Source organism: Hyperoodon ampullatus (genome assembly GCF_949752795.1).
Source record: "Hyperoodon ampullatus genome assembly, chromosome: 11".
Classification (NCBI taxonomy): domain Eukaryota; kingdom Metazoa; phylum Chordata; class Mammalia; order Artiodactyla; family Ziphiidae; genus Hyperoodon; species Hyperoodon ampullatus.
In genome coordinates this window covers 71,070,064-71,214,242 of record NC_136924.1, presented here as the reverse complement: position 1 = coordinate 71,214,242, position 144,179 = coordinate 71,070,064, and the positions used below count along the sequence as shown (strand labels likewise).

At 40.5% G+C, this 144,179-nt stretch overlaps 1 protein-coding gene across 1 annotated transcript; it reads left to right on the top strand.

Moving 5' to 3' along the window:
• Positions 1-34,181: 34,181 nt before the first annotated feature.
• CPM (carboxypeptidase M) lies at positions 34,182-125,050 on the top strand (the record flags this gene model as incomplete). The annotated part of the gene is made up of 9 exons (XM_079714343.1): positions 34,182-34,197; positions 34,475-34,637; positions 78,115-78,212; positions 88,642-88,814; positions 90,204-90,388; positions 91,080-91,250; positions 94,749-94,901; positions 122,382-122,530; positions 124,808-125,050. Exons 2-9 carry the CDS (start codon positions 34,478-34,480, stop codon positions 125,048-125,050), a joined length of 1,332 nt encoding a protein of 443 aa, XP_079570469.1. The 5' UTR covers positions 34,182-34,197; positions 34,475-34,477.
• Positions 125,051-144,179: the final 19,129 nt, after the last annotated feature.

Genomic DNA, 144,179 nt, shown 5'->3' with positions numbered 1-144,179 from the left:
GTTTTAAAATAGAAGTGGCCCACGTCAGAGACTCTCCCTAAAGTACCCCATTTATGGTTTCCAGCCACCCAGCATACAGGCAATGAATGGTAGCTGTCTAGCTGTCTGTGCAGTATTGGTTGGAATCAGTAAAGATTTAAAATCGGTGCATTATTTCACTGTGATTTGCATCTTCTCTTCCTTTGCTGGCTCTGGGTCTCTGGGAAGGGTGGCAGGGGGAGGGGGAGGGTCCCTTGCTCCTGCCAGGTGTTCCTGATTAGGGCCTGCGTCTCCCAGCCTTGGGATTATTTGTTTACCTGACTTCCTCTCTTCCAAAAGTAAGCTGTGCCAGGGCAGGGGCCCTGTCTTATTTTATGTACCCAGCACACACCCTAGAGGCACTTGATCCATGTTGCGAGCTGAATACATTATTGCCCACCCAGGAATGTATGAAAGAAGGAAGATTATTTCACCAGTGTCCTTCTTTTATCTCAAATTCCCAAAGACCGGTAAGTTAATACTTTGTTCAATTTGTTCAGTACTGTAACTTTTGACCCTGAGCGACTTCTCATTTACATAAATAATTTTCACTGTTGGCCTAGAAAGCAGTCACAAAATAAAGGAGAAATAACACACAATATGCAGTTTTCATTCTGGTGACTCTGCCCCAAAATATGGAACAGATTCTCTTTCTTATTTTTCAGAAAGACAAGAGAGCTGCTTGTCTAGAATCACTGTTCTCTTTGTCAATGAATAAAAGGTTCTTGTGTTTGCAAGGATTTCACATGATGTCCTATAAAAAAAAAAAAAGAGTGTAAAGTTTTCATAGCAAGTATGCTTACCAAGTTTGCATGAACCACTTAATTGCAGAGAATTCAGAGGGATAAACTGCACTTCTGGGCAGTGTTAACAGAAAGGGTGCAAGATGTTGGGTTGTTTTTCCTTTGGTTTCCCCTTTCCTCTCTAGCTTTCACAGATCCCAAAACAACAAAAGCAGTAACAATAAAAACCCCACAAATTATTATTATTAATTTATTTATTTATGGCTGTGTTGGGTCTTTGCTGCTGCGCACGTGCTTTTCTCTAGTTGCGGCGAGCGGGGGCTACTCTTCGTTGCGGTGCGCAGGCTTCTCATTGCAGTGGCTTCTCTTGTGGAAGAGCATGAGCTCTAGGTACGCGGGCTTCAGTAGTTGTGACACGTGGGCTCAGTAGTTGTGGCTTGTGGGCTCTAGAGCGCAGGCTCAGTAGTTGTGGCGCACGGGCTTAGTTGCTCCACGGCATGTGGGATCTTCCTGGACCAGGGTTTGAACTCACGTCTCCTGCATTGGCAGGCGGATTCTTAACCACTGCACCACCAAGGAATCCCTATTTTTTAATTAAATCTGAAAATTTGAAGCTTATTTCCAAGGGAATAACAATATCTGACATCAAGCCAAATTAATAGCAGGAGAAAAATTTTTTTCTGTACTTAAACTACCGACTGTGTTTAATAGAAGATACTTAAATCCTTCATAAGCTTTCTAGGGTTCTCAAATAAACCCTGGATTAAAATAAAAGCCTTCTTAACTCCAAATATTTCAGAGGAGTTAAAAAATATAACTATTTTTATAAAAAATTAAAATCTAGATGAAACCTGAAACTATTGTAGTACATGAAGATTAACTCTGGATATTTAGAAAAGATCTACATGTATCAAATATCTCTGTGTGTAAAGCAAGAAGAGCATTAGTTTCATTAATAAATGAACAACAGGGGCTGGTAAATGGAATTTTATTAAGTAGAACTTAACTTATGTTAAAAAAATTAATAAGTTAATCCATGTAGCTTCAGGTGATAATACTCTAAACCAATTGCCCTATCTCTGAGGGTAATTATGAATGATACTGAAAGTTTTTGCCTAACTCCACTCAACGATTTCTCTGTATACTGGTCTACTATGTATGTGAAAATCTGGTATCAGCCTCATGATTGGGTCTGCTAAAATAAGTTAGCTCTTATAGATCATTAATACGTTGTTTGAGTTGGCATTTGAGCTTGCAAACATGTGAAGGCAAGAACTCTGGGTATGTAGGTGGGCTTCAGGGGTCAGGAAAGGTAAAAACGTAAAAGGATAAAAACAAAACAAAAACAACAGTCTCTGGGAGCAGATATCCTCTCTTCGGGTGCAACCTGTAGAATGAGATCACACCCTGGACTATGGTCAACTCATCCAAGTCATGTCATGCTCAAAGGCTTGTCAGGAGATGGCAAATAACCTCCAAGGCCCATGTTCTCTCCATGTGACATAAGGTAGAGGTCAAGCCCACAGTCTCTTCAGCCAGACTTGCAATTCAGCTGTATGACCTTGGACAAGGTACACTTTCATTTAAGCATATCTGCCCCTTTAAAAAGTAACGTTCATGAGGGCGAGAACTTTCCTAGCTCACAGCCATAGAAGAGGACCTAATGCATAGTAGGTGCTCAATACTTACTTTTTCACAGCTTAATTGCTCTAGGCCTCTATTAGTTAGTATTAACACAGCAAAGAGGGGACAAAAGCTCACAAACACTTTATACAGTTTCACAAGATGCATGGCAGGGAAAAAAGTGACTAAGAAGGACCAATAGTATCCTAGGGTCTCAGTGGATGCATTCCTGGGGGTGGTGGACCTCTAATTCCTGGTGGGGGGGGGTCTCATTCCTGGAGGGGACATGCCTATGAGTGTCCCTGAAGCACGGGGAAGCTCAATGCGTGGGCCCATGGGTGGTCTCATACCAGGTCGAGGAGCCATAATGCCATGTAAGCCATCCCCAACTCAAAAGAGTCCATAGCCTTTCATTAAAAACCAGTATCCAGGGACTTCCCTGGTGGTCCAGTGGTTAAGACTCCCCACTTCCACTGCAAGGGGCTCAGGGAACTAAGATCCCACGTGCTGCGCGGTGTGGCCAATAAAATAAAAAAGAAATTCAACAAGAAAAAAGGATAAATTAAAAAAAACAAAAATGTAAACAACCAGTATCCAAAAGTGGGAAACATATTCCAAGCTCCTATTTAGGTTCTCAGGCTAAATCTTCATTCAGTATCTTCAGAGTAAGTTTAGTCATCACTTCCTCAAAATGACACAATCTCTTCACAGGCCAGTACTTATTAATTGAATGAGTGAATGAAGTGTTTAGCTTCTCTGGACCTAGTTTTTTCAGTTGTAAAATGAGGATAATGGTAGTACAACGTGACATATACACAGGTAGCAACCTTCGTCAGCATGCAGGAACAGGGTTTACCCGTCCGAGGGGCCCTTTATGTTCTTCCTGTTCAGAGAGAGAATGGTTTCAGAATGTCCAGCTGCTGACAAAGGGGTGTGTGTGTGTGTGTGTGTGTGAATAAACCACTGCAGGTGGGTCCTCTTATGTACTGTTTAACCGTGTTTACTTGGAAATTCACTCGGCTCTTTCAAGAAACAGATTTGATCGTACGGATGTCCTTATGCTCTTATTTTTGGTTTCATGGCACTAATATTTAATGAAATGAAAGTGACTCAAATAATATGTGATTGAGGGAGGAAAACTCTTTAGTTACATTTCGAAGCCCTCATTCTCATTTCACTTCCACATGGGTGGGAAAATATTTTTAGAATTCAGTATGCTCAGTTACAAAATAAGTGTATAAACATTGGAATCTTTCCTACAGATGGCTGTGTTCAGTTGAGAAAAAACTAGTGGAAATATTTTTGCAATAGCAAAACTAAATAATAAACACCAATGAATAAACTTAAGAAACATGAAGGCCTACATGAAGAATCCTCTACAAGTTTACTCAGTGGCATAAAAATAGACATTATATGAAGAGACACACTTTATTTATGGATGAGAAGACTCATTATTATAAAGGCACCAATTCCCAAATTCATTTATAAATTTAATGTGAAACTTTCCACTGTATTTTTCTTTAGACCTATTCAAGATAATTTTCAAAAAAACATCAATTTTTTAGACTAAACTTACAAGAATAACCAGTATAATTTATTTTTTATTTTATTTTATTATTATTATTTTTTTTGCGGTACGCGGGCCTCTCACTGTTGTGGCCTCTCCTGCTGCGGAGCACAGGCTCCGGACACGAAGGCTCAGCGGCCATGGCGCACGGGCCCAGCAGCTCCGCGGCATGTGGGATCTTCCCAGACCGGGGCACGAACCCGTGTCTCCTGAATTGGCAGGCGGACTCTCAACCACTGCGCCACCAGGGAAGCCCCACCAGTATAATTTAGAAAAACAGGAGAATATTGTAAAGGAAGGATTTGCCTTATCAATTATTTAACAAAACATATTATAAAGGTATAATACTTAAAGTGCAATAAATAAGACTGTGTCATGACCTCCAACATTTATTTCATGACCTACTAAGTGTCATGAGCTGCAGTGTGAAAAACACTGGTTTACAGATATCAAAAATGGCCAATTTGGTTAAATACAGTATAGTCATAATGCAGAATACATGCAGCTATTAAAAATAATGTGGTAGAACTATATTTATTGGCATGGGAAGGTATTGACAACATATTGGTAACTAAAAAACCTACTAGAATTATACCTTTTTTTTTGACTGTGTTGGGTCTTCGTTGCTGCACGCGGGCTTTCTCTAGTTGTGGTGAGTGGGGGCTACTCTTCGTTGTGGTGCTCGGGCTTCTCATTGTGGTGGCTACTCTTGTTGTGGAGCATGGGCTCTGGGTGCAGGGGCTTCAGTAGTTGTAGCACGCAGGTCCTAGAGCATGTGGGCTTCAGTGGTTGCGGCACGTGGGTTCAGTAGTTGTGGCACATGAGCTCTAGGGCACATGGACTTCTCTCGGGCTCTAGAACACAGGCTCAGTAGTTGTGGCACACAAGCTTAGTTGCTCCTTGGCATGTGAGATCTTCCTGGACCAGGGATTGAACCTGTGTGCCCTGCATTGGCAGGCAGATTCTTAACCACTGCGCCACCAGGAAAGTCCAGAATTATCCCATTTTGAAAGAACAAAAAAACCATATATGAATATATATGCAGAGAAAAAAACATATGGACAGATAAGTGCCAATATGTTAACAAAGGTTATAGCCCATTTGTCTTTAGCTTAAACCTTTTTTCCAATTTTTTTTTGCTATTATAAATAATATTATGATTACTAACTTTATGAAAAAAACATTTTCCAAATTTCAAATGATGCTCTTGGGATAGGTTCCTAGAAATAGAATTACTACAATACACATTTTTAAGGTCATATCACAAAATTATTTTATGAAAGGGTTGCATCAATTTTCATTCCTATCAGCAATGTATGAACGACCATGTCCTTGTACTCTTACTCATATTAGGCAACTCATTTAAAAAATTAATAGATACAGGGCTTCCCTGGTGGCGCAGTGGTTGAGAGTCCGCCTGCTGATGCAGGGGACACGGGTTTGTGCCCCAGTCCGGGAGGATCCCGCATGCTGCGGAGCGGCTGGGCCCGTGAGCCATGGCTGCTGAGCCTGTGCGTCCGGAGCCTGTGCTCTGCAACGGGAGAGGCCACAACAGTGAGAGGCCCGCGTACCGTAAAAAAAAAAAAAAAAAAAAAAAAAAAAAAAAAAAAAAAAAAAAAAAATTAATAGATACAAAATTTAAAATATATTTGCTATTTTGATAGGCTAAAATTTTTTCACTATTTTTTAAATTTGTATTTCTTTTATTTCCATTGAGGTTAATCACTTTCCACACATTAGTCATTTGTAGTTCCTCTTTTGTGTGCTGCAAATGCTTTCTGCCTGGACCATTTCCTTTTGAGTAAGAATGAACATTCACACCATGATGATTACTTTGACCCAACTCTTTTTTTTAATTTTAATTTTATTGGAGTATAGTTGATATACAATATTGTGTTAGTGTCAGTTGTACAGCAAAGTGATTCAGTTATGCATATACATGTATTCATTCTTTTTTGGATTCTTTTCTCTTATAAGTTGTCACAGAATAGTGAGTAGAGTTCCCTATGCTATACAGTATGTCCTTGTTTACTGTGATCCAAGTCTTTTCATTTTCTAGAGAATATATTATTACATAACTTCATATCAAAACTCAGGGTCTAAAATCTTCTCATGCACTGTGGTGATCTGAATGGGAAGGAAGTCCAAAAGGGAGGGGATATTTATATATGTAGGGCTGATTCATTTTGCTGTACAGTAGAAACTAACACAACATTGTAAAGCAACTATACTCCAATAAAAATTAATTAGAAAAAATAAAGTTCTACGTCATCATAAAATGAAAAGTTTTACAACATCTAGGGACCTATATGCTCTATAAATTTATTATAATCAACCATTGCCAAAGCTGTTTTTCATCTATGCTTGATAATTCTAACATAATGGCATTTAAATTTCCCTTTTCCCCCTCTAAACGTGCCCCCGCAAAGTAATTTTAGCTAATATGTTGGGCCATTACTTTAACAAATTTATTTACACTGCATAAAATTCCCCTATGAACAACACTGAATAAATAAAGTTGTTTAGAAAAAAATTCGGTCCAACAGACCTAAAAAATTAAATAAGCTTACTGAGCTAGAACTAATTCTTGGTCTATTTTCACCAATCAAAAGAGCTATGGTGGAACTTTCAGGACATACTTGTAGAGCCATAATGAAGACACTTATTTTATTTTCATGAGTTGGGTATTTTGTCAAGTAAAAGCACTTTAGCTCAGAGTTTTTCAAACTGTGAGTAGGTAATTAAATCAGTTAAGTGGGTCAGACTGGCTTTTTTTTTTTTTTTTTTTTAATGAAATGGAATGGAAGGGAAAAGAAAGGAAAAAGCAAGAAAAGAGTACACATGTAATAAATGTTGGTGTTAACTTCATATGATGTGCCAGGTCACTATGTCAAATGTATCCCTACTATGGGCTGTGGTCACATAGGTATAAAAGCACAAGGCTGTAGGTAACAGCCAGTGTTCTTCTCATTAAGAAAGAATCCTTAATTAACTATATCCTTACCCCAACAATTACTGCTCATTAACATAGCCCTTAATAACTTAATTTTTTTAAGTGCTTTAATTTTTTTTTTTTTTTTTTTTTTTTTGCGGTACGCAGGCCTCTCACTGTTGTGGCCTCTCCCATTGCGGAGCACAGGCTCCGGACACACAGGCTCAGCGGCCATGGCTCACGGGCCCAGCCACTCCACGGTATGTGGGATCTTCCCAGACCGGGGCACGAACCCGTGTCCCCTGCATCGGCAGGCGGCCTCTCAACCACTGCGCCACCAGGGAAGCCCAAGTGTTTTAATTTTTATTGGAGTATAGTTGCTTTACAATGTTGTGTTAGTTTCAGTTGTACAGCAAAGTGAATCTGTTATACATATACGTGTGTATATATATATATATATATATATATATATATATATACATATATTCACCCTTTTTTAGATTCTTCTTCCATATAGGCCATTACAGAGTATTGAGTAGAGTTCCCTGTGCTATACAGTAGGTCCTTATTAGTTATCCATTTTATATATAGTAGTGTGTATATGTTAATCGCAATCTTCCAATTTATCCCTCCCCCCACTTACCCCCTGGTAACCATAAATTTATTTTCCACATCTGTAACTCTATTTCTGCTTAATAACTTAAATTTGTTTTAAAGGAGGTTATTCATTTGCTGCTACCAAATGCTAGGCCTTGTCCTAGGCACTGAGGATACAGTGGTAATACTGAGAGCCATGCTCTCATAGAGCTCCCGTAGAACGGAAGACAGATGATATATAGCCTCAGTGGTTCTATAAGCAGCGTGACAAGAAGGAGCTTAAAGGGAATGCAAGTGACTCAGGTGCAGTTTTAGATAGGATGGCCAGGGAAGGCATCGCTGAGAAGGCAACATCTGAACAGAGTTCAATATTTAATTTTTTAATCTGGCATTTTAAATGTTATTTTAAATCTAAGTGAACATCTTAATAAATAATAGTAGACAACTGCTGAGATTAAAAATATAGAAACTATTTAATGCCCTATTATGACGTTTAACTTTTCATTTATATTTTTAGAAATACGTATGAACTGAGAAAAAGACAGACTTCGTTCTTGCTCTCAAAAATGTCCAGTCCACTGGGGTGTTCAGGCAAAGGGAATAGGCAAAGGCAATCAGAATGCGATAAGTATATAAGGGGAGGGGGGTACAGATTGCAATTCCCTTCTTGGAGGATCAGGGAAAGCTTCCGGAAGGAATGATGGCCATGCTGAGTTATCAAGGGTGAAATAAAATTATTGTAAGTTCAAAGTTTTCTGACTCATCCACATTTAAAGTTGTACTTGTGATCATAAGCATTTCAATAGTGCTTAATGAGAAACTCTTTTGCTTATTAACCCCCTCAGTTAACAACAGGAGACTGATTGGAAGTTCAAACAGAAGGCTTTGATCTTCACTCTAGGTCCAGGGTGATATGGGTGGATTACTTGCTGACTCTCCTCCTCCTCACCCTCTACCCTCCATATTAGTATTTTCAAGTATTTCCCCTTGAGCTGGTCGGAAATTTCCCTGAGGAGAGTATTCCTATCTCCTACCTGGAGGATAAGGTCTGGCAAATGATCAGATCCGGGGAGCTCAGTAGAGAGAGGGAGTTTCTCTATGTAGTGTGTTTTAAATCAACTTTTCCACATTGCCTTGTAGACTCATGGGAGCAAATCCATGTCCCAGTTAGCTCAGTTCAAGAAATAGAAGCAAGGGCTTCCCTGGTGGTGCAGTGGTTGAGAATCTGCCTGCCAATGCAGGGAACACGGGTTCGAGCCCTGGTCTGGGAAGATCCCACATGCCGCGGAGCAACTAGGCCCGTGAGCCACAACTACTGAGCCTGCGCATCTGGAGCCTGTGCTCTGCAACAAGAGAGGCCGTGATAGTGAGAGGCCCACGCACCGTAATGAAGAGTGACCCACACTTGTCGCAACTAGAGAAAGCCCTCGCACAGACACGAAGACCCAACACAGCCAAAAAAAAAAAAAAAAAAAAAAAAATTCTATGGTAACAAGTTACCACAAATCAGCAGCCTAAAACAACACACATTAAAAAAAAAAAAGAAGCAAAAAGCTGATTATGTGTCCTATGTCTTCCCATTCTATGCCTTCAACTTCTGCCAGTTCCTTTGGTAATCTCTCTTTGGTCCAATTTATCAACTTAAACATGAAGATATGTCTGTTCACTTACCTTAAATCTGACATGCTTTGTGTGGATCTTTGTTCTGAGGCTTCCTCAGTCATTCTTCCCTGTCCTTCTACCCTCAATGAACCCCACCTGCTCTTCTTTTTTGTTTTTTTTTTAAATACAGCAGGTTCTTATTAGTTATCTATTTTATACATATTAGTGTATATATGTCAATCCCAATCGCCCAATTCATCCCACCACCACCACCCCCGCCGCCCGTGATGTCCACACATTTGTTCTCTACATCCGTGTCTCTATTTCTGCCTTTCAAACCAGATCATCTGTACCATTTTTCTAGATTCCACATATATGCGTTAATATACAATATTTGTTTTTCTCTTTCTGACTTACTTCACTAGGTATGACAGTCTCTAGGTCCATCCACGTCACTACAAATGACCCAATGACCCAATTTCATTACTTTTTATGGCTGAGTAATATTCTATTGTATATATGTACCACATCTTTTTTTATACATTCATCTGTCGATGGGAATTTAGGTTGCTTCCATGACCTGGCTATTGTAAATAGCGCTGTAATGAACATTGGGGTGCATGTGTCTTTTTGAATTATGGTTTTCTCTGGGTATATGCCCAGTAGTGGGATTGCTGGATCATATGGTAATTCTATTTTTCATTTTTTAAGGACCCTCCATACTGTTCTCCATAGTGGCTGTATCAATTTACATTCCCACCAACAGTGAAAGAGGGTTCCCTTTTCTCCACACCCTCTCTGGCATTTGTTGTTTGTAGGTTTTCTGATGATGCCCATTCTAACTGGTGTGAGGTGATACCTCATTGTAGTTTTGATTTACATTTCTCTAATACTTAGTGATGTTGAGCAGCTTTTCATGTACTTCTTGGCCACCACCTGCTCTTCTTATTTAGGGCAGGACCTGTTCCATATAGAAGAGGTCTTACTTATTTCCTTTATACAAGGCAAGCATAAGCCTCATACAAGATGGAAGCTGCATGGATCTCTAATCAAAGAGGAAGAGATGGAGGGAAAGGGAAGCAAGGGAGCTGACTGGAAGTCTGCAAGCACCATAACAGCATATTTGGATGTTTATGGAAAGTTCGTGGAGTTCCTTAACTCTACCACATGTATATAAAGGTTCCAGCTAAGTTTACACGAACTTGATGAACTTCATTTCTCCGTGAACTCATATCGGCAAGAAAAATGTCCTTCAAAATCAAGTCCTTCTTGGCTGAACTTTCCATTAATTCTTCCGGTTCCAAGCTACTGTGCGCAAATGAGCCGCAAAGATGAGTGAAGGTCACTCTTTAGCCAACATTTACCAGTGGGGACCCTGGACTCTCAGGCAGATGATGTTACTTTCCTCAAACAGTAGTAATACTTTACCTAATCATGGCTTGACTTGCTTTCTTTTAACCTGGCAGCCAAAATACAAATTTGCTGTTGGTAATAATGGAAAAATCTTATTCAGTAGGATTCTTTTGGGGGAGAACACTGCACTGTTCTGAAGGAATATCTTGATAAGACCTTTTGGGAGTACAAAACAAAAGACTAGTAACCCAAGTGTCCATCAGTAAATGAATGGATCAATAAAATGTGATATGTACATATGATGGAGTATTATTCAGCCTTAAAAATGAAGGAAATTCTGACAGGTGCTACAACATGGATGAAACTTGGGGACACTGCACTAAGTTAACTAAGCCAGTCACACACAAAAAACAAATACTGTACAATTCCACTTGTATACGGTATCTAGAGTAATCAAATTCAGAGACAGAAAGTACAATAGAATGGGGGTTGTCATGGGCTGGGGGAGGAGGAAATGAGCTGTTTAATGGGCACAGACTTTCATCTTTGCAAGATGAAAAAGTCCTGGAGCTTGGTTACACAACAGTGTGAATATACCTAACACAACTGAACCGTAGACTTAAAAATGGTTATGATGGTAAATTTTATGTTATGTGTATTTTACCGCAACTAAAAAATTGTTTAAAAAACTATTTAAAAAGACAGTGAAATATAACATTTAAAATAACCTAATATTTTAAAAGTTTGCTGATTTAAGCATACTTATGATGGCTTTCCAGCTTATACAGTTGTTTTTAAAATAAAAAATATATAATACAATTTTTAAATTTAAAATTTAAGTTTTTGAAAAGAATGTGTTTGCATTCTTTTTCTCATGACCCCTTCTATCCTTCTGACACTTTTGGGTCAGAACTTTTTCCTCCTGACCATTGCTCTGAGCATTCTATTTGGGAAGGACTGTATCAACCCAGTACGTTAAAATTAACAAACTTTCCTAATTGTTACCGAGGATGGCAGTTCCCAACACTCAGTTGTGGAGTCCCTCAAATGGCCTTTCATCTGCCTAAGTATAGTAGAAAGTCAAGATAAATAGGCCCAAAAGGATGTTCTATTTACTTTTTTTTTCTATCTACTTTCTCACAGGGAACTTAGGCCCAAGAGATTCTGCATAGGTTTGCAGTGGGAATCTGTACTTTTTAAATGGTCTCCAAATACTTATGATGATCAGCCAGGCCTGGTAACCACTAGATGGTAGAGAAAGCGTTAAAATATTTGCCTGGGCTAGTAAATATTGGGACTAATATTCTCAAGGATTTTGAAGCTCTTACAAAAGAGTTCCAAGTTTAAATTAGAAGACCCTTGTCAGGAGAAACCCTTATACTATAAGATTTCTTTTAAATTTTTATTTTTTCTTACTTAAAGATCACAATTACAAAAACAACTTGATTTCCTCCCTCAGATATTATAGGCAATCAGCATGCTTAATTGAAACTGTGTTCTTCTTCTTACCTATTGTGCAATTAGGGAAAGGTAGGTTCAGAATGGCAAGTTCACTTGAACAAGTCATGCTTAGAGGATCTAAAATAAAAACTTATGCAGGGCCAGCTTTCTGGGCTCAAGACCTGTGCAGCCACATAGGGCCTCATGCTTAGAAAGGCCTCCTGCTGGGCTTAATGCTCTTCTCTTGCCATCTTGAAACGCTTAATAATTTTTTTGCAAGGGGCCCTGCATTTTTATTTTGCGCTGGGTCCCACAGATTATCTAGCTGGTCCAGGACTTAGGTCACTGATTCCAAAGTGTGATGCTCAGCTGGGGGAAGGGTCATATGAGTATAGAAGAAGAATTGTCCCTTTTATTCAAGATTCAATGTAGCCATTTTATACAAAATTTTCATACTAGTTTTGCCATGTAGCATTGCAATACTAATGCTACAATCCACAATTTAAAGAGAGGCTAGAGCACATAATAGTTACATCGAGATTCCAACAGAAATCCTCACAAAAACGGATATAATTTTCTCATAAATAGTTATAAGTTTCAAGCTGATGAATGTTAGTCACTCCATTTATCTTGCTGTTTCCTTGTCAATGAAATCCATCCAGTGTTTACATCTTATAGAGAAAAATCTGTGAAGTTAATGCAGAAAGAAGTATCCAAGAATGCCAAAAATAAATGTTTCCATCCTGAGCCAAGAATGAATCACTTGTGCATTCATATGTTAGAGAAAATGTGACTTCTTTTTTCTAGTGTTACAAGGCCAACACCTATCAGAAACACCAATTCTTACATTTACTGATTCGGACTAGGTCTCCAAAGCCATAAAAGGGTCATTCATGAAAATGAACAAAGAATGTATGTATCTGTATCTGAGACCTGTTGCCAGAATCCATTCCAAATCAGCAGAGTAACATGGAAATGTTTACATTTCCATGTTTTAGTGAATTTTATAAATCCTGAGGCTAACTGACTTCTGTTTATAGAGATATTAACTGATGTTGGGAGAGAACCCATGTCCCCTGCACTGGCAGGCGGATTCTTAACCACTGAGCCACCAGGGAAGCCCTAGGTAGTATTTTTTATAATAACAATGATATTTCAAGACAGTGGCTCATAGAATGATTCAAAAGGTTGAAATTTCTGGCTCGGCAATTGGGATTTTGAAACACCTCTGAGTCATAATTTATTAGGTGGCAGTGTTTGGACAAGACAGGCTCTTTCTAAAAGATATTTATTCGTTTCTTTATTTGATCATCAAACATGCACTGAGGACTTACATAGACTGTGCCAGGACATACATCATGGAACAAGGTGACCAGGTCCCTACTCTCATGGAGCTTACATTCTAGGCATGTGGGGAGGGAACCTATGGAAAAATAATAACATATTTGGTAATAATAAGTGCTATGATGAAAATAAAACCTGGTGATGTGAAGAGACTACTAAAGCATGAGGTAAGGGCTATAGCTGAGTGGTCAAAGAAGGACTCTCTGGGGAGATGACATTAATGTTGAGGCCCTAATGATAAGAAGGGACCACACATGGGATAGTCTAGAAAAAGAACATATCTGGCACATGGGTAGAGCTAGTGCAAAAGCCCTAAGAAGAGAGGCAGCTCTGTGTGTTCAAGATTGTTGTGGCTAGAATGTAGGATGATGAAGGGAAGTGTGGGTCAGGGGGAGAGCTTTGCAGGGGCCAGTTCATGTGGGGTCTTAGAGGCCAGGAAGAGACTTTGGGTTTGATTCTGAGTGTGATTAGAAGCCACTGGAGCATTTTAAGCAGGGGGATGATATGTTCTGCTTATGTTTTAAAACAACCCCTCTGGCATTTGTGTTGTGACTAGACTATAGGTGTCAGAGAGGAAGCAGGGAGGGCAATTAGGACAGAGCTGATGGTGGCTTGGGGAGGATGGCACCAGCAGAGGTGTCAGCAGCAGAGTCAGTATATATCTTGGAGACAGAGTCAAGAGAACTTAATGATGCATTGCACACCATTAAATAACTGAATGTATGGTGGTGTCATTTTCTGAGACGGAAAACCTGGGTGGAGGGGAGAGTTTGGTGGAACAGGTTCTGAGAGGGAAATCAAGAGTTATGTTTTTAGAAAATGTTGAGTTTGCAATGTCTATTAAACATCTAAGTAGAATTGTCAGGTGAGCATTTGGATGTGTGTCTGGAGCACAGAGAAGAGGTCAGGGATAAAATTTTAAATTTGAGAGTCATTGGCATATAAATGAAACGTAAAGCCACGGGGTAGGATGAGATTATCTAAGGGGGGAGGGTAAATGAAGAAGATGAAGAGTCAAGAATGCCACCGCCTAAAAAAATACAACAAACTAGTGAATATAACAAAAAAGAAGCAGATTCACAAATCTAGAGAACTAGTGGTTACCCATGGGGAGAGGGAAGAGGGGAGGGGAAAGATAGGTATAGGAGAGTAAGAAGTACAAACTATTAGGTATAAAATAAGCTACAAGTATATATTGTACAGCACAGGGAATATAGCCAATATTTTATAACTATAAATGGAGTATAACCTTTAAAAATTGTGAATCGCTATATTGTACACCAGTAACATATAACATTGTACAGCAACTATACTTCAATTAAACACACACACACACATAGAGAATGCCACCACTTAGAGGATAAGCAGAGAAGTTAGCAAAAGGAGCCACTGGGAAGGATAAAAATCTGGACTGTGTGTGTCTCAGAAGCCAAGAGAGGGTGTGTTTCATGGAGGGGGAGTGTGAAATGTGCTGGATGCTGATAAGAGGCTGCATAAGAGGCAGACAGATGTGTGGTCATTGGAGGTCTTTGGCAACTTTGACAAGGAAGTTTCAGAGCGATGGAAACAGAGTGAGGGAAACCGAAGAAGTATATGTTATATTCTTCCAGGTTGGGCAATACCACCAAAGCTGTGCTGGTCTAGGAGCACATGATGTTTTCTCAAAGGTTTTTTTTATTTTTCTAAACTGTGTGGCACACAGAAAACACACAGCCAAAAAAAAAAAAAAAAATGCTGTGACATTTTCATTGCCACCTACGTAGCCTATAAATCTTGAAATCCGTGAAGGAACTCCTAAGCAACCAGCATTAATAATTTTATGAGGTAGCTCTCCAAGACATCATGAAGGAATAACTAATAAAAGCAATTGTAAAAAGTCTAACAAAAATAGAAAACTTGACTGTGAATCACTCATGCCTGACGAATTTTTATGTTATAATGCTAACAATGAAGCTACCATAAACCTAGAGTATTGACTTCCATGGTTAAGGCATTCATATTATAGCAATTCCCACAACTAGCAAAACATTGGTCTGGAATTGTGACAGACTTTTATTACACTTGTCACAAAGTGTCAAGTGTCATATCATACTCCATTTAATTTGGCAAATATTTTTATTGAGCAGCTAGTAAAGGGAAGGGACTGTATTGCTGGGGAAGGAGACACAAACATATGTCACAAGTGGTCCCTGCCTTCAAAATCTAACAAGAACTCTCCCTACCACCTGGCTGCCAGCACCACAGGGGCGGGGACTAAGTCTCTCTGGATTATCACTGTAACCCAACACACAGATGCAGAAGGCACTTGTCTTCCTCTGTTTGGGCTGCTATAACAAAATGCCATGAACTAGGTGGCTTGTAAACAACAGAAATTTATTTCTCACTGTCTGGAGACTGAGAAGTTGAGGATTATGGCTCTGGCAGATTTGGTGTTTGGCAAAGGCTTCCTGGTAAATAGCCATCTTCTTGCTATGTCCTCACGCAGCTGAAGGGGCTGGGGAGCTCTGTGGGGTCTCTTTCAGAAGAGCACTAATCCCATTCATGAGGGCTCCACACTCATGACATAAGTATCTCCCAAAGACTCCACCACTTAATACCATCACCTTGGACGTGAGGTTTTCAACATATGAATTTTGGAGGGACACAAACATTCAGGCCAGAGCAGTGCCCAAGCCAATACAAGCCAATATTTGCGAATAAATAGATGAATTCAGAGTAGAGAAAGAAAAGTATATCTGATACATAGTAGGTGTTCAATAAATATTTATTGAACAGATATCTTAGCATACATTACAAAATAAGTAGGAAAAAAGAACAAAGGAATATAGGACTAGAACTGTCAGAAAAAATTCTTGAAAAGATTGTGGCTTCTGAAATAGGTCTTGAAGGCTAGATAGAATCCTAACAGGTAGAGTTAGAAGGAAGGATATTCCAGGCATGGAAACAAGAAAGAACTGTTTCTGTAAGATTTTTAACCACAAATGGAGATCCTTTAAAGAGAACAGAAAAGAGAAAGTATATACATGGTGGCAAAGGCTCTTCATTACCCAATCACGTGGAACGTACTGCTTTGAGTTCATTATCTAATATCGAGCCAAATATTCTGAGAGACAATTTGCATCAATGTCCTGGTCTGGGTCCCACAATGATAACTTGTAGAGAAAGCTGGTTTCTAGGAACTGGTACCTACCTTCCCAGCCTGACGATATCTTCTTGAGAAATAGCAGTTTGGGTTAGATCACCTGTAAATTTTGGATGAAGATAATCGGCAATCCAAGCTCAGCCAGGATGTAACACAGTAGAGCTCAAGCTCTACGTTCTTCTGACCCACCTGTTAAACACAGCAGAGGTGTATAGGGTCAGCCACAAGTGGGTTTCCTCCCTTACTTGCTTTCATGGGGAAACAGGCAGGTATCAGGACACCTGCAGGACTTACTGACAAGATGCAACTCCTGTGGAATCTTGCCTGGTCTGTCCTCCTCCCAACAATTTGGAGAAGGCAAAGACACTGGGATTGTGAAAAGATTATAAACAGGACACACTGGGGACAAGGCTCTCTTCTGCCGGCGCTCTGTCTCAGAATGTCCCAGGTATGTGTTTGGAAGAGGGGAGAGAAGGGGGCAGAAGCCAGCTTCCCAGCTGTGAGACCTGCACCGTGTCTCAGGGCTCTTGGTTTAACACCATGTTCTCACTGTCTCAAAATTCTTAATAATTTTTGAACACGGGACCTCACGTCTTTATGTTGCCCTGGGTCCCACAGACTGTGTAGCCCATTCTGGAGGTGGGAGTTGGCAAGAAGCAGCCTTCAGGGAAAAGCAAGCTCAGGCCTGACTCTCACCTGGACCTTAAACTGGTGCTTTCTTGACCAGTTTCTGGTCAAGTTCTTTCTCCTGCCAAGTCCTCCCAATGTCAGAACAGAGGGGCCTTGGACTCACTGATCTGGGTCTGAGGCAAGAGCAGAAAAAAGCTCTGTTCAACTGTGACATTTCTTTGAAGGCTCATTTTCATCCTAAAAAAAAAAAAAGTGGGGCTTCCCTGGTGGCGCAGTGGTTGGGAGTCTGCCTACCGATGCAGGGGACACGGGTTCGTGCCCCGGTCCGGGAAGATCCCACATGCCGCGGAGCGGCTGGGCCCGTGAGCCATGGCCGCAGAGCCTGTGCGTCCGGAGCCTGTGCTCCGCAACGGGAGAGGCCACAACGGTGAGAGGCCTGCGTACCGCAAAAAAAAAAAAAAAAAAAAAAAAAGACAGTCTTTCCCCCCAGAAATAATCTTTAAGTAAGACAGACACTTCAAGGAGATACACCCTCTTGATGATGTGGATAGGAAGGCCTCTGGCCCCCCAAGTCGCCTCCACTGCTGTGGCAATAGGGGATGCACGTGTCTAGGGGAGGAGAGGCAAAGGTCCAGTTCAGCCAGCACCCACTCACGGACTCCAGCTTCCTCCCTCTCCACACGTGGCTCCCCCGTGGCCTTCACGTTATGGAGCTCATTGTGTCTGGCTCCTTTATTTCTGCCCTTCTTCCTTTTCCTCTTGTTATAAAGAAAGTCTCATTTGCAACAGCATGGATGGATCTAGAGGGTATTATGCCAGGTGACGTAAGTCAGACAGAGAGAAACAAATACCACATGATCTCACCTATAGATGGAACTTTAAAAACCAAAGAAGCAGACAAAACAAAATTAAAACAGACTCATAGATACAGAGGACAAATGGTGATTGCTAGAAGGGAGTGGGTTGGGGTTAAGAGATACAGACTTCCAGTTATATAATAAATAAGTCACAGGGAGTTCATATACAACATAAGAAACATGGTCAATAATATTGTAATAACTTTGTAGAGGGGCAGATGCTTACTAGACTAGTGGTGAGCATTTCATAATGTATGCAAACGTCAAATCCCTATGTAGTACATCTGAAACTAATATAATATCTTACATCAACTATATTTCAATGAAAAAATTTTTAATTAAAAAAAGAAAGTCATATACACCTGCTAGAACACAGCCCTAAAATTGCTTTGTATTTTGCCATTCTAGAGGCATGCTCACAGCCAGACCAGCCGGCTTCTGAGTGGGCCTCCTGGTTCCTGGTGGGGCTCGGCTCTCCTGGGATCTACCCACCTCCAAGTCGCCGTCCCTCTTCTCTGCTCTGGACACAAGATCTACTGGTGGTGGGAGCTGGCAGGGCCAACATTCAGCACATACGAAACGAACTCTGACAGCGATGACAATTATCAGGCTCTCTCTTACCTCTCAGAGCTGCTCAGGCAGTGCCCTCTTTTTAGAAGACTCAAGGGCTTCTAACTGCCTTCACGTCTCAGGTTAGATGCCCCCTCCTCTGGGGATCCTTCTGGGACATACCCCACCCCAGCTCACCGCCAGGACTAAGCAGGTCCTCCCATCCTCCTCTTTCCTCCCCTAATAGCAATATGTATCCCACTGCACTTAATAATTCTTGCAAACTTGTCTGCATCCCCTGCTGAACCCCAAGCAAGATCAGAAAAGGGACTAGCTTGCCTGTTCTCCATTGTATTCCCCAGACCTGGCAGCCTCCTCCCCTCGACCACACATACACACACACACGCAAATTGTTGAATATTGTTGACCGCCAGACAGTGTTAAATGATTTTCATCCATTATCTCATGACAATATTAGAAGGAAAGGATTAGTGTTCCCACTTAACAGATGGGGAAAGTGATTAAGATCTCTCTCTTAATCAGAGAGGTTAAGTTGCCCAAGGTCACACAGTTGGAAGTGCTGCCATCATACTGTCAGACTTTAGTCTGTACTGTGAATGCTCTGTGTCAGTCAGAGTTCAATCAGAGAAGTAGCACCACTAAGAATGATACAGAGTGAGAGATTTGTTTTAAGGATTGGTCTTGAATGGGCAATTGTTGGAGCTTGTTAAATGGTCCACCTAAGGCTACTGCTTCTGCGTCTGGTGCTGGGGCCTGCAGTTTGCAGGGCAAGTAGTCAGGAAGGAAAGATAGACGTGAAGTGGGAGAGAGCAAGGACAAACAGGAGCCTGCAGGAACCAGCTAGAATCCTCCAGGGCAGACTGGAACCCACACTGGTACACCCCTTGCCTCAAGCCTCCAACTTCCATGCGAGAAAGACTTCCATGAACAGCAAGCCCCTTTGTCAGGGGTAAACGCACACCTGGCCCAGGGATCATGGAAGCTGAAGGAGGAGATCTGGGAGGGTCTGGAAGAGCTGTGGGCCCAGCTGCTCTACATCAACCAGGTGAACCAACGGAGAAGACTGAGCTGCAACAGCTCTGAGGCTCTACCCTGATCTTCTGAGCATAAAAAGAATAGATGCGTCACTCCCACCTTCCAAATCTTGGCAAAACATCTCTTGTGACCATAGCAACCCAGAACTATGCAGGGAAAGGAATTCTGGGAAACACAGCTCCAGCTTAGTTTACTTGCCACAGTGTAAATCTACTTCACTCCCTCTCTTAGTTGCTTTTCTGTTACAAGTTAAAAAAGATTTCCATTTTCCTGAAATCCAATATTTATAACATTAATATACTATACAATATTATGCAGTATATTAATGACCTCAATAATTATTTCCATGCCAGTTGCTCCCCATAATTCTGAAGTGGGGAGTGGGCTTGCCTACATCAGCTATCTAATCTCATGTCTAGTGTTTCTGGAACCCCCTCCCCCCAAACTGTACTTGGAGTGGCTGTCCTGGCTGAATGGCTCTCCCAAAGTAGTTCTATATGTTCTCCAGAATGGAATGTGTTCATGCTTGATTTAATCAAAGAGGAACCTCTCCTCACAGCATTGCAATCAGGAATTTGGAATTGTGAAAATCTAGAGGGTTGTAACGGGCACTTGTCTTTCTGTGCACTAGTTATTCACTTTCTTCTAGTGTATGTGCCTCAGTTTCCCTCTGAGGAGCCAGACTTTCTTCTACTCTCTTAGTCCATCTGGTTTAGGAGCAGCTGTCTCCACCTTCACTTCAGAAGTGAACAGATGAACAAGGCCACTCATCACCCCTCTTACATCTTCCTCAGAAAATGATCATTTAAGATCATAAAACAGGTAGTTTCACACTTCCACTGAAAACTCCAGAAAGTAAATTGTTAGCAGTATTTTTCTGATACCCATATCCCAGCTACTATAGGTAGATAATGAAACCTGGGCTATTTGGGGGAACAGATCAAGGGGACAATTATAAAACTTAAGTTTCAATAGTTCTGTTGATTCTGCAAAGTTGAAACTGAAATGACTCCGCCATAGTCTGAAGATAATTCCCAATAGGAGTTAAATAAAGGCCTAACCCAGCAAAAGCACAGAACCCTTAAATGTTTGGGTCCTATTTGTTTGTTTGTTAGATTCTATTTGGGGCCTTGAGAATTTGCTTTCAGATGCTGTGATGTTGTGACTTATAATAAGAAATATATATTTTATCTTCATCAAGTTTCTGGCACAGAGCTCCTAAAACCCCTAGAATGTCCTAAGTGATGAGAGCTTAAAGGTGTGTCTTGCTATATAAAAATGAGATGACTTTTGCACCTAAGGATAGGGAGTGGTTGCCAGGAGAACCAACTGTGATTAGAGAGTTGGAACTTTCAGTCCTACCCCCTGGGTCAGGGAGGGAGAGAGAATCAATTGCCAATGGCCAATGATTTAATCAATCGTGCTTTTGTAATGAAGCATCCATAAAGCCCCAAAGGAGGGGGCTCAAAGAGCTTCTGGGTTGGTGGAAATTTGGTGCCCACCTGGAGAGCATGGAAGCTCAGAGTCCTTCCTACATACCCTGCTCTATACATCGCTTCCATCTGGCTGTTCCTGAGCTATATCCTTTTATAGGAGACTGGTGCTCTAGTCAGTAAAATGTTTTTCTGAGTCTTGTGAGCCATTCCAGCAAATTAATTGACCCCAAGGGGATGGGGGTTGTGGAAACCTCCAACCTATAGCCGGTTGATCAGAAGCTCAGGTGATAACCTGGATTTGCGATTCTCAGCTGAAGGTGGGTGGGTGGATAGGAGGATGAGGGACCAGTCTTGTAGGACTGAACGCTTAACCTGTGGAATCTGATACTATCTCTGTGTAGATAGTGTTGACTTAAAACAATAAAGCAGCCAGTTGTTTTACCATCAAAATGAGTTTATTCAAGAAACAGCAAAGAATTGCAGTTCAGGACACGCAATTTATGGAAAACCACAGGCAAGTCCAGAGAACAAAGGAGAGGACCATTCTTTTATAAAGGAGAAGAGGAAGTTTGGAAGAGCTGTTATAAACAAAGAGCCCATTGGTGGAAACAGGAGTTTGAAGTGTATTGGTTTTTTATTGGCTGAGTTGTAACAGTCTCATTGGCAGGGCAGTGGCCGGGCAAGGAGAAAGCCTTCCTTCCTCCTGCTGGGTAGTAAACTAGTAGCTTTCTTCCTGTTGGAGATGCAAGATATGTCTCTTGTTGTTAGTAATGCAATTGAAGTTGAGTGGTATGGCCTGAGAGCTCCTTCTTCTGGCCTTCCCATTCCATTTTAAATGTTTTCTGTTTATTAATTTTCAGTAGTGTCAGAATTGAGTTGAATTGTAAGACACCCAGTTTGTGTCCAGAGAACTGCTTGTTGGTGGGGGGGGGAACCCCATGTCCCCACATTGAAATTAGGTGTTCAGACGCTTTTAGATGAGAAACGCTTTTAGATTAGAATTGTTTGGAAAGTCAGGATATTGGAAATGGGTAGAAAATATGACAGTATAAATGTATAAAAAATGGAATGACTCATCTCAATATTGTTTCTAATGGGTGTGAACAAATGTAATAAAAAATACATGAGTATATAAAATAAAGCACACTATTCTCTCTGTCTGGACCCTCCCTTTCTCCATCCTTTAGGTTTCAGCTTAGAGAGACACATCTTGAAGAAGCCTTCTCTGACCTCCACTCATGCCCACCCCAACCTGATTAGTTCCTTCTGTTAGTCTGTCTCATAATACCCTGTAATTTCCTTATTTGTGATACACATCAAAATGGTCACTGACGGCTTCCCTGGTGGCGCAGTGGTTGAGAGTCTGCCTGCCGATGCAGGGGACACGGGTTCATGCCCGGGTCTGGGAAGATCCCACATGCTGCGGAGCGGCTAGGCCCATGAGCCATGGCGGCTGAGCCTGCGCGTCCGGAGCCTGTGCTCCGCAAGGCGAGAGACCACAACAGTGAGAGGCCCGCATACCACAAAAAAAAAAAAAAAAAAAAAAGGTCACTGAGTGTTTCTTGATCTCTGTGACTTCCCCAATAGAATATTAACTCTATTAGCATGAAGGCTATGTTTCTCCTTTCCACCATGGTATTCACAGTGCTTAGTATATTATTAGATGGTCAATAAATAATTATTGACAGGCTGAATGAATGAATCAATCAAGCAATCATAAGGAGATGAGAATTTGTTTTGGGTGTTGTCTAAGTATATTTATAATTTGATTTTGTGGAGGTCATTGTTGAATGGACATGATTTGGGCTGTTTTCAAAAGGATCACTGAAAAGTAAATAATAAGATGAACTTACAAGTATCAACTATATGTAAATAGTCTGTCATTCTGGTACATACACATCTTCTTCTTTCTTTCTCCTTGCCCCCCACCCCTTTTCTTTTCGTGGCAGGTATGGGATATTAACAAAGTTGGAGAACCGTTTCTCAAATACACAGGTTTTTTTTTTTTTTAATGAGCCAAAAGATATTAATTTCTCAACATCTAAAACTAAGCTAGAGAAGAAAATGGAATTCAGTGATTATACTGTTTCCTAAACAGACATGAGTACATTTATCATCTGCTCTTATGGCAGATGGTTTGATAGCTACATAATCCAGTGACCCAATTAAATGCTGCTAAATGTTACCATCTTGGCTTTGGGAATTTGCCTTATTTGGCCCAGGAAGCTTTCTCTCAAATCTATCATATAAAGTATAGCAGAAAAAGTGAGAATTATTTTTGCACTCAAAGACAAAGCTTTTAAGAGAAAAAGTCACTTCTAACAATTGCTCCCAAACAGTAGATTATCGTGATTGATTAAGATCTATTCCACTATTGGGAATATGTTGGAAGAAGCTGGGATGTAGAAATAAAAGAGAAACAGAAGCAATCTACTATATCTTTTGTCCCTTTCTGTCTTGCTCATTTTCCCTAGGTGGTAATAATAATGATAAAAACAATAGCTCCAGTCTGGGGCTTATGAAGAATTTACAATATGCCAGTTGCTGTTTGTTATAAGCTCTTTGCATATAATAACTCATTTAATATGTGCAACCCTATAAGATCCCTACAAACCTGTAAGATTGATACCATGATTAACCCCATTTTACAGATAAGGCCATGAAAACACAGAGAGGTTAAGTAACATGTTCAAGGCCAAACAGTAAGTGGCAGAGCCAGGGTTTAAACTTGGGTGATCCAGCTCCACAGACTTACTTTTGAGCAATTTACTATATTGCTTAATATGTAAAAATATATTGAGGCTCTCTTCTTCCTAGAGTAACATTTATAAATCAGCAAGCATATACTAAGCACTGACCTAGATGCTGTGGAGCACAACTCACTCTAGTTGGGGTACCTTCCTGACCTAAATTAAATACATACCACACTTGTTTAGATTTTTCCTGACAGTGGTTCTCAACCGGTGTGTTAGGACACCCTGGAGTGTCAGATCTAAGCTTTGATCTGATTAAACTTTCATTTTGCTCCACTGTCAGTAGATAGATAAAGTGTTGAGCCAAGAAGGTCATGCTTTGCAATGTAGAATGTGGTCCAAACCCCTGAAGGTAATACATAAGAGGCAGAAAGTAATGTCAAGCCAGCTCCCAAGAAAGATCACAGGTTTCTTTGGGCATATGAGCTTCTTTAGCGGAGAATTTTGATTCTAGAATGTAAACTACATAAGGGCAGGGATTTGGCCTGTCTTGTTCACAGTTGTACTCCCTAGGAGATAGCACGATGCCTGGCACAGGTAAGCAATAAATAATTGATAAAGAAAAGAATGAATGAATGAAAGAGAGGGAGGAAGGAAGGAGGGAGGGAGGGAGGGAAGGAGGGAAGGAAGGGTGGGGCAGAGCTACAAATAGGGTTCTTCGCACAGTGATGCAGGCAGCACTGAAGAGGGACCATGGGGAGAGTGATAATGGTGGATGCTTTTGTAGTCACTGCTATCTATTGTTATACCCTTCCAGGACCTATGTTGTGCTTTTTGATGACTTAGCATTTTTCAGCTCTTTCTTTCTGTATGCTATCAAAAATTCTAGAATTCAGAATTTATTATGAACACAGATGTGTACACAAATCCTTTATAAATCTCCCAAAGGAATGCTAACATATTTCCAGCTGCACAGCCAAGATGAAAGAACTATTCTGCTTGGATTTCAATAGAAGCTTGCATAACAAATAAAAAACACAATCACCATCCCTAGAGAAATGCTTATTAAAGAGATGTACAGTTCTAAAACATAAAGGAGCACAGCCAAAAAGAAAAACAGATACAGCACAGACTACAGAGTTCTTGTTTCAAACAGAGTGCTTGAGTTGAACTGTGTTCTTTAAATTTCTGGGTCCCACTGTTTAGATATCACTCTGTGGTCGTCTAGGAGAAGGACAGAATCTTGGACCTTGCCGGAAACCATCTCGCTTTTCACTGACAGCTTTCATACCCCTGACTAAAAATAGTAATCTTTCCATCCTCCAAGACTGTAAAGTCACTTTCTTCTCTTATTTTTATCAAGAACTAACCGATTCTGTTTTGGTGGAGGTAGAGATCTGATTTGGGGGAACTAGTTTGCGGGAGGTAGGGGTAGGGCTGAGGGGGGCGAGTCAGGCTTACAGTAAATACCCCTCTCAGCTATATGGGAAGCAGCAGGCAGTGGAGTCATTGAGTGGCATTAGTATGAGGCATCATATTCTACAGGTGAAATTTCAAGAAAACTTGTCTTTTTTAAAGGTGACGTTTTTAAGAGCACTTTTATGCTTACAACAAAATTGAGAAGGAGGTAGAGAGATTTCCCATATACTCTCTGCTCCTATATGTGCATAGCCTCGCCATTATCAACATCATTCACCAGAATAGTAAATTTTCCACCAAGGATGAGCCTACATTGACACATCATAAACACCCAATCATCCATAGTTTCCCTAAGGGTTCACCCTTGGTGTTGTAAATCCTATGGGTTTGAACAAATGTGTAATGACATTTATCCATCATTATAATATACAGAGTATTTTCACTGCCCTAAAATTCTATGTGCTCTGCCTAGTCATCTCCCACCCCTTCAACCCTACCATGGCAACCAGTGATCTTTTTATTGTCTCCATAGTTTTGACTTTTCTAGAATGTCCTACACAGTAAGTCCCCTACATAAGAACCTTCAAGTTGCAAACCTTCAAAGATGCAAACGTGAGTTCACGTATCCAATCATGTAAGTTAGTTCACGTGTCTGGCGTACATTGTCGCATGCATGCATGCTCTACAAGTGGTTGTGCTTTTGTGTACTTTACTGTATGGTACTGTATAGAGTACAGTAGGACAGTATCTTTATTTCAAGCCCAGCATGTCCGGAAACAAGCGTAAAAGCAGCAGTGATGTAGCTGGTACTGCTAAGAAGCGCCCAGCGATAACGATGGAAACAAAAGTGAAAATAATTGAGAGAGTGGAGTGAGGTGAAAAGACGTGAGAGCTGTTGTACTTTTCAAGGCAGTGTACTGTAAGATTAAAAGTGTTTTCTTTATTTTTTGTGTTTTTTATGTATTATTTGTGTGAAAAGTATTATAAACCTATTATAGTACAGTACTATATAGCCAATTGTGTTAGTTGGGTACCTAGGCTAACTTTGTTGGACCTACAAACAAATTGGACTTATGAACTCACTCTCGAAAGGGAACTCGTTCATATATAGGGGACTTACTGTAGTTGGAATCATATACTATGTAACCTTTTCAGATTGGCTTCTTTCTCTTAGTGATATGCATTTAAAGTTCATCCATGTTTTTTTATGGCTAGATAGCTCATTTCTTTATTTTTTTTAATTTTTATTGGAGTATACTTGCTTTACAATGTTGTGTTAGTTTCTACTGTACAGCAAAGTGAATCAACCATATATATATATATATATATCCCTCTTTTTTGGATTTCCTTCCCACTTAGGTCACCACAGAGCATTGAGTAGAGCTCCCTATGCTCTACAGTAGGTTCTCATTTGTTATCTATTTTATACATAGTATCAATAGTATATATATATCAATCCCAATCTCCCAATTCATCCCACCACCTCCTTCCCCCTTGGTATCCATATATTTGTTCTCTACGTCTGTGTAGCTCATTTCTTTTCTGCACTGAATAACATTCCATCATCTGAATGCATGACAGTCTATCCATTCACTTACTGAAGGACATCTTGGTTGCTTCCAAGTTTTGACAGTTATAAATAAAGCTGCTATAAACATCTTTGTGCAGTTTTTTTGTGTAGTCATAAGTTTTCAACTGATTTGGGTAAATACCAAGGAATGAGATTGCTGAATTGTATGTTAAGAATATGTTTTGTTTTGTAAGAAAACACCAAACTGTCTTCTAAAGTGGCTGTACTACTTTGCACTCCCACCAGCAATGTATGAGAGTTTCACATCCTCATCAGCATTTGGTGTTATCAGTGACCCCAATTTTGGCCACTCTGATAGGTGTGTAATTAAATCTCATTGTTGTCTTAATTTACATTTCCGTGATGACTTATGATGTGGAGCATCTTTTAATATGCTTATATGCCACCTATATCTCTTCTTTTGTGAAGAGTCTGTTAAGATCTTTGGCCCATTTTTAAATCAGATTGTTTGTTTTCTTACTGTTGAGTTTTAAGAGTTCTTCGTATATTTTGTATAACAATCCTTTATCAGCTGTGTCTTTTGCAAATAATTTTTCCCAGTCTGTGGCTTGTCTTCTAATTCTCTTGATATTGTCATTCTGCAGAAGTTTTTAATTTTAATGAAGTTCAGCTTATCAATTATTCTTTTCATGATTCATGTTCATTTGTGTCAGGGAAGAAGAAATTTTCCTCTACCCTTCTAGATTGTTCTGGCTGGTCTAAGAATTAAATTGACATGAGACAGAGTAACAGGAGAAAATCAAACCAAAGTTTAATAATGTGTATACAAGGGAGAGACCAGGAAAACTGAGCAACTTGCCAAAATGGCTGAAGCCTCACCTTAAATACCATCCTCAGATAAGACAAAAGAGGAACACTTTGGTACATGACTCTTTTTGAATTATGGTTTTCTCAGGGTATATGCCCAGTAGTGGGATTGCTGGGTCGTATGGTAGTTCTATTTGTAGTTGTTTAAGGAACCTCCATACTGTTCTCCATAGTGGCTGTATCAATTTACATTCCCACCAACAGTGCAAGAGTGTTCCCTTTTCTCCACACCCTCTCCAGCATTTATTGTTTCTAGATTTTTTGATCATGGCCATTCTGACGGGTGTGAGATGATATCTCATTGTAGTTTTGATTTGCACTTCTCTAATAATTAATGACAGGAATAAAGACACAGACTCACTAGAGCATGGACTTGAGGATATGGGGAGGGGGAAGGGTGAGCTGTGACAAAGTGAAAGAGTGGCATGGACATACATACACTATCAAACGTAAAATAGATAGCTAGTGGGAAGCAGCCGCATAGCACAGGGAGATCAGCTCGGTGGTTTGTGACCACCTAGAGGTGTGGGATAGGGAGGGTGGGAGGGAGGGAGACACAAGAGGGAAGAGATATGGGAACATATGTATATGTATAACTGATTCACTTTGTTATAAAGCAGAAACTAACACACCATTGTAAAGCAATTATACTCCAATAAAGATGTTAAAAAAAAAAAAAGACAAAAGAGGATGTTGATGGTGCAGTCAGTTACAGGACGTTACTGACATTGATCTATTTGTTTACTCTTTCACCAGTACCTCACTGTCTTGATTATTGTAGCTTTATAGTAAGTCTCGAAGTTGGATCATGTCAGTCCAAATTTGTTCTTCTCCTTTAATTAATTGTGTTGGCTATTCTGGGTCTTTTGCCTCTTCAAATAAACTGTAGACTCAGTGTGTTGATACTGACAAAATAACTTGCTGGGACTTTAACTAGTATAGCATTGAATCTACAGATCAAGTTGGGAAGAACTGACATCTTGACAATATTGAATCTTCCTATACATGAACACAGAATCTCTCTCCATTTATTTAGTTCTTTGATTTTGTTCATCAGAGTTTTATAGTTTTCGTCATATAGATCTTGTACATATTTTGTTAGATTTATACCTAAGAATTTATTTTTGGGGGTTGCTAATGTAAATAGCATTACGTTTTAAATTTTAAATTCCACTTGTTGTTAGTATATAGGAAAACACTTTTTTTTTTTTTTTTTTTTTGCGGTACGCGGGCCTCTCACTGCTGCGGCCTCTCCCGCTGCGGACGCGCAGGCTCAGCGGCTATGGCTCACGGGCCCAGCCGCTTCGTGGCATGTGGGATCTTCCCGGACCGGGGCACGAACCCCCATCCCCTGCATCGGCAGGCGGACTCTCAACCACCACGCCACCAGGGAAGCCCAGGAAAACATTTGATTTTATATACTAACCTTGAATCCTGCAACATTGTAACCATCACTTATTTGTTCCAGGAGGTGTCTTTATTTGTCTGTTTGTTTGGTTAATTCTTTCAGATTTTCTACATATATGATCATGTCATCTGTGAACAAAGACAGTTTTGTGCCTTCCTTCCCAATTGTGTACATTTTTTTACCCTTTTTCGCCTGATTTCATTAGCCAGTATGATGCTGAAAAAGAGTGGTGAGAGGGGGCATCCTTGCTTTGTTCCTGATCTTAGTGGAAAAGCTTCAGGTCTCTCCTCATTAAGCATGATGTTAGCTGTAGGTTTCTTTTTGGGTTTTTTTTTTTTTTGCTTTGTGCAAATGAATTTTATTTTATTTTATTTTTTATTGGAGTATAATTGCTTTGCAATGTTGTGTAAGTTTCTGTTTTACAATGAAGGGAATCAGCTTTGTAGTCTTTATCAATTTGAGAAAGTTCTCCTCTACTCCTAGTTTACTGAGAGTTTTTATCAAGTATGAGTGTTGGATTCTGTCAAATGCTTTTTTCTGCATCTATTGATATGATCACGTGGTATTTCTTTTTTTAGTCTGTTGAAATGATAGGTTACATTATTTGATTTTCAAATGTTTAACCAGCCTTATATACCTGGCATAAGTCTAATTGGGTCATGATGTATAATTCTTTTTATACTTTTTTGGATTCAGTCTGCTAATATTTGGTTGATGATTTTTGCATCTATGTTCGTGAGAGATACTGATCTGTAGTTTTCTTTTCTTGTAATATATTTTTCTGATTTTAGTATAAGAATAATGCTGGCATCACAGATGAGTTAGGAAGTATTCCCTCTGCTTTTATACTCTAAAAGAGACTGTAGAGAATTAGTAAAATTTCTTCCTTAAATGTTTGGTAGAATTCACCAGTGACCCATCTGGGCCTGGCATTTTCTGTTTTTAGAAGGTTATTAGTTATTGATCAATTTCTTTAATAGATATAGGTCAAATTTTGTCTTTAAAAAAAAGAAATTTAAATGTTAACTTGTAGAAAATTGGTAAGATGCTAATATTTTTGTCTAATAGAGATACAAATAACTTTTGTCCTTTACAGATGAAAATAGTTTCTGCTCTGTAGAGAAGATAACACAAAAGGTTATAGTTTACTGCTCTGCAGGACATTAATCAGATTTATATCTAATTTATCAATAATTTAGAATGATTTCAGTATTCTTTTTTCCTTACACTGATATATATAAAACATTATTTCCCATATCTTTCTTGGAACCAGTTTTGTTTCCTGCTGCTTCCTTAATAATGAGTTAAAATAAAAACTTGACTTACGTTTATATTTGTATGAGAACTTTTTCAAACATTTTGAAATTATACTTTTGACATTTTATAGGAATACAGCTTGGCCAAATGCTTTAAATTGCATGTCTAAGAACTGATCCTAAGGAAATAAGTATGTGCTCAAAAATTTAGCTCTAAGACTATTTACTGTGTATAACAGTGAAATACCGGAAACAAATGTACAACATTAGGGGACTAATTAATACCTAAATTTCTTTTAAGATGGTTGTTTCTGGGTAAATGGAATTTGTAGATTTTAAAAACTTCTTTTACCTTGTTCATATTTTCTTGTGACACTTTTAGAAGAAGGAAAAAGCAAGCTGGAAGGTCACAAAGTCTAGTTTCATTGGCCTTCCCATTTTTGTTGACATCTATTGAGGTATTTAGCCCCTGACCGTAGTCTCCCCCTCTGCTCCAATTCCTACCACTATCTCAGGGAACTTCAGAGTTCTGTCCTTGGACAGAATCATCTGCCCACCCTAGCTTTTCAAATTCCTTAATAGCCCATTTCCAATGACCTTCTTCACTTCTGTAATTCACTCCACAGAAATTGTAGATCCCGTCTTCATTTAGAACTGTTTACCTCTGGCACTTCTGTGCTTTTCACTCTGTTTTGATTTTAGATGAAAATGCCTTCATTGTTCTTCCGATTAAAAGTAACACATGTTTAACTGCAAAATTTTTCAGAAAATACAGAAAGATTTAAAAAAGAAAAATCAAAACCTGGCAACTTAGAGCTGACCACTCAGCATTCTGTAACCCTTAAAACTTTTCGCTAGGAATAGTTTTTTGTTTGTTTGCTTTTCAAAATGGGAATTTACTATTCATTTTACTTTTACAATCTGCTTTTTGCCACTCAATGACTTATTTTTTCAAGCCAATAAATACAGACCTATATCATCATTAATATGGCTGAAAATATTTTATTGTATGGCTATAATATTCTTTACCTGACCCAAGGTGTCTCAACCTCAGCACCAAAATTTGGGGCTGGATAATTCTTTGTTGTGGGAGGCTGTGTTGTCATTGGAGCATGTTTAGCAGCATCCCTGCCCTCTACCCACTAGATGCCAGTAGCACTGTCCTCCCTGCCCCCCACCCCTACACACCAGTCATGACCATCAAAAATATTTCCACCTATTCCCAAATGTCTTCTTTGGGCAATGTTAACGCCCAGTTGAGAACCACTGATATAATCAACCTGCTATTGTTTGTTTATCTACTTTGTCACAATTAAAAACAGTGGTGCTTATAAAGATCCTAACATATAAACTCAGCACTTCTCCAAATTACTTCTATAGCTTAAGTTTTTATCAAGAAAGAGCTATTTAAAATTTTGATGTCTATTCCCCAGATTTCCTCCAGAAAGGTGTATCAATTTATAATACCATTAAAATAGCAGAAATGTCATTTCCCCAGATCTTGTCCATTTCTAGATATTATCAATCTTTTTACTCTTTCTTGGTGGTAAGCAAAACAAAATATTACTTTGCCCTTTTAATGTGTAATTCTTTGATTGCTAACCAGGTCAGCAACTTTTACTATGTTAATTGACCATTTGTATTACTGCTTTTATGAACCACCTATTAATGGCCTTGCCCATTCCTGATTGTGTAAGAGCTATTAATTCTTCCAGTTTGCAATTTTTTGGGTAATGTTTATGCTGAGTTTTCCTTATGGAAGGTATACATTTTTATGATGTTAAATTATCTGCCTTTTTATTATGTTTTTACCTTTAGTGGTGTCGTGCTTAGAAAGATCACCTCTGAAGTCTAAACTTTAGTGTTTTAGTCTATTAGGCCAACGTTTTATTCCTCCATGTCTTTCACACTCTAACACTAAACTTTTTTGACCTCTAGACCATTGCAAATAAAATTTGAACATACATAGGACTGGAAATCTTATTAAAATGCGTGTTCTGATTCAGTAGGTTTGGTGTGAGACAAGGAACTCTGCAGTTCCAGCAAGCTCCCAGGTGATGTCAATGCTAGTCCTGGACCACACTTTGAGTGGCTAGGTTCTGGACCTTCAGCCCTCAAACCCCTGTACTCCTTACCTCCATTCTCTGATTGGCTCTCTCCTGAATCTGCTTCCATTCCTTACCTAGTGTGAACCCCAAGGGCAGTAATTTCAACTATACCTCACCCCTTTGTTTATCTGGAATAAGAACCCTGGCGACCTCCATCCCAGGATTGACCAAGCCACCATCTTCTCTTCTCCAGGCTCCAGCCACAGCATCACTAAAGGAAATCTCAAAACTGCCACTTGCTTCTGTAACAAATGTTTGATTTCTAAAGTCAGATCAGAAATCCTTCACTTTGTTCCTTGACAGTTCCCTTTCCCATTCCTTAGAGTAACTTTGCCTAAATTTAATCTCCTCGACCCTATTCCACCTCCTTTCAGGCCTCCAGTCAATGAACGACAATGAAAGAACTTCTTCAAACCATCTGGTAAAAATCACAGTTAGCATAGCAACTGCTGCATACTTTTTCTTTTAATCCACTCAAAAACCCAACACCATCGTATTAAGATTTTCCAACTCTTAGAAAATTCTGCTTAGATTTATGAATTAAACTGGTTATTTACTTAATAGATACCTCCCAGAGTTCTCACAATATGCCTGCCAACCTTATTTAGGTAAGTACAATTATCATTTCCATCTTACCAATTAGGAAACTAAGGCACAGAGAGTTGACACAACCATTGAGTGTCAGAGCAAGGACAGGGACCCATATCATGTGATGCTATAATCATAGCTCAAACTTCTTTACTCTGCTACCCGGGAATCACAGGGGGCCTCAGGTTCCAAACCGCTCAATTCTACAGTAGTATCTGTATCACAAACAAAGAAGAGACAGGATGAAAAGTAACCTTTAAAAATTGTATAAAAAATAAAACAATAAATTATTTAACAACAAAAAAAGAGACAGGCAGTCACTAGCGGTTCTCAGCTCTTGAGGGCACGTTCCATTCACATTCCTGGGCTTCGGAAATTTTGTTCAACCTGTCAGGGGTGGGGCCCTGGCACTACTGTTTTTAATCTGTTAAAGGGGAATGTTATCCCAAATCAGTGCTTTTCAAACGTTTTACATTCACTGGACCCGTAGCACAAGCCTCCCGGTACTCTGATAGGTAATGTGTGACAGGTGTGCGCGGTCTTTGCCCGTCCCACACACCCTCTGGGTTTCGGCGAAGTCCTTGCTATCTCTAGTGCAAACACAGATCACCCCATCCTTCCAGAAAGAAGCATTTTAGGTAGAGATAACTGAAACTGGCCTAGGCAGTGTTAGTGGCGGCAGCGTTGACTTTACAGTGATGCCTCTGCTGCCTTCTTCCATGTGGTTTCCAGATTGCCAGTCTTCAATATAACTCTGATTTAGTCAAATCTCATACACTATAAATATTTGTCGGAAAATTTCCTGGACTCCACACGACGGCATTTAAACTTCTACACGCACGTTCTGAAATGCCACGCGACTGCAGAACAGGGTTGGGACGCCTGGCGCAGCTGGGAGCGCGGCCCTGGCGACTCGGGTCGGCACCGAAGAGCAAAGGAGCCCGCTCGGGGCTGCGGGCGCCCGGGGCTCGCGGCGCCTCGTGGGGCTCCAGGTGAGCCCGGGACACGCCGGCCCGCACCGCCCAACTCGAGAAGCTCGCCCAACTCCGAGCCTTTAGCGTCTCCAAACTCGCTGCAGCTGGAGACACCTCGTGCCCCTTTGGTGGAGCGCCCCGGACCCCTTCAGCGGACGGAGCCGTGGCCGGGGTGAGCGCACTGCCAACCTGGAGCGCCGGCAAAAACTGGGACCGCTTGAGGCAACTCGGTTTCGGGAAGCTCTCAGCCGCGCCCCAGCACAGGCCGCCGCGTCCAGGGAGCTCGAGGGAGACAGAGGAGCCCGGACCGCCCGGGTCGGCCCCGCCCCGGAGTGCTCCGCGCGGCGCCTGAGTGGGCCGGAGAGAAGTCAGTCAGGCGTCGGGGGTGGGACCCTGGCCGGGCTATTAATACCGGGTCCCGCCTGGTGGCAGCCGCCGGGCAGCGGTGCGCGCCTGGGTTTGGGGTGAGCAGGGGGTCACGCGGGGTCGGGCGCAGCTGCTGCAGCTGTCGGGCCGCGGAGAAGGTGGGAGGCGGGATGGAGGGCACCAGGGGCTGCCCGTGCTCCGGGTGCGCTAACTCCCGAAGCTGTTGCTTCCAACTTTTACCTCCTTCGGAAGCTGGGAGTGTTAGTGCCGGGAGATCTGAGACTAGACAGCGGAGCCGAAGCGAGTAACGTGCACACTCCCCACCACCCCCTTCCTCACCTGCTCAGCTTTATTATTGTTTTTATTCATCTCTAGAACATGGACTGCGCCCGCCTCTGGCTAGGGCTGTTGCTGCCTGTGGTAGCTGCGCTGGACTTCAACTACCACCACCAGCCAGAGATGGAAGCGTTCCTGAAGAGTATTAACCAAAACTACAGTTCTATCACTCACTTACACAGTATCGGGAAATCTGTGGAAGGTAGGGTCCGTCTCGTGTACTTTCCCAAACCCCTAGTCCTCAGTTTCATTCATTAAATATGCCTTAGCCTCCTGTCCCCTCTCCATGAAGCGACTCAAGAGGGGCTCGAGCGGATCCATCCCTGCCTTGCGTGTTGGTTGTTTCTGCTTTTGTGTGTTGTGTTGCTTTTTGTCAGTGGAGTAGTAAGACCTGAGTTTTACTAGACGTCTCCGCTGTCATTCGGTGTCGAGTGCTTTGCGTTAATGGCGTTCTGTTTTGGGATCTTGCAGACAGTGATTTCCTGGGATGAGTACTTTAGGTTTTAGTTTTCTACATGAACTTCTGCCAAGGAAGTCTGTTTACCCATCTCAGGTTTGTTTCCCTTTTTGATGGCTTCTTTAAATATGACTCGGACTGTTAGGATCGTGTCTTCAAGTCTCTTTTAAACTAAAACAGGGCAGTTGTGTTGGTGAGATTTCTATGTTACGTATAATTAGCCCTATGGCTTAAAGTTATGCAAAAAAATGGCTCTGGTACTGATTAAAAGGCTATTTTAAAAGTTATCCATTTGAATGAGACTAACTGCTGGATAATAAGTGTACCATAGCAGTGATTGGTATTGCCCTTAGTATTTTCGCGTTCATTATTTAATTACTTTATTGTTTTAATTTAGAAACCATATATTAAGTATAAATATACAACTATATATTAAGTAATTCTAATTTTAGTAGATAGGAAAATTGAATCATAGTGAAATTAAGTATTTTGCCCAAGAACACTCAGATCTTGAGTGAGTTTTATAACCAGGATTGGCGCTCAGATCATTCTACTTTAAGGCTTAGCCATTTTGGGACAAGGCAAATAATTTTACCAGATATTATTATTTCTCAATCTTTTGTACCTCCCCAAAGAGATTAGCAAATAACTTAATGCTTAAATTATAAGTTTTGTCAAGTGTATGTAATTTGGATGTCAGCTCTTTATAAGGTGTATTTCAACCCCATGTGAATTTTAGCTCTGAGTTTTTCAACCAATTTGTGAGTCTCTTAATTACCATATTCTTAAGTAATCGTTTTCCAAAAAATTAAGGCCATGGTTTTTATGTTTTAAAAGTATTACATAAATTTGCTTATGTGCAATGCAACATAAAAATCCTTGGCTTATGTGTGTAATGGCATTTTTGTTTTTAAACAACGTTGATAAGGAGTTGGTGCCAGAATTACTCTATATTAATGTATCATCCAAACTTACAGAGGTTGGATGTATGAGAAAGCATATCTTGAATCAGCATATGTATTCAGCCTTTTGAAATCATTTTCCCCTAGGGCTAGAGAAGAGCAATTTTAAAAGATCTAAGAATACTAATTATATTAATAAAGGAAATATAGAACACAACTAACTTGAGTTATTGTTCAGTCATTTAACGCACAGGTGATGCCAGTGTTGTTAATTTTAAGTACTAAATGATTTGGTTTTTTTTTTTTCAAGCACAAAGTGCTTGTGGCGGGACTCTCAATGTCAACCAGCTATTTTGATCTACCCTGCGTGCTATCAGACCACGGTAATAATGAAAGGCAGCAGGCTTAATTGTTTTTACCTTGTGTGCACTATTGTGGTTAAAGGACTGAGGAATTACCATGTAAAAAATAAAATCTGACACTAGTTTAGGTCACATATTTGTATTGAGTATTCTGAATAATTACTCCGATTAAGAAAAATCCCAAATCTGCTATGAGGTTCTGAGTAGTAGGTTAAACTGCACGCTAGTAACTGGGAGTCGGTTGCCAAGCATATTTGTTGGTACTCTTTTCACTAGATGCACAGTTTCCCCTGGCCATCCTGCCCTCTGATGTAAGATAAGTTTGCTTAGCAAACAAGATTTACCATATGTGTTATTTATTTTTCTTTGTTATTGTGAATGTGGGCAACATACCTAGAAGGGAAAGTAATCCTCCTACCTCGCCAAATACATTTTTAGTTTTTGTAGATGCATATCACGTGTATTTTCATTACTGTAATCATGGATTCTCATCTGCTTTTTTTCCCCAGTTCACATTATTTCATTACGTATTTCCATGAATTGAAAGGTCTGCAGGTGTGAATTGATTGCTATATAGTCTTTTATCCTCGATTATGTGAATTTCTTAGTCATTCACCTCTTTGTGGCATCTATATAGTTTCTGGTGGCCTCTGTTATAAACAGTGATGCTAAAAAAACAATTGCTACATGTCATGATTAATGGCCTTCTATTATAATTGATTTTTTCCAGTTTTTAATTTTGAAATGTTTGAAACCTACCCAAAAGCTGAGTACGTATATACACTTCACCTAGATTCAGCCATAGTAGACAGACCATATTTCAGTTGAGCCTTCTAGAGGAAATCCCACTACCTAATATCAGAGTAAAGAAAATCTTAGGTAAAACAACGGAGGCAACTATAAAACAAAAAGAACAGACAGCTGAGTTGAGAAAAATCAGAAAATGTACAATGTTCATTGATTCATTCCTTCATTCAGTTAAGGGAGCACCTCTCCTATCCATTTTTTAAAAAAAATTACTCCTAAGCCCCTTTGTCTAGCATGTTCCTGGCACGTATTCAGTGATTTTTATCTGTTTGTTTAGTGGCTTGACTATTTGCTGAGGGAAAGCCATGTGAAGCAAGCAAAAAGTTGTGCCATTTGTGCCCTGCTATCAGGTAGCCCCCTTTAAAATACAAATGTATTTATTATAGATTCCCCAGCTATTCTTTCCATATCCCCCCACATTAGTTCTAGGACCACTTTTAAATGAGATTTCCTACATCTCTTTTCTAAGAATCTTGTCTTTCCTCCTGCTAAGTCTAACCTTGATCTGAATAAGGAAGGTTGCAAAGGGCAAGGGTTAGATAATAAAATCTGTTCTAAAGTGCTTTCCATGTATTCGGTGTTGTAATACATTATTTCAATCTCAACAACTCAAATAGGCCTTATACTCATTTACGGAAAGGATCCAATGAGGCTTCTTTAATTAACAGAGAAGTTAATTAACTTGCTGAAGATCACACAGCTGATAAGTGTTAGAGGGAGGCTTCAAACTCAGATCCACCTTCTCTGAAGCACATCTCTTTCTCATTAAGGAAGAGGTTTGACACAGATGTGGCTGGTCACATGAAGACTGAGGTTACTGGAGGGTTTCAGAGTCATGTTTTGGGCACACTGGGTCTGAAAGTAAAGCTTCTACCAAGGATCCAACACAGTAGCCAGTAGCCACTTGTTTACTGAGCAGCTGAAATGTGACTAGACCAAATTAAGGTGTGCTAAAAGTGACTTTGAAGATTTCATACAAAAAAGTAAAATAGACCATTAATATTTTTATATTGATTCCATGTTGAAGTGGTAATATTTTAGATATAAAGGCTAAATAAGAAATATTTTTTTAAAAACTTCACCTGTTTCTTTTTACTTTTGTTAATATGGTTGTGGTTTCTAAAACATTTTAAATTACATATATGACTTGCATTGTATTTTGATTGGGCTGTGCTGATCTAGAGAGAAATTTGTTATTAGCAATTTTCTTTTTCTGAGTACAAAAGGAACTCAAGTTCATTTAGAAAATTGGGACAATACAACAAAGCACCAAGGAGAAAATTTAAATCTCACCATCCAAAGGAAACACTTAGTAGACCTGAAAGACTATACACCCTGTTTTGTGACTTTCTCCCCTCCCACTGAGCCAAATATCTTGCTTGCCCCTGCAAACATGTTATTTCTAAAACCTGAGTTTTAATGCCTGCTTTGTGTCCTATCAATGGATATACTATTGTTTATTTAACTTATACCCCACTGACATTTAGTTTGTTTCTAAATTTTCCTGTTATTAAAAAAAAAAAGAAGTGCCATAGTGGACATCTTTGTAGCTAAGACAGCAAAAGTTGTCAGAGCACACACAGGCTTTGGAACTACAAGGCCCAAGTTCAAATTCTAGATCCTTTACTTTGTAGCAGTGTGACAATGGGTGGTTAGAATAATTCCTGGCACATAATAAGTACTACATAAGAGTTGCTGTTAAGGATACATTACCTGCTATTGGGGATACATTTCCAAAAAGGAAATTACCAGGTCTTAAAGCAGTTCTGTGTATTTGATACAGGTAACCAAATTGATTTCCAAAAGGAGTATTGATTGATAATCTCAAGAAATGTATGCTTACCTCTTCTTTTTTTTTTTTTTTTTTTTTTTTGCGGTACACGGGCCTCTCACTGTTGTGGCCTCTCCCATTACAGAGCACAGGCTCCGGACGCGCAGGCTCAGCAGCCATGGCTCACGGGCCCAGCCGCTCCGCGGCATGTGGGATCTTCCCGGACTGGGGCACGAACCCGTGTCCCCTCATCAGCAGGCGGACTCTCAACCACTGTGCCACCAGGGAAGCCCTTACCTCTTCTCTTATACCAGTCATCAATCAGGCATTCCTGGTTTGAAAGATTACTGTAGTATTTATCAAAGGGTACAAAGTTTTGGTCATACAGGATGAATATGTCCTAGATATCTACTGCACAGCAGAGTGCTTATAGTTAACAATATTGTTTACTTTAAAATTTGCTATGAGGGTAGATGTTATGCTAAGTGTTATAGTGATGATGATGATGAAAGATTACTGTAGCATAAAGTTTTCATTGTTGTGTTTAAAGTATAAAGGAGAATTTATTTCTCCTGCATTTTCCCCCAAGGATTCTCACCTTCACATATGCATTCAACAGATATTTATTGAATTCCTCTGCCAGGAGTCGTCATAACATCGCAGATACTAAAAAATCTCGCTAGAATTGGCTTAAGACTCCTGCCCCAAAGAGACATGTACTGTGCTCATGTACACAGACCTCTCATTGCCTACTCCCCTTGCCTGGGTAGATTCTGGCTGGTGATTTACCCTCTGAAAAGGACACTTGATAAAAGATTTTGCCACAACATTCGATTTTCTGTCACCCTGTTCATTTCTCAAGTGTGGTCGGCAAGCCAGTTTGCTTGAGATCCTGTATAAAATGCTTTCTGTGATGTAAATATTGACATATTGAGGACTAAATATCAAGACAGCCACTAAAATCTGGGAATTTCAGCTGTAATATACATACTTGTGATTTAAAGTTACATTGGGGTAGCAAGCCTTTCCCCTTCTTTAACTTGAAATGTTAAGTCCTTTTCTGAAACACCTTAGGAACATCAGCTTTGTTTTATAACCATTAAGTTTCTTAAAGACACTGCCTTTTTTTCTTACAAGGACATGATTTAGATTTCCACTATATTTGTGGTATGAGATTTTAAGAGGAAGAGACAGAATATCCAAAAAGTAACCCAGATGTTACTCAGCTTCAACCACCAATACTCTAGGGGCATTTGAAACTTAAAAAAATAATAATTGCAGCCAACATTAAGTGAATTTTACTCTTTGCCTGGCACTTTACATATACCCCTCGATCACTCTAACAATGGTATGAAATACCATTATTATCCCCCAATTTACATGTGAAGAAGTGAGATTGAATGAATCATCCACAGTTAGTAAATGACAGAGGGGTGATTGGAACCAAAGTCTGTCTTGTGCCAAATAGTGGACCCTTAAAGCTCTTTTCTGTAGAGAAGTTTCTCCAGGTACCTTTTTCTCTGTTCTTGTCCCTTTTCCCCTCCCCCATACATCCTGCTCCTCCCCTTGCCCCGACTGCTGTGATTCTGCAGAAGCTGAGGAGCATCCTCCATCATCCAAGAAAAGGCCTGTGTAAAATGTATTTTATGTGCGGAGTGATAGGCTATGGAATCCTAGACCCCTTTTCAGTATTTACAGTTTCATCCAAAGCAGTGTGAATTCCATATTTTGGTGTAGACTTAATTTTTTTTCTATATACTAAAACTGTTTGGTTATGAGGCAAAAGGAGAAGACTGAGATTCTGGTTTGCACACTTTCGGGACACCCACCCACCAAAATGCTGTCTCCTGAGTTGAGAACAGTGGTTCTCATTAAGAGTAGTACTGCCCCCTAGGGGGAATTTTGGAAATTGAGGGGAGGTTTAGGCCATAACTTTTAAGTCTTTGGAGGGGGGGACCTCGCTGATGCATCCTCCTGATCTTGTTAGCAACACACAGAATAGTCGGGCCTAGTGAAAAATCGTCCTCCACATTTTCTAATGTCTTCCATAGGTGCAAGACCAGCTTACAATTATCTGAGCCTAAAACCAACTCCGATTTATATACAAACACAAAATACTGTTTCCCCACAATTTTAATATGTACCAAACTTTCCAGGAATAGTACCTGTAGGTAGATTGAGGGAAAATTCAATTATATTTTTCTCTGAACTTGATTCCGAGATATTTCACGTTCTTAAAATCCTGGCATCAGTGACCACACAGCTGAATCAGTCTGCATGTGTAATAAATGCCTTCACCATGAATCTCAAGAATTGATATAAGCAGCATTTTCTTATTATAAGTTGCTTTCTTTTTATTTCCTCTTTATGTAAAGTTTGAACATTTTATCAATCTTTCTGAAATTATGTATGCAAATATTATTTTCTGTGGATTTCATGCCAGCATGGTGAAGGACGAGTTGCAAAATCTTGGACGTGAAAAAAGAGGCATCAACTGATAGGGTTAGGGACTGTTGGTCTAAAAGCACAGATGCAGAGAGCTGATAAGACCCACTTCAAATTTATGTAGCCAGCGTCCAGAAGGTGTTTGGTTTCTGTTCTTAATCAAAACACGAGTGCCTAGAGGTAACACCGCAGTGACGAATAGTATCTAGAGTTGAGAGACAACTGCCATTCGCCCTGTTTCCTTCCTTTGGTTTGTGAATTTAGAATGCCCCTTTCTCGAAGAGTGCAAAGTCAGAACGTAAGATAAGAGAATCTTAAAGTAAAAAAAAAAATGCTTTTATTGAAATATAATCGATTTACAATGTTGTTAGTTTCAGGTGTACAGCAGAGTGATTCAGTTATATATAGATTTCTTTTGCAGATTCTTTTCCCTCAGAGTTTATTACCCAAAAAAGGTAAAGTTTTGAAGATTATATCAAATACCAACATGCATTTGGGTTGGGGAAGAAGATTAAATCGGAACTTCCTATCTAGTGATTGAAAAGAATTGGTATTCTTCCTAGCTCCGTAGCCATTCAATGTAATATAGGGTAGTAGTTTGCTGAGAGGTTAGGAAATCCTAACTTGAGTTTGTGTGCAAATAAACAGACGTAAAATAAATAAAACAGACATAAGTTGAACATTAAAAATGTTTTCTCGGGCTTCCCTGGTGGCGCAGTGGTTGGGAGTCTGCCTGCTAATGCAGGGGACACGGGTTCGAGCCCTGGTCTGGGAGGATCCCACATGCCGCAGAGCAACTAGGCCCGTGAGCCACAAGTACTGAGTCTGCGCGTCTGGAGCCTGTGCTCCGCAACAAGAGAGGCCGCGATAGTGAGAGGCCTGCGCACCGTGATGAAGAGTGGCCCCCGCTTGCCACAACTAGAGAAAGCCCTCGCACAGAAACGAAGACCCAACACAGCAAAAATAAATAAATTAATTAATAAACTCCTACCCCCAACATCTAAATAAATCTAAAAAAAAAAAAAAAAAATGTTTTCTCAACCCTGTTTTACAAGGACTGCTACATGTCAGATGTTTAAAAAGCGTACATTTTCTGGTCTGTGACCCTTCATGTACATAACTTCGTCAAAAGCTCAACTGGAGGTTTACTCTCCTTGGCATCACAAAAATGCCGCCAACTTCAAACAAGTTGCCTTCAAACTGGCTTCACAGACATATCCCGAACTTCCTCAGAGCTGAAGATAGCAGCCTTCATGGTGGGGTATAAAGGCATTAATGACAGGGTAAACCCTTCAAATATGCAAGCACTGTCACAGAGTCTAGAAGAAGAAAGCAAACCCTCTGTTTGTATAAACAAAGAACTTTCAGTTAGTTGTTTACTCAGTTTTTAAAATTTCTCTGATAGGAATCTCTCTGAGGAAACTAGAACCACACTTAAGGAGCACAGCCAAAGTCACCTGAACTGACAGTTATCCAAATACATAACTCAGCCTCCTTTCTGACAAAGTGCATGGGTATACTATGAATACAGTCAGGTGAAATTGAGCACAACATCACATTTTTAGAGCAGGAATGGATGTTAGAGACCACTTGATCATTTATTCAGTTGATTGAGGCTTGGTTCAAAATGTCACCTCCTCCTGGAAGTCTTTTTCTAGTCGCCTGGGCAGAGTTAGAATCTCCTTGCACCCCTCTTCCAGAGCATCTTCCAGGAGCTCTATGTTGTACCTGGAGGGCAGGGACCAGGCTTCATTCATCTTCGTATCTTAGGCCCAGTTATGTGCTGATTATATGTGACAGGCACAGTGAGGATCACAGCTGGAGAGTTTTTCCATGCATAGCAAAGGAAACATTAATGTAAATATGCTTTTATACACTTTTATACAGTATAGTATATAGTATGCTATTATATATAAGTATATAGGATGTATATTTATATATGTATACTTTTATATACATTTATATAGTTACACATACTATATGTAACTTTATATATGCAACGTTATGTAGTTATACATATGTTGTATGTAGTAAATACTTCAGTTTCTCAGGAAAATGAAATAGTTTTAGCAAAAACAGTTTATACTGCAAGAAAACAATGTTATGGGAAGTAGCATGATACCTTGGAGAGGTAGTATAGGAGGACCTCATTGTGACACAGCTCACACTGGTGCGTAGGAGGGCAACAGGGAGGTTAGTGTCCTTCAGGCAGTCAAGGGCATGACTGAGTCATTCACTGACACACCTAGAGGGGTTCTGGCTCCCTCAGCCCCCAAACACTAGCCAAACATGTATTAAGAGAAGAGAGTAAATATAGGACACACACACACACACACACACACACACACACACACACCCTCACCCTCACCCTCACCCTCACCCTCACCCTCACCCTCACCCTCACCCTCACCCTCCATTAAGAAGAGGTTAAGTAAATATCCCTGGTTTTATTTGAACAGTGGAAAACTAGTTCAAGTGTCTATCTAGAGAACGTGAAAAATGAAAAGGGCCATGTGATGAAGCCTCCCCCCTCAACCCCGCCACCAGAAAAGTTAAGCAGATACTTGGAATCCCTCGATTTTAAGGGTCTTTTTTCCCCTCTATACTCAGGAATGCTTTACAGGTTTAAGATGTTCAGGTTTTGGAAATAAACAGGTAGACAGACTGAAGGTTGAAAGTATCTTAACTTTAATTTTTAGTCCCTGTTAGGTATCCATTCCCTTGCCAATTGTTGGTAACTCAGTCAAGCCCATCCATTAAAATTCTTTTAAAGGGGGCTGTTCACTCTTGTGACAGTGTGGACACATGGGGAGAACAGATCATTTTAACATGGGGCAATTCCACAGGAGTTTTCCCATTATTTTAATATTAGATTTACTTACACTTTAGTAATCATACCGAATGCACGTGGGGTTAAATTTGAGATGCAGGTTGCTCAATTAAGGTACACATTTTATTTTTTTTCTGTTACTCTTAGAGACTGAGATGAATAATCTCTCTCTACTAGAGATAACCTAGAGATAAGCCTAGTGGGATTATCATTTGTTACCGGTAAGTTCCTTTCTATTTATGAAAAAACAGAAAGACAAATTGGGAAATACCACATTCTAGCCTTAATAAACATGTAGCTGGGCCTGGGTATCTTGTGAGTTTTAATGACATATACTTCTAAATGCACAAAATGTGTCTTCAGTCTCAGCGGCACTCTAGCTCGCAGTGTAGGGGTGGGCAGAGAGTCCAGAGGCTTTGAGGTGGAAAGGATTGTGCTGTATTCCACGAACAGAAATGAGGCCGGTGGTGCTGGAGCACAGTGAGCACGCAGAGAGTGGTACTGGGTAAAGCTGGAGAGGCGTGCAGGGGACAGTTCACAGAGTGCCTGGTATGCTAATTCAAACAGGGAGAGTTTGAATTCTGTTCTAAGAATAATGGAAAACCATTGAAGGGTTTTAATCAGAATGATGTCATCTGATGTGGGTTTGGAAAAATTATAACATTGGCTGCTGAATAGAGAATTAATTAGAAAGGGGCAAGTATAGAAGCAGGGAGACTAATCCAGTTATAATAATCCAGGCAACTGTTGATGATGGTGATTTGGATGAAGATGCTGTATTAGAAATGGAGAGAAGTGGAGGGATTAGAGATCTACTTTGGAAATAAAACCAACAAGACCTCCTTAATGGATTGGAAGGGGGTGGGCAGAGATAGGGAAAAATAGAAGATCCAGGATGACCTTTAGGTTTTCAGCTTGGACAGCTGAGCACCTGAGGTATTATTTACCAAGATAGGAAATACTAGAAGAGGACAAGTTTGGGTTGAAATCAAGACCTCTGATTTAGACAATTTTTTAAAATTTGAAATCCTTAATAGACATCCAGTTGGAATGTCCAGTAGGCAGGTGTGTAGGTAGAGTTTGGAGGAAAGTTTTGGCTGTAGAAATAAGCTTGGGAGTCATCAACATGTAGATGGCATTGAAAGCCATGGGATTATAAAATAATCTAACAAGAAAGTAGAGATAAAAGAGGGCCAGAATAGAGCCAGAGGATACTGTTATATTTTGAGTCTGGTAGAGATAGAAGCCAACAAAGGAGATGGAAAAAAAAAATCAGCAAGGAAGTAGGAGAAAGGTGAAGAGTGATATCACAGACATGAAGGAAGAGCAGCAGTTCAAAAAGGAGGCTGGGGCTTCCCTGGTGGCGCAGTGGTTGAGAGTCCGCCTGCCGATGCAGGGAACACGGGTTCGTGCCCCGGTCTGGGAAGATCCCACGTGCCACGGATCGGCCAGGGCCGTGGGCCATGGCCGCTGACTCTGTGCGTCCGGAGCCTGTGCTCCGCAACGGGAGAGGCCACAACAGTGAGAGGCCCACGTACCGCAAAAAAAAAAAAAAAAAAAAGAGTAAAGACACAGACCTACTTGAGAATGGACTTGAGGATATGGGGAGGGGGAAGGGTAAGCTGTGACAAAGCGAGAGAGAGGCATGGATATATATACACTACCAAACGTAAGTACTTTGTGACCGCCTGGAGGGGTGGGATAGGGAGGGTGGGAGGGAGGGAGACACAAGAGGGAAGGGTATATGGGAACAGATGTATATGTATAACTGGTTCACTTTGTTATAAAGCAGAAACTAATACACCAAAAAAAAAAAAAAAAAGAGTCATTACAACAAGTGCAGGTGTTCCAGAGATAAACAAGAAGTGAATAACACAGACCAGCTGTGTTAACTCTTTCCTCGCTGAGGTCGTGGTCAACCATGTTGGATGCAGTTACAAGTGAAGAATGAGACCCATAAAGTTAACTGACAGATCCCAAAGTAGCCTTAGTTAAATCTATTTATCTCTAGACAGATTCATTCAATTTATTCAGCAAACATGTATCGAATGCTTAGTATAGTTTGTGGTGTGTGCTGCCCACAAACTATATATAAAAATATAGAGGTAAAGAAGTCAAACATGGTCCCTGTCCTGATGGAGCTGATGATCGGAGGGGTGAGTGGGAAGGAAGAGACATCCTAGTAAATGCAGAAGAGATTCACCCTAGGGGAGTAGATGGCAGGGGGCCGGAAGGACAGAAGTCAGCCAGGTGAAAGGGGGAAGGCAAGGCCATAAATGGCGTGTTCAAAGGCCTGGTGGTTAAGGAGCATGTGGACCTTGTGTAGCAAAAGAAGTTGAGTGTGGCTGGAGAGGAGAGCATGAAGGGACGAGAGGAGGCAAGATGGGCAGATCGTGGAAGACCTTGCCCACCTTGTGAAAGAGTTCTTGCTTCATCCAAAGGGAGTCACATCATCCTAGGGACTCCTGCCTGATAGGAAAGTGACATATTTGTTTTCTCGATTGGAAAATTCCTGATCATTTTACAATTCATTTTGCATTACAATAAAGATTCCCTTTAAGAAATAAGGTGAAACAGCCATGCCTGGAATAAGAAATCAGTGAGAAAATACAAACATGCCAGGGTGAATAAACGAGAGCACCAACAAAACGTAATAAGAAATCTGTAAAAATAATAACAGTTCCTAAGAGCTGTCAGTGTGAAGAGTTCTGATTTAAATAGCATAATTGGATCAGATTATTCACTTAAACCTTAAAGATCACTTATCTTTATCATACAGCTTACCAGAAACATTTCAGTGATGCATCACCCATAGTGTCTTTTTGCCCTCACAGAACCCAGGTCACACAAAAAGAAATGATTTTTTAATCAGCCATTTTGGAGACAAATTCTGGTTATGCCAGACTTATACAGAAAGTGATAAATATTAATTAAATCTAGAATTCAAAGAAAAATGTCAGAGCACCTAGGAACAGACCTTAAAATTTTTTCCCAATGGTATTGAGATGTAATATTGGCATATGACATTGTGTAAGTTTAAAGTGTGCGACGTGATGATTTGATAACACATGTATTGTAAAAGGATTACCATAAAAAGATTAGTTAACACATCCTTCTCCTCACACAATTACTATTTTGTTGCGGTGGTGGTGCAAACATTTAAGTCTAATCGTTCAGCAACTTCATATAATACCGTATTGTTAACTATAGTCACTGTACTCAGAACTTAGAGCTGGCAGTTTGTACCCCTTGATCAACATCTCCCTATTTCCCCTGCTCTCCAGTGCCTGGCAACCACCAATCCACTCTGTTTCTATGAGTTCAGCTTCTTTAGATTCCACATATAAGTGAGATCATAGCTCTGTCTCAGTTCACCTAGCATAATGCCCTCATTTCCTCCATGCTGTGGCAAATGGCAGGATTTCCTTCTTTTTCATGGCTGAATAATATTCCATTGTATGTACATATCACATTTTCTTTAACCATTCATCCATCTGCAGACATTTAGGTTGTTTCTATGTTTTGGCTATTGTGAATAATACTGCATTGAACGTGGGGATGCAGATACATCTTGGACATACTGATTTCATTTTTCCTTCAGATAAATACCCAGAAGTGGGATTGCTGGATCACATGGTAGTTACGGTTTTAATTTTTTTATTGTAGCTGTACCAATTTACATTCCCACCAACAGTGCACAAAATAGAAACAGATTACCTTCTATTTTAAAACAATATTGGAATATTGTTATTATGAAGTACAGTTGACCCTTGAACAACATGAGCTTGAACTGCGCTGGTCCACTTACATGCGGATTTTTTTTCAATAGTAAATACAACCAAACTACATGATCTGCGGTTGGTTGAATCCTCCACTGAGGAACTACAGATACCAAGGACCAGCTAAGTTATACACAGACTTTGACTGCTCAGAGGCTTGGCACTCCTGACCCCTCTCACTGTTTAAGGGTCCACTGTACAGCCACTTGAACTTTTCAGGTGATATATAGCAGCACTGAGAGGGGACATAATCTTGGGCTCATTTTCTAGGTAAGCTATTGAATAGGAGCAGCGAGGATGGGAAAATGAAAGAAATGCAGCTGCTCTTTACTGAGTACCTGTCATGTGCCAGGCACCATGCTAGGCCCCTTACAGATTTTCCTCACTTAAGCTATATGAAAACTCTAAGTTATTTACATTCACGTTTTAGAGCTGAGAACAAAGAGACTTCATAGATGAAGAAATTGATGATCCAAAATTATGTCTTGGTAACTGATAAATTTGGGTTAGTAATCCAAATGTGTCTTTCAGTAATTCATTTACATATTCGTTCAACAACGATTTATTGCCCTCCTGCTGTCTACCAGAACATGGGCAGGTGGATACAAAGAACTTGGACCTTTCTCTTTAGGAACTAGGACTGGGGCCTTACACCAAATCACCTTAATGGGAAAACCACTGTAACAGGGCCATGAACATTCAAAGGCCTGGCCTCCAGGGTGCTTGGGAAAGTCGAGAAGGGCTTATCAGGGAAGCTGATAATTGGACAAAGCTTTGACTGTTCCCAGGCAGATAGGTGAGGGGGTAGGAATTCCCGGTAAAGTGAATGGGAAAACAGACTGGAGCTAAGGGGCAGGGTGAGATTTTGCTTCCAGCAGCAGCTGGGGCACTGAATGCTGCCCCTGTACACGGTCAAGGATAAAGAGCTGAAGGTGATTTCTAATGTGTCTTAGCATCTAGGGTATCTTAGTTTGTGCTCACTGGAAAATACAAAGTTTTAGAAGGATTTTGTCATTATGGGTTTGGTTTTGGTTTTTTGTAAGCAGATTGTTCAAAGGACAGTGATAAATAGGGAAATATTTTGACTCACGTAAACTCTTCACTGAAACTGCACTCTTTGTAGCCCCCAGGGGGCTATGATTCCATAGGACATTCTGTTCTCTGTCCTTGGGAAAGTATGTTTAAAGAGTAATAAAAGGGGGTACTTGACCCATTAGTAATAAAGTTGAACACTTTATTGAATGCTTGTTATGTACTAGCTACTTTCATGCCTTATTTTAAATCCTGCCATCAGTCTGGGAATTAAGTAGTGTTATCCCTGTTTTACAGATGGGAAACTGAGGCTTGGGGAAAAGGTGACTTGCCCAAGGCAACTTAGCTGGTAAGGGGCAGAGCTGGGAACTCAAACCCAGGATTCAAAGTACCAGTTCTTCCAGTTTTCAAATGGTCTCTAGAACCTGGAGGCTTCTGTCAAGATGACTTGAGATACTTTAGTGAGTAAGGAGACAGTCAACAGCTTGGGTTCCCCTTCCTTAAACCAGAGCAGCTCAGCTTTTTTTTTTTTTTTTTTTTTTGACCCAAAACTCAGTGGCTTAAAACAACAATCATGTATTCTTTTTTTTTTTAATTTTATTTATTTATTTATTTTGCTTTATAACAAATTTAATCAGTTATACATATACATATGTTCCCATATCCCCTCCCTTTTGCGTCTCCCTCCCACCCTCCCTATCCCACGCAGCTCAGCTTTAACTTCTTACATTGGATCTTCACACAAGAATCTACTGGAATAAAGGTTCCATGACCCAGGGGCAGGTAACATGAAAACTACTGCACTGACTATGGAACCTTTGCAAGAACAGACTGAGGAAGTGCCATAAACAAGGCAATATGCCAGACTTTCTGGCGGGTGCTGAGGGGTATTAATTTCTGCCCTTTGGAATGTTCTTTTTTAGTGGGACATATATATGTGATGCTTTACAAAGGTTCAGAGCCCTCTGAAACTGATCAAAACAAGATTGTATCTGTTAGAAAACATTGAATATACTCTATCAAGCCAAATGCTAGGAGCTTGTATAAATAAGAGTATCTTGGCTGATCACCTACGTGTTGGATTAGACAAAAGATCTCACTCTTGAGCCTTCCCATGCCTACATCCTTGCTATACTCTGGGCAGACATAGTCTATCTAAATATCTCAAAATGCTCAGAAACACTCTCACCACCTCTACTGATCTGTCTGGGCCCAGGAGCTCTGTCCTGACAACTGAGATTTAGACTTATACAGACTCCATTGATGGATGAGGTGGTAGAGAGCAGAATCTGGCCATCAAGAACTTTGGATTTTCCAATGAGCAGAGTAAGATACCTTAGATGCTAAGGCTGTAGGACCCCTGCCACCCGATGGGTAGGATAGAGTGTACTCAGCATCCTTAATGTCTGGGAGGAGAAGTTGCTGGTATAGTATAGGGGTGCTTGAGCTGCCCTGACCTGACGGAACTCCTCCTGTGCCTCCCAGGAACCCAATGGTTGGGTCAGACAAGTAACTGTGTCATTCCTCACCACTGGGGTCCTACTTGCTAGAGGGGGAAAGCTTTCCCCTGTACGCTAGAGATGAAGATAGAAGTGAATTAAGGGAGGAAAACAAAAGTAACCTTTTACATGGGGTAAATTAACAGAATCCCAGCTGCTAAACACTGAGGTTTGCTCCATGAGCAGTCCAAAGCCTGTTTCCTCTGAGAGGCATATTATGAGCTGATGTTAAAAGCACATGTGATCTAATGAGAAACTGTTCAATTTTCAGGTGGAAACTCTAGGGAAATAGAGTAAGCTAATGAAACAGAATACTGTTCAGTATGAGAAGGTAACTCTCCAAGCATTTGAGTTTCAAAACACCTTAGGCTCATAGGAGTCACAGTGTAATCTTAGAGTGACCAATGAGAAGTTTAATAATGTCCTCGCTTGTATTCATTCTTTTTATAGCTGCCTTTAAAACAAGTTCTCATTTGGCAGTCATTTAAAAAATAGGTTTTAAAATTAGGTGGTAGGGTGAAATTTGAGTGTTTTATCGAAGTAATCTTAATTTTTTACATCTTGGTAAGGAAAGGATGTTGATACCAGGTATTGAAACTGGAGAGCTATCAGAATAGGGGGAAATACCACATTTATGTCCACACCTATAAATACAAAGATATTTGCATTTAATAGTGCCTAAGAACACAGACTCTGTAGAGTACAGATTGCCTGGTTTCAAAGCCTGGTTATGCTATGCAGTAATTGTGATCTTGAATGAGTTTCTTACCCTCTGTGCCTATTTCTTCTTTTGTAACATGGAAGTAATAGTATCCATCTCATAGGATGACCAGAGGGTTAAATAAGTTCATAGATGTTAAGCACTCAGGATGTGATTGGCACGTAATAAATGCTACAGAAGTATAAGCTACTATTGCTGTTATACAAGTTGGGATATTTGGCAACTTGGATGAATGGCACTGACACATGCTTTGGTGTTTAAAACACATGAAGCTACCCTTTATTGAGGACATCTTTGGTGTCAGGCACAAGCCAGGCAGTATGCATGCTTTGTCTCATTGAACCATCACAACACCCTGTAAGGTAAATACCAATTGACAGCTTTAGAGACTGACGTGTCAGCGGTTTAGTAACTTGCCCGGGGCCGCAAAACAAGTCGCTGGCACATTCAGACCAGAGCTCCCAGACTATAGAGCTTGCCTCCGGCATATCTGCGGTTTCGGGCTGACCTGTTCCCGCCAGCACAGCTTGTGACCTGGCCCACACAGGTTCTAGCATCCAGCTAGACCCTCCATTTTACAAAGCCGGGACGTTAGTCCATTGGATTAAGTGAATTGCCAGCGGTCACCCTCCAGTTAGACTGAGAAGTTCAGATTAGGAAACCAGATCTAATATTAAGGCCATGTCTGTCTACGTAGGGTCCAATTGCTTGTGGTATGTTTGACAAAAAAGACTCAGGATAAGTTGCCAGATACCAGATAACAGATTCCACTGGGATCTAGCATATGCATGCTCAGATACTGGGTGACAGATCATCCTTTGCTTTAACTGGTTTTTATGTACTTGACAACTTAAATGAACATAGAAACATGGGGAGTCTTTGCTTTTCCACTTTTGCATTTGCTTTGGAAAATCCTCTGTCTCTTTGAGAGGTTTAAAATCACATTTAACAGTAATGTAGTAATCTTAGGAAAAAACCCACCCGTATTTCTCTTTATCACTCTTTATCTCTGGACCTCAGCAGATGAGAGCTTTCTGTCCTATAGAGAAGCACATTTGCACAAAGATGTATGAGGATGTAGACGTACAGCATTTATTTATAATAGTAAAAATGAAAATGATATAGTCATCTAACTAATGCCATTGAACTGTGCCCTTAAAATGGTTAAAGTGACACATTTTATGTTATATTTTATCACAGTTTTTAAAAATTAATAATGTAATATACCAAAACTATTGAATTGTACACTTTAAGTGGGTGAATTGTGAATTGTGTAGTATGTGAATTATATCTTAATAAAGCTGTCCAAGAATAACCATACATTCATCAACAGGGAATTGATTAGGTTATGCTATACCCGGTCAATGAAACATTCCACAACCTTTATAAAAGAACAAGTTAGATTTTTCTTTTGACACGGGAAGATTCCAGAATATATGTGAAGGAAAAAAATTCATATCCAAACTTTTTTCTATGCATTTACATCGAGAACATATGCACATGTCTACAGTTGTTATGCAGCTTGTCTTTTTCACAAGCTGCATGACAGTTTGTGTTGGAGGTTAGTACCTGTAGGCATACCTCATTGTTTTAAACTGCCCCATACTAGTCATGGTTTGATTTTACCATAGCTTATTCAGTCATTTCCATGTTGATGAGTATTTAGGTCATTTACAACCTTCAGTTTTCTCAAACGATGCTGTGATTGATACCCTCAGTAATTTCCTGAGGTAGGCATTGCTAAGTCAAAAGGCACGTGCATTCTTGTACTTGGTAGATGCTCACAAATTGCCCTTCAATAGGATGTATATTTACACTCCCAACACCACACGAGTGTGTACATTTCCCCACATCCTAACCAACACTGAAATTTTTTTCCAATCCAGTGTGTAAAATGTCTCCATTTAAAATTGCATTTTTATGATTGAAACTTAGAATGAGCATGTTTTCACATTTTACTTCACATTAAATAAACATCAAGGTACTGCTCTAGATGCTGGAGACAGTGAACCAACACAAATTCCTGTCTCGTGAAATTTACATTCAAAGTTCACTGGCCTTTTTTAATTTCCTCGTGCCTTTTGCCTATTTTTCTACTTGCATGTAGGCCTTCTTAGATATTCTGGGTAGTCTTTGTTATATATGTGGCAAATATTTTCACCCATTCTGTGGCTTGTCTTTAAACGTTGTTTTTAACATCTTTTGCCTTACAGAAGTTTTAAATTTCTATGAGGTCATATTCATCAATCTTTTTCTTTATGGTTTTATGTTTTATGTCTCATTTTAAAAGGCCTTCTTTACCCCCAAGGTCATAAATGTATCCTATACTTTTTTCTATATTTTTACAGTTGTAGTTTTTACACCTAGCACCTGAATCCATCTGGAATCTATTTTGGTGAATGGAGTGGTTTGTGGATGGATTTCACATCCTACAGTATACATTTTTAAATGCTCAAATTTTTTAAAAGTACGTATGATTTTCGTAAGCAGCAAGAGTGATGATGATTTTGAAAAGATACTTAGGGAGTGGATGTCCAGAGGAGAAAAGGTAAGGTGATGGGAAAAGAAGCCTCTGGCCTGTGGAGTGGATTTGGGTCATAATGGATCCAGATGGGGACAGAGACAGAAAGAGAGCCCCTGGCTAACCTCGTGTCCTGGGAGCTACAGCAACTCAGGCAATACATGAAACATCTCAAGTAAACAAAATGTCAACTTCAGAATACAAGAATGAGAAAACAAGCCAGAATGCATCAGAGATTGGATTCTTTGGTATTTCTAGTAGTAATATAATAGAATTCGTTAATTCATCATCTGGGACAAAAATGAGTTTGGGATAATTCCCTATTTAAAAATAATCCAGCCCTGCATTAATGATTGACTTTATTCCCATTAGTTCTGGCCACCAGCGGTTAATAATAAGTGGCATATTGATGAACACTTTTTTAGATATAAGAAAGCAAATGTAGGGCTTCCCTGGTGGCGCAGTGGTTGAGAGTCCGCCTGCCGATGCAGGGGACACAGGTTCGTGCCCCGGTCCGGGAAGATCCCACATGCTGCAGAGCGGCTAGGCCCGTGAGCCATGGCCACTGAGCCTGAGCATCCAGAGCCTGTGCTCCGCAATGGGAGAGGCCACAACAGTGAGAGGCCCGCATACAGCAAAAAAAAAAAAAAGAAAAAAAGAAAGCAAATGTTGTGTGGCAGAAATAAGGGTAACAAGTGAACGAAACTGGTAGATAATTCTTTAAAGGGGGGTGGGGTGGGTTCTAGTCTGGGCTAAGCCACTCAAAACCACCTCGTACCCTTCTCCCTTGGCATTAGATCCATATGATCCTTTAGTGTCTTGTGTTACGCTGATGAGTTTAAAAATAGCAATCCAATTATCAAACAAGTTTGCTTGCTTTGTGCCAGGCTCTGTTTAAGTGCTTTTCAAATTTTAGCTCACTTACTCCTCCTAACAACCCCATGAGGCACAAATATAAGCCTTATTTTACATGAGGAAACTGAGGCTCCAGAATTAAACAGGGGCCCAGCACCACACAAGAAGTAGCAGAATCACAGCCTGGACCGAGGTGGTGTGGCTCCAGGTAAACATAACCACTATGCTAATGCTGCCTCCACATTGGCGATTTCAGCAAATGCAGCGGTCAGGAAAGAATTACTATACTCTGAGCCCTCATGAGGCAGAAATGAAAAACCAGTATCAGGAAAAGATAGTTGTAATGCCTCTATGGTTATCAGATCACCCAGGAAGGAACCTCTTTAAAGTAGAAAGACAGGACTTCCCTGGTGGTGCAGTGGTTAAGCATCCGCCTGCCAATGCAGGGGACACGGGTTCAAGCCCTGATCCGGGAAGCTCCCACATGCCGCGGAGCAACTAAGCCCATGCGTCACAACTACTGAGCTTGCGTTCTAGAGCCCGTGAGCCACAACTACTGAGCCCGCGTGCCACAACTACTGAAGCCCATGTGCCTAGGGCCTGTGCTCCGCAACAAGGGGAGCCACCACAATGAGAAGCCCGTGCATTGCAGCAAGGAGTAGCCCCTGCTCGCCACAACTAGAGAAAGCCCGCGCAGCAGCGAAGATCCAACACAGCCAAAAATAATAAATAAATAAATTTATTGGGGGAAAAAAAAAGCACAAAGACAGCTGGCCCATCTGCCCTCCAGACCAGCCCTCTGGCTTCAGTTCCAACGTGAGTTCCGTAGTTCCTGGCAAAGTTTAGCCTAGTGGTAAAAACTGAGAAGAGTGCCTGTAGATATAACATGTGGCACGTCCATGCAGGGCTAGTCTGCTACATTCTGGAAGACAGTGGTTCTCCATTTGGTTTGCATCCCAGGATGGAATACTACACGCTTCTGAGAAGGAGTTACATTTACACACGACAATATGAGTGAATCCACAGTAGGGGATAGATAGCACTGGGGAGTAGGCACAAGGGTGCCTCTAGTTGCTGAATGAGCAACTGTGTGTTCAGTTTATACAATCCACAATAAGCTGTGCAATGTATAGTTTTCTGTGTGAATATTGTATTTCACTACAGAGGTTTTTGTTGTTGTTTTTAATGGTGTATATTATAGTCAGCTGAGGTATTGGGAAAAATGCAAACTCCTGAACTCACATCTAGGGGACCATGAGTTTGCAGTTTTAACAAATACCCCAGATAATTCTGCTGCAGGTAGCCCAGAGACCTGCTTGTAAGAAACACAGTCTGCTGTTGATCTGCTTAACCCTGGCCATCAACAGGACTACATAAGCTGAGGAACAGAATTATTTGAGGATGATTATTCGAGAGATATATCTTATATGATTTTAAAGGTCCACAGGAATGCAGAAACACTGTATAAAATGCCTGCAGCAAGATTTTTCTGAATCCTTCTCATGCCTGCATGAGAGGTATTTAAAAATCTTCCTGCATTTTTTTTTTTTTTTTTTTTGTGGTACGCGGGCCTCTCACTGTTGTGGCCTCTCCCGTTGCGGAGCACAGGCTCCGGACGCGCAGGCTCAGCGGCCATGGCTCACGGGCCCAGCCGCTCCGCAGCATGTGGGATCTTCCCGGACCGGGGCACGAACCTGTGTCCCCTGCATCGGCAGGCGGACTCTCAACCACTGCGCCACCAGGGAAGCCCCTTCCCACATTTTAATGAATAGAGCATAAACTCCAGGCCTGGCTCTATTCTACTCAAGTTTCTCTCCATTATATAGAAGTCATCTGTACATGACTGTCGTCGTTCGCGTCCTCCACTGTCTCTTCTTCCCCTTCCACCCAAATGCAAGTGCCGTGGTTACAACTGCTCCCCCCAGCTTCCCCGATTGGGCCTCTGTCCTACCATTTCATGCCCACTTACACATATGTTAAGTGGGGAGGGCGGTTTGAACAACACATTATTGCTGGCACCTGATTCTGAGGAATGGTTGGGCACATCTCAGGGTGTTGCCCTAGTAGTAATTCTGTGGCTCAGCATTGCTAGCTTGTTGAACAATGAGAAAACCTGGCAAATCTCGTTGCCCAACCTTTCTTAAGAATCTGCCTCATCTGTATATCCCAACCATTTGACTGAGTGTGGTGAGGTGAAATAGGCGACAGCTTGAATAAGGTCCCTGTATACACGTCTGAAAGTCAGTTGAGGTAAACAGAAGCACGCTGTCCGAGAGGATAAAGGCCGGCCACCATGTGTGGCAAATGATAAGTGCAGAGCTGCCTCTGTTGCAGCAGATGTGAAATGATCCAGGGCTACATTGACTCATTGTAGGAAAGTGTCTAATATAGTCAAAAAGGGTCTCTGGAATGGCTCCTTATAACTATTTGGACTTTTCACTAAAGGTTCCTTTGTCACAAGCCCTGGAAAAGAAGGTGCCTTTCAAGAGGCCTGACTTGCATCATATGTTTATGTGCATGAAATTGATCGTAGGCCTTTGGACATGGCATCTGGCCCACTCTCCCTTCAGAATAGTTTGCCAGTGAGCCTTGTGCTTTGTGACCAGGCTGCCTTGTATCCTTGTGAAATTGGAAGGGCATAAATCGTTAATTAAATATATATAAACAAAGATCGAGATAAGGTGTGCTTTAGTGGGTGAGTAAACTCTGGTGGCTGGTTAACAGCTGCATTTCCTCATGCTTCTTTAGAAATGGGCATTTCTCAACCCACATTTTAAGGTAGGAGCTGATCTGAGATACAAGCTAATTATATGGTTTGAAGTGGAAAAATTGGATCTGGAAGATTTTCTGACCTTGAAATGTTCAGTCGCAGTGGCCCATGTAAAATATTGGGTCTGCTCTGGCAGACGGCTCAGAGCCTGAACATTCAGTGTTGCTCCCTTGGACATACTAAGCCAAAGCTGCAGTTATAGGTACAAGATGGTACTACTAAGGCTATGATCTTCAGTTTAGGAAGACTTATGATCAGTCAGTTGGACATACACAGCCAGAGAAACAGTTGGGAAACTTAGCAACTTCCAAAATAAATGATTTCTTTGTCCATGTGGACATAGGTCTACTTTGCAGGTAACATTGACTTTGAATGGTAAGGAGTTAGTGTCTCAAAGATCTTCTAGACACAAAAGGAAAACAAATGACTTTCCAAAAGCTTCTTATTGATGAGTCTAGTGCCACTAATGGAGAAGTGACTTATGAAGGGTTGCTTTTATTGGGCAGGGAGAGAGACATGGGAGATGAAGCTCTGGCTTTGTTTTAGGAGTCAGATGCTTCATGGATTTAGGAGTTAGCTGCCTCAAGTTCTTTGTCCTAAGAAAGATAAACAGTTATTGCATCTAAGATGGTAACAGGAAGTTCCACTTTACATTGAAGGAGCAGTGTGGAACAAACAAACAATCTTAGAGTAAAACAAAAAGCCAGTTTGACCCCAGGCTGTCAGAGCCTATTCCCTCAACTGTAAAATGAAGGTAATACTAATTGCCTTACCTATCTCGTGGGGTTTCTGTTGAGGATTAAATAGTAAGATGAAGAGTGAAAGTGTGTGAAACACTTTGGAAATTATGTAAAATATCAGGATTTTAAGCAGATATGGTTTCCTGAAATCTTTGAGTTCTTCCTCAGATTCCACGACTATGACATCATTTAAATATGCTACCCCTTCTGTAATCCTAGTAATCAAATTCTCAGTGCAACACTGGAAAAGCCCAAAATCAATAGAAATTCCTACTAAAGCAGCTCACCCTATAATGCCCCTCAATGAGTGACGGTTGTTGATGGGTCTGCTGAAAGCATCATTGCCAACTCTTTTGTAAGCTTGAGAAATCCGTGGATAATTTCTGAAGGTTGGGTGTTCCAATGATGTGACTGCCAAAGCACTGATTCTTGTGGTTTTGTTTGTTTTTGTTTTTGAAGTAAATATTTATATTTGTATTGACTTTGCAATGAACTTAACATGTTACTTTGTTACAGAAGTTAACACCAGCTTGTGGCTTAAATGATCTAGAACCATAGTGTTAAATACGCTCATATTCTTCTTGGCCATATTAAAAATAAACAGAAGCAGAAACGTAAATAAATCTCATACTCACCACTCCTTTGAAAGAGGTTGAGTGATTATCATGTAGCTTCTTAAGGTTGTTGCCAACAAACCTATGCTGTGATTTTGTTAAGGGATAAATTGAAAGGACCCTTGAAAGCCACACACTCGGAGTCCAGGTTCACAGTCACGTTCATCCTCTCCTTCTCAGCAGCCACGGTCTGCCCCTGCCTCCCCTCCCATTCCTCCCCGTAGTGGTCTTACTGCTCTGTTCTACCTAAAGCCCAGAGGGGAGTGGTGACCAAATGCAGGCAGAGGGAACAGTTCCAACCATTTACATCCTTTTTTTTTTTTTAATAAATTTATTTATTTTATTTATTTATTTTTGGCTGCATTGGGTCTTCGTTGCTGGGCGGGCCCTCTCTAGCTGCGACGAGCGGGGGCCACCCTCTGCTGCGGTACGCGGGCCTCTCACTGTGGTGGCCTCTCCCGTTGAGGAGCACAGGCCCTGGGCGCGCGGGCCTGAGCAGTCGTGGCACGTGGGCCCAGCAGCTGTGGCACACGGGCTCTAGAGCGCATGCTCAGTAGTTGTGGCGCACGGGCCCAGTTGCTCCGCAGCATGTGGGATCCTCCCAGAGCAGGGCCCGAACCCGCGTCCCCTGCATTGGCAGGCGGACTCCCAACCACTGAGCCACCAAGGAAGCCCCTACATCCTTTTTTCCCTGATCCAAAGCCCAATCTGGAGGAAGACACGAAAGTCACAGTTAAAACTGCCCACCATCCAAGCTTTACTGATCCCTTATTCTTATCCTATGTTAATCACTTTGCCTTTGCTAAGTTAATGACTTAGTTAATGTTGTGACCAGAAAACTCAATGATCACATAAATCATGTGATTTAAAAATATTTCTGTAATTTTTTTCTGGTTGTAATAGAAGTTTTAAAATATCCTGTAGTTAACATTCACATTTGCATCGAAATGACTTTTCTTTCTTAATATATGTGGAGGTTTAATAAGCTATTGTGCCTTGGTTTTGCATAGTAACTTTTTTTTTTGGCTGCATTGGGTTTTCATTGCTATGAGAGGGCTTTCTCTAGTTTCGGTGAGCGGGACCTACTCTTCATTGCGGCGCACGGGCTTCTCATTGCGGTGACTCCTCTTGTTGCGGAGCACAGGCTTTAGGTACGTGGGCTTCAGTAGTTGTGGTGCACAGGCTCAGCATTTGTGGCGCACGGGCTTGGTTGCTCCACAGCGTGTGGGATCTTCCTGAACCAGGGATTGAACCCATGTCCCCTGCATTGGCAGGCAGATTCTTAACCACTGTGCCACCAGGGAAGTCCCATAGTAACTTCTTTTTTTTTGGCTGCATTGGGCCTTCGTTGCTGTGCGCGGGCTTTCTCTAGTCGCGGCAAGCGGGGGCTACTCTTCATTGCGGTGTGCAGGCTTCTCATTGCGATGGCTTCTCTTATTGCTGAGCATGGGCTCTAGGCATGTGGGCTTCAGTAGTTGTGGCACATGGGCTTCAGTAGTTGTGGCACATGGGCTTCAGTAGTTGTGGCTCACGGGGTCTAGAGCGTAGACTCAGTAGTTGTGGTGCACGGGCTTAGTTGCTCCGCAACATGTGGGATCTTCCCGTACCAGGGCTCAGAACCCATGTCCCCTGCATTGGCAGGTGGATTCTTAACCGCTGTGCCACCAGGGAAGTCCCCCATAGTAACTTCTTAACCCCTTTTCTAGTACAGTTCTGTGTTTCCATCAGGAAGAGGCAGCCTGTGAATTTCTCACCTTGGGGCCTCCATTCCTCACCCCGCATGGCTTCACCTTTCAGGTGAACATCTTGACCCTGCATCTCACCTTACAGACTACAGAACCCAGTGAATCAGGCCATGATTTTTTTTACCTTTACCTTTAAAAAATCTTTGCTCCCCAGCTTTTTACTTTGAAATTTTTCAAATCTATAGAAAAATTGCAAAAATATTAAATACTCAGTCTTCATTTATATATCCACAGCTGTTAATATTTTGCCACATTTGCTTTCTCTTATGAGCTCTCTCTGTAGGTTTTGCTGCATTATTAGAAATGGTAAATAGCAAGCTTACTTACAAACACTTAAGCATGTAACATCTAAAGATAACTTCTTCCTAACCACAGCACACCATTATTAAATTAAGAAAATAATAAATACTCAATGAACAATATGCTCCATTTTCAAAGTTCTCCAGTGGGTTCCAAGAATGCCTCTTATAACTTTTTTTTCCTCTTAGAATCCTATCAAAAATTGGAAACACATTGTCTATAGTGTTCTATCTCTTTAGTCTCATAATCTGGCACAGTCCCCCTGCCTTTTGTTGACACTGACCGCCTCCTGTTGGACCAGTTTTATGTCACTAACTGATTCCTAACAAACCAGTTCCTTTTCAACAAACTCTGGGGTTGCCCACCTACAGTGATGAGTTGGAATCTCTCCACATCAGGACCAGACTGGAAATCTTAACATGATTTCCAGCCTCATTCACCTGGAGATGGTTAAAATCTGAGGGATGGCTTCAATCACTTTGGCAATAGACCACGTAAGAACATGTTGAGGAAGACGTGTTTATGATCCAGCACAATAGGCTGAGGCGACCTGCTTCCTCCCTGCCCTCGTGGCAACGTGTGCTCACTGCTTCCAGACTCAGCACCAGCCTCAGGCATTTTGCTCTGGGAGTTCTGAATGAGGTTCAGTCCTCTGGTAGTGTGAAGGTTCGTGACAATTTTTATGCTGTCACCATCGATTTTGAAGGACATGTTCTCTCAAGACAGCCCATTCTGCTCTGTGAATCCACACTTCAATTTTTAAAAAAACTTTAGTTGATTTTGGTCTACCTGAACTGATCTGCAGATCTTCTGAAAGACACATTTTTTTGGCATGAGGTTTCTGTCAATATGTTAGGGACGCTGTTTACATTTGAAATTTGTCTTTAATTGCTCTGATGCTGCATCATCTCCTAGGGCCTGTAGGGACAATAGCATCATCAGCCGGTTCTGTGCACTCAAGGCCCTCAAACAAACATGTGCTTACTATGTTTCTGGCACTGTTTATAAAACTTGTGAGGATTAAATGAAATAGAAACCCCATGAGGTGTGGGTACCATCAGTCCTACAACAGATGAGAAAACTGATTCACTCAGTGAGATTAAGCAATTTACCCAACACCATGTGGGTAGTAAGGGGCAGAGCTGGGGTTTAAACACTGGCAATTTGATTCTAAAACCTGCACACGGCATTGTTACATAAGGTGCCACTAAAGGGACACTGTGTAACCTTCAGGAACTCTCAGATGCTGTTTGGAGGCATATGTTGTGCTGAAATTCTGGTTTAGATGTGCTTACCAAACTACTGACCCATTTGTGAGACAAATCTCAGAATGGTAAAACCAATGAGAAGTCCACCTTTGTTAATCGCACAAATGCTTCAAATGTGCTACTTTTAGGTCAAGTTTAGGAAGGAACCTCATCTTGGCAACTTTGGGGCTTCTCCCATTGTCAGGAGTGCAGCATCCTTCTGTCTGGACCCTGGCTTCCTTCACTTTCAAATGAAAGCCTTTTAGGTACAAACTCAGCAAGTAGGATGGCTGAGAGAAAAGGTCTTTATTCTCCTAAGTAGCTTATGAGGAAACTAGTAAATTAATTGCCATTATCCCCTGCCACTAAAAGATGAGTTCTTATGGTAGCAATACATAGGTAATGAGGATAAGCAGGCTTCCAACAAACTGAGGTTTTTTGGGCAGCAGGGGTTGGGTTGGGGGGCTTCAGATGAATCTGAATTAACCTCATGGTAAAACACAGCTATGTGACACCTACAGGAACTTATAAGTAATAAAAACACCAACTGGGGAGAAAGAACCAAAACACCAACACTGAACCAGAATGCCCCTGCAAACCATAAGAGAGAACCCACCAATGGACAGTACACATATAGCGCTAACTGTAATTATTGATCTTTTAAAATCAAGCATTTTTTTAAAGTCTCAAGTACTTGTTTGTACTTTAAGATGACATTCAGCTGGGCTGTTATTACTGAACCACTTTTCAAAAAGAGGATCTGACTTTGTTTGACCTCTCCCCTAAGGGACCAAAAACAGAAGTTCTCAGGACTTCCCTGGTGGTGCCGTGGTTAAGAATCCCCCTGCCAAATAGAGACACAGATGTAGAGAACAAACGTATGGACACCAAGGGGGGGAAGTGGTGGAGCAGTGGTGGGGGGGTGAATTGGGGGACTGGGATTGACATGTACACACTAATATGTATAAAATAGATAACTAATAAGAACCTGCTGTATAAAAAGTAAATAAATTAAATTTTAAAAAGAAGACTAAAAAAAAAGAATCCTCCTGCCAATGCAGGGGACATGGGTTCGAGCCCTGGTCTGGGAAGACCCCACATGCCGAGGAGCAACTAAGCCCGTGCACCACAACTACTGAGCCTGTGGTCTAGAGCCCATGAGCCACAAGTACTGGGCCTGCGTGCCACAATTACTGAAGCCTGTGCACCTAGAGCCTGTGCTCCGCAACAAGAGTAGCCCCCGCTCGCTGCAATTAGAGAAAGCCTGTGCGCAGCAACAAAGACCCAATGCAGCCATAAATAAATAAATTTATTGAAAAAAAAAGAAAAAACGGAAGTTCTCAGCTTTTTATAGTATGAGGCCTCTAGAGGTTTTCACTTCGGGGATTTAAAAATGAGTTTCCTGTCTCTGTATGAAAGAAAGACTAGAAGGGAACATAAAGAAATTAGGGTGGTTGGAACATGTGAATTATGGCTAGTTTTTAAAACTCAATTTTCTAAAAGCTTCTTTTAATTTTATAGGTAAAAAATCAAAAATTTTTAGAGGAAGTGGAGCAGATGTATTGGCTTCTGACCTGGGCATAGAGTGGGAGGAACAGCGGAGGTGGTGTTGGCAGGAGGATGGAGGCAGAGGAATTGCCTGCCGTGTTCCTGTTTGGGTTGACGGTTGGTGATTAATGAGAAAGCACTCTGCTTCTCTAGGAGTCACGACTAGTCTTGAAATCAAAAAGAAGAAGAAAGGAAAATGTCCTCCAACTCAGTTCATCTTCAGATTTTTCCTTTTCTCTTTTTTTTTTTTTTTTTTTTTTTGCGGTACGCGGGCCTCTCACTGTTGTGGCCTCTCCCGTTGCGGAGCACAGGCTCCAGACGCGCAGGCTCAGCGGCCATGGCTCACGGGCCCAGCCGCTCCACGGCATGTGGGATCTTCCCGAACCGGGGCACGAACCCGTGTCCCCTGCATCGGCAGGCAAACTCCCAACCACTGCGCCACCAGGGAAGCCCTCCTTTTCTCTTTTCAATTGAAAAAGGTCATGTCCCCAAGCAATCAGAAGAATCCCTGATTTAGAAATTGAAACCCACAAACCTCCCATTGAGCTGTTCAGGAACAAATAAAATGGAACTGACATCTCCATTTCTCAGGTATCATTTCACAACATTAGTGCCATGGGGACATGTGTAAGCAAATGAAATCCCATCTCCCCGTGATGACAGAAGAGTCTAACTGGAAGCCAGATATTTTCTTTGGATCTTAGCACTCTCTTGTATGGAAATAGCCCCAAGAAGGTCTGCATACCCTGGAATTGATCTAGAAATCTGGATCTTTTTCAGAGCCCACCCCAGATAGCTCTTGATAGACTAGCTGCAGACTTTTCCTTCAACACTGGAACAGGGGTGACCCTGGTTCCAACTGGACTCCTTTATTTGGTCGTTTATCCAGCCATCCATTCCTTTTGCAAGCATTTATTGACCATCTACTGTGTATGTGCCGGGCACTACACTAGATACTGCAAGCACAGAGATGCACAATACCTTGCCTACAGGAAAACCTGTGGTTTCAATGTTAGGAGAGGGGTTGCAGAAGCACTGTGGGAGAAGTTGAAAAGAGAGAGCAACTCAGGCTGGTAAAATATAGGACCAAGGAAGGAGAAGGGTAAGAAAGGTAATGGATGCGAGGGGGCATTTGGTTGAGCCTTGGAAAGGCAAGTGGAAGTTGGCTACTTAGATCAGGTAAGGTAGACAGAGGACTATCCATGCAGGAGAAAGAGAGTGTATTTATAAGCATCGAGGCCTTTTGGAATCACACATGATTAAGAATGCCTAGGTGTACGGGATTGTGGTGGAAGGCTAGAGGCAGCAAGGGGATAGTCCATGAGAGGCTGGGGTGCCATGTTGAGGGGCTTGGGTTCTACCTTGATGTCATGGGAGAAAAAGGGACTGGTCCATCACAGGATAAGCAGTGAAGCCATGCAATCTGATTGACATTTGATTACCATGACCACCCGGACCCACCAAATAATGGAAAGTTTACCAAACATTGTTTTTCTTTTGGACTTTGTTTTTTCAGATGCTGAAAGTGATGTCAGAAAGCAAAAAGTTAGTGTTTTTCAGGGCAATCTAATCAGTTAGTGATTTACATTTGTTTCAGCTGACTTAATGCAAGGCTCAGGATTGGCATTCAGGGCATATTTGTTGAATGAATAAATGAGAAAGTGAAGGGTTAAGCCTTTGTACAAGATGGTAGCTAATATAATGAAGGTGTACCTGATTTTAGCTCCTACAAGGATTTACAAACAAGACTCTTCCACATGAAACCCTTAGAAAACTAACTGAAAGGCAGACTGTTGTTTGTTTGGTTGTTTTATTGAGAAATAGTCGACCATAGTGTTTTCAGTGGCAAAGCTTATGATGCCATTTTATAGAAATATCCTACAAAAGGAGAAATCAGGGTGAGCCAGAGTAGCCTGGGGAAACTTCTTGGAACTGAATACATTGGATTTGAAAAGGCAGAAAATTCAGTGATGCATTTCAGTCTGAGGATGACACAGTAAAGATGAGGCTGAGCCTGATGCTAGTGGGAGCATTTGTGTTAGCAGATGGTGGGCCATACGGGTGGAGGTCTGGGGTAGAGGACCCTGAATGCTGGGGGGAGGGATTTGGGTCAGATGTGCCAGTATTTACCAAGAAAAAGTAGTCCTGCGATGCACCTGTCACTTTGGAAAAGCCACAGTAGATCTTTACTGAACGCCTACTACACACGAGGCACCTTTAGGTGCCAAGAATATAGCAGTGAGTAAAACGGGCAAACCCAACAAAATGGCAAACACACCAGCAGTGCTCGTGTGTGACGTTCTAGTTGAGGTGGCCATTACACAAGTAAATGATTAAGCTTACAATCTCAAAGAGTGAAAAATGCATGAAGAAAAGTTCCACAGTATTAGGGAATGACCAGGGTATATCTGGTGATGGTGGTGGTGCAGCCAGGGGGTGGAGTGGGGAAGATGACAAGTCACTGGTGGAGGCTGGTGCAAGCGAGATGGTCCTCGGTAACAGCCAGCCCTTCCCCCCAATGATAGCAGGATTCGCACCCTCCACTGATCAAAGCTTCCTTGTCCAGGCCTGGCCCATCAGTGTAAGAAGCCAGGAATGCTGGGTCTAAAGGAGCTGACCATTTGGACCTACTGCTGGTGGGCCCGTTGGAAAAGTGCAGATGGACATGTTTCCCAGGTCTAAGGCATGCAGGCTTGACACCTGTGCACAAGCCCTGGGGACCACTGAGTCCCACAGCCTCCTGCAGGGCCCGGCTCACCCTCACACAGCAGGTGGCCGCACTTTGGACCCCACACCGAGATCTCTGCAGTGGGAAATTCCAGTGCGGCAGACTTTGGCATTAAACACCTGCCTATCGGTCCTGGGATGCCTCCTGTGCTCCCCTCCTCCCATATCCAACTGGGCCCCGAAGCTCAGGGTCTCAGCTGGAATTTAGAAGAGGCAGCCCCGTCCCACGGCTGCTTCCAGGCAGAGCAGAGCACTCGCTCTCGTCACCGTAGCTGCAGGGCCCCCGGGATGCCCGATTCCTTTCTGCACCCCTGAACCCCTTCTTGACAAGTTCCTCCATTCATGAACAAGCTCAGGAATTCCTAGCCCACCACAGGAAATGGCAGCGAAGCTTCTTGGGGTCATGTGGCTGACTTGGCAGGGGTGGGAATCATTGCATCTGTCCAAGTGGATTCACAGCTTTGCAACTACAGAATCAGACAGACTAGGCCTTTACGTGGGCTGGCCAGACCGCTCAACTCAGTGCAGAAGCCACAGTGAATGCTGGACCATTTGCCGTGACGGGAGGGCATGTGTGTGAATCCTGGGCCCCAGAGACAGGGTCTGTGGAGAGCAGAGGGGTTTCGTCCATGTCTCTCTGTTGCTGTTCCACCCACCCTACTTTTTCAGCTTAGTCAACTTAGCAGACAAATCTCTGAACTACAGCCATCTCCAGATTCCACAGCTTTGGGGCAAAGCCACTAAGGCTTGCCTGTAGTCTTTGTGTTTTTTTTGTTTTGTTTTTAATTCACCTGTTTTTCCATATTTTTTTAATTTAATTTATCTTTTTATACAGCAGGTTCTTATTAGTCATCCATTTTATACACATCAGGGTGTACATGTCAATCCAAATCTCCCAATTCATCACACCACCACCACCACCCCTGCTCCTTTCCCCCCTTGGTGTCCATACGTTTTTTCTCTACTTCTACGTCTCAATTTCTGCTCTGCAAACTGGTTCATCTGTACCATTTTCTAGGTTCCACATATATGCGTTAATATATGATATTTGTTTTTCTCTTTCTGACTTACTTCACTCTGTATGACAGTCTCTAGATGCATCCATGTCTCTACAAAAGACCCAATTTCGTTCCTTTTTATGGCTGAGTAATATTCCATTGTATACATGTGCCACATCTTCTTTATCCATTTGTCTGTCACTGGGCATTTAGGTTGCTTCCATGACTTGGGTATTGTAAATAGTGCTGCAGTGAACATTGGGGTGCATGTGTCTTTTTCAATTATGGTTTTCTCAGGGTATATGCCCAGTAGTAGGATTGCTGGGTCATATGCTAATTCTATTTTTAGTTTTATAAGAAACCTCCATACTGTTCTCCATAGTGGCTGTATCGATTTACTTTCCCACCAACAGTGCAAGAGGGTTCCCTTTTCTCCACACCCTCTCCTGCATTTGTTGTTTGTAGATTTTCTGATGATGCCCATTCTAACTGGGGTGAGGTGATACCTCATTGTAGTTGTTTTTTTGTTTTGTTTTTTTCTGGCTGTATTGGGTCTTCATTGCTGTGTGCGGGCTTTCTCTAGTTGCATCGAGCGGGGGCTACTCCTTGTTGTGGTACGCGGGCTTCTCTGGCTTCTCTCGTTGCAGAGCACAGGCTCTAGGCATGCAGGCTTCAGTAGTTGTGGCATGTGGGCTTCAGTAGTTGTGTCTCGTGGGCTCTAGAGCGGAGGCTCAGTAGGTGTGGTGCACGGGCTTAATTGCTCTGCGGCATGTGGATCTTCCCGGACCAGGGATTGAACCCGTGTCCCCTGCATTGGCAGGCATATTCTTATCCACTGCGTCACCAGGGAAGCCCCTCATTGTACTTTTGATTTGCATTTCTCTAATAATTAGTGATGTTGAGCAGCTTTTCAAGGGCTTCTTGTCCATCTGTATGTCTTCTTTGGAGAAATGTCTATTTAGGTCTTCTGCCCATTTTTGGATTGGGTTGTTTGTTTTTTTAATATTGAGCTGCATGAGCTGTTTATGTATTTTGGAGATTAATCTTTTGTCCGATGATTCGTTTGCAAATATTTTCTCCCATTCTGAGGGTTGTCTTTTCGTCTTGTTTATAGTTTCCTTTGCTGTGCAAAAGCTTTGAAGTTTCATTAGGTCCCATTTGTTTATTTTTGTTTTTATTTGCATTACCCTAGGAGATGGATCAAAAAAGATCTTGCTGTGATTTATGTCAAAGAGTGTTCTTCCTATGTTTTTCTCTAAGAGTTTTATAGTGCCTGGTCTTACATTTAGGTCTCTAATCCATTTTGAGTTTATTTTTGTGTATGGTGTTAGGGAATGTTTTAATTTCATTCTTTTACATGTAGCTGTCCAGCTTTCCCAGCACCACTTATTGAAGAGACGGTATTTTCTCCATTGTACATCCTTGCCTCCTTTGTCATAGGTTAGTTGACTATAGGTGTGTGGGTTTATCTCTGGGCTTTCTATCCTGTTCCATTGATCTATATTTCTGTTTTTGTGCCAGTACCATATTGTGTTGATTACTGTAGCTTTGTAGTATAGTCTGAAGTCAGGGAGTCTGACTCCTCCGGCTCTGTTTTTTTCCCTCAAGATCCTCGGGGTCTTTTGCGTCTGCATACATATTTTAAGATTTTTTGTTGTAGTTCTGTAAAAAAATGCCATTGGTAATTTGATAGGGATTGCATTGAATCTGCAGATTGCTTTGGGTAGTATAGTCATTTTCACAATATTGATTCTTCCAATCCAAAAACATGGTATATCTCTCCATGTGCTGGTATCATCTTTAATTTCTTTCATCAGTGTCTTACAGTTTTCTGCATACAGGTCTTTTGTCTCCCTAGGTAGCTTTATTCCTAGGTATTTTATTCTTTTTGTTGTAGTGGTAAATGGGAGTGTTTCCTTAATTTCTCTTTCAGATTTTTCATCATTAGTTTATAGGAATGCAAGGGAATCTGTGCATTAATTTTGTATCCTGCAACTTTACCAAATTCATTGATTAGCTCTAGTAGTTTTCTGGTGGCATCTTTAGGATTCTCTATGTATAGTATCATGTCATCTGCAAACAGTGACAGTTTTACTTCTTCTTTTCCAATTTGTATTCCTTTTATTTCTTTTTCTTCTCTGATTGCCATGGCTAGGACTTCCAAAACTATGTTGAATAATGGTGAGAGTGGACATCCTTGTCTTGTTCCTGATCTTAGAGGAAATGGTTTCAGTTTTTCACCATTGAGAATGATGTTTGCTGTGGGTTTGTCATATATGGCCTTTATTATGTTGAAGTAGGTTCCCTCTATGCCCACTTTCTGGAGAGTTTTTGTCATAAATGGGTGTTGAATTTTGTCAAAAGCTTTTTCTGCATCTATTGAGATGATCATATGGTTTTTATTCTTAATAATATGCTGTATCACATTGATTGATTTGCATATATTGAAGAATCCTTGCATCCCTGGGATAAACCGTTGGTAATGGTGTATGATCCTTTTAATGTGTTGTTGGATTCTGTTTGCTAGTATTTTGTTGAGGATTTTTTTTTTTTTTTTTTTTTTTTTTTGTGGTACGTGGGCCTCTCACTGTTGTGGCCTCTCCCGTTGCGGAGCACAGGCTCCGGATGCGCAGGCTCAGCGTCCATGGCTCACGGGCCCAGCCGCTCCGCGGCATGTGGGATCTTCCTGGACCGGGGCACGAACCCGCGTTCTCTGCATCGGCAGGCGGACTCTCAACCACTGTGCCGCCAGGGAAGCCCCCTTGTTGAGGATTTTTGCATGTATATTCATCAGTGATATTGGTCTTTAATTTTCTTTTTTTGTAGTATCTTTGTCTGGTTTTGGTATCAGGGTGATGGTGGCCCCATAGAATGAGTTTGGGAGTGTTCCTTCCTCTGCAATTTTCTGGAAGAGGTTGAGAAGGATGGGTGTTAGCTCTTCTCTAATTGTTTGATAGAATTCACCTGTGAAGCCATCTGGTACTGAACTTTTGTTTGTTGGAAGATTCTTAATCACATTTTCAATTTCATTACTTGTGATTGGTCTGTTCATGTTTTCTGTTTCTTCCTGGTTTGGCGTTGGAAGGTTATACCTTTCTAAGAATTTGTCCATGTCTTCCAGGTTGTCCATTTTATTGGCATAGAGTTGCTTGTAGTAGTCTCTTAGGATGCTTTGTATTTCTGTGGTGTCTGTTGTAACTTCTCCTTTTTCATTTCTAATTTTATTGATTTGAGGCCTCTCCCTCTTTTTCTTGATGAGTGTGGCTAATGGGTATCAATTTTGTTTATCTTCTCAAAGAACCAGCTTTTAGTTTTATTGATCTTTGCTATTGTTTTCTTTGATTCTATTTCATTTATTTCTGCTCTGATCTTGATGATTTCTTTCCTTCTGCTAACTTTGGGTTTTGTTTGTTCTTCTTTCTCTAGTTCCTTTAGGTGTAAGGTTGGATTGTTTATTTGAAATTCTTCCTGTTTCTTGAGGTGGGCTTGTATAGCTATAAACTTCCCTCTTAGAACTGCTTTTGCTGTATCCCATAGGTTTTGGATCATCATGTTTTCATTGTCATTTGTCTCTAGGTATATTTTGAGTTCCTCTTTGATTTCTTCAGTGATCTCTTGGTTATTTAGTAACATATTGTTTAGCCTCCATGTGTTTGTGTTTTTTACGTTTTTTCCCCTGTAATTGATTTCTAATCTCATAGTGTTGTGGTCAGAAAACATGCTTGATATGATTTCAATTTTCTTAAATTTACTGAGGCTTGATTTGTGACCCAGGATATGATCTATCCTGGGGAATGTCCTGTGCGCATTTGAGAAGAAAGTATAATCTGCTGTGTTTGGATGGAATGTCCTATAAATATCAATTAAATCTGTCTGGTCTGCTCTGTCATTTAAGCCTTGTGTTTCCTTATTAATTTTCTCTTTGGATGATCTGTCCATTGGTGTAAGTGAGGTGTTAAAGTCCCCCACTATTATTGTGTTACTGTCGATTTCCTCTTTTATAACTGTTAGCAGTTGCCTTATGTATTGAGGTGCTCCTATATTGGGTGCATATATATTTAAATTGTTTTATTTATGCAATTTAAATAGCATATATATTTATATGTTAGATTGTTGATCCCTTGATCATTATGTAGTGTCCTTCCTTGTCTCTTGAACATTCTTTATTTTAAAGTCTATTTTATCTGATATGGGTATTGCTACTGCAGCTTTCTTTTGATTTCCATTTGCATGGAATATCTTTTTCCAACCCCTCACTTTCAGTCTGTATGTGTCCCTAGGTCTAAAGTGGGTCTCTTGTAGACAGCATATAGATGGGTCTTGTTTTTGTATCCATTTAGCAAGCCTGTGTCTTTTGGTTGGAGCATTTAATCCATTCACGTTTAAGGTAATTATCGATATGTATGTTCCTATGACCATTTTCTTAATTGTTTTGGGTTTGTTTTTGTAGGTCCTTTTCTTCTCTTGTGTTTCCCACTTAGAGAAGTTCCTTTAGCATTTGTTGTAGAGCTGGTTTGGTGGTGCTGAATTCTCTTAGCTTTTGCTTGTTTGTAAAGTTTTTGATTTCTCCATCAAATCTGAATGAGATCCTTGCCGGGTAGAGTAATTTTGGTTGTAGGTTCTTCCCTTTCATCACTTTAAGTATATCATGGCACTCCCTTCTGACTTGTAGAGTTTCTGCTGAGAAGTCAGCTGTTAACCTTAAGGGAGTTCCCTTGTATGTTATTTGTCGTCTTTCCCTTGCTGCTTTCAATAATTTTTCTTTATCTTTAATTTTTGTCAGTTTGATTACTATGTGTCTTGGCGTGTTTCTCCTTGGGTTTATCCTGTTTGGGACTCTGCACTTCCTGCACTTGGGTGGCTATTTCCTTTCCCATGTTAGGGAAGTTTTCGACTGTAATCTCTTCAAATATTTTCTTGGGTCCTTTCTCTCTCTCTTTTCCTTCTGGGACCCCTATAATGTGAATGTTGTTGCATTTAATGTTGTCCCAGAGGTCTCTTAGGCTGTCTTCATTTCTTTTCATCCTTTTTTCTTTATTCTGTTCCACAGCAGTGAATTCCACCTGTCTTCCATTCTGTCTTCCAGGTCACTTATCCGTTCTTCTGCCTCAGTTATTCTGCTATTGATTCCTTCTAGTGTATTTTTCATTTCAGTTTTTGTATTGTTCATCTCTGTTTGTTTGTTCTTTAATTCTTCTAGATCTTTGTTAAACATTTCTTGCATCTTCTTGATCTTTGCCTCCATTCTTTTTCCGAGGTCCTGGATCATCTTCACTATCATTATTCTGAATTCTTTTTCTGGAAGATTGCCTATCTCCACTTCATTTAGTTGTTTTTCTGGGGTTTTATCTTGTTCATTCATCTGGTCCATATCCCTCTGCCTTTTCATCTTGTCTTTCTGTGAATGTGGTTTTTGTTCCACAGGCTGCAGGATTCTAGTTCTTCTTGCTTCTGCCGTCTGCCCTCTGGTGGATGAGGCTATCTAAGAGGCTTGTGCAAGCTTCCTGATGGGCGGGACTGCCTTGCCTGTAGTCTTTGAATAGAGAGCAGTTCAGGGACAAACTGGTACATCAGTTGGCAAACCAATTTGAGATTTGCATACCAAAGGGAGCAGATGATAGCTTTAACTTCTCAAACCATCCTCATAGGATCCTCTCAACCTCCTCCTTCCATTTCCAGTTCTCCCAAGGGGAGACAGAAAAAATCTCAACACCAGAAATGGGACATGGCAAGCTTGGGGCACAGGTTCACATTTCTCTGATATTTTCCACCTCTTAGGTGACTGAAGCAGTGCTGCATAGTGGTTAAGAACAGAGCTGGCTCTGAATAGACTATCCTGAACCATGCCTTGTTACTTTGGTTCTCAAACTTTAGCGTGCATGAAGATCCCCTGGAGAGCTTGTTAAGACACAAACTGCCGGTTCTCCCCCTGAGAGTCTCTGACTCAGCACCTATGGGTGGAGCCTGAGAATGTGCATTTCTAACAAGTTCCCAGGTGACACTGATGATGGTGGTCCTGGGACCACACGCTGAGAACCATGGGCTTATGAGCTTCCCTAAGATAGCATCCACCTGTGTGAAAGGATAATCTTTGTGCCTACCACTTGTGGTTTCAGGGCTAAGTGAATATATGTAAAATGCTCTGAGCTGTGAGTCATACTACCATGCAAGCACAGCCAATCTGGAGACTTTTGTCCCTGTTTTGTTTGCATCTGTTTTGTTTTTGTCATGAGCCACTTAGCAGGACCCTCTTCTTCCACTTCCAAACCCAAGGGCACATGACTTTGGAGACTGAGTGTTTAACCTGACTGCAGTCATTGCAATTTTTCAGCTCTTCTAGGACATTATTTGAAATAGGGCTTTGCGTGCTGTGTTCAGCTCTTTGTGTGTGTGGTAATGGGAACATACCTAAGTGAGACTGAAGTTTTGGTGTCAGATCATTGGCTTCTTTTTAGGGAAGGCAGGAGGAACTCGCCAGCCTTACATCAGCCTTGCCAATGGAGTTGTTATTCCCACTATGTACGAGGTCACAAACTCATGCATTGAGAAAGCTCCCCCAAGGTTTGACTTAGGTCCAAGGGTAATTGTAAGGACACAAAGAGAAATATGGAAGTCTAGGAAACAACTGATCCATCACCCCGGAGATCGGAGCCTGGTGGGTGGGATCATGAATACAACCAGCCTCATCGAAACTGCAGCTCTGCTTCTGGGACCGGGCCACCCACGCAGCGTCTCTGCTTCTCTCTGGGCATGTCCCGCTGAAACTCTGGAAGTAGAGAGAGTCTGATGGGGTCGTTATGCCAACACTCAGTATGGACCATCCCTGTAGGGTAGCCCTCGATTCGGGTGTCTTGCTCTGGCTCAGTCGTCAAAGCCAGGTAGCAGCCTGGAACTTGCTCCAGGCGCAAATTATGGCAGCGCCATGCTGAAAGAACTGCCGGGGAACTTTGCCCCCAGGGTGGGGTTGGCCCTGGACTACCTAGTACTTTCAGGGAGATTGAGGCAGCCTGGCGTCATCAGAAGAACACAGATATTGGAATCAGACAGACCTGAGTTTGAACCCTGGTCCTTCCACTTAAATCAATGAATTGTGGATATCACCCACCACACAGAGGTGTTGTAAAGATCAAGTATTATAAAGTGCACAGCATAGTGCCCGGCACAGTCTCTGGACTTAATAAATGATAAGATTTGGTATTTTATTTTTTAAAAACTGGAAAGACGGAAAAGTGAGAAAAGAAGAAGTACTTGGTTTTATCATCCTATCACTTAGCCCCTTATTACTGACAATGTGCAGTTTTCAGTTCTTGTAGAGACTCACCCATTATTTCATTTAAGGCTTTATATGATTTGGATCTGTTTTCTTCCATGGTATTTTTTTAATGAACAGTCTGTTTTATATGGTTGTAGTTAAATAATTATGCATTCTGATTTCTTTCACATGATAAAGTATTTTTACATTATAAATTCTGTACATAATTTGAGTGGACATGCTGTAATTTACATAAAATTACTTAGAGTTGGACATCTAACGATGGAACATTGGTTGAATAAATGGTACTGCATTTGTGTAATAAAATACTAAGCAGCCATTTAAAAAGATGTAGTCAAAGTATATTTGTTAATATAGAAACATGTTCATGATTATGTGGAAAATGAGATGATTTTACCTCAAGATCCACTGCCTCCCAAATCTATCTGGATATTCACTGCCTCAATATCAGCAGCTTTCAAACTTTAATGGGCCTCAGAATCACCAAGGGAGTCTGTTAAGTGCAGGTTTGGGGCCCTCCCCCTAGAATTTGATTTAGGAGATGGGGCTCAGGGATTGGTGTTTTTCCAAGGATCCAGGCAATTCTGATGTGAGAATGACACTCCTCCCATTTCTACCTGTTGAAGCTGTACTTCATTTACCAAGCTTCTCCTTCTACTTTCTCCTGAACGCCTAGAGCGTTGTTTCCTTGCCTTGTGGATCTTTGTGAAGCCTTCTGAATTGTAAGACTTTTCCTGGTCCTACAAGCAAACTCAGTTGGGCACCATGTCACAGCCCTGGGCTTTGTGTCAAGCTCTGAGTGGGTTCCTGGATATAGATACTGAAATCCTGGAATCCAGGTTTTGTTTACTTCGTAGTGAAGAGTAAGTGGCCGAGCATTTCAGAGCTCTTGAGCACACCTGGTATTAGCAGGAACTTTGAGAATAAAGGCAGCCTGTCCAACCTTGGCAGAAAAAAATCTTATTTAAATTACCCTCACCTTGGCAATCAAGCTGTGAAAAGTCAATAGTTTGTCCTTTGTGCATTTACTCTGGTCTAAGCCAGAGTAAATATCAGTGTTCGTTGGAGAGGCTGGTTAAAAAACTTCAAGAGGCTTGTCATTCCTGGTGAATATCTCCAGGTTTTCATTCTCAGACTTTGTGCCATGGAGGTTATTCAAAATAAGTTTCTCATCTTGAGGTTTACTTAGGGGCCATTCGAGCCAAAATTGAGATCGAGTCACCACCTAAGTACTTCTTCACTTAGGTTTTATTGGTTTGATTTCCCTCCTTCCTTAAACCAAATAATATTGGATACCCATGTCAAGTCAGGTTTTTCTTGTCTTACACTATCCTTTATATTACAGGTCAGCTGTTGCAAATGCAGAGTTAGAAATATAACAACTAGTAAACATTATGTTGAGATGATACTGAATTTTTTCCCTTGTCTGTGAGGGAACTAGGCCATATTCTGTATAAATCTGTGGTTATTCTAGGTTTAAAAGCATTAATAGCTACAGAAAAGAATTCCCCAGGAGGAAACCTAAAGAGCCAAGATTAATAGAAAAAAAGCTCAGAAAAACCTCTCCCTTGCTTCACGTGAAAATATTAACTTGGTAGATTTGAAGCCTTAGATGACCTGAGAATTGGTACTATTGGGGATGAAAGGTTCTGGTTGATGCAGCAGTTCTGGCGGGAAATCACTGGATGGATTGTACTTGTCCACGTGACTAACTCGGAGTCATTCTTCAGAACTCGGTTTAGAAGTCAGCTCTAAAACCCTGCATCTGTAAAGCTTTATGTGATCCCACTCCTTGGAAAAAGTTCCTCGTTTATTCTACAGCCACGGCAGTACCTTATACACACTCTAAGGTCGTATACGTCACAGTCTAGTGTAATGATGTTTGCACGCTGCTGTTCTCCACTAGACCAGAAACTCACTGGGCATAGAGAGTGTGACTTATTTGTAGGGTCTAATCACCTGGTTAAATGCCTGGATATAGTGGTACTAAATAAATGGATGTGTAAATGAATGATGTGAGCGTGCTGCACTGAACAGGTGGCACCTATCAGATAGACTGCCTTTTGGGGGTGTTTTCTGACAATTTCTGCAGTTACTAAATGTAAAGCATCACCCTGTCAAGACGAATTTCCCTATAATTGTTAGAATAAAGTAAGAATAAATGGTGAGGGCTTCCCTGGTGACGCAGTGGTTGAGAATCCACCTGCCAATGCAGGGGACACAGGTTCGAGCCCTGGTCCAGGCAGGTCCCACATGCCACAGAGCAACTAAGCCCGTGCGCCACAACTACTGATCCCGCGTGCCACAACTGCTGAGGCCTGTGCACACAGAGCCCGTGCTCTGCAGCGGGAGGGGCCACCGCAGTGAGAGGCCTGCACGCCTCAGTGAGGGGTAGCCCCCACTCACCGCAGCTGGGAAAAAGCCCGCGTGCAGTGGCAAAAACCCAACACAGCCAAAATAAAATAAATAAAATAAATTTATTTTAAAAAACCCTTTCTAAAAAAACAATAAATGATGAAAAAGACAAGTCCAGTATCTGCTTCTCCCTGGATTCCTTATGGCAACTGGGTATTCCCCAGCCCATTGGACCCCCCAGGTTGAAGGAACTACACCTGAAATTCTGCAGAAATCTGCTCAACGTTAGCCCACGAGCTGCTGTTAAACTCCTTTCCTGGGTTCTTGAATTCCACAGAAGGCTTAGTTGTCACAGATATGTGAACTTTGTATCTAGGTGCTAGATATCAAATATTTACCCAATCTCTAATTTTAAAGTGTTTGTATTAAAAGAGCCAGATGATTTTAGAATCGAAAGAAACCTCTTCATTTTACAGATTAGGACACCAACCTTCTTGAGAGACAGGCAGTTTTCATTAGTGGCAGAAGCCCTAGAGTTGAGTCACATAGGCCAGGATTCAGGTCTTGGCTGTGTGATCATAAGCAGTTTATTTAATATTTTTTGAAGGTCAGTGTTTTCATTTGTAAAGTCCGGTTAAAAATCCATCTCCCTGGGTCAGGACAAGGGATTGCCTCAGGTAACGTGAACCAGAGATGCAATGGTAACATCTGCCCAGAGCAGATGTTCAACAATCTTGAGTCTCTGTCCTCCCTTGCCCAAATCACACCATTTATGGCAGAGTTAGGACTTAGAAGTTTCCCTTGAGGCATTGTTAGGATGGCGTGTGCTTTCCGGCTTACATGGCAGGACTCATGCCCATCAAGGACACTCATTGCTGAGAGGCTGTGTTACATGAGCATTTGAATATGACAAGACTCAGGATTTACTGTAAAAACAATCTCCCTTCTGAGTTACATATTTTCTTGCTGTTGCTTTCTTCACGTTCCTTGCACTGAGAGTTATGGCACCCTCCCTATCAACTATCAGTAATAATTTTGTGTAATTGTGTGAATTATCAAGATCGCTTCTATAAAGCACCAGAAACTCAGAGCAAACTATATAAACATTTTGGAAAAATAAGATCTACATAGCCTAATAAGTCTTCGATTTTAAAAAGTCACATTCTATAACAAGAACTTAAATATTTGTGCTAAATTGAAAGGGTTTTGGAAACTAAAAGTGTTTTAAGCAAGGAAGCGTTAGTCACATGAACTGAGGTGGTTGTGAAACATTCATCAGGTGGGAGAAGCAGCATCATTTATTCACTGTTCTCATTCTCCCAGAGTTCCTTCGTCATTTCAAAAGACAACTCATTTTTCTATACTCTTCTTCCCTGTAAAGGCAGAAACCTGTGGGTTCTTATTGTGGGACGCTTTCCAAAGGAACACAGAATCGGGATTCCAGAATTCAAATACGTGGCAAATATGCATGGAGATGAGGTATGTATATGGCTTGAATATCTGACATGTCACCAGAGAAGCTTCCCCTCGGGTCTCTTGTGCTCTCTCTAAATGCAAAGGAAGCAGCAGACGCTGTAGCAAAGAATCTGGAAAGGTCTTCCGGTGAGGCCTTCTGAGAGGATTGAAGGAACCGGGTTCCAAAAACCAGCACAGCCATCTGGTTGTTTACCCAGTGCCCTGTGCAGGTAACTGGAACTTTTTTTGTCTGGGGTCTGGAAGAATAACAGTGCCCCAGCTCTGGACTGCCAGCAAGTCACCGAACTCCTGCCTGTGTTGGTTTTCCCCATCTCTTGCTCAGCATCGAGGTGACCCAGCAGAGGAGCAATATTCTATTTGAACTAAAACAATCAGATCCCAACTAGCTATCCAGACTCCTAGGAGCTGGCTTTTTGAATGCTTTTGTCACTTTCTCTTAATCTAACACTTGGCATTTCCAATGCTTAAGTTTAGAGCAGCAGTCCCCAACCTTTCTGGCACCAGGGACCAGTTTCATGGAAGACAGTTTTTCCACAGACCGGGAGGAGGCAGGGAGTGGTTTCGGAATGATTCAAGCGCATTATATTTATTGTGCACTTTATTTCTTTTATTATTACATTGTAATATATAATGAAATAATTACACAACTCACCATAATGCTGACAGGAGGTGGAGCTCAGGCGGTAATGCGAGCGATGGGGAGCGGCTGTAAATACAGATGAAGCTTTGCTCGCTTGCCCGCCGCTCACCTCCTGCTGTGCGGCCCGGCTCCTAACAGGCTGCGGACTGGTGCCAGTCCTTGGCCCAGGGTTGGGGGACCCCCGGTTTAGACCATCAAGCTTAGGGCTCTGTCATCCCCATCATTCAACAAACTCTTAAATTCTATCATGATGTCTTGCCTCTTTTCCAGCTTATCGGGGATCAACTCTCTTTTTATTTTGCTTTGTTTGTTTATGTTATTTATTTTATATTTTGCAAAATACTCTTTACCACGCCTGCCTGCCCAGCCATTCTTGCCAGGCATTTGAAGATGCTCCTCTCCATTTCTCACCTTTCTTCCTCAGAGTATTTTGAGAATATGACAACTGCAGGATCTTCTGTTCCCCAGAACCCCACAAAACTGAGCAATACAGTGGGAGGGAAAGATAGTGCCCAGTCTTGACAGTAAAGAAAATTGACGTAGGAATATCAAACACACTTAACTTTAAAGAATGTCAAAGAACAGGAATATTCCTATAAGTATAACCTGCTGACTTGCTACGACACTTCCAGGTCTGCAGTAGCGTGGGTGGCACGCACTGCTCGAACGCTGGGCTTCCTGTCCCAGCTTAACCCTCCCCAACCCCAGGCTCTCTAGGAACAGGCTCCACCCCACGTGACACACACACATTCTGCCCTTCCCAGGCACACCACTCAATCTGTCCTGGTCCTGCCGAGCCAGGGGACTTCTTGTCACTGGAGCTCAGATACAAACACTTGCCTTTGAGAGAGTGGTTGGTCTTTGAACGTGATTTGGGGGTGGGTGGAAGTTACTTTTTTAAGCGTAATGGGCTTTGCTCGAAAAGGCTTGATATTGCTGGGAGTCTGACCATAGTTGTTTTTAACAAAACTATTTATGACAGACAGCAGCCCAGACTTCCTTTCTCTTTTGCTATCCAGTCAACTGATCGAGGTCCTGTGGGATCCATTTTTAATAAGAGACATTGACTCCAGTAGCTTATTTATTGAATTCCTGGCATTTCAGAGGTTGCAGCCTGATGCTCAGAAGCTAATCCTCTCAGTTGAAACTTCCAAAGAAAAGCAAGAGTCCTTCCTCTCACTCACCCCTGAATTCACTTGTACTTTCCCAAATTTCTGACATCTTGCCTTCCAGGTAGTTAATGTATCCCATCAAATCAGGGCTCTCTCATTCACTGTGATTCTCTGAGGAATGCTAAGGACTGAGATGACTCAGAGGGAAAAGTCCCAGTGTGTTTCGGGTGTGGGAACCTGAAGTCCTGCTATCCCCTGTGTGTCCCAGCTGGTAGCAGTATCTGGCGGCTCTGGGGGCCATTGAGAAACTTATTATCCTGAATTTAGATCTTGTATGTTCTGTCCTCCTGGAGCCACTAGGAGCTATGGAAAGTGATGGCGTAACCCAGGAGCAAAAGGGTCACTTGGATTAGAAGGTTTAGTCACCCTACGCATCCTTCTTCTCTTAGACCTTCTGGAATTGAAAGAGCATTTTCAAGAACCCACTATTAAAAAGCAACATAGGGCTTCCCTGGTGGCGCAGTGCTTGGGAGTCCGCCTGCCGATGCAGGAGATGTGGGTTCGTGCCCCGGTCCGGGAGGATCCCACGTGCCGTGGAGCGGCTGGGCCCGTGAGCCATGGCTGCTGGGCCTGCGCGTCTGGAGCCTGTGCTCCGCAACGGGAGAGGCCGTGGTGGTGAGAAGCCCACGTACCGCAAAAAAAAAAAAAAAAAAAAAAGCAACATAGATAATATTTGGGGACAGTAGTTCTTAACCTTCTTTGGTTGGATTCCTTGCTATTCTGGCACAAACTTTGAATGCTGATCTCAGGGTCCATGGATCTTCTAGGAGTTTGTGGATTTCACGTGGAGAAGCCCAGCAGGGGTCATATGTGTACCGAGTAGTGTGGTGGACAGAATTGACCACGGTATTTTTTAAATGTTTCCTCTTTTCCCTGGACCCCACCTCAGTGTGTGCGTGTGTGTGTTTCCCACACTTAACCCCATGGCCAGGCAACAGTGAGCATCAGGAAGACCCAGTTATGTTGATCACACACACCATTTTCCCCCCGTGAATTTTCACCTCCTTCGTGATGCCTTCTTTTAGAATCGGGTCTTTATTAAATTAAAAATAACCTGTTATTATTATAAAATCAACATACGTACATCTTAGAAGAAATACAGATTAAACAAACAAAAAGAAAACATTGTATACTGACCTTCTCCAAGTTAGGACTGTCGATTCCTTATCATTTATCCTTCCAGATATTTTTGTGTGTGCAGTTTCACCAAATGAGCAATGCTAATTTGCTCTTTGTGACATTTTTCAGTTAATACAAGCTACCCTTTCATGTCAGTAAATGTTTATCCTATCTTTACCTTATATCCCATGTTCTAGTTTCTCCAGTTGTCCTCAAAATGTCCCCCAAAGTGTCCATTCAAAATTCTGTCCAAGATTATGCATCATATGTGGTTGACATATCCCTTGAATCTCTTTTAATCTAGCATTTAAAGAATCTTTTCATGATGCTAGACTTAAGCAAGAACGTTGATCCATTGTGTGTCCTGCAGAACGTCCCTCATTTTGGATTGTTTCCTTCCTTATAATATCATCGATTTTGTGCCTCTCATCCCTCTATTTACTTCAAACTGGAAGTTAAATCTAAAGGTTTGTGGGATTCAGGTGAAACATTTTGGGCTACTGTGTATCTTTGGAATCGCGAAGGTGGGTGACTTTGGCTGGTGCCGAAGGTCCAGGCTAATTAGCCTGGCTACATCCAGAATGCATGAAGCACGCTGAGGGGAGCAAAATCTACTTGAAACAGCCCATTTTCAAGTGAGAATTGTTACAAAAGAGTGAAGTCAAACCTCCTCTGGTTTTGTATGATATTCCTCTTGTTCTCAGTCACCTTGTCATGAGCTCATGTCCTCACGATGCTGCATCGATCAGGCTGGCAAGTTCCCCTCCATACAGCACTTGCCGACAAGAAAAGAGTAACAGTAGCCAACATTTACTGAGCATGGACTACGCTCAGTGCTTTGTGGGAGGCCTTTCTTTTGCTCACTTCTGCTGAAGGCATGTTTGTTAGTGCGTTGATCAGGAAGGGAATGCAGGTCTCTGTTGGTCCTCTGGGCCTGCATCAGGCCCTGAGCAGTGAGCCTTTCCCAGCTATGGCTCTGCCTCCTTGACCCCCTCCACTGCCTTTGGAACGTTCTGTTTTTAGTGTTTTCCTTTTTACACATAGATCTATGATCTATCTCAAATTAATTTTTGTTGGGATGGATTCCCAGTTGTTCCAGCCCCGTTTGATTAGAAGATTTGGGCTCGTTCACCGTGTGAAAGTGTAGCAAACTCTTAGAGTAAGACTGGAGTGAGCATCTCCATGTCACTTTTCTCTGTGCCTGTCTCATGCCTGATGCCCACCTCCCCTGCCTGATTGCTGGGGAGTCACACGGGGGAGCCGACGGAAAGAACACCCGCCGCCCTTGATAAACCTTTGTCACCTGCTGTTCATGCTTTTTCAGAGTGAGGGAGACATTTCTGAGCTTCTAACTTTTCTCATTTTAGTAAGACTAGCGGGTGTTTTCCTGGTTTATCCAGGTTCTTGTTTGTACACACATCAGCGTGTGGAATTGTAGAAGCCCCAGTCCTGGGTGTCATTCACACAGGCTCCTAAGCGGCAGTGTGCGCACACCTGACGTCCAATCCTTGTTATTCATTGGGAAGGATGAGACCAGAGGTCCCTGGGCGGGGCTCTCTGCCATTCCCCTGCTCCACAAACATTCACATCGTTTGGGAGCGGGGTCTTTGTCCTCCTCGCCCTCCCCCGACATCTCATTCTGCTACTGGCTGGCTTTGTAGTAAACTATTACTGATAATCTAAAATCAGAGCTTTAATGAATGCTGGCATCATCCCCTGGAAATGGAAACATCTAGTGCCCTCAGCCTGAATGTGGGTGCAGGAGAGAAGCCTGGAGAATCACTCCTTGCTCCTTCCTCGAGCCCTTCCTGTTCTATGTTTTGTGCCTATCTGCCATCCCATGTCTTAAAATTTTTGCAGGAAAGAAAATCTTATACCTGGGCAATCTCTAGATTATTAAGACATCTCTAATCCCTGTCTAATGGAAATATCTAAGTGAGGCATGACTATGTGTTTAAAAAGTCAGGTGCCTGGAATTTTAAGCTAATCCAGGAGCAGGCAAAGTGCAGGTGAGAGGCTGGGTCCACAGGTTCCCTTGACTGCAGGGCCCATGGTCTTTAAGTATGGGGGGAGGTCTATGTCTGTTAAGCATAACTGAATTGCCAATTCTGATTCTTTTCTAGAGATTTTTTTTTGAAGCTTCTGTTTCTTAAACATCAATGAATTATTTTTCCTATGATGGTTTATTTGGGTATAGAGTTCTGAAATACCCACATCACACTTAGAATTTCACATTCAGTGGCATTAATTTATAGTTTATTGGATTCCAGATACATAATGGAAAGGAAAAACATTGCAAAAATATGGATAATAGTGATATTTTTCAACCTGAAAATAAAGGCTAAATGTTTTTTTGCACACCTTCTAGGTATAAGAGACATTTAGACAGTAGTTTGTATGTCTAAATGTCTATATTTAGAGTGTATTTTAATGTTCTACATGAACAACAGGACATAATATCCAAAATTGTGCCTATCCTGGAAGATCTTGGGCTGTGTAGTCAACATGCAATAGAGGTTCCAAACTTACTAAAACAAGACAAAACAAAGCTTGCCACTTCTCAAGCCCTTTCTTCCACCACTATCCCAGATGATGACAAAATGTCCTCAGTTACACAGCATGGCTTTGGATAATTATTTCCTTTTGCATTTAGACCAAACTAATCCTTATCCCAGGCAAAGTGTCTACTTCCTTTTAAGCATGTATTAAGTTCCTCATATAATTATCATCTTTCTCTCCATCTCCCTTTTTTGGTGAGGGTGGGCCGGGGGACCAGGGTGTCGAGTCCTTGGCATGATCAGAATTGCTGGCCCCCAGCCCTGTGAAGTGTGTTCAGTATTGAACGTCCTTGCAATGAACTAACTTGATCATTTGTATACCCCCTCTCACTGAGAACCTTAAGTCCTCACGTTTTCAGAAAGTTCCTCCTCAGAATAGTCATGACTTTGTAGTGGATTTGGCAACAGTAACCAACAGTCATTTATTGAGCACATGATATACCTGGAGCTGGGCAAGATACCAGGGCTACACAGGAAGCTGGTTAGGATTCCTGCTGTCAAACCTTGGATGGTGGAGTTGGGGGGTGGGGGTGGGGGTCAGTCAGGGTCGGTCAGGCCATTGTAATATGTGTGAGCACCATCAGGAGAGCACAGGTGAGGAAAGTTAAAGGACCACCTAGGCAGGTCATGGAACCCAGACTTGGGGAGGCCACGGAAAAGTGTGCTAGATAATGTAATATTTAGGCTAATATTTGAAGATGAAGGACTTAGCTAGGCATTAAGACAAATGAATTAAGTCTGTAACACACCATGTGGAGCCCCAGAACTGACAGGCTTATTTTCCCCCAGAAGCTGAATTACAGTGTAGCATTTCAAGAACGGACTCCACCATTAGGAGAGCTGAAGTGTTGGTACTACCCTCTAATTCACTCTCGCACAATACACTACCCAGTTGTGGATTGTTGCTTCAAAATTGTTTTCCAATTGTTCTTAGAAGTGCTAGAACATTCATTTTTATCTATCTAACAAATTCCCACTTGACTGAATTGAAGAAAAACTGATAGAGAATTTATTTTCTGCTTTCTGGGTTCTTGCCATCTTTTTTTTTAAACTTTTTATTTTATACTGGAGTATAGTTGATTAACAATATTCTGTTAGTTTCAGGTGTGCAGCAAAGTGATTCATATACATATACATGTATCCTTCTTCAAATTCTTTTCCCATTTAGGTTGTTACATAATATTGAGCAACATTCCCTGTGCTATACAGTAGGTCCTTTTTGGTTACCTATTTTAAATGTAGACATGTGTACACATCAATCCCAAACTCCCTGACTATCCCTTCCCCCCCACCCTCCCCCCGGTAACCATAGGTTCCTTCTCTAAGTCTGTGAGTCTGTTTCTGTTTTGTAATAAGTTCATCTGTATTATTATTTTTTTAGATTCTGCATATAAGCGATATTATACAATATTTCTCTTTCTCTTTCTGACTTACTTCACTCAGTATGACAATCTCTAGGTCCATCCTGGGTTCCTGCCATCTTAATGACTGGATGAATTAACAGAGAAAGACTGTAGAAGCTGGTGTGCTCACCCAGCCCTTCAGGCTCTTTATTAGGGATTCTTTCATTAAGTCCACACTCTCACAAAAGGAGCTAAATGAAAGGCTGGTTAAGCTAACGGAAACAGTTTTGACCACATTCTTTTTTAAAATTTTAGTCTCTCTAAGGTTTCATATTCAAAGACTTAATTTTAAACGAAGGGAGGTCTATACGTAAAACATGAATGAGTGTTTGAGACATTTATATTAAGGTTGAGAAGAATTAACTTGAATAACGTGGCATAAATTTGCTGTTACAGAGACAGGAAAATATGGTCCAAGAAAACAAGAGGACTTTGTTTAACTCCCTCTGAAATTTCATCTGTTTACCTCACCATTTTTTAAAATTATCTGACTCTTAATTGGTTCTTTATCATACTTCCAAGATTTTTCTTTCACCCTCTGCAGTTACAAACTTGTGGTTTGTTTTGGAATATGGAGACAAACAGAAAATACCTTGGTCACACATTCGTTACCTTGAAAGAATCATGATTTTATTGTTTTTGTAAAAATAACATAGGTTTTCTTTAATTTAAAAAGCAATACTAGAAAAATAAGAGGAAATAAAAACTATTCAGAATACTATCGCTCAGAAATCACCATCATTAGTATTTGCCAGATGCTATTCTAGACATCTATGTATTTCTACAGTAATAGAATGAGAGGAATCAAAAGGATATAAAATGAAATATGTGTCATATTATACATGTTATCTTTAAATAAGAAGTATGAGATTTAACTTTACTTGAATTTAACAGAACAGAACTGAAGTGAAATGAAAATAATTGGTGAACTTGGTATTTTCTCAAAATAAGAAATTATCAGAAGATTCTTCTAAAGTCAAAAAATTAGGGAAAACTTTGGGCTTCCCTGCTGGCGCAGTGGTTGAGAATCTGCCTGCTAATGCAGGGGACACGGGTTCGAGCCCTGGTCTGGGAAGATCCCACATGCCACGGAGCAACTAGGCCCGTGAGCCACAACTACTGAGCCTGCGCGTCTGGAGCCTGTGCTCCGCAACGGGAGAGGCTGCGATAGTGAGAGGCCCGCGCACCGCAATGAAGAGTGGCCCCCGCTTGCCACAACTAGAGAAAGCCCTCGCACAGAAACGAAGACCCAAGACAGCCTAAATAAATAAATAAATAAACAAATGTGGGTTTTAAAAAAAAAAGAATTTTTAAAAAATTAGGAAAAACTGAAATTATAATGATTTGAAATATATAATTTTTTAAACTTTGGATAATATCCTATGACCCATTGCTGGGAAAAGTGAAGGAATTAGCACTTTGAAAAGTCTTCTGTCCTCTCCTTTCCTCTCCCCCGGCACCCACCCTTGCCGTTAGCTATAAACCTTAACTTTTACCTTCTATCCTATACCACACCACCACAGTTGCTTAATTTAGTTCTATAGCTTAATCACAGCTTCTTACTCTTTGTTTTCATTTTCTTGTGGGTGGATGAATTTAATTGCCAACTCCTGTCTTGAGTTTGGGCATGCTTGAGAATGTAGGATTCAGATAGTTAAGAGGAAATTCACATTTAGAACCATGTGGGGATTCCAATATATCTCACTTGGTACTTGACCTGGGACTCAGAGGGGCCTCAGGTTTTTCCTGGTACGTCCCTCTAATGGAACCATCCTACAGTCTCCAACCAGCATTTAGAAATCTCACTTCCTTCTCTCTTTCCTTGACCTTTTCTCTTCCCCAACCCCTGTCCAGAAAAGCCCCTTCAACCAACCACACTGTCCACCTTTAAAGCCATCTTTCACTGCTTAAAATTGCCAGCCCCTCCTCCTCTGGTTTCAGGGGAGCCAGTAAGGAGTGTCCAAATGTGCGTGATCTTCCAAAACATCGAATTGGAAACCCAGTGTGTGACTCACTTGACTTTTTTGGTTATTAAGGACCTTTTGTAAGTTTGTAAGGACCTTTTTCAAGTGACAATTTTGACTGTAAAAACAAAAATCACAGTGGTGGAAGAAGATAGACATGAGTAGGAAAAAAATTGCAGTCAGAATGGAATTCTACTCTGAATTTTATGGCTACCTATAAATATGTAATTTACATATTTAAAACTTTCTTAGTTCCATTTTAATTATTCTGTGTTCATTAGGATAAATTCATAAAATGTGATCTCTTTGCTTGCCAGCGAGGGGCATAAAGTATGGAATTGCTCACCCTTTGTCCGAACAATGAATTGCTACAGAGCAGTCATAAATGAAAATTCTTTTCCTGCCCACGGCCTTCATTAATGCACCAGAAGCACTGTCCTTATTTACCCACCTGCTGCCCTGATTTCCCATATACTAACTCCTCTACAACATCTGATCACATGTAAGGGGTAAATATTCCTTACTTAGAAGCAGAATCTTTGAACTCAGGATTACAGGGTAAAAGTAATATAGCCTAATCAAATCTTTCTAGAATAAGGTTGAATATGTGAATTCCTTTAAAAAAAAAAAAGAGTAAATCTCTCCCTTGGGGATTATAAAGCAAGCTCTTTCACAGGCCTTCAGTTTCCCAATCATTGTTGGTACATAAGGTAATTTTAGGTGAATGTGACCATGTTTATTTTCATAGTCATGCTTTTATTTTACTATACAATTAGAAACATATCTAGCAAAATGGTAATTATACAACGTTTCTTATTTTTAATGTAAGTAAAAAGTGAGCCAATGTAAAGAAAATGCAAACGAAATAATAGTATAGATAATATGCAGATATGGCAAAAAATTGTGAGGATGTTGTGCCAATGAAACATGAGGATGTGGAAATCAGAAATACAGAGGTACAGCAAAAATTGCACAACTGTGCAAGAGGGGAATTTGGAGATAAAAGAACTTGGAAACAGGGGAATATGAAAATCATACCTATTTAAATTAACCTACTTAAATTATGCATATTACAAACTCAGATTTTTCTCTATTAAAATCTACATGTCTATTGCAGTGGTTCTCCACGAATCACCCACCGAGACACGCACCACGGCTCTCCCGTGTGCCAGGCATGCTTGTGGAGACGCACAACTCCCTGCCTGATCTCTAGCTCCCCGTCTCGCCACCACTCCGGGAAGTATTTGGAAGACAGACAAACTGGAAATAGGATAATAAGAATAACCTTTACTCCACTCTAATTCATTTTTAGTAAATTATTTACTTACAGGTACTTTTTTTTTAAGTTAACTTAAAAAAAGCCCAAAAAACAAAAACCTTTTACTCACAAAGGTTTTGCAGCACACCACTGATGGATTGCCATGTGTCAGAGTATCAGTATACCTGAGAAACGGTGGTCTGACAACTGGTTTTGGTTTCACATATCATGTGTAGTGCTTCTTGTTGGGGAATTTGTGCTTCGGGGACTGTTTTCCTCTCACCTAACAATATCCTCTTCTCTCTTTAACACCTATAGGCTGTAGGGCGGGAAATGCTGCTCCATTTAATCGAATATCTCGTAACCAGCGATGGAAGAGACCCTGAAATCACAAATCTAATTAATAGTACCCGGATACACATCATGCCTTCAATGAACCCAGATGGATTCGAAGCTGTTCTAAAGCCTGACTGTTTTTACAATAAGGGAAGGTAAGCACGGGCTAGTCTATCTTTATTTAAAACACAACAAAAGCATAAAAAGGCCCCTATCAGATCAGACCCCTTCGCCCTGTAAAGAGAAGTTAGCGAACCATCTCATAACCTGTGTCATGTCGCTGCTGTGCTGGAAACTTTTCAGGGCTGCCCATTGCTTTGACCTTGAGAAGTAAAATCCTGAGCAAGGCTGCTTTACCCCTGCACCTGCCTCACTGCTCTGGCTTCATTGCCTCTTCCCCCGCACTCACCCTGCCGTAGCCGCTCAGATCTCCCTTCATCTCCTGCAACCACCAGCTGCCTTCTCACCCCTGGCATTTTCCACCCCTCCCCCCACACCCCGCTTCAACAGCATTTCCTCAAAGCCTCCTTCCCTAACCTATCAGATATTAGAGCCCCAATTATTCTCACATCACCTGGCACTCTACCCTCATAGCACAATCTTTAATGTCTCATTTCTTGTTTAATGTCTACATGAGGACAGGAAGGCTGCCCGTTGTGTTCATCCCGGTTAAATCCCAGGGCCTAGGGTAGTACCTAGACCCTCAATAAACAGGTTGATTTATTAAGCCAGCACACAAACTAATCACAAAGAAGAGTGAGTCTTGTAGTATTTCTGATTTAAATTTACTGTGTTTCAAGCAGCCTCAGGAAGTTTGGAATTTCTCAAATGTCTGATAAACACTGATATTTGTGCAATTAAAATTTTGTTTTGACCAAAGATTAATCAATCACCACTTGATTCCCTTCCATGTTTAAGTTTTTTAGCCTATTTAAACATGGCCAGTCCACTTTTCAGAAATACGTTTGTATAAAAAATAGCATGTTCCTGTTGTTTCTGTTACCAATTGCTATGGAACAAACTGCCCCCAAATTGAGGGACTTAAAACCACCACCTCTTTATTTACTCTCCACTCTGTAAGTTAGGAGTTTGGGCAGAGCACAGCAGGGATGGCTAATCTCTATGCCATGATATCAGGGTCCTCAGCTGGGGTCTGGCTGGGACCGTATCTCTAGAGTCTCAGTTCTGGCTGTCACCTGGGTTCCTCATTCTTGCACATGGACCCTTGACGTGGATAGAACTGGGGTCTCAGGGTTCCAAATGGGAGTGTCAAGAGCAAAAGCCCTGAAATGCAAACACTTATCAGACCTCTGCTTACATCCGAATCACTACTGTCCCATTGGCAAGAACAAGTCACACGGGAGGGGACAACATATTGTGTGAATGCCAGCTGTGATTCACTGGAGGCTGCCAAGGCAACCATCCACCACCTCTGTATTCATATTTGGAAAAACACCTGGAGCCCAAAGCAAAGGTCTACACACTGCACGAATCTGCTCCCTCAGACAGCAATAGTAAACCCTAAAAAATTCTTTCTTTTAAAGGGATAATAGTAACTTCTATGACCTGAATAGAAATTTCCCCGATGCTTTTGAATTTAATAATGTACCAAGGCAGCCTGAAACTGTGGCAGTCATGAAGTGGCTGAATACAGAGACATTTGTCCTTTCTGCAAACCTCCACGGTGGTGCCCTGGTGGCCAGTTACCCATTTGATAATGGTGTTCCAGGTAAGCAAACTTGGGCCCAGCTCTTGCTTTCTAAGTCCAGAGTGAAACTGCAAACTCCCTGCCTCTGAATGGGGATACACTCTTCCTCTCCCCACTTAACTTCTCTGGCAGGGATAGAAAGAGCCCCATTCTCTTGACCCTCAGCTATCCTTCCTACAATTTGTAAACAGTAGATGGGCAAGGTGGCTGAACTGATAACAACACGGGATTACTTGACATTCATCAGTGAAACAGCAAAATTGGGATTTAAATTAGCCCACAAGAGGCAACACGGCTAAATAAATAAATAAATAACACTAATCATGTAAGTAATAATTTCTGATTCCTCTTAAAACTGTGGGATAAGGTATGTACCAAGGACTTAAAGTATTCGAGTGGCTTCATTTAATCCCTACAGTACCTAAGGAAAGTTTACTGACCTCCAGAAATCAGCAAGAGTGACTAAGGGTATTTAACTTTTAAGCTGACTGAGTTTAGACATGTACATGGTTATTTTGTGTGATATTGCCTTCTGTATGTCCATTAAAAACTAGGAAGAGGAGTAAAGGGAGTATTTGTGGAAGTGGGTAGAGGATCTCACTAGGAAATTAGAGCCTTTGTGTGTGATGTGATGATGTATGTGCTAATACGGTGTGTGCTTCCTCCGACTATAACTTCAACTAAAAGGTCTTGGTCTGTCTTTCATGTACAGCCACTGGAACGTTATACTCTCGGAGCTTAACCCCTGATGATGATGTTTTTCAATATCTTGCACGTACCTATGCTTCAAGAAATCCCGACATGAGGAAAAGAAATCCATGTAGAACTAAAATAGAGTTTCCTGGTGGAATTGTAAATGGATACTTTTGGTATCCACTCAGAGGTGAGTTTCTCTTCGTTCTGCTATTCTCCTTACTGCCTTCACCCCAGCAGTTGCCAAAAGTTAGGCACAGTGCAGTCCTTTCAGTCATGTCTCTGTCAGCTAATATCACAGAGCAGCGAGGGGAACTGATCATTTGAGAGATGCTCAGACATGTTCCCCACTGCCAAAGCCTCCTGAGTTCAGACACTGGTTCAGCATTTACCTTGGAAGCTGGGAACTGTGCCAAGAAAGATGAACAGGACACAGATATTAAGCCCAAGTTTAATAGAGAAGAGCAACATACAAATAAATAATTGTGATGGCATGTAATGTGAATAAAAGTAGAGATTTAGGGCTTCCCTTGGTGGTGCAGTGGTTAAGAATCCACCTGCCAATGCAGGGGACACGGGTTTGAGCCCTGGTCTGGGAAGATCTCACATCTTAGTTGCACGGAACAACTAAGCCCATGCACCACAACTACTGAGCCTGCGCTCTAGAGCCCGCAATCCACAACTACTGAGCCCACGTGCCACAGCTACTGAAGCCCACACGCCTAGAGCCCGTGCTCCGCAACAAGGAGAGCCACCGTAATGAGAGGCCCGCCACCGCATCGAAGAGTAGCTTCCACTCACCGCAACTAGAGAAAGCCCGCGCACAGCAAGGAAGACCCAACGCAGCCAAACAAAATGTAAAATTTTTTTAAAAGTAGAGATTTAGAAAAGGTACAGTGTATCACAGGGGTATAAATCCAAAATACATCAGGGAGTAGTGAAGGCCTTAGAGAAATGTAATGCTTATGTCTCATCCAGTGGGGACAGCTGCTACTTCGGACAAGGTAATTATTGCCATGCAGAAGTGGGGGGCAATATTGCCAGATCTTCCAGTTTGTGAAGCAAGCTGGATATTTCCATGAAGCCTCCTAATTTTAAAACCACTTTGCAGGCTAAACAAAAGAGCCCTCTAGTTTTTCTCCCTTGGAACAGGACAGCCAGGCGAGGGAGGGAGTGAGAAGCTGGCCATGTAGGGAACATGGCGGAGGGGTGTTCTTGTCAGAAGGAATAATATAAGCAGCAGACCAGGGGTGTCAGAGTCCTAGTCTGGAAATTGACAGAGAATAGGAGGGACCTAGGACAGAAGGGTGAGAGGGGAGACAGTGGGCTGGAACCAGGTTTCCACTGCCTCAGTGCAAAGTGCCCCCTTCCAGACTGGTCAGCTGACCCTACCAACAGCAACCCCCATCCTGCATTTCTGCACACAGGCTACTTCCTCAGTTGTCACTTTGGATGCACAGGCTGTCAAGTAGTCTTGCACAAGCTGGGACTTCTGTGTCTGGGCAGGTCTCTGCCAGCTTTCCAGATAATATAAATAAGCATAGACCACAAGTGAGAGGAACCAGGACCAGCCAGATACCAGAACATCCCAGACTTCTCTCCGATGTCTGAGAGACAGCCTCCCCACTCCCACCGCAGGGCTGCAGCCTAGTCCCCGCTCACTACTCTCCATAGGGAGGAGAGGGCCCCCTCCTGCCCAGTGGCAGTGCTGTCCTTCATGTGCATTGTCTGTAACTCTCAAGACAGATCCAGATGTGTGGGAGATTAACTAGGAACCTAATTTTGCTATTGGGAGTTGTTCCCAAGTGTGCCTGTGTCAGCTGTGTATCCCTGTGAGAAAAAAAGAGGGAAGAACCAGAAACTTTGAGGCTTTTAGAACAGAGCATTCTGGTTCAGCCTGGAGGTTTTTTCGGCCAGGCCTGACTGGCATTATCTGGAGTGGCACACACTCTCCGCACTTGGTATTCTCCATCCAGCGTGCTTTGCACACCTGTTTTGCCATTTAACTTCTTTCTACCTGAGACACAGCCATCCAGCCAAGGGCTTTTGTTTTGTTTCATTTCTCTCTTCCTTTTTTCCTTCTTCTATTTCTTGGTGAAAATGAGGTCAGAGAGAAATACAAAACTTGTAAGTAAAGGAAAAGAAAGGACAGAGTAATTCTTCCTGGCTAAAATCTGTATGTACATAGATATTACTCAATGTTTACATAGTATTTTGACCATTTTATGAGCATAAATTTTTTTTTACTTCATTACTTCCCAAATACCCTGATGAAACTGAGAATACATATTTCACTGGGCAGGTATCAAGTATAACTAATTAAAACCTGGCAGAGACTACTTCCTTCAAAGTTACCATATTTCTTCAAATCCAAGATGCCACTGATTGTAAAACATGTCCCACCAAGAAAGAAAAAGTTTCCAGCCAAACTAATAACCCAATGATGTTATTCAGCCATCAAATTTAAGATACTTCCCAATTCAGAGGTTTTAAAATATGAAAAGTTTTGCATCTTAGAAAATAAAATACGGTTATAACCCTTTGAAAATAGGGTGTTGAGAGGTAAGAACTAGAAAGTGAGCATGGGCAGTGGTAACCCCAGAAGTATCAGGGGCCTGGGTCTTCCCCTGCTCCCTGAGAATCACATGGCACCTTCCCTCTCATCCCCAAACTCAGTGCGGTGTGATGGCTGAGAGCATGGGGGCGCTAGGAAGATGGGCTGTGCTCTAGTCTCAGCCATTCACTGGCAAGAATCCCTGGGCACATGACCTACCATTTGTGATTAAGCTTCCTCATCTGTAAAATACGAGTGATAATTACTGTGAGGATTAAATGAGTGGATGATGAAGCTCTTCAAACAGTACCTAGCAAGAGCAAACACTCAGTAAACACTGGCCATTATTATTCCTCCAAATTCATATACTTAGCTTTACAGAATAAATGTGTTTATGAATGGTTTGTAGAAATATTTTAAAAGAAATCTCACTCTAGTTTATATCTGTTTAAAATGTAATTTAGGAAGAAATGTAACTTGAAGAATCCTTTTTTTTAAAAAAATAAATTTATTTATTTATTTTTGGCTGCGTTGGGTCTTGTTGCTGTGCATGGGCTTTCTCTAGTTGTGGCGAGCAGGGGCTACTCTTCGTTGTGGTGTGCGGGCTTCTCATTGTGGTGGCTTCTCTTGTTGTGGAGCACAGGCTCTAGGCACACAGGCTTCAGTAGTTGTGACTTGTGGGCTCTAGAGCGCAGGCTCAGTGGTTGTGGCACACGGGCTTAGTTGCTCCGCGGCATGTGGGATCTTCCCAGACCAGGGATTGAACCTGTGTCCCATGCATTGGCAGGCGGATTCTTAACCACTGCGCCACCAGGGAAACCCTTCAAGAATCCTTTTTGTAATTGTGATTTTTAAAAAGGACCCTTTCTCTATCCCTCACTTAATTTTGATGCACAGCTAAACATCAGTCAGCTCTGATTCAGTCACCCATATGGGAGTATTTAGGATTGCTTTGTCATGTCTGGATAATAAAATGTCAAGCTCTAATTGTACTTGCTAATATGTCAAATTCATCTTTTCCTGTTTACATGTACTTTCATTACAACCGTCTGATTCACCTGTCCCCAAGGTACGTGATACTTGGTTTCACTCCAATTTCAGACCTTTAAAAAAATTAAATATGCTTGTGTTTAGGTGGAATGCAAGATTACAACTACATCTGGGCCCAGTGTTTTGAAATTACGTTGGAGCTGTCATGCTGTAAATATCCTCGCAAGGAGAAGCTTCCAAGCTTCTGGAACGAAAACAAAGACTCACTGATTGACTATATAAAACAGGTGCACATAGGTTTGTAAGATTTTCTTATTAATTCCTGTTAACACAAAATATAGCATTTGGCAAACCCTCTGGGTTGAGAAAACGCAAGCCCCTATTTATGTTTTCTAGGTATAGCCTCATTTTTAGTACCAGAACAATGGTTCAGAATTCTCTCTGCGTGAACATCCGCAGCCTGTGAGAAATGCAGCACCTATCTGTTCATATAAGAGAAAGCATGATGTGTGTTACTTTAATATGCGGGTGTAAAATCCAGGGTACTTCTAATTTTACAAGGTGAATGACCTGGAAATCTGGCAAAAGATCAGGAAAACAGGCTGTTACTCTGTTACATTATCACCCATTTAGAAAGAAGCCAAGTTTGCTTGTCACTTGCCATATAATATCACAGACCAGAGAACTTTGGACATGCCATTTTACATTTTTTCTAGAACTGGGGTGGTAACCTAGCACCGTTAGCTTCAACCCCTCCCACGCCTCAACTCTGCCAAATGACCTGGCATTGGGAGTCTTTGCAGCCTGTTTTTTTTGTTTTGTTTTGTTTTTTTATAATTCTTTTTTTTTTTTTTTTGCGGTACCCAGGCCTCTCACTGTTGCGGCCTCTCCCGCTGCGGAGCACAGGCGCCAGACGCGCAGGCCCAGCGGCCATGGCTCACGAACCCGTGTCCCCTGCATCGGCAGGCGGACTCTCAACCACTGCACCACCAGGGAAGCCCGCAGCCTGTCTTTTGATGGCTGTCTGGCCTTTATCACAGATAAGCAGACTTAATGTGACAAGAGTGGTCCTTCTCAAACAGGTGCAGCAGACTCACCAGGAGGGTTTGTTAAAATGAGATTGCCAGGCCCCATCCCCAGAGTTTCTGATTTAGTGGGTCTGGAATGATTAACATCTTCCCTGGTGATGCTGACGCAGCCGGTCCAGGGACTACTCTTCGAAAACCATTGTACTAGAGCAACACATTGCTTGTGATGATGATGGAATCCTGGGCAGGGTGTGGAAGGCTCTTCTGCATTGACCGGGTTAGTTGTTTTTCTCCATTCAGAATGGCTTGCGGGGGAGAAAGGTATCAGGAATTAGGGCGACAGTTATGCTACCACATCAAGCCAAAGTGCAGGATGTGTGTTTGTGTTGAAGAGGTTTGCATCATGGGCCTGCTGCATAATTACATAATTCCTGGATTTTCTGCACGCTTCACACCAAAGCTTCCCACCTGCTGAAAAGAGATGGAGACAGTTGAGGCAGGGAAAAGTCAGAAGCAGAGGGGTACAGGGCTGAGTGCAAGGACAATTGGGAGCTTCCCTTGGCCACACATCCCTGACATGGCTACTTCTTCCCCCTTTCATGCTTGACTCCCAACCTCTTCACCCCCATGACACAAGTACACAAAGATTATTTTTGAATTGGCAGGGCTGCATCTAACTGGCTGAGACATTTATGGGGTAGGTTGATGGGGGAGATTACAAAATGTCATCTTTTTTTTTCACCAGCATCTTAATAATTTTTATTAAGCTTATTATTGGGCCTTTTTCCTTTTTCATTATGGCACCAGACTTTGTATTCTGGTATGTCTCTACTTGACTTTTCTCATGAGGCACATTTCTACTTTGACTGTATTTCTACCTATATCAATCTTTTAGTGTGTACTCTGTCCTTTTCTAAAATTCCTCCTTCAGAAGCATCAGCATGGGAGTGCAACTGAACACAAAATACACTCCACGAACTGCACTGCTATCTTCAGAATTTCAGTCTAGCTGGAAAGGTTATTTACTGAGCCCTGAATTAAGGTGGGCTCTGAAGTATCCTGCTGAAATAACATTGCCAGTGAAGGAGCTTTGTAAACTGTTAAATAACATACGAGTTACAGCCTAACCATTGTTATTTATTAATTTAAAGTGCTTACAAGTCCATTTAACTAGGTTTTATAAAGAATATTCATACATCTACCTGTCCCTATAATCAGATGTGCACAGCTTACTTAAAAAAACATATGCATATATTAACACATCAACCCTGCCCCCTGTGGTTTAAGACAGGGTTTTGTTTTGTTTTTGTTTTTGTTTTTGTTTTCTAGTTTAATAATGATACCCTATTTCAAAACACTGATACAGTGTGGTTACTGTTACTTGATAGAGAGGTTCTCTCCTTATTGGTGCCCAATAGGAAGGCAAAGAGTATCTCTGATTGTGAGTAATGGAAGCAAACATCTTTTTACCGCTATTGCTCTGGTTTAAGAAAATCACTGATGTTTGTCAAGCTGCATCACATTCACTGGTTCAGTGTCACCACTTGCTAAGATGGTCTCTGAGATTTCCAGATGGGTCAAAGTCTCTGGCCTACCTTGTCTGGGAAGGAAGGACGAGGCCTAGATGGCAGGAGCCTGGGTAAGGCCTAAGCTGTTCTGTCATCTGCCCCTGTGTGAAACTTTGCAAGCCACTTGTCTCGAATGGTTTTAGTCAACTGATAGCTGGGAGTAATAGCATATGCCTTGTCTCACCCCAGCTTGTTCTAAGGCTCCGATGGGGTCATTCTTTCAATTAAATCTCACTGCCAACTTCAATCTAAACTCAGGTCCTTTGGTGCTGTGTTGTCATGCTTAGAGGGTTGACTAGGCTCCTGTTGGGATGAGGGTAAGGCAGACATTAAGGCGAGTGTGAATTCTAGGGACCTGGAATGTCCTGCTTGTTCCCTCTCTGGGGAGAAGCAAAGATGAGCAAGACCTGATATTACCTGCTGCTGTTCTCTCCCTTGAACTCCTCAGAGCAGATCTGAACCCAGAGGTTTGGGGGATGGCCCACAGCATCCAGAAACCTAAGCAACCTGGACCTGAGAGAATCTGGTATGTGTTGAGTTCCAGAAGCCTGTGAGACACAGATACGCATCTGTTATCAGATCCAAAGTCAGTGGCAGCTATAATCATAAGGTGGGGACATGGGAGTGAACAGTCTCCCGAGTACCACCGGCTCAGACTCTGTGCTATGGCCAGTCCTTGCCCAGCACGGGCTTTTCATCCACGGAGCTTGATACATCCCCAAGGGAAGGAGAGCTTTACATTTCTCCCCCTCATTTCCAGATGTGGCCACAAAATTTAAGTCTCAGATTTTATTCTCCTTTGCTTATTATCTGAGCTTTTTTCAAAATTTTGCTTTATGTTCTCCTGATGTCATAGTGCTGGCTGTCTCTGCATCTCTTTGGATCTACTGGTCTTTTTTCAATTTTTGATTTCAGCATATAGAAATAAATAATCTCTTCTGGTAAAACAATCACTTCCTTCTAAGTGAAAAGTTTGGTGGTGCCTGGACAGAATATTGAAAAGACGTATAAGATCCAAAGACAGCTTATATTTGGCTGGTGCTATGGGGTTTTCCTCTAATAGAAATTCTGTATTTAAGCATGGTCTGTGTTTGTTCAGTAACAGAGTGATATTCAGATATTCCCAGCTTGAACAGTTGTCTCTAGGTTTGGCTAAGGGTCATACAGAAATGAATCTTTTAATCTTTAGAGGACATTGAATGAGAGTCAAAACTGGAATATGAAGACTTTTGGCAATCGACCTGACTCCAAATTACTCTTCCTTTTCCCATGTTTGAGGATAGCCAGACTACCAGTCCCTGGAAATCTTTGTTTAGTTTGACACATGATATAGGGGTGTTGTGTGGGTACCTAAGGCCATCCAAAAACACTGTTCATAGACTGTCAAAAAAATTCAAATCTGTCCTGTTAAAGTGTAACAACCAATTCCAGCCAAGAAGGAATTTGCAAATTTTTTTAAATTTGAAGTATAGTTGATTTATAAGTTGTCTTAATTTCTGCTGTACAGCGCTATATATATATATATATATATATCTGAATATATATGCATATTCTTTTTCATGTTCTTTTCCATTATGGTTTATCACAGGATATTGAATATAGTTCCCTGTGCTATACAGTAGGACCTTGTTGTTTATCCATTCTATACATAATAGTTTGCGTCTGCTAATCCCAAATCCCCAATCCATCCCTCTCCCACCCCCTCCCCCTTGGCAAACACAGTCTGTTTTCTATGTCTGTGAGTCTGTTTCTGTTTCGTAGATATGTTCATTTGTGGCATATTTTAGATTCTACATATAGTGATATCACATGGTATTTGTCTTTCTCTTTCTGACTTCACTTAATATGATAATCTCAAGGTACATCCACGTTGCTGCAAATGACATTATTTCATTCTTTTTTATCGCTGAGTAGTATTCCGTTGTATGTATGTACTACATCTTCTTTATCCATTCATCTGTCGATGGACATTTTAGGTTGTTTCCATGTTTTGGCCTTTGTGAACGGTGCTGCTATGAACATAGGGGTGCATGGATCTTTTTGAATTATAGTTTTGTCTGGATATATGCCCTGGAGTGGATTGCTGGATAATATGGTGATTCTATTTTTAGGTTTTTGAGGGACCTCCATCGTGTTTTCGATTAGTGGCTGCACCAACTTACATTCCCACCAACAGTGTAGGAGGGTTCCATTTTCTCCACACCCTCTCCAGCACTTGTTATTTGTGGACTTTTTAATGATGGCCATTCTGACTAGTGTGAGATAATACCTCACTGTAGTTTTGATTTGCATTTCTCTAATAATTAGCGATGTTAAGTATCTTTTCAAGTGCCTATTAGCCATCTGTATGTTTTCTTTGGAGAACTATTTAGGTGTTCTGCCCATTTTTGGATTGGGTTTTTTTTCTTTTAATTGAATTGTATGAGCTGTTTATTTTGGAGATTAATCCCTTGTCAGTCGCATAGTTTGTAAATATTTTCTCTCAGTCCGTAGGTTGTCTTTTCATTTTGTTTATGGTTTCCTTTGCTGTGCAAAAGCTTATAAATTTGATTAGGTCCTGTTTATTTTTGTTTTTATTTCTATTGCCTTGGGAGACTGACCTATGAAAACATTGCTTTGATTTATGTCAGAGCATGTTTTGCCTATGTTCTCTTCTAGGAGCTTTATGGTGTCGTGTCTTATATTTAAGTCTTTAAGCCATTCTGAGTTTATTTTTGTGTATGGTGTAACAGTGTACTCTAACTTCATTGGTTTACGTGCAGCAGTCCAGCTTTCCCAATACCACTTGCTGAAGAGACTGTCTTTTGTCCATTGTATATTCTTGCCTCCTTTGTCAAAGATTGACCATAGGTGTGTGGGTTTATTTCTGGGCTCTCTATTCTCTTCCATTGATCCATATGTCTGTTTTTGTGCCAGTACCATGCTGTTTTGATTACTGTTTGCTAAATTTTTTTTAAGGTACCGTGACATTTTTTTTCTTGGTGTCTTCTGCCTTAGCATCCTGAATCTTTGGTGTAAAGTCAATTTCAAAGATAGCTTAATTTTTTATGAGTTTGGGTTGGTTTTGTTTGATTTGGTTGGTTTTGAAGACAATGAAAAATACAAAAGATGCCAACACACATACTGCCAGTACTACAAGCTATCTTGCTCAAATGCACAGACTTTCAAAGTGGCAGGAAGACTATAAGTTAGTTCAGAGACCTAAGGAAGGAAGAAATAAGCATAGCTTCCTCCTTCACGTATTCTTGCTCTTGTGGAACAAAGATGAACTGAGATCCCAGCAACTTATCCAGTATTTCTGTATCAACTTCAAACTTATATAGCTAGTCTTTCTTTTCCTTTGTATCATTTTTCTTATCCAAATAAGAAGAAAGAGAAGGATTAAGAAAGGATTAATATTCGTTGAGCCTCCTGTTCTGTTACTTGTGTTTGATCTTCACAACAATCCTGGAAGGTATACATATTATCCCCATATTATAGGTGATGGAATTGAGGCTTGGGAATGTTTAGTGACTTGGGAGCTGGGATTCTAATGTATCACAGGACTTCCTAAGAAGGACATAATGGAAATCTCTCTTCAAAAAAGAATGCCATTGAAATTCAATGAATAAATGCAGAATCAGTTTACTAAATTATGACTGATTATGGTTGGGTACTCCCTGAAGATCAAAGGATACGTATGACCCTTGAACAACATGAGTTTGAACTGTGTGGATACACTTATATGTGTGTGTTGGGGGCGGGGAAGGGAATTGGTTTTTGTTTTGTTTTGTTTTTTCACTAAATATGTACTACAGTACTGCACAGTCCATGGTTGGTTGAATCTGCCAGTGCAGAGAGGGCCAACCGTAAAGCTATATGTGGATTTTCAACTGTGTGGAGGGTCGAAGTCCCTAACCTTGCATTGTTCAAAGGTCAGCTGTAGTAGGAATAAATATAAATGGAACCTATTTTTTTTTAAGGCAAAAGAGGAACAAATTAAAATGGAGGTTTACATAGTTGACCTAAATTGAAAAAGTGAGAAGGAAATGTGGAATTTAAAAATTCCTTCTCTTGAGGAAAATAATGAAGAGTCAAGAATCAGGAAAAAGTTAAAGGCAACTTGGGTCAGATAGAACTTAATGTTTGAGGTAAAAATGTTGTTGGTAAATGTCAAAACTTTTAGATTTCATTTTAACCTTTTCTGAAGGAAACTATTTAATGTGTGCCTCATATTTTTCCTGTCCTGGTAAATAATTACTAAGTTTACTGTTTTGGGACATTTCAGGGAACTTTTTTCATTGTGGCCTCTTCTTTCTCGTTTATGTCATTACGATAACATGACTTGTCACTGAAGTGAACAAACTGGAATAGGAGAATAGGGTTTAAAATGAGAGGAGTCTTAAAATATAAATGGCCTTTTATTAACTGTATTCTTGAAATTTCAAGGTGAGGGGTATGGCATCGGGTTCAGTGTGGGCTCTGAAGACTTAGCATGGATTTACAGCCAGGCTGTGCTGCTTTATTAGTTATATGAGCTTGAAAAGGTTATTTAATAATCCAAAACCTTAGTTTCCTCATCAGTAAAATTGTGATAATAACATTGCCTACCTCATAGAGTGGATGTGAAGATGCAGTGAGAAAATGCACATTAAGCACTTAGCATAGAGCCTGAACTATACTAACTGCTCTGTTAATGATGCCTCCCGTTATTAGTAATAATAAGACTCCTTCAATCGATTCCATGCTTCCAAGCAACGCTGTGATTATAATTTTGTTTCCCAAGTAGTTTGCCTGACCATGAGACACTCCCTTACACAGATAAGTATCTTATTGTAAATGGGCATTTTTAACCTTTATTTAGGATTTTATGGAACTCAGGCAATACAGTTTGGTGACTGAGTAAACAACTTGGAAATGGTAGGAGTAGATTTAGATTGTTATCTATGTTCTTTCATTTTGATAATATGCTATAAATGGAATATTCAACAACAACAAACAAATTTAACCTATAAATCAGATTGGTAGCTTGACTGTATTTTAAGTTATATCGAAAATAATGTTCATTGCAGCACTGTTTACAATAGCCAAGACATAGAAGCAACCTAAATGTCCATCGAAAGAGGAATGGATAAAGAAGATGTGATACATGTATACTATGGAATATTACTCAGCCATTAAAGAGAATGAAATAATGTCATTTGCAGCAACATGGATGGACCTAGAGATTGTTATACTGAGTGAAGTCAGAAAGAGAAAGAGAAATATTGTATGGTATTGATTATATGTGGATTCTAAAAATAAATGATACAAATGAACTTATTTACAAAACAGAAACAGACTCACAGACTTAGAGAATGAACTTATGGTTACCAGGGGGGAAGGGTGGGGAGGGATAGTTAGGGAGTTTGGGGTTGACATATACACACTGCTATATTTAAAATGGATAACCAACAAGGATCTACTGTATAGCACAGGGAACTCTGCTTAATGTTATGTGGCAGCCTGGATGGGAGGGGAGTTTAGGGGAGAATGGATACATTTATATGTATGGCTGAGTCGCTTTGCTGTGCACCTGAAACTATCAGAACATTGTTGATTGGCTATACTCCAATATAAAATAAAAAGTTAAAAAAAGTTTACCAAGTTCTGATTCAAGATGGTGACATAGGAGAATCCTGAACTCACCTCCTCCCATGGACACACCAAATCCACAATTGCATATGGAACAGTTTTCTCTGAAGGAAACCTAAAAACTACCTGAGTGACTTCTACACAAGAAAAAACCCACATGGAAATGGGTGGGAGAGGCTGAGACATAACCTTGCCATAAACCCATCTCCAGCACAGCAACCCAAAATCAGGAAGGAACTCACAACTTTAAGCTTCTCCCTGAGGAGCAAATGGTTTGAACTACACATCTGGTACCCCAACATTTAAGACATGCACCCAAGAGATAATCCCACAAAACATCTAGCTTTGGGTTTTTTGTTTTGTTTATTAGGTTTTAAAATAACACTGAATTATTTTTCATGCTAAATCTTTTATTAACTCTAAAAAAATTTTATTTTATATTGGAGTATAGTTGATTAACAATGTTGTTAGTTTCAGGTGTACAGCAGAGTGATTCAGTTCTACATATACGTGTATCTATTCTTTTTCAAATTCTGTTCCCATTTTGGTTATTAGAGTATTGAGCAGAGTTCCCTGTGCTATATAGTAGGTCCTTGTTGGTTATCTATTTTAAATATAGCAGTGTGTACAGGTCAGTCCCAAACTCCCAATCTATCCCTCCCCTCTACCCTTCCCCCCAGTAACCATAAGCTTGTTCTCTAAGTTTGTGTGTCTGTTCCTGTTTCATAAATAACTTCACTTGTATCATTTTTTGGATTCTGCATATAAGCGATATGATATATTTCTCTTTGTCTGGCTTACTTCACTTACTGTGATAATCTCTAGGTCCATCCATGTTGCTGCAAATGGCATTATTTCATTCTTTTTTAATGGCTGAGTAATATTCCATTGTATATATGTACCACATCTTCTTTATCTATTCCTCCGCTGATGGACATTCAGGTTGCTTCCATATGTTGGCTATTGTCAACAGTGCTGCAGTGAACATTGGGGTGCATGTATCCTTTTGAACCATGTTTTTCTATGGATATATGCCCAGGAGTGGGATTGTTGGATCATATGGTAGTTCTATTTTTAGTTTCTTAAGGAACCTCCATATGGTCCTCCATAGAGGCTGTACCAATTTATATTCCCACCAACAGTGTAGGAGGATTCCCTTCTCTCCACACCCTCTCCAGCATTTGTTTGTAGACTTCTTGATGATGGCCATTCTGACTGATGTGAGGTGATACCTTATTGTAGCTTTGATTTGCATTTCTCTAATTTTTAGTGACATTGAGCATCTTTTCATGTGCCTCTTGTCCATCTGTATGTCTTTTTGGAGAAACGTCTATTTAGGTCTTCTGCCCATTTTTTGACTGGGTTGTTTTTTTGATATTGAGCCCATGAGCTGTTTGTAAATTTTGGAGATTAACTCCTTGTCAGTTGCATTGTTTGCAAATATTTTCTCCCATTCTGTGGGTTGTCTTTTCGTTTTGTTTATGGTTTCCTTTGCTGTGCAAAGGCTTCTGAGTTTCATTAGGTCCCATTTGTTTATTTTTGTTTTTATTTCCATTACTCTAGGAGACGGATGCAAAAAGATATTGCTGCAATTTATGCCAAAGAGTGTTCTGCCTGTTTTCCTCTAAGAGTGTTCTAGTATCCGATCTTACATTTAGGTCCATAATCCATTTTGAGTTAATTTTTATGTATGGTGTTAAAGAATGTTCTAATTTCATTTTTTTACATGTAGCTGTCCAGTTTTCCGAGCACCATTTACTGAAGAGACTGTCTTTCCTCCATTGTATAGTCTTGACTCCTTTGTTGTAGATTAAGTGGTGTGGGTTTATTTCTGGGCTTTCTATCCTATTCCACTGATCTGTATTTCTGTTTTTGTGCCAGTACCACACTGTTCTGATGACTGTAGCTTTGTAGTATAGTCTGAAGTCAGGGAGCCTGATTCCTCCAGCTCCATTTTTCTTTCTGAAGATTGCTTTGGCTATTCAGGGTCTTTTGTGTCTGCATAAAAATTTTAAGATTTTTTGTTCTAATTCAATGGAAAATGCCATTGGTAATTTGATAGGGATTGCATTTGTAGATTGCCTTGGGCAGTACAGTCATTTTGACAATATGATAATATTTTGACAATTTTGACATTTTGACAATTTTGACAATATTTCTACCAATCCAAGAACATGGTATATCTTTCCACCTGTTTGTGTCATCCTCAGTTTCTTTCATCAGCATCTTATAGTTTTCTGAGTACAGATCTTTTGCCTCCTTAGGTAGGTTTATTCCTAGGTATTTTACTCTTTTTGATGTGATGGTAAATGGTATTGTTTCTTTAATTTCTCTTTCTGATCTTTCATTGTTAGTGTATAGAAATGCAACAGACTTCTGTGTATTTATTTTGTATCCTGCAACTTTACTGAATTCATTGATGAGCTCTAGTAGTTTTCTGGTAGCATCTTTAGGATTCTCTATGTATAGTATCATGTCATCTGCAAACAGTGATAGTTTTACTTCTTCTTTCTCAGTTTGGATTCCTTTTACTTCTTTTTCTTCTCTGCCATGGCTAGGACTTCCAAAACTATGTTGAATAAAAGTGGCAAGAGTGGACATCCTCGTCTTGTTCCTGATCTTATAGGAAATGCTTTCAGCTTTTCACCATTGAGTATGATGTTAGCTGTAGGCTTGTTATATATGGCCCTTATTATGTTGAGGTAGATTCCCTCTATGCACACTTTTGGGAGAGTTTTTATCATAAGTGGGTGTTGAATTTTGTCAAAAGCTTTTTCTACATCTATTGAGATGATCATATGGTTTTTATTCTTCAATTTGTTGACGTGGTGTATCACACTGATTGATTTGTAGATACTAAAAAATCCTTGTATCCCTGGGATAAATCCCACTTGATCATGGCTTATGATCCTTTTCATGTATTGTCAGATTCTGTTTGCTAGTATTTTGTTGAGGATTTCTGCGTCCATGTTCATCCATGATATTGGCCTGTAATTTTCTTTTTTGTGGTATCTTTATCTGGTTTTGGTATCAGGGTGATGGTGGCCTCATAGAATGAGTTGGGAAGTGTTCCTTCCTCTGCAGTTTTTTGGAATAGTTTCAGAAGGATAGGTGTTAACTCTTCTCTAAATGTTTGATAGAATTCACCTGTAAAGCCATCTGGTCCTGGACTTTTGTTTGTTGGGAGTTTTTTAATCACAGTTTTAATTTCAGTACTTGTGACTGATCTGTTCATATTTTCTAATTCTTCCTGGTTCAGTCCTGGAAGGTTATACCTTTCTAAGAATTTGTCCATTTCTTCTAGGTTGTCCATTTTATTGGCATATGGTTGCTTGTAGTAGTCTCTTATGATCCTTTGTATTTCTGTGGTGTCCACTGTAACTTTTTTCATTTCTAATTTTATTGATTTGAGCCCTCTGTTTTGCTTGATGAGTCTGGCTAAAGGTTTGTCATTTTTGTTTATCTTTTCAAAGAACCAGCTTTTAGTTTCATTGATCTTTTCTACTGTTTTCTTTGTCTCTATTTCATTTATTTCTACTCTGATCTTTTTGATTTCTTTCCTTCTAAGTTTGGGTTTTGTTTGTTCATCTTTCTCTATTTGCTTCAGGTGTAAGGTTAGGTTGTTTATTTGAGATTTTTCTTGTTTCCTAAGATTGTATTGCTATAAACTTCCCTCTTAGAACTGCTTTTGCTGTGTCACATAGGTTTTGGATTGTCATGTTTTCATTTTCATTTGTCTCTAGGTATTTTTTTATTTCCTTGGATTTCTTCAGCGCCACATTGGTTGTTTAGTAGCATTTGTTTAGCCCCCATGTGTTTTTTTTTAAAGGATTATATCATATAGACTATATTTTCTGTTCAAAATGCGGTTAAACTAGAAATCAATAACAAATATACAATATATATTTGGAAATTATGAAACATAATTCTAAGTAACTCATAAGTCAAAGAAGAAGAAATAATGGAAATTAGAAAATATTTAAATCTTAATGATAATGAAAAATACTGCCTATCCAAATTTGTGGGATTTAGTTAAAACAATGTGTAGAGGGAAATTTATAGCATTTAAATGCTTATGTCAGGGTAGAAGGGCTGTTGATTAATGAATATATTATAATAGTTTCTACTGTTGCAAGACGAATTACACCAAAAGCTAATGGTGTAGAACAACAATAAATATCTATCCTCTCTCATAGTTTTTGTGGGTCAGGATTTCAAAAGCATGGCTACGTGGTTCTGGCTTGAGGTGTCTCGTGAGGTTGCAGTCACATCATCTGAAGGCTTGAATGAAACAGAAGCATCCACTTCCAAGGTTGTTAGCTGGCAAGCTGGTGCTGGCTGTTGGCAGGGAGGCCTCAGTTTCTCTCCACGTGGCCCTTCACAGAGGGCTGCTTGTATGTTCTCACTAGATGGTGGCTAGGTTCTCCCAAGTGGGTGATCCAAAAGAGAAAAAAGCCAGGCAGAAGCTATTCTTTTTGTGACCTATTCTTGGAAGCCACATACCATCATTTTTGCCACATTCTATCTGTGAGAAGTGAGTCACTAAGTCTTGTTCACAAGAGGAGGAAAATCAGGTCCCATTTTTTTTTTTTTAAGGAAAGGGTATCAAAGCATTTTAAAACAATCACAATGAGCTGAGCACCTATTCATTGTAGAGGTGAGAGAAAAACTAGCAAAATAAGCCCAAGGAAACAGAAAAAAGGTAATTTTAAATGACAACATCAGAAATTAACAAAATAGAAAACAGATACACAATAATCTGCAAAGTCCAAATATGATTTTTTGAAAAAGCTGACAAAATTGACAAACTTCTAGTGAGACTGAACAAGAGAAAAAGAGAGGAGGTACAAATAAACAACATGAGAAATAAGGAACAAGTACAGATGCTACAGAGAATAACGGGGGCACTGTGAGTATATTCTTTAAAAACAAGAGGATATTATACATAACTTTATGCCACTAATTTTTTAAAATCATAAACAAAATGGATACATTTCTAGAAAACTGTAACCTACTAAAACAGACTTAAGAAACAGAAAAACTGAATAATCCTATAACAATTTAAAAATCTGTCAGTAGTTTAAAATCCTCCCTCAAAAAGAACACTAAGTTAAGACGGTCTTACAGGCAAGCTCTACCAAATGGAAAAACACACTAGTAATTCCAGTCTTAAACAAACTATTCCAGATTATATAAAAGGGAAAAGAAGACGTAGGAACACTCTGTAACTCCTTTTCTGAAGCAAGAATAACCTTGATAGCAAAATCTAAAAATGTCATTGCAAAATAGGAAAATTACAAGTCAAATACATGATGTGAACATTCCTTAAGACGTTAGCAAATCAAATCAAGAGTAAATTTCTATAAACAAGCAGCAAACAGAAACTGTTCACAGCAGCACCACTAATAATAAATAATGGAAACAGCCCCAAATGCCTATCAACAGTAAAATAGATACTAGAAATTATAGCATATTAACATAATGGAATGTATTCAGCAATGAAAATCAATGAAATATAGCTACAAGCAATAACATGGGTAAATCACTGGAATATAATATTGAAAAAAAGAAGCCATGAAAGAAGATGTAATAAAATTCCTAGGATTAAGTCTAAAAACATGCAAAATGATTAAACACATATGATAAAACTACAAAATCCAGGATGGTGCTCTCTCAAAGGGTAAAGAAGTTAATAGGATCAGAGAGGGGCACACAAGGAATACCAGACGTAACAGTAATGTTCTTTATATCTTCTGTAAGCTTCATAAGCTTTCTTTTATAGCTACTCAATATTTAATTTAAAAACCTCAAAACAACTAACAGAATGAACAGTAGCTCTTAGTATGGTCTCTTCCATCTCATGTGCTCTAAATTTCTTTACAGCATAGGACGGAGTACTGCAGCTCACCATTCTATAACAATAGGTGAGAATTTTCTCCAAGCTCTCCTGAATGTTGATTTTTTTTTTTTTTTTTTTTTTTTTTTTTTTTTTTTTTTTTTTTTTTTGTTGGTACGTGGGCCTCTCACTGTTGTGGCCTCTCCCGTTGCGGAGCACAGGCTCTGGATGCGCAGGCTCAGCGGCCATGGCTCACGGGCCCAGCCGCTCTGCGGTATGTGGGATCCTCCTGGACCGGGGCATGAACCCGTGTCCCCTGCATCGGCAGGCGGACTCTCAACCACTGTGCCACCAGGGAAGCCCCTGAATGTTGATTTTTAAAAGAAATTTGGAATATATGCCAAATAGAACTTTCATAATGTTGATTATCTAGCCACATATTAAAACAACCATACCATTTGCTCTGTCATTTTAATAAGTATGTTTCAGTCTTAACCATATTCCAGCTACAAGTAAAAAAACTGGAACGCTATTCAAGCTTTCAGTCATAATAATGTCAAAAACTGTCCTGTGGTTTTTGAATTTACCCAATCCAAATAGCACAGACAAAAACTTTTGCTTGAATTCACTTTAACTCTCTGGTTGTTTAATCTTTTCTATTATTGTTGCAATTTGTCACCCTTAACTACCATAATAACACGATTTTTAGACCTTCATACCAAAATAACTACTTGGTTCCTTGAAAATGGAGGGGGAAGGTGGGCAGGAATCCGTGGTTTCACTGAAACTATAGCGTGTGTTTGACAGGCCAAAAGAAATATTCAAGAGTAGTTCCATGGCAACATAGCTTTAGACAACAAGTGAACCAAAGACTATATATGTACTGGTGGTGATAAATGCTAAATGGCTGAGAGGAGTTCTGTTTTTTCTTGTCTCTGATGGAGACCTGTTCTTTCAGGTCCAACTCTTAGGCTGTTTGAGAGCTTCAAGTAATTTAAGTAAATCCAAAAGTATAAAAAATATGAATAAAACATATTTAGACCTATTATTTCAGCTTTACTGAGGTATAATTGACATAAGATTACAAGACGTTTAAAATGTACATCGTGGTTGTTTGATGTACGTGTACATTGTGAAAGGATTCCACTCATCTCATTAATTAACATTCATCACCTCACGTATTTATCCTTTTTGGGGGGAGGTAAGAACATTTAAGTTCTACTCTTTGAGCAAATTTCAATTATACAATACAGTGTTATCACTACAGTCACCATGTTTTTCATTAGATCCTCAGACTGTATTCATTTTATAACTGAAACTTTGTACCCTATGACCAACCTCTCCTTATTTCCCCCACAGCCTGCTCTGGCAACCACTTTTCTGCTCTGTTTCTAGCCCTTGGCTTTTTTTTTTTTTTAAGATTTCACATATAAGTGTTTCTATGCACTATTTGTCTTCCTCTGCCTGGCTTATTTTAGATTAATTACATTTAAAAATTATTCCAACCCATGTCCTCAAAAGCTGAATAATCTTCCTTTACAAACCAGAGTTTTTATTTAAATTGTAAAAAATATATATATATGGTTTGCATTTTTTTTCTTATTAGTCATCAATTTTATACGCATCAGTGTATACATGTCAATCCCAATCGCCCAATTCATCACAGCACCACCATCACCCCCCCGCCGCTTACTCCCATTGGTGTCCATACGTTTGTTCTCTACATCTCTGTCTCAATTTCTGCCCTGAAAACTGGTTCATCTGTACCGTTTTTCTAGGTTCCACATATATGTGTTAATATATATTTGTTTTTCTCTTTCTGACTTACTTCACTCTGTATGACAGTCTCTAGATCCATCCACGTCTCAACAAATGACCCAATTTTGTTCCATTTAATGGCTGAGTAATATTCCATTGTATATATGTACCACATCTTCTTTATCCATTCGTCTGTCGATGGGCATTTAGGTTGCTTCCATGACCTGGCTATTGTAAATAGTGCTGCAATGAACATTGGGGTGCATGTATCTTTTTAAATTATGGTTTTCTCTGGGTATATGCCCAGTAGTGGGATTGCTGGATCATATGGTAATTCTATTTTTAGTTTTTTAAGGAACCTCCATACTGTTCTCCATAGTGGCTGTATCAATTTACATTCCCACCAACAGTGCAAGAGGGTTCCCCTTCCTCCACACCCTCTCCAGCATTTGTTGTTTGTAGGTTTTCTGATGATGCCCATGTTAACTGGTGTGAGGTGATACCTCATTGGAGTATTTATTTGCATTTCTCTAATAATTAGTGATGTTGAGCAGCTTTTCATGTGCTTCTTGGCCATCTGTATGTCTTCTTTGAAGAAATGTCTATTCAGGTCTTCTGCCCATTTTTGGATTGGGTTGCTTGTTTTTTTAATATTGAGCTGCTTGTAAATTTTGGAGACTAATCCTTTGTCAGTTGCTTCATTTGCAAATATTTTCTCCCATTCTGAGAGTTGTCTTTTATGTCTTGTTTATAGTTTCCTTTGCTGTGCGAAAGCTTTGATGTTTCATTAGGTCCCGTTTGTTTATTTTTGTTTTTATTTCCATTACTCTAGGAGGTGAATCAAAAAAGATCTTGCTGTGATTTATGTCAAAGAGTGTTCTTCCTATGTTTTCCTCTAAGAGTTTTATAGTGTCTGGTCTTACATCTAGGTCTCTAATCCATTTTGAGTTTATTTTTGTGTGTGGTGTTAGGGAGTGTTCTAATTTTATTCTTTTACATGTAGCTGTCCGTTTTCCCGGCACCACTTATTTAAGCAACTGTCTTTTCTCCATTATATATCCTTGCCTCCTTTGTCATAGATTAGTTGACCATAGGTGTGTGGGTTTATCTCTGGACTTTCTATCTTGTTCCATTGATCTGTGTTTCTATTTTTGTGCCAGTACCATATTGTCTTGATTACTGTACCTTTGTAGTATAGTCTGAACTCAGGGAGTCTGATTCCTCCAGCTTCGTTTTTTTCCCTCAAGACTGCTTTGGCTATTTGGGGTCTTTTGTGTCTCCATGCAGATTTTAAGATTTTTTGTTGTAGTTCTGTAAAAAATGCCATTGGTAATTTGATAGGGATCGCATTGAATCTGCAGATTGCTTTGGGTAGTATAGTCATTTTCACAATGTTGATTCTTCCAATCCAAGAACATGGTATATCTCTCCATGTGCTGGTATCATCTTTAATTTCTTTCATCATGTTTTCTGCATACAGGTCTTTTGTCTCCCTAGGTAGCTTTATTCCTAGGTATTTTATTCTTTTTGTTGCAATGGTGAATGGAATTGTTTCCATAATTTCTCTTTCTGATCTTTCATTGTTAGCGTATAGGAATGCAAGAGATTTCTGTGCATTAATTTTGTATTCTGCAACTTTACCAAATTCACTGATTAACTCTAGTAGTTTTCTGGTGGCATCTTTAGGATTCTCTATGTATAGTATCATGTCATCTGCAAACAGTGACAGTTTTAATTCTTCTTTTCCAATTTGTATTCCTTTTATTTCCTTTTCTTCTCTGATTGCTGTGGCTAGGACTTCCAAAACTATGTTGAATAACAGTGGCAAGAGTGGACATCCTTGTCTTGTTCCTGATCTTAGAGGAAATGCTTTCAGTTTTTCACAATTGATACAGATGTTTGCTGTGGGTTTGTCGTATATGGCCTTTATTATGTTGAGGTAGGTTCACTCTATGCCCACTTTCTGGAGAGTTTTTATCATAAATGGGTGTTGAATTTTGTCAAAAGCTTTTTCTGCATCTATTGAGATGATCATATGGTTTTTATTATTCAATTTGTTAATATGGTGTATCACATTGATTGAATTGCATATACTGAAGAATCCTTGCATCCCTGGGATAAATCCCACTTGATCATGGTGTATGATCCTTTTAATGTGCTGTTGGATTCTGTTTGCTAGTAACGAGTTGAGGATTTTTGCATCTATATTCATCAGTGATATTGGTTTGTAAGTTTCTTTTTTTGTAGTATCTTTGTCTGGTTTGGGTATCAGGGTGATGGTGGCCTCACAGAATGAGTTTGGGAGTGTTCCTTCCTCTGCAATATTTTGGAAGACTCTGAGAAGGATTGGGGTTAGCTCTTGTCTAATTGTTGGACAGAATTCACTGTGAAGCCATCTGGTCCTGGAGTTTTGTTTGTTGGAAGATCTTTAATCACAGTTTCAATTTCATTACTTGAGATTGGTCTGTTCATATTTTGTTTCTTCCTGGTTCAGTCTTGGAAGGTCATACCTTTCTTAAAATTTGTCCATTTCTTCCAGGTTGTCCATTTTATTGGCATAGAGTTGCTTGTAGTAATCTCTTAGGATGCTTTGTATTTCTGCAGTGTCTGTTGTAACCTCTCCTTTTTCATTTCTTATTTTATTGATTTGAGTCCTCTCCCTCTTTGTCTTGATGAGTCTGGCTAATGGTTTATCAATTTTGTTTATCTTCTCAAAGAACCAGCTTTTAGTTTTATTGATCTTTGCTATTGTTTTCTTTGTTTCTATTTCATTTATTTCTGCTCTGATCTTGATGATTTCTTTCCTTCTGCTAACTTTGGGTTTTGTTTGTTCTTCTTTCTCTAGTTCCTTTAAGTGTAAGGTTGGATTGTTTGAGATTTTTCTTGTTTCTTGAGGTAGGCTTGTATAGCTATAAACTTCCCCCTTAGAACTGCTTTTGCTGCAGCCCACAGGTTTTGGATCATCGTGTTTTCATTGTCATTGTCTCTAGGTATCTTTTGATTTCCTCTTTGATTTCTTCAGTGATCTCTTGGTTATTTAGTAATGTATTGTTTAGCCTCCATGTGTTGGTGTTTTTTATGTTTTCTTCCCTGTAGTTCATTTCTAATCTCATAGCCTGGTGGTCAGAAAAGATGCTGGATATGATTTCAATTTTCTTAAATTTACTGAGGCATGATCTGTGACCCAAGATGTGATCTATGCTGGAGAACGTTCTGTGCGCACTTGAGAAGGAAGTGTTATCTGCTGTTTTGGGATGGAATGTCCTATAAATATCAATTAAATCTACCTGGTCTATTGTGTCATTTGAAGCTTCTGTTTCCTTATTTATTTTCATTTTAGCTGATCTGTCCATTGGTGTAAGTGAGATTTTAAAGTCCCCCACTGTTACTGTGTTACTGTCAATTTCCTCTTTTATAGCTGTTAGCAGTTGCCTTATGCATTGAGGTGCTCCTATGTTGGGTGCATATATAATTATTATATCTTCTTCCTGGATTGATCCCTTGATCATTATGTAGTGTCCTTCCTTGTCTCTCGTAACATTCTTTATTTTAAGGTCTATTTTATCTGATATGAGTATTGCTACTCCAGCTTTCTTTTGATTTCCATTTGCATGGGATATCTTTTTCCATCCCCTCACTTTCAGTCTATATGTGTCCCTAGGTCTGAAGTGGGTCTCTTGTAGACAAGCATATAGATGGGTCTTGTTTTTGTATCCATTCAGCAAGCCTGTGGCTTGTGGTTGGAGCATTTAATCCATTTACGTTTAAGGTAATTGTCGATATGTATGTTCCTATGACCATTTTCTTGTTTTCGGTTTGTTTTTGTAGGTCCTTTTCTTCTCTTGTGTTTCCCACTGAGAGAAGTTCCTTTAGCATTTGTTGTACAGCTGGTTTGGTGGTGCTGATTCTCTTAGCTTTTGCTTGTTCGTAAAGCTTTTGATTTCTCCATCAAATCTGAATGAGATCCTTGCTGGGTAGAGTAATCTTGGTTGTAGTTTCTTCCCTTTCATCACTTTAAGTCTATCATGCCACTCCCTTCTGGCTTGTAGAGTTTCTGCTAAGAAATCAGCTGTTATCCTTATGGGAGTTCCCTTCTATGTTGTCATTTTCCCCTTGCTGCTTTCAATAATTTTTGTCTTTAATTTTTGCCAATTTGATTACTATGTGTCTCGGCGTGTTTCTCTTTGGGTTTATCCTGTTTGGGACTCTCTGCACTTCCTGGACTTGGGTGGCTACTTCCTTTCCCATGTTAGGGAAGTTTTTGACTATAATCTCTTCAAATATTTTCTCTGGTCCTTTCTCTCTTCTCCTTCTGGGACCCCTATAATGTGAATGTTGTTGTGTTTAATGTTGTCCCAGAGGTCTCTTAGGCTGTCTTCATTTCTTTTCATCCTTTTTTCTTTACTCTGTTCTGCAGCAGTGAATTCCACCATTCTGTCTTCCAGGTCACTTATCCGTTCTTCTGCCTCAGTTATTCTGCTATTGATTCCTTCTAGTGTATTTTTCATTTCAGTTTTTGTATTGTTCTTATATGTTTGTTCTTTAATTCTTCTAGGTCTTTGTTAAACATTTCTTGCATCTTCTTGATCTTTGCCTCCATTGTTTTTCTGAGGTCTTGGATCATCTTCAGTATCATTAGTCTGTATTCTTTTTCTGGAAGGTTGCCTATCTCCACTTTATTTAGTTGTTTTTCTGGGGTTTTATCTTTTTCCTTTATCTGGTACATAGCCCTCTGCCTTTTCATCTTGTCTATCTTTCTGTGAATGTGGTTTTTGTTCCACAGGATGCAGGATTGTAGTTCTTCTTGCTTCTGCTGTCTGCCTTCTGGTGGATGAGGCTATCTAAGAGGCTTGTGCAAGTTTCCTGATGGGGGAGGGACTGGTGGTGGGTAGAGCTGACTGTTGCTCTGTTGGACAGAGCTCAGTAAAACTTTAATCCTCTTGAATGCTGATGGGTGGGGCTGGGTTCCCTCCCTGTTGGTTGTTTGGCCTGAGGCAACCCAACACTGCAGACTACCTGGGCTCTTTGGTGGGGCTAATGGCAGACTCTGGGGGGGGGCTCACGCCAAGGAGTACTTCCCAGAACTTCTGCTGACAGTGTCCTTGTCCCACGGTGAGCCACAGCCACCCCCGCCTCTGCAGGAGACCCTCCAACACTAGCACGTGGGTCTGGTTCAGTCTCCCCTGGGGTCACTGCTCCTTCCCCTGGGTCCTGATGTGCACACTACTTTGTGTGTGCCCTCCAAGAGTGGAGTCTCTGTTTCCTCCAGTCCTGTTGAAGTCCTGCAATCAAATCCCGCTAGCCTTCAAAGTCTGATTCTCTAGGAATTCCTCCTCCTGTTGCCGAACCCCCAGGTTGGGAAGCCTGACGTGTGGCTCAGAACCTTCACTCCAGTGAGTGGACTTCTATGGTATAAGTGTTCTCCAGTTTGTGAGTCACCCACCCAGCAGTTACGGGTTTGATTTTACTGTGATTGCACCCCTCGTACTGTCTCATTCTGGCTTCTCCTTTGTCTTGGATGTGGGATATCTTTTTTGGTGAGTTCCAGTGTCTTCCTGTCGATGATTGTCCAGCAGCTAGTTGTGATTCTGGTGTTCTCACAAGAGGGAATGAGAGCAAGTCCTTCTACTCCTCCATCTTGGTTCAGGCTATATCCCTCACGTGTTTTTTAGTTTTTTTTCTTGTAGTTGATTTCTAATCTCATACGTTGTGGTTGGAAAAGATGCTTGATATGATTTCAGTTTTCTCAAATTTACCAAGACTCGCTTTGTGGCCCAGCATGTGAGCAATCCTGGAGAATGTTCCTTGTGCACTTGAGAGGAATGTGTATTCTGCTGCTTTTGGGTGGAATGCTCTATAAACATCAATTAAGTCCATCTGGTCTAATGTGTCATTTAAGGCCTGTGTTTCCTTATTGATTTTCTGTCTGGATGATCTGTCCATTGATGAAAGTGGGGTGTTAAAGTCCCCTACTATTACTGTGTTACTGTCAATTTCTCCTTCTATGGCTTTTAGTACTTGCCTTATATATTGAGGTGCTCCTATGTTGGGTGCATACATATTTACAATTGTCATATCTTCTTCTTGGATTGCTCCCTTGATCATTATGTAGTGTCCTCCTTTGTCTCTTGTAATAGTCTTTATTTTAAAGTCTGTTTTGTCTGATATGACTATTGCTATTCCAGCTTTCTTTTGATTTCTATTTGCATGGAATGCCTTTTTACATCCCCTCACTTTCAGTCTAAATGTCCCTAGATCTGAAGTGCTCTTGTAGACAGCATATATACGGGTCTTGTTTTTGTATCCATTCAGCCAGTCTATGTCTTTTGGTTGGAGCATTTAATCTGTTTATGTTTAAGGTAATTATTGATATGTATGTTCTTATTGCCATTTTGTTAATTGTTTTGGATTTGTTTTTGTAGGTCTTTTTTCTTCCCTTCCTCTTTTGTTCTCTTGTGATTTGATGACTAATTTTAGCCTTGTGTTTGAATGCCTTTTCCTTTTTTGTGTGTCTGTTGTAGATTTTCGGTTTGTGGTTACCATGAGGTTTTGCTATAGCAGTCTATATATAAACAAGATTGTTTTAAGTTGCCAGTCTTTTAATTTCAAATGTATTTCCTGTATCCTGCATTTTTGCTCTCTTCTTCTCACAACTGCTGGGTTTGATATCATATTTGTGTGCCTACGATTTCCTACCTTTACTGTATGTTTGCCTTTACCAGTGAGTTTATCCATTCGTAATTTTCTTGTTTCTAGTTGTGCCCTTTTCTTTTGCCCATAGAGAAGTTCCTTTAGTATTTGTTGCAAAGCTGGTCTGTTGATGCTGAATTCTCTTAGCTTTTGCTTGTCTGTAAAGCTTTTGATTTCCCTGTTGAATCTGAATGAGAGCCTTGCTGGATTGTAGGTTATTCCCTTTCATCACATTAAATATATCATGCCACTCCCTTCTGGCCTGCAGAGTTTCTGCTGAGAAATCAGCTACTAACCTTACGGGAATTCCCTTGTATGTTATTTGTTGCTTTTCCCTTGTTGCTTTTAATATTTTTTCTTTGTCTTTTAATTTTTTGTCTATTTGATTACTATGTGTCTTTGTGTGTTCCTCATTGGGTTTGTCCTGCCTGGGACTCTCTGTGCTTCCTGGACTTGGGTGACTGTTTCCTTTCCCATGTTAAGGAAGTTTTCAGCTGTTATCTCTTCAGATATTTTCTCAGGTCCTTTATCTCTCTCTTCTCCTTCTAGGGCCCCTATAATGAGAATGTTCATGCATTTAATGTTGTCCCAGAGGTCTCTTAGACTGGCCTCATTTCTTTTCTTTCTTTTTTTTTTTTGTCCCACTGCAGTGAATTCCACCATTCTCTCTTCCAGATCACTCATTCATTCTTCTGCCTGTTACTCTGCTATTGATTCCTTCTAGTGTACTTTTCATTACAGTTATTGTATTGTTCAGCTCTGTTTGTTCTTTAGTTCTTCTAGGTCTTTGTTAAACATTTCTTGTATCTTCTCGATCTGTGCCTCTATTCTTTTTCTGAGATCTCAGATCATCTTTACTATCATTACTCTGAATTATTTTTCAGGTAGATTGCCTATCTCCCCTTCACTTAGTTGTTGTTCTGGGGTTTTATATTGTTCCTTCATCTGGGACATATTTCTCTGCCAACTCAATTTGTCTAACTTTCTGTGATTGCAGTTTCCATTCCGTGGGTTGCACGATTGTAGTTCTTCTTACTTCTGCTGTCACCCCCTCCTGGTGGATGAGACTGTTTAAAAGGCTTGTGTAGGCTTCCTTGTGGGAGGGACTGGTTCCTGCCCATGGGTGGGTGGAGCTGAGTCTTGCCCCTCTGGTGGGCAAGGCCGTGTCAGGGGGTGTGTTCATCAGGCAGCTGTGTGCTCAGGAAGACATTAAGCAGCCTGTCTGCTGATGGGTGGGGCTGTGTTCCTACCCTGTTGGTTATCTGGCCTGAGGCGTCCCAGCACTGGAGCCCACAGGCTGTTGGGTGGGGCCAGGACTTGGTGAGAAAATGGCAGCCTCCAAGAGGGCTCATGCCAATGAGTACTCCCCAGAACTACCACACTACCACCACCAGTGTCCTTGTCCCTGCAGTGAACCACAGCTGCCCCCACCCCCTGCTTCTGCAGGAGATCCTCCAATACTATCAGGTAAGTATGGCCCAGTCTATTATGAGGTCACTGCTTTTTCCCCCTGGGTCCTGGTGCATACAAGACCCTGAATGCACCCTCCAAGGATGGAGTTTCTGTTTCCCCAACTCCTGTGGAATCCCTGTGACCAAAACCCACTGGCCTTCAAAGCCAGATTATCTGGGGGCTCCTCCTCCCATTGCCAGACTCCCAGGCTGGGGAGCCTGACACAGGGCTCAGAACTTTCACTCCTGTGGGAGAACTTCTGTTTCCAGTTTTTGGGTCACCCACCTGGCAGGTATGGGATTTGATTTTATTGAGATTGCACCCCCTCATACTATCTTGTTGTGGCTTCTTCTTTGTCTTTGGATGTAGGGTATCTTTTTTGGATTTTATTGAGATTGCACCCCCTCATACTATCTTGTTGTGGCTTCTTTGTCTTTGGATGTAGGGTATCTTTTTTGGGTAGGTTTCAGCCTTTTTTGGTCAATGGTTGTACAGCAGTTAGTTGTGATTTTGGTGTTTCCATAAGAAGTGGTGAGCTCACCTATTCCGCCATCTTGTCTCCTCTCAAGTAACAGTGAATTTAACTGTACAGTTCTGGAGGTTAGAAGTTCAAAACCAGTCTCACTGGCCTAAAGTCCAGGTGTTGGCAGGGCTGGTTCCTTCTGGAGGCTCTCAAAACATCTAGCTTTGAAAATGATGGGGCTCACATCCATGAGACCCACAAGGCTATAGCAAACTCAGAAACAGTTCTTAAAGACTTACCTGACTACCCCCCAGGACCCAGCACTAAGGCAGCTGACTGAAAAGTGCCCAGTCTTTCTGTGAAAGAGGCATATCTGCTTGTCTGAAGGTTTCAGTCTGAGGGGCAGTCATCTAATTTAACATACATCTAGGAGCCAACTGAAATACTCTCCAAAGATGTATGCTTGTGGCTGCCATCTTTGCCCTGTCCCTCCACCTCCCTCCAGGATCCTGGTATCTCCTGGAGAAGAGTTTGTGCACTTGTCTGGTGCACTGTTTTTTGCAGTTGCCACCCAGGGGCTACCCCTTGATTTCCTGGTTCTGTTGGCCAGCAGGTCTTGTGTTCATAAATCCCACAGAACTGTAACAAACAGAGAAGGAGTTCTTAGCCAGCTACACTTGGCACAGTGGAGAGGCAGCAGACTGAAAACCCAGTCTTTCTGTGAAAGAGGACTATTAGTTTATCTTCATAGTTGTGGCCTGAGGAGCAGGATTCTAATTAAATACACATCTAGCAGCTGACTACAATCATTCATCAGAGGCCACTGGGCACCATCTTCACTCTCAACCTATGCCCTACCCCAGATCACCCGTGTCTCCAAGAAAAGGAGCCTGTGTACCCATCTGGCCCCTTGGCTTTTTTGGCTACCGCCCAGAGAACACATCCCTTGACAGCCTGGCTCTGTTGGCCAACAGGGCTTGTGTTCATGAGTTCAAAGAGATGAACAAAGCAAACAAAGAAATGGTTCTTAACTGGCTGTCAGTCACCCCAGGGCTCAGTGCAGACGGAGTAGACAGAAACACCCATCTCCCAGTCTTCCCCTGAAAGAGGTACATTTGTATACTTTTGAAGCTGTGGGTTTGGGTCCCGATCTGCCTGAAACTTTGTGCTGACTGAGATACTCCCCTTTGGGACACTGACAGGTCTTGGCACACCCTCAACTACTGGAGCCATTAAGACTAAAGTAAGCTGCTTGGATAATCATAAAAGTTTGAGAGAAGGGCTTCCCTGGTGGCACAGTGGTTGGGAGTCTGCCTGCCAATGCAGGGGACACGGGTTCAAGCCCTGGTCTGGGAGGATCCCGCATGCCGCGGAGCGACTAGGCCCGTGAGCCACAACTACTGAGCCTGCGTGTCTGGAGCCTGTGCTCTGCAACAAGAGAGGCCGCGACAGAGGCCCACGCACCGCGATGAAGAGTGGCCCCCGCTTGCCACAACTAGAGAGAGCCCTCGCACAGAAACGAAGACCCAACACAGCAAAAATAAATTAATTAATTAATAAACGCCTACCCCCAACATCTTAAAAAAATAATAATTAAAAAAAAGAAGGAATTGCAAAAATTATTCAACTAACTTCAGTCATTTCTCTCTCGTTCTCTCATAACTAAAAAAAAAAGTTTGAGAGAAAACCCAGAGCTGGGGCAGGGTTGAACAGTAAGTTCACCTCTTACACAAAGCCACTCCTTCAAGACTGGAAGAGATGGCTGTTTTATATAATGCATAGAAACCAACACAGGGAGTCAGCACAGAGGAATATGTTCCAAATGAAAGAACAAGATAAAACCCCAGAAAAGAGCTTAATGAAATAGAGGTAGGTGATTTACCTGATAAAGAGTTCAAAATAACGGTCATAAAGATACTCACTGAGCTCAGTAGAACTATGCATGAACAAAATGAGAATTTCAACAAAGAGAAAGAAAATATAATAAAGTACCAAATAAAAGTCATAAAGCTGAAAAATAAATACAGTAGAGGAGTTCAACAGCAGACTAGATGAGGCAGAAGAAAGGATAAGTGAACCCAAAGACAGGACAATGGAATTCATCCAATCAGAGCAGCAAAAAGAAAAAGAATGAAGAAGAGTGACGATGGCTTAAAGAACTTATGGGACAACATCAAGCAGACAAACATTTGCATTATAGGGGTTCCAGAAGGAGGAGAGAGAGAAAAAGGGATATAAAACTTATTTGAAGGAAAAATGGCTGAAAAGTTCCCTAACCTGGGGAAGGAAGCAGACATCCAGATCCAGGAAGCCTGGAGAGTTCCAAATAAGATGAAACAAAAGAGACCCACATCAAGACACACTGTAATTCAAGTATCAAGAGTTAAAGACAAGTAGAGATATCACCTTACCCCTGTTAGAAAGGCTATTGTCAAAAAAGACAAGAAGCAACAAGTGTTGGCAAGGATGTGGAGAAAAGGGAACCCTTGTGCACTGTTGATGGGAATGTAAATTGGTGCAGCACTATGGAAAACAGTATGGAGATTCTAAGAAAAATTAAAAATAGAACTACCATATGATCCAGCAATTCTACTTCTGGGTATTTATCCAAAAGAAATGAGAAAACTAACTTGAAAAGATATCTGCAACTGCCATGTTCACTGCAGCATTATTTATAATAGCTGAGACACAGAAGCAACTTAATTGGATGGATGAATAAAGAAAATGTGGTATATTTATACAATGCAATACTATTCTGCCATAAGAAGAAATTTTGACATTTGTGACAATATGGACAGACACTGAGGGCATTATACTAAGTGAAATATCAATAAATCAGAGAAAGACAAATAGCTTATGATGTCACTTATATGTGGAATCTTTAAAAAAAAAAAAAAAAAAAAAACTCATGATATAGAGAACAGATTGGTAGTTGCCAGAGGCAGGGGGTGGGGAAAAATAGGTGAAGGTGGTCAAAAAGTACAAACTTCCAGTTATAAAATAAGTAAGTCCTGAGGATGTAATGTACAGCATGGTAAATATAGTTAAATACTGTACTGTATATTTGAAATTAGCTAAGAGTAAATCTTAAAAGTTTTCATCACAAGAAAAAAATGTGTATGTTAACTGGGCATATTGTGGTGACTGTTTCACAATACATATATTAAATCATGTTGTACACCTGAAACTAATATGATGTTATATTTTTATTATATCATTTTTTTAAAGTTTACCATCCCTTCTGAAACACTCAATTAACTCAAAACAGCTAATAAATATTGGGCATATTTTTCTTAAATAATTACAAGAATTTTTTTTCATATGTCATAAAATGTGGTATTAACATTTAATCCTCTTTTTGTCTTGCAGGTGTAAAGGGTCAAGTTTTTGATCAGAATGGGACTCCATTACCCAATGTAACTGTAGAAGTCCAAGACAGAAAACATGTCTGCCCCTATAGAACCAACAAATTTGGAGAGTATTACCTCCTTCTCTTGCCTGGGTTCTATGTAATAGAGGTAAGTATACAATGCTAACTATTGTTATTAAAATATTATAGAACTCACAATACTTACCTAGAAAGAATATAAAATAAGTTTGGAAAGTCCAAAAGTAGATACATCAGGACAGAATAAAAGGCCAACTTGCATTTAGCAGGGAGTGGGTGAGGTGGCAATAATAGGAACAAACTCAGAAAATCATGTTTCTTCCCCAACTGGCAATTTTTTAAATAGAAGCCAAATCCCATTTCGGGTGGTATCTTTTATGATAAAAAAATGGAACAAAGCTTATTAATAATAAGAATAAATAAACAATGTGGGGTGGTGGGATGAATTGGGAGATTGGGATTAACATACATACACTACTTAACATAGATAACTAATGAGAACCTACTGTATAGCACAGGGAACTCTACTCAGTGCTCTGTGGTGTCCTAAATGGGAAGGAAATCCAAAAAGGAGGGGATATATACACACATAGAGCTAATTCATTTTGCTGTACAGCAGAAACTAAGACAACATTGTAAAGCAACTATACTCCAATAAAAATTTAAAAACAAAAACAATGTAGCCACAGTTTTTGCAAGCTTCATGGAATACCAGTTTAACATCTGTTCCATGAACCATAACTTCTACTATTAAAAAACTGATTGTGACACAAGTTCCTTAGAATTCACTACAAATAAAATTTGATCCACAAAGTTTACCACTATATTAAGTGATACATATTTTGCAGCCCGCTCATAAGCAAACGATGGTGAGTTTTCCAATCAATGCAAGTAAAATTCCAGATTTTAATTTTATTTAGATGCATGTTTCTAAGGCTTTTCTTCTTCTAAGGATGCATGGACTAGTTTGAGGCTGAGTGGGTTTATGTGAATGAACTAAATGAATAAGTATCTGATTTATTTGGCCAGATTATGACTCTTCCTCTTTGATGTGACTTTATCTAAGAATGTCAAGATTCATCTAGTTTGCTTAGTGGGTCTAATGCCAGCCATAGTAGTCATTCCATTTAGAGCTACTCCTGAGAGAAGGTAGTCATCTATTCTGTAGTAAAAACTGGCTTTGTAGTTGTTTCATCTTTAGGACATAATAAAGGGCATGGTTTTCAATTCATAAAACTCTGTAGGATTAAAAACCCCTACTCCATAGCTTATCGCCAAAGTACCCAGCACTTTGAGTGAGGGGCTCATGCTTTTCTTGAGTATCTTTCCTCCTACTGAGGACATGAATAGAACTGGAAAGACCTCAACTCACTGTGAATCTTTGCCTAAAAAGACCCTTTATTTTCCTGTTATTTACTGTGACATTTTCATTCTGTGAAAAAAAAGGGTTTTCCTTGTAGTGAATCTATCAATAAACTGTTTTTATGCAATCCCACAAATAAGCCACATCTTGGATATATGTATAACAGATTCACTTTGCTATACACCTGAAACTAACAATTTGTAAATAAACTATACTCCAATAAAAAATTTAAAAAATAAGCCACATATTTATAGAATAAAGTTATGAATTGTTCATTTCCAATTAGACTAACTCACCACAAGTTGGCTTTAGTTACTAGCTCTAGGCCAAAAGCGGAAGGTAAGAAAGACTCTGGAAGCTGAAATGAATGGCTAAAAATACATGCCAATTAGTGGTTATGTAAATGTTATTCCCTGTTCTTTTCCCTCTCTACCATATATAATAAAAGCATTTCTCAGTAGCAATAGTCTATAGTTAGTTTAGCATTTGTCATTATTTTCCTGACCATTTCCTCCACCAAAAAGATAAATCTAGATGAAGATTCAGACTCATGGACAAAACCAATGTAAAATCAAAGCTTTTTAAAGAAGCAATAACTTATATATACACTTAGATCAGCTGCAAGGAAAATGGAATAAATTGAGAAAAAAATTCCACTTATAAATAATCTTGACACAGAATCAGGATATTAAGTACAGACTTGAGACAAAGAGAAACAGTCAACTCTTTACCTTTGCGCTCCATGAAAACGATGGGGACAGAAATCAGTCTATTGCTTCTGACTTACATCTTCAGATAAAGGAACTGTCTTTATTTCACTTTGTAATTCTCAGCAACAGCATTAACAACTGTGGTCCATATCAGTAGGCACTTGGTAACTCATTCACTGAGCAGGACTGAAGCTGTTTCTAGCCCGGGGAGACCTGGCAGGTTGTTACATGTGTTTCATAAAGGCTGCATTTTAGTGGTGGATATCAGTGTTTTTCACTGTTGGCACCACAAAACATCTGAAATCACTCAGATAACTTTCTTGTTTCCTCTCAGGTTACAGTCCCTGGACACAATCCACATCTCACAAAGGTGACTATTCCCCCAAAATCCCAGAACTTCAGTGCTCTTAAAAAGGATATTTTACTTCCATTCAGAGGGCAATTGGATCATATCCCAGAATCAGATCCTTTATGTCCTATAATTCCTCTTTACAGAGATTTGAAAGGCCACTCAGCTGCAACAAAGCCCACTCTGTTCTTATTTTTAGTGACTCTTTTTCACATATTGTTCAAATAAAGCAAAATGTGAAACTCAACCCCCATCACCACCTGGAATCAGGGCTTACTCACGCCAGGTTACTGCAACTCTAACTCCCTCTGTGGGACCTTGACTGGATAAACTCCACGGTCCTTCCCTAAGAAGAGAAATGTTTGTTTCCAAATCCTGCAACAAGCAACGTATGGTGATAATGAAAGGAATGATTTTGTCTTAATGATGGAAGACACCTACCCATCAAGTACTGCTCACTTACACTTAATCTTGAAGTAGTCTTAGAAATTTGTAAGAAGTTAGTTAAACTTGAGAAGCATGACAGAAGTTCCTGCAAGAAAAAAAAGGAGGTAATTTTGTATACAGAGAGCGATTTGAATATAAGCAATGAAGATGAACATTTATTGATCACCTACTATATACAAGACCTTGCCATGTGTACTATATGTGAAGAGATAGTGCCATATATAATTTTCAGTGCAGGGAAAAATGATAGGACTGGGAATATTAAGTTTTACCAACGTTCTAAGGAAATATGAGAGAAAACAGGCAACCACGTCTCAGTGGCCCAAGAAAATATGGACCTGATGGGATGACAAATTTGTCTACAGAGCCCCAAAATACTAGGTCAATTAAAGTAAGGGTCCCTGCCTTTCTGCAACCAGATGCCACAGTCTTGTGTTATGCTGATGACCCCCAAATGCCTGAGCTTCAGACTCAGGTCTGACTGCTCACTGGACACATCTACCCGGATGTGACCCATAGATACCTCAAACTCATCATGTTGAAAAATTGAACATACTTCTCTCCCCAGAGCTGCTCTTCCTCCTGCATTCTCTGTCTCAGTTACTGATAGCACCAAACTAGAAACCTGGGAGTCACCCTGGATACCTCCTCCTCCTCCTCCATCCATCTATTCAGTCAGTCACTAAAGATTGATGTTATTTGTATGTGTTGATTGATTCTACCCTCTCTTCATGGCTACTAACACCACCAGGTTTAGGCCATCATAGCTCACCTGTACCACGGCAACAGCTCTACTGGTCTCTTGCTTCCAGCTTTCTCCTCTTCAAATCCAACCTCCACACAGCACTGGGGAAAGGGGTCTATTTAAAACAAAAATCAGCAATCAACTGCTTGTAGTTCCTACACACATAACATGCTCTGTGTCCCCTGTGTCTGCAATGCCATTCTGACCCACTACATTTTCTTTCCCACTCCTCCTTTAAAACCCAGTTCAGGTTGTTTAATGGGTACAGAGTTTCTGTTTGTCATAATGAGAAAGTTCTGGAAATAGTGATGATGGTTGTACAACATTGTGAAGTATTTAATGCCACTGAATTGTATACTCAAAACTGGTTAAAATTGTAAATTTTATGTTAAGTATATTATACCACAATAAAAAAAGAGGATAGTGACTATTAAATATTAAAATAATGCTTCATTAGGTGCTTTGTAATAATGTACTCTACAAAGTGAAGGCTCCAAGGCATACATGCTGTGTAAATTACATATCTTACTGAGGTGAAACTCCAACAGAAACAAAGACTAGTCTGTTAAAGAGTAAACGAGTAAAATATAAAGATCAATGATGATTCCCTTAAAAAAAAAAAAAAAAAACAGTTCAGGTATCAACTCCTCTGGGAAACCTTTGCAGACCATTGTCCCTTTCCACTCAGTTTCACCCCCTCCCAGTCAACCTGGGGGCCCTGCCTCTTTGCTCCGCAAATTAAACAGGTTACCTCTGTTGTGGGATTTATAACACTGCATTATGCTCTTCTATTTCCATGAGTGATTTTCTCTGGCAGAGTGTGAGGTCTCTGAGACCAGGGTCTATCTAATTTGTTTGAAAAACTTATTCTAAACCCTATCACATGGTGAGGCCTGAATGAATGAATGAATCAAGTGCTCCAGCAAACTGCTGCTCTTAAAACACTATATGTAAGAACATGGGGAGGTGGGGATATCAAACAGCAGACCAGCAACTCTGGGGAGCAGGTTTCTGAGTGCTGTGTATCGCTCATGAAAGTGAGTTGCCTTGGCTCTTATTTTAAATTGAAAGTCCTATAGGGTCTGGAAACAGAAACTATACTGGGCTTGGTAGCTGCTTGAGACCCACAAGTGAAAGGGAGACACATGGGCATTTAGGAGCTATTCCTATGCCAGTTTATTCTACATGCACAAAATCATACATGTTAATATCAGCAATATTTGTAGACCTCTTTTAAATCTGGTAATAACCTAAATATCTTGATCATTTTTATTTAAATAAGTGGTAATTTATTATATACTTGAAAGTATTTATTAATATATTGCAGAAAATGATTTTGGTAATATTACAGATAAAAGTATACAAAACTCAACTTGATTTACTATCAAGTCCTAAACAATTTTCAGTCAGGCATTCTGAGTTCTAAGTTTTCCTTTTCTAAGATAGCAATTCTGAAGGGACATGAACCAAAATCTGATTTGGTTCATGAGCCTTAATGTAAATTTCTGAAGGAAATAATGCTTTTAAAATCAGAAATTTTATCAGAATCAAACTTAAAACCATTTAGAGACAAGCAAAACAATTTAGAAAATTTCCAAACCAAATATAAACCAAACCTGAATTTAGTTCACAGCAGGTTTGGGGTATATTTTGCAGCGACAGCTCTGTGCTTGAAAGTGAAGTTTGCTGCAAGGATTTAGTATGGTAGAATCCCAGCTACATCCTCCACTCATCAAGTGACATGTTCAAGAGAAAAAAACGACCATGGAATTCTGACTACAGTGAGACCAGATCCCCAACACCTTTCCTACTGTTCTCCACCCTCTTAGGCTGTTGATTATGCTCCCCGGGTTCTAAGTTCAGGTGTAATTCCTTTTATAGAGAAACCAACATAGTAAAAGATTTTCAAGATAGGCGAAAAGAAGATAGCATGTATAACAGAATGATAATTAGGAGGCAGGAGCCCTGTGATTCAACCCACCACAGTTCAGTTTCCTTACCTGTAAAATGAAGGTCTCTGCTTGACTGTGATTCTATGATTATCAGTAGCAGTTGTGTAAGATGCCACAGTCTGGTGCCAGTTTTGGGTACCTGCCCAGGTGGAGGAAGGATAATTAACACTCAAGAGGCATAAATATTTTGAAGGCAGTATAACTTATTAGAGACCAATAAACAGAATTGGTCTGAAAGCTGAAACATTGGCTAGCTAGAATGACCACTTAATGATATTTAAGGAAATGTTCATGAAATAACACAGCTTTTACCCATGTACCTCCTCAAATTATAATAAATGTTAACATGAATGAATTTAAATGGTGGGGAGTATTTTAGAGAAATGTTAAGTCTCTGCAGGTAACTATCAGCGTTGATTTTGGTGCTTAATTTATCACAGACTTGAGCTGTTGGATGTATCAGAAATGTTAAAAAGCCTCTTCTCAATATTTCCGAAAGTCTAAGAAATCAACATTTTTGTTCTAGAAGCAAATTTGCATTTGTTAATATTTCTTAAAATGGTATAAGAGGTTAGCTCTACCTTTAGAAAGTAAAAATATCTGGCACTGGATTAAAAAAATCTTTTCCCAGGGAATCTAGAAAAATGAGCATAGCATATTGTCTCACTGTGACAGGGGAAGTTGCTTATTGAGAAATTTGGTTCTTATTCTACACGGTGACAACACAGTTGATGCCTATGTCATGGCAGATTTAGATTGGCGGGAAGGGGAGAAAATTATGATGGTTAAAGTGAAAAAAAGTTCACAGCACATAAAGTAGAAATGTGGGGAAACAGTCTAACTTCATTACAGACTTTACATTGTATCACTGATAAGCAGATATTGTACTGTATTGCTCACAAACCATTTTATCAAACTTCAGCATATGAACTACTCCATAGCCTTTTATAGATGTTGCGTAAGCTGATTTTATAAGTTTTCTCAGTGACTTTCTTTTGTACTATAATTAAAAACTTAAAATGCACAAATTGTCTAAGACTAAAAAGTGTTATTGGGCAGGGGCCAAGACTACCTCTGAATTCAGTAAAATCAGAATATTTCTGATTCTCAATAAAGAATTAATATTTCTGTAAACAATAAATGCTGTTTCTTTCCATCCATTACATTACTTTGAAAACAAATACTTACACCAGTGTACAAATTCCACATACCAGAGAGAACTGATTGCCATCAAATAAAGACCAAATCTAATGACCTTTTATGAGGCAATAATATTGCAATAATTCTTCAAAGCCCAGAGAGTCCTTCCAGAACAGTTTATATGATATATACCCATCCAAATTACTTTGTGCCATGGGGGAGATAATGGATGAAAAGTGTGCCTACTGGCACAAAAACCAAAAAACAAACACACAAAAAACACATACCACAAACACACACACACACACACACAAAATCTTTGGAAAATTCCAGCGCACACTGTAAAGGGTCTGAGAAATCAAGCAGGAAAGAAATAGATTCCCCAAATAGACTAAGCCATGGAACCATTTTCTTAAATAAGTTAGCCTAGTACCATCTCTTTGAACTTATATATCTAGAAATTTTGGAAAATGCTGGTATAGAGAGGGGTCTTTTGTCTTGAATAATATTTTATTGATTTCAAAGTGCTTTTGAAACACAGAATAATAAAAAATTTGCCTCTTCTAGGAATTGGATAACTAACAGCCCTAACCCTCATCCCTTCATCGATGCAACCTCTTAACATCGAATTTCTAGTCATAGGACAGAGAGGTTGGGCTTAAGTGTATGTTTGCCCCCTGAAACATGCTAAACAAATAATAGTTTAAATAAGACAAGACTGAGTAGGAACTAATTTCCAGGTACCAATTTCTAAAAAGTGATAAATGTCTCAATTTTGAAAATGAATTGGGGCCAGTTTTTCTATTTTCAAAAGAGAATTCATTATATAGGACCGCCTTTAGCAGGAGTTTCCTGGTATATCTTAGCTAGACCTTGATACTTTTTTTAAAAAAATTTTTGGCCGTACCACGCAACATATGGGATCTTAGTTCCCCAGCCAGGGATCGAATTCACACCCCCTGCAGTGGAAGTGCGGAGTCTTAACCACTGGACGGCCAGGGAAGTCCCTAGACATTGATAATTAAATTTGCAGCTCCTTATTACTCCCTAGGCCACCGTCCAAAGCAAAGTACAAATGAACTAAATTTTAAACTATTAGACATAGAGGAGAAAAAAGTAAAAGAAGATAAACTGTAAAAAGGATTAGTCAGCTTTTTGGTTGGTAGTATGTTTTCGTTTTTTCCTACTTCATTTTTGAAATTTTCTACTAACTACTTTTAGAATGAAAGAAAGGCAACTGATTTTAAAAATGGAACCTCAGGGCTTCCCTGGTGGCGCAGTGGTTGAGAGTCTGCCTGCCGATGCAAGGGACATGGGTTCGTGCCCCGGTCCGGGAAGATCCCACATGCCGCGGAGCGGCTGGGCCCGTGAGCCATGGCCGCTGAGCCTGCGCGTCTGGAGCCTGTGCTCCGCAACGGGAGAGGCCACAACAGTGAGAGGCCCGTGTACTGCAAAAAAAAGAAAAAAAAAAAGAAACCTCAAATTTCAGAAGCACCAGCGTACACAATTGCTACACCTTCTTACATATTCATGGAAATTTCCAGATCTTAAAATAATAGTTTATTAACTTGGCTCAGTTAAACTTTTCCCTAATTGATCAAGAACATGTTCTTCAACACTAACACATAGTATTTTTACACAGTGTTTGTCTCATGAAGCCCTGAAGGGTGAATAGTGAAGGATTTCAGGACCAAAATGTGTAACAACTCCCATTATTTCTTTGCTTTCTAGCCCAGCAATCTGTCTTCCAGGAGTATTCTGTACTTACTGTTAGGAACCTACCTACCAGTAGTTAGGAGCTGACGGTTGCCTTCCGAGAACTCCCAATGCGGTGCTTCCACCTGGTGGTTAAAGTGCTTTACTACAGAGACCTGGTCTCACATGCCTCTTAAAAAAGAAAAATGAACGATTGTAAGATGAAAAAAAGTATTTTTTTAATACAGAGGGCTGTTCTGTTTTTAAGAAAAGCTTTCCCAATTCTATTACAAGTCTGACACCATATCAACTTTTAAAGACCACTGTTTCCTTAGAATGTTTCTCTTTTGCCATGTAAGTAATTTATTGCATGGACAATATTTTTTCAGGATGATTTTACAACTGTCTTGTCCTCTTGTAAATTAGAGAAAACTGCACCGCTGATTTCCTTGCCAAGCAACATCCTTTACTGAATGCCTACTGTGCACACAATGCATTATATGAGGCACCCTGGGGGAACAAGGCAACACAAAAGGATGTTACAATCTGCTATTGAAAGATACAAAGCAGCAAGGCAGTGAATTTAAGTGTAAACAGAGTACCAGGCAACGTGGGAAAAAAAAGGGCGGGGTGAATTCAAGCTTAGCTCAGTGGGTTTATGGTCATGAATGGATGCAAGGAGGATATTAAATGACTTCTGGTCCTTGCCACCCGCCAGACTCCATCCCAGGCTCTATGCATTTATTGTCTCTAATTCAAAGGCCACTAAGCAGGTAAGTACCAGATCTGCTATTTTGAATTTAGCCTGTCCCAGTCCACTAGGATGAAAATTAAAAGTCATGAGAGACTCAGGAGGCCTGTGACCTTTGTTGCAGCAAGAAAGATGAGAGAAGAGAGTGGTGAAAAGAAAGCACCTGTTCCACAGACAGCTGTAAAAGTAAAATGATCAGGCAAACATCTGAGATAATGTCCAAGAAGCAGTGAAATTATTGAAGTTTTTTTTTTAATATTTAAATCAGGGAAGCAACATAAAGATATCTGTAAATTATCTATAAATGAACCAAAAAATAAATAAATAAAGGTGGTGAAGTCAATTTAGGCAGATGTTACTGTGATCTTGGAAGGAGGCCTAATACAGGTTATGCCTGGAAAGGGGTGAACCAAAAATAAGCACATAAAAATACTAAAACTTAACTGAGAAATAAATGAAATTCACCTAACATGACAGTAACAAAAAATGTTTTGAAAAAGTTGAAATTTTGAATATGAAAGATATTTTGATAAGCTGACTTCAAGATGTTGGGTGAACATATAAATAGTTGTATTCTGAAGGCAGATCTATGCGACTGAAAGAAGGATGAGAGGGCAATGTTGGGAATTCCCTGGTGGTCCAGTGGTTAGGATTCAATGCTTTCACTGCCATGGGCCCGGGTTTCATCCCTGGTCAGGGAACTAAGATCCCGCAAGCCGCGGCAAAAAAAAAAAAAAAAAGAGAGAGAGAGAGAGAGGCAATGTCTATCAATTTTTTTAAATAGGAATTTTTAAAGGAGAGTTTTAGAAGAAGAGTGATAAGAATTCAAGTATGTTTCAGGATCACCACCCTCCTAAAAACAATCAATTATGGTTCTCTTATCCAAAATAATAATATTCTAACAATATTTTAATATATAATTTCAAATGCATTACCTGCTAGTAAGTTACTAAACACACGTGGAGTCTCCCAACTGCTTGTCACTTCACAATGCCCTTGTTCTATTTTCTGTTGCTCTTTGCTAGTTCCTGTTAAAAGTTTATTTTACAGTTTGTTATTATAATTAAACACTTCTGAGCACCTTCTAAATGTGCTGGTGCTTTCAGATAATTATCTTTTTAAAGCAGTATTTGTAAATGTCAAAAATTCCCTATTATATCTAATTGAAAGCTGGCTGCATGACAGACAATATGGCTACAAACTTTTAAACAACTGGTACTTTTTAAAGAAATAGTTATTAAGAAATAATTTTTTTTATAAATACTAAATCAAAACCCAATTCAGAATCCACATAACCAGAAAATGCAACTACCAACTTTTCACAATACAATGAATGACTACTTGCAGTTATTGTCATCAGTCTACAGACCTAAACACTAATCAGTACCTTTAAAACATTTAAAACCTTTAAACATTTAAACCTTTAAAACCATTTAAAACATTTATTAAAATTAAAAATCTAAATTATGCCAACAACTAACCCTGGTTTAGCTTTGGGACCCACAATCTCCTGCTTTTAAAGCCGGCTTCAAGACTCAAGTCCCAGTGCTTTGATTCATTCAATAGACTCTTATTGAGCACCTATATGTGTATCACAATCAAGAAGATGTTCTTGGCTTCATGGAATTTAGTTTCATAGATGACACAGAGAAGTTACAGGCAATTACGATAGGGCTTTTCATGCTGACCAGTGACAGGGTAGCTAACCCTAGTCCCATCCATGCACTAGCTACATCCCTTCCAGACCGTTCAGAACTACCACGTGTTGAGAAACCACTTAAGCCAGGCTGCCATATGGTAACACAAGTGAACAGGATAGGGAGACAACAGCATTTCGTGGCCCAATTAAATTGTAACATCATTCTCTCATGTTGGTCTTATTCGATGCCTTAGAGGCTCCCAACTGCCCATATATGTGTACTTCCAAAGTGGGCGGGCATGGCCCTTCCAAAAAAAAAAAAGAAGCATATTCAGACTACTGCCTTTGATTATCCAAATAGATGATATTCAAATATAATTTTTATTTTAACAAAACTAATTATAATGGGGGAGAAATGTGGCCAAGATGGCAGAAAAGGAAAACCCTGAGCACACCTCCTCCCATGGGCACACCAAAATTACAACAGGGAAACTATTGATGAGAAAAACTGGAAGACTAGCAGAAAAGATCTTCAACCAAAGATATAAAGAAGGAACCACAATGAGCAGGGTAAGAGGGTTGGTGACGTAGTATAGTCAAAATCCATACCCGCGGGTGTGTCACCCACCAAGGAGCAAGTGGTCAGCCCCACACTGGGCTCCCCAGCCCGGGGCATCCTGCACCAAGAGGATGAGCCCCTAGAATGTCTGACTTTAAAGGCCAGCAGGGCTTACTTTTGGGAGAGCCAGAGGGCTGTGGGAAATAGAGACACCACTCTCAAAGGTGCAAACAAACTCTCACATCCTCCAGGACCCAGAGTATAAGCAGTAATTTGAAAGGAGCTTCAGTCCCACCATCTGATCTTGGAGTCTCCTGGAGAGGTAGGAGGCAACTGCAGCTCACCCTGGGGACACAGACACTGGCAGCAACCATCTTTGGGAGCTTGCTCTACCACATGAACACTGTGCTGGCAAGTGCCATTTTGGAGTCCTTGCTCTAGCTTATTAGCCTTGGGATCCAGCCCCTCCCACCGGCCCGTGATTATCAGTACTGGGATGCCTTAGCCCAAGCAACCAACCAGGTGGAGAGACAGCCCCACCCACCACCAGGCCTGCTGCCTTAAGATCCCCCGAGCCCACAGTCAACCCAGGACCTGGCTCTGTCTACCAGAGGCCTCAGACCCTGGCCCTGCCTACCAATGGGCTGGCACTAGCCACAGGACCAGGCTCACCAACCAGTGGGTAGACACCAGTCCCAGGATCCCATGGGCACCAGCCCTACCCACAACCAGGCCAAAACACCAACTCCAGGACCCCCAGGACACTGCAGCTAAAGACCCCAGGACCTGGATCTGCCAACCAGTGAGCCAGCACTAGCCCCTGGACACCCTGGGCCTTGGCCCTGCCCACCATCAGGTGGACACCAGCCCCAGGACCACTTCAACCCTGCAGCCTACAGTATCAGGACCCAGCCCACCCACCAGTAGGCCTGCACCAGTCACAAGACCCTTTGGGCCCTGGCCCTGCCCAACAGCAGGCCAAAATCAGCTCTGGGACACCTTGGGACCCTCAGCCAGCTGGTCCAGGATCCAGCCCCACCTACCAGCAGGACACCAGCTCTAGGACCCTTAGGGCCCTGCAGCCAGAGACCTGGGAATGCAGTTCTGCCCACCAGTGAGCTAGCACTAGCTCCAGCACTGTCTACCTGCAGGCCAACACCAGTCCAAGGAACCCCCAGGCCCCAATCCCACCCACCAGCAGGCAGACACCAGCTCCAAGACCCTTTGGACCCATTAGCCAGCTGCCCCAGGCACCAGCCCCATTCCCCAGTAGGCCAACACCGGCTTTGGGACACCTCAGACCCAGCAGCCAGCTGTGTCAGGAACTGGCCCCACCCACCAGCAAGCCAACATTAGATCCAGGACACACTCCCCCCACCTCCATCCCCCGTAACCACCCACTCTAGTACCTGGCTCCACTCACTAGTGGATTAGCTGGAGCCCAGGATCCCCCAGGGCAACCTTATAATCCAACCCTACCCACCAGCAGATGGCAGCCTCTGCACAAGGCAGGGCTTGGAAACCAACCAGAACAGGGCCAGCCACACCCACCAGATGGCCCATAGTAATCAGCCCACCACAACAGAAGGGTTCAAGCAGCCCAAATAGGGGGCACCCTTAGAGCATATAGCCCTAGTCACCAGGTAATGATCATAATGATGTTCAGAACTTTAGATAAAGTTCTATGGGTGAACAGAGCAAAAAGTTAGACAGTTTTAATGAAGAGTTAGAAAATATAAAGAAGAGCCAAACAGAGATGAAGAATACAATAACTGAAATGAAAAATACACTAGAAAGAATCAACAGTAGATTAGATGGTACAGAGGAATGGATCCACAAGCTAGAAGACAGAGTAGTGGGAATCACTGTCGCTGAACAGAAAAAGCAAACAAACAAGCAAACAAATAAAAAGAAATTAGGACAATCCCAATGTTCATAGCAGCATTATTTACAATAGCCAAGACATGGAAGCAACCTAAGTGTCCATCAACAGACAAATGGATAAATAAGATGTGGTATATATACAATGGAATACTACTCAGCCATAAAAAAGAATGGAATTTTGCCATTTGAAACATGGATGGACTTGAAAGGTGTTATGTTTAGTGAAATAAGTCAGACAAAGCCAAATAATGTACGATATCACTTATATGTATAATCTGAAAAATAAAACAAACTTGTGAATGTAACAAAAAGAAACAGACTTACAAATAGAAACAAGCTAGTGTTTACCAGTGGGGAGAGGGGAGAAGGAAGAGGGGAGGGGCAAGATAGGGGTAGAAGATTAACAGGTACAAACTACTATGTATAAAATAAATAAGCTACAAGAATATATTGTGCAGCACAGGGAATATAGCTAATATTTTGTAACTATAAATGGGGTATAATCTTTGAAAATTGTGAATCACTGTTTTACACCTGAAATTTATATTGTACATCAACTATACTTCAATTTAAAAAAAAAAGAAAATGAGGAGTTTAAGAGACCTGAGGGACATCTAGCGTACCAACATTCACATTATAGAAGTCTCAGAAGGAGAAGAGAGAAAGGGGCAGAGAATATGTATGAGGACATAATAGCTAAAATCTTCCCTAACCTGGGAAAGAAAACAGACATCCAGGTCCAGGAAGCCCAGAGAATCCCAAACAGGATCAACCCAGAGGACCACACCAAGACAAAAACAGAATGGCAGGACTTCCCTGGTGGTCCAGTAGGTAAGACTGCACACTCCCAGTGCAGGAGGCCCGGGTTCAATCCCTGTTCAGGGAACTAGATCCCACATGCATGCCATAACTAAGAGTCTGCATGTCACAATTGAAAGTCCACATGCTGCAACTAAGAAGTCCACATGGAACAACTAAAAAAAAAAAAAAAAAAAGATCCCACACGCCACAACTAAGAGTCAGTGCAGCCAAAATAAATGAATGATAAATATTTTTAAAAATTAAATGGCAAAAATTAAAGATAAAGAGAGAATATTAAAGGCAGCAAAGGAAAAGCAACTACTTATGTACAAGGGAACTCCCATAAGGCTATAAGTTGACTTTTCAGTAGAAACTCTGCAGGTCAGAAGGGAGTGGCACAATATACTTAAAGTGATGAAAGGGAAAAACCTACAACAAAAAATACTCTACCAGGCAAGGCTTTCACTTGAGAGCGAGATCAAAAGTTTTACAGACAAGCAAAAGCTAAAAGAGTTCAGCATCAGCAAACCAGCTTTACAAGAAATGTTAAAGGGACTTCCTAAGTGGAAAAAAGAAAAAAAAAGCCACAACTAGAAAAATGGAAACTACAAAAGGAAAAATCTCACTGGTAAAGGCAAATATACAGTAAAGGTAGTCAGGCAACCATGTACAAAGCTAGTAAGAAGGTTAAAAGACAAAAGTAGTAAAATTGTCTATATCCACAATAAGTAGTTAGGGGATACACACAAAAAAAAGATGTAAAATGTGATGTCAAAAACAGTTAACAAGGGGGGAATGATTAGTAAAAATGCAGGATTGCTGAAATGCATTTGAACTTAAGAGATCAGCAACTTAAAATAATCATAGATAGGTAGGTAGATAGATAGACAGACAGATAGATAGATACCTCATGGTAACTAGAAACCAAAAACCTATAATATAAACACACAGAAAAAAGAAAGGAATTCAAACATAACATTAAAGACCGTCTTCAAATCACAAGGGAAGAGATCAAAAGGACTAAAAACAAATATAAAAACAACCCCAAAGCAATTAATGAAATGGCAGTAAGTACATACCTATCAAAAATCACATTAAATGTAAATGAACTAAATGCTCCAATCAAAACACATAGAACGGCTGAACAGCTACAAAAACAATACCAATATATATGCTGCCTACAAAAGACTCGCTTCAGATCTGAAGAAACATACAAACTGAAAGTAAGAGAATAGAAAAAAGTATTCCATGCAAGTGGAAATTAAAACAACAACAACAACGAGGTAGCAGTACTTACATCAGACAGAATAGATTTGAAAATAAAGACAGTCACAAGAGACTAAAGACAATACATAATGATAAAGGGATAAACCTAATAAAAAGATACATAACAGTTATAAATGCACCTAACATAGGCGCACCTAAACACATAAAGCAGGGACTTCCCTGGTGGTGCAGTGGTTAAGAATCTGCCTGCCAGTGCAGGTGACACAGGTTCGCGCTCTGGTCCGGGAAGATCCCACATGCCGTGGAGCAACTAAGCCCATGCACCACAACTACTGAGACTGCACTCTAGAGCCCACGAGCCACAACTACTGAGCCTGCATGTCAAAACTACTGAAGCCCGCTCGCCTAAAGCCTGTGCTCTGCAACAGAGAAGCCACTGCAGTGAGAAGCCTGCACACCACAACAAAGAGTAGCCTCCACAAGTCGCAATTAGAGAAAGCCCATCTGCAGCAACAAAAGACCCAATGCAGCCAAAAATAAATAAATAAATAAGTAAATACATTTCTTTTAAAAAAAACACATAAAGCAATATTAACAGACATAAAGGGAGAAACTGACAGTAATACAATTATACTAGGTAGGCCTTAAATAACATATTAGACCACATGAACTTAATAGATATATACAGAACATTTCATCCAAAAGCCACAGAATACATTCTTTTCAAATGCACAAGGAATATGCTCCAGGACAGATCACATACTAGGCCACAAAACAAGTCTCCATAAATGTAACAAAACTGAAATCATATCAAGCATCTTTTCTGACCACAATCAACTATAATAAAAAAACTGCAAAAAACACAACCCGAAAACAATGAACAAAATGGCAATAAGTACATACCTATCAATAATCACATTAAATGTGAATGTGAGGCTAAACAATATGCTACTAAACAACCAATGGATCACTGAAGATATCAAAAAAGAAATTTAAAAATACCTGGAAACAAATGAAAACAAAAACACAACAATCCAAAATCTATGGGATGCAGCAAAAGCAGTTCTAAAAGAAAAGTTTACAGTGACATAAGCCTACCTCAGGATAGAAGAAAAAACCTGAAATAAACAACCTAATCTTACACCTAAAGGAACCAGAAAAGGAAGAACAAATAAAACCCAAAGTTAGTAGAGGGAAAGAAATCATAAAGATTAGAGCAGAAATATAAGAAATAGAGACTAAAAAAACTACAGAAAAGATTAATGAAACTAAGAGCTGGTTCTCTGAAAACATAAAAAAAAAATTGATAAACCAGACTTGACAAGAAAAAAAAGAGAGCCCAAATCAATAAAATCAGAAATGAAAAAGAAGTTACAATTGCCACCACAGAATTACAAAGGATCATAAAAGATTACTACAGGGCTTCCCTGGTGGCGCAGTGGTTGAGAGTCCGCCTGCCGATGCAGGGGACACGGGTTCGTGCCCTGGTCCGGGAGGATCCCACATGCCGCGGAGCGGCTGGGCCCGTGAGCCATGGCCGCTGGGCCTGCGCGTCCGGAGCCTGTGCTCTGCAACGGGAGAGGCCACAACAGTGAGAGGCCCGCGTACCGAAAAAAAAAAAAAAAAAAAAAAAAAAATTACTACAAATAATTATATACCAATAAAATGGACAACCTCAAAGAAATGACAAACTCCTAGAAATGTACAATGTCCTCAGAATGAACCAGGAAGAAATAGAAAATACGAATAGACCAATTACCAGTAATAGAATTGAATCAGTAATAAAACAACTCCCAAAAAACAGAAGTCCAGGACCAGATGGCTTCACAGGTGAATTCTACCATTTAGAGAAGAGTTAACACCTATTCTTCTCAAACTATTCGAAAAACTGCAGAGGAAGGAACACTTCCAAACTCATTCTATAAGACCAGTATCATCCTGCTACTAAACCCAGACAAAGATATCACAAAAAAAGAAAGTTGCAGGCCAATATCATTTATGAACACAGATGCAAAAATCCTCAACAAAATATTAGCAAACTGAATTCAACAATTCATTAAAAGGATCATACACCAGGATCAAGTGGGATTTATACCAGGGATGCAAGGATGGATCAATATCCACAAACTAATCAATGTGATACACCACATTAACAAAATGATGAAAAAAAATCATATGATCTCAATAGATGTAGAAAATTTTGACAACATTCAACACCATTTATGATAAAAACTCTCAACAAAGTGGGTATAGAGGGAACATATCTCAAAATAATAAAGGCCATATATGACAAGGCCACAGCTAATGCCATACTCAATGGTGAAAAGGCGAAAGCATCTCCTCTAAGATCAGGAAAAAGACAATGATGCCCATTCTTGTCACTTTTACTCATCATAGTATTGGAAGTCCTAGTTACAGCAATCAAGTAAGAAAAAGAAATAAAGGGAATCCAAACTGCAAAGAAAGAAGTAAAACTGTCACTGTTTACAGATAACATGATACTACACAAAGAAATTCCTGGGAATTCCCTGCCAGTCCAGTGGTTCGGACTCGGTGCTCTCACTGTCAGGGCCCTGGGTTCAACCCCTGCTCGGGGAACTAAGATCCTACAAACCGCATGGCACACCAAAGAAAAGAAAATCCTGAAGACGCCACAAAAAACAACTAGAGCTCATCAATGAATTTGGTAAAGTTGCTGGAGACAAAATTAATATACAGAAATCTTTTGCATTTCTATATGGTAACAATGAACAATCAGAAAGAGAAATTAAGAAAACAATCCCATTTATAATTGCAACAAAAGGAATAAAATACTTAGGATAAATCTAACTAATGAGGTTACAGATGCTCAACATCACTAAAAATTACAGAAATGCAAATCAAAACTACAATGAGGTACCACCTCACACCAGGCAAAATGGCCATCAACAAAAAAAATCTACAAACAATAAATGCTGGAGAGGGTGCAGAGAAAAGGGAACCCTCTTGCACTATTGGTGAGAATGTAAATTGATACAGCCATTGTGGAGAACAGTATTGAGGTCCCTTAAAAAACTAAAAATAGAACTACGATATGACCCAGCAATCCCACTACTGGGCATATACCCAGAGAAAACCATAATTCAAAAAGACACATGTATCCCAACGTTCACTGCAGCACTACTTACAATAGCCAGGACATGGAAGCAACCTAAGTGTCCATCAACAGATGAATGGATAAAGATGTGGCGTGTGTGTGTATATATATATATATATATATATATATATGTGTGTGTGTGTGTGTGTGTGTGTGTGTGTGTGTGTGTGTATATATATATGTATATATATACAATGGAATATTACTCAGCCATAAAAAGAAATGAAATTGGGTCATTTGTAGAGATGTGGATGGACCTAGAGTCTGTCATAGAGTGAGGTAAGTCAGAAAGAGAAACACAAAATATCACGTTAAGGCATATATGTGGAATCTAGAAAAATGGTACAGATGAACCGGTTTGCAAGGCAGAAACAGTGACACAGGTGTAGAGAACAAACGTATGGACACCAAGGGGGGAAAGCAGTTGGGAGGAGAGTGGGATGAGTTCAGAGATTGGGCTTGACATATATACACTAATATGTATAAAACAGATCATAAAAACCTGCTGTATTAAAAAAACAAATATATTAACGCATATATGTGGAATCTAGAAAAATGATACAGATGAACCTATTTGCAGGGCAGGAACAGAAAGGCAGACATGGAGAACGGATGTGTGGACACAGGAGGGCAGGGGAGGGTGGGATGAATTGGGGGATTAGGTTTGACATAAATACACTACCATGTGTAAAATAATAGCTAGTGGGTATCTGTAAAACAGATACCGGCTGTACAGCTGTACAGCAGCGAGCTCATCTTGGTGCTCTGTGATGATCTAGATGGGTGGGATGGGGGTACGGAGGGAGGTCTAAGAGGGAGGGGATATATGTATACATATAGCAGATTCACTTCATTGTACAGCAGAAACTAACACAACATTGTAAAGCAATTATGCTCCAATAAAAAAAGAAATTAAGAAAACAATCCCATTTATAACTGTGTCAAAAGAAATAAAATACTTAGAATAAATCTAACTAGGGAGGTTAAAGACCTGTACTTAGAAACTATAGGACATTGAGGAGACTGGTTCAAGATGGCAGAGAAGAAGGACGTGCTCTCATTCCCTCTTGCAAGAGCATCGGAATCACAACCAACTGCTAAACAATCATCAACAGGAAGATACTGGAACTCACCAAAAAAGATACCCCACATCCAAAGACAAAGGAGAAGCCACAATGAGATGGTACGAGGGGCACAATCACAATAAAATCAAACCCCATTAACTGCTGGTTGGGTGACTCACAGACTGGAGAACACTTATACCACAGAGGTCCACCCACTGGAGTGAAGGTTCTGAGTCCCGACATCAGGCTTCCCAAACTGGGGGTGCAGCAACGGGAGGAGGAATTCCTAGAGAATCAGACTTTGAAGCCTAGTGGGATTGGACTGCAGGGCTTCAACAGGACTGGGGAAAACAGAGACTCCACTCTTGGAGAGCACACACAAAGTAGTGTGCGCATCAGGACCCAGGGGAAGGAGCAGTGACCCCAGGGGAGACTGAACCAGACCTACGTGCTAGTGTTGGAGGGTCTCCTGCAGAGGCAGGGGTGGCTGTGTCTCACCGTGAGGACAAGGACACTGGCAGCAGAAGTTCTGGGAAGTGCTCCGTGGCGTGGGACATCCCAGAGTCCGCCATTAGCCCCACCAAAGAGCCCAGGTAGGCCCCAGTGTTGGTTCGCTTCAGGCCAAACAACCAACAGGGAGGGAACCCAGCCCCACCCATTAGCAGTCAAGCAGATTAAAGTTTTACTGAGCTCTGCCCATCAGAGCAACACCCAACTCTACCCACCACCAGTCCCTACCATCAGGAAACGTGCACAAGACTCTTAGACAGCCTCATCCACAAGACGGCAGACAGCAGAAGAAAGAAGAACTACAATCCTGCAGCCGGTGGAACAGAAACCACATTCACAGAAAAATAGACAAGATGAAAAGGCAGAGGGCTATGTACCAGATGAAGGAAAAAGATAAAACCCCAGAAAAACAATTAAATGAAGTGGAGATAGGCAACCTTCCAGAAAAATAATTCAGAATGATAGTGAAGATGATCCAGGACCTCGGAAAAAGAATGGAGGCAAAGATCGAGAAGATGCAAGGAATGTTTAACAAAGACCTAGAAAAATTAAAGAACAAACAGAGACAATATAATAACTAAAATGAAAACTACACTAGAAGGAATCAATAGCAGAACTGAGGCAGAAGAACGGATAAGTGACCTGGAAGACAGAATGGTGGAATTCACTGTTGTGGAACAGAATAAAGAAAAAAGAATGAAAAGAAATGAAGACAGCCTAAGAGACCTCTGGGACAACATTAAAATAAACAACATTCACATTATAGGGGTCCCAGAAGGAGAAGAGAGAGAGAAAGGACCTGAGAAAATATTTCAAGAGATTATAGTCGAAAACTTCCCTAACACGGGAAAGGAAAAAGCCACCCAAGTCCGGGAAGTGCAGAGAGTCCCATATAGGAAAAATCCAAGGAGAAACACACCAAGACACACAGTAATCGAATTAGCAAAACTTAAAGACAAAGAAAAATTATTGAAAGCAGCAAGGGAAAAATGACAAATAACATAGAAGGGAACTCCCGTAAGGTTAAAAGCTGATTTCTCAGCAGAAACTCTACAAGCCAGAAGGGAGTGGCATGACATATTTAAAGTGTTGAAAGGGAAGAAACTACAACGAAGATTACTCATTCAGATTCGAGAAATCAAAAGCTTTACGGACAAGCAAAAGCTAAGAGAATTCAGCACCACCAAACCAGCTCTACAACAAATGCTAAAGGAACTTCTCTAAGTGGGAAACACAAGAGAAGAAAAGGACCTACAAAAACAAACCCAAAACAATTAAGACAATGGTCATAGGAACATGCATATCGATAATTACCTTAAACGTGAATGGATTAAATGCTCCAACCAAAAGACACAGGCTTGCTGAATGGATACAAAAACAAGACCCATCTATATGCTGTCTGCAAGAGACCCACTTTAGACCTAGGGACACATACAGACTGAAACTGAGGGGATGGAAAAAGATACTCCATGAAAATGGAAATCAAAGGAAAGCTGCTGTAGCAATACTCGTATCAGATAAAATAGACTTTAAAATAAAGAATGTTACAAGAGACAAGGAAGGACACTACATAATGATCAAGGGATCAACAATTTAACATATAAATATATATGCTATTTAAATTGCATAAATATAACAACTTAAATATATATGCACCCAACACAGGAGCACCTCAATACATAAGGCAACTGCTAACAGGTATAAAAGAGGAAATCGACAGTAACACAATAATAATGGGGGACTTTAACACCTCAACTTAAACCAATGGACAGATCAGCCGAACAGAAAATTAATAAGGAAACACAAG